General features: G+C 34.5%; 2 protein-coding genes across 2 annotated transcripts; one reads left to right on the plus strand and one right to left on the minus strand.

Moving 5' to 3' along the window:
* Window positions 1–32399: 32399 nt before the first annotated feature.
* LOC149562522 (uncharacterized) lies at window positions 32400–80500 on the plus strand. The gene is made up of 9 exons (XM_089826000.1): window positions 32400–33667; window positions 46664–46736; window positions 60260–60640; window positions 73406–73809; window positions 74037–74136; window positions 74384–74443; window positions 79188–79274; window positions 79488–79628; window positions 79921–80500. Exons 1-9 carry the CDS (start codon window positions 33537–33539, stop codon window positions 80242–80244), a joined length of 1701 nt encoding a protein of 566 aa, XP_089682126.1. The 5' UTR covers window positions 32400–33536; the 3' UTR covers window positions 80245–80500.
* LOC149562523 (uncharacterized) lies at window positions 35990–81493 on the minus strand. The gene is made up of 3 exons (XM_089826001.1): window positions 81287–81493; window positions 62142–62179; window positions 35990–36650 (listed from the first exon to the last, which is right to left on the minus strand). Exons 1-3 carry the CDS (start codon window positions 81423–81425, stop codon window positions 36204–36206), a joined length of 624 nt encoding a protein of 207 aa, XP_089682127.1. The 5' UTR covers window positions 81426–81493; the 3' UTR covers window positions 35990–36203.
* Between the last annotated feature and the right edge of the window lie 62686 nt (window positions 81494–144179).

Below are 144179 nucleotides of genomic sequence, written 5' to 3' on the forward strand. Positions count from 1 at the left end.
ACTAAAAGTTGAAGAATATTGCTTTCCAAGTTTGATAAAAATTTATTTTAAATACCTAATAAAATTAAAAGTTGTGGTATATGGTAAAAGTTTATTTTAAATATCTAATAAAATTATAAGCTATGGTATATGTTATAAGTGAGCTTTACAACATATTTAAAAAAAATAACATTAAAGGTATATGAAATGTAAAACTGGAAATAATACAATAAAAGAAACTTAATAAAATAAATAAAACTAAGGATCAATGAAATATCATAAAAGAAAAAATGCAAACCATAAATTATTGCTTAACAGAAATTGAAATAAAAATTGAAAAAATGTATGATTATACCTACTAATATTATTCAAATTATTATTCAAATACTATAATCTAATAAAAAGTAAATATTAATAATTTTTTGGTATAAGTTTAAAAAACTTGTGTAGACATGGAGAAGTTAAGTTAAAAGAGGAGATTGAATGAAATCTAATTGGTAGTGAAGCAAAGTCATCAAACATAATATTTTCATCATAACAACAAAAATCTCCATAAAAACTTAAAATCAATAGGATTTATGACAAACATAACAAAAGTAAAGGCTAAAGCTAAATGTTAGTTAGTGGTTATCCTAGGTTTATAAGCATAAAGGACAACAACGTCTTCCATTGTTTATTGAAAATAATACATAAAGGAATGTTTCAATATGGTAAACAAAAATGTGTACATCCAATAAAGACTATATTGACATGAATTGTCACAATATGTTAGGCATAGAATATAACTATGGTTATTGGAAATATCATGAGTTGTAAAATATACAAAACATGAGAATTAGTCATACATCATACTAGTGCATGTAACATGAATATGTTATATTAGAATTACTAGCAATTGAAACAAAATACTTAATTACTCACTTAGCTTAATTGCTCAGTATAATCATAATAATTAAATCCTTGCTCTATATTATGAACAAAATATCAGCAATGATCTTAGAAATTTCAGCAACAGACGTATGACATAGAAAGAATTGTTCATCCTAAGTATTTCAACAAGGGACATGTCATAGAAGAAAATGTTAATATGTAACAATCATATAGCAAGTGTTTTCAAGTAAAATGGATGCAGATACTACACATACTTGAAATCGAATATCCACCATCATCAACTAGCAACATAAAGAAAAAATTATATGCCCAATCATAGGATAACAATTTCAAAATAGACATTTTATAAGTGTCATTAACACTCAAATAAATCATAACACCGATGTGGTTAAAAAGTCATAGATTAAAAAATTGAAGTTGACTAAAACATCTAGTTTAAGAAGCTCACAAATAAAAACTATCAAGGATCCAACAATTACATATACCATAAAGTGAGCAACACTATGAACATTTAAACAAAAAATTGCAAAATCAATATTAATAGCAATATTAAAATAGGCCTTCTATAAAATATAGTTCAAGTTCATGTAGAAAACTCATGCTCATCAATCAAAGAATATTTTTTTATAAATTTGATTTATATCCATTGCTCCTACAATGCTAATTCTTAATGCACTACCAAACATATGGAGTGACATGCAGAAGAATTGTCAGGTATATATCATTTTTAGGTCACAAAAAAATCAAATGAGCTATCCAAAAGGAAACCATATTCACTTATAGTTGCATAGATTTTTAAGCTTTACAATAGAGAGGGTGATAAATTGTTCATTCCTTGTATTAATGAAGCTATCGGTTTCTTATCACTAAACATTTTACCAACCACTATCCCTAGCCACTGCATAATCTTGATTATAAAGTAATACATAGCTCGTTATCATTGAAACCCTAGGCAAAATTATAGGGCAACTATCCTTAGCAAGAATTTCTCAATTGAACCCCATACCTCATGAGTATAGGCTTTAAACACTAAATTTTAACTATCAAACATTCAATCAATGGATTGATTTTTTTATAGACAAACATACAAAGCTTTTTTTTCAGTGACACGTGAAAACTTTAGATTTTTATCAACAAGACTTACCTATATACCAAATTGAGTACAAAATGTGAGCAGTAGTAAATTGTGATGAGGAGGAGAATGGCCAATACTCAAACCAAGTACGCATAACATAAAACACAAAATAGTCCCATCCTTATTTCCCTTGTTTGGATATATGATTCTGTTTTCGTCATTATATTATAAATTTACAAATATATAGTTTTGTTTTGGGATAAGATTGTCTGTTGATATTTAATATCAACATTTCAGATGATACTCCACGATCCATTTTGCATTCTTACACTCTTAGTCTGATGATGGATGATGGAGTACAATCTAAAACCTTGATATTTAAAATTCACACACAATCTTATCCCAAAAGCAATATTACAAATTTTATGGATTGTCGGAGTCTCCTTTCATTGATTTACTAATACATAACTATTTTAAGAACACAAATGTAGAGTGGACTAGATGAATGATCAGTTTTCAAAATAATACATTAGATTTAGAAGCAGATAGGCATCCTAGTGAGGTGGTTTGCTTTATTTGATTGTTCTTCTAGATAATTATAATAGCCTCATGTGTTGAAATAGTCATTAGGATAATATAGTTTTATACCGATAAGAAACAACATAAAACACAAAATTAGATTGAAGAAGAAGCATGGCCTCCAAATCAAGTTGATTAGGAAGAATCATAGTTTTGAAGCAAGAGAAATAATTGGTGAAATGAAATCAATATGTACTAGATATGATCTTCAGTTTAATCTAGAGAGGTTCTTTGCTACAATCTAGAGATTTTATTTCTTAGCAATGGAGCAAGGTGAAATCCAATTATTTGATAAAAAAATTTGGCACCCAATATTTGAAATTTTTCATCACCTTTCTTTTTTGGGGTTCAGTGTTATGAGTGGATGTGTTTTGCAACATGTGCTGCATTGTTTTTTATACAAATTAAATTGTAGATTCTTGATTAGAGATAATGACTAAAACCCTGACTCTACTTTCTAGAAAAAATACTTCACTTTCAAGGCTAGGGTTGTCATCATGACAATAAGAATGGTTCATCCACAACATATGGGGGGTTTAAGGCCAATATGAGGAGAAACATGGAAGATGAAATTCTACTTATACTTTAAATTTCTCTAAGTTGTGTGTAGGAATCTCCTAAGACAAGGCCATCTATGAAGCATGTTGCAAAGTTGCTTGATAAACTTGGAGGGCCTACTTAAATATATCAATGTGTAATCTCCATTTGTTCAAGCTTTTTTACCATGACCAGAAAAGAAAGTTAGAAAGAAATCTTGCATTCAAAGACTACTGTAGGAATTTTTCATCTAATGAACAACTTCTCTGGTCACTTTGATATGGATCGGTATGAATTTAAGTAGTGACAAATTTCTAAGGGGACCAACCCAGAATCATGAAACTCATGTAAGCTCTCAACTTGAACATTCTGAGGTTTTTAGTTGTATGTAGTACATTGTGCCAATGCTAGCCTATTTAATAATATGTCCCTGGAGGATCTCTGGTCCAAGAAAAGAAAAACTAACTAGACCAACAACCAAAAAGAACTTTAATTTCCACAACCACATTCTCTTATCCATATATATCCATATTTTTCTTAATATAGAACTTATAAAGTAAGCTAATAAATTTGAGGAGAAAAACTACTCATTGCATACTAAAGCTACATCCCTTGTTTTAAACATAATTTAAATAAATAAAAAATTGTAAGTTGTCATTAGGCATAAGCCAAAGGAATAATTTCTTGGTTGAGCATTATTAATTATATCTAGGGCAAAACCAGAGTAGTCATGTCTTATTAACACTATTGTTTTTATGAATGGTATCAACAACTTAATCTAAATAGACATGTACATGAAAATATTCTAAGATACTGCAATTAATAAAGGGGAAAATTGTATGGCTTATTAAAAGAGTCTCTCATAGGAATATTAGAAACCAGTAATGAGAAACCCAAGAATTCAAGAATGAATTAGGGGAGATTTATATATGAAGACTCCTTGAAACCTATTACAGTCACCTTGCTTGAAGACTTCAACAATTGTCTACCCAAATATGATGGTGCTATAAAAATTAGTAAAGAAGGTGAATTTCATCAGTCTTGAGAACAAACAGTGTTCTACATCAAACCCTAATGCCAAATGCCACCAACGATCAAAGAATGAAAATGAAAGAAATCAACAATAGATCATGCAAACTATTTACAAGCAACAAAATAATAGAAAATGTTACAATACCTCTGAGCGGTCTCAAAAAAGACATTGGTGTATTCCTCTAACCCATATGTCCTACATATTTTGCATCGAATAAGTATTCATAGCTAGTATGGTCCTCCATTTTTGTAATCGTCATTGTGGTCAACTGTTTCTGGTAGAAAGAGACAACTATCACAACTGCATGAAGGAGGGGAGGCCCTAGCAACTAGGTGTTGCTTTCGATAATCCCCTAGCAACAAGTAACCCTGGACCTCATTGTATGGTAGAAGCTAGAAATAACCTTTATTTGAAGGGGTGCACCTTGATTCTCCCCTCTTCTCTCGCCTTGAATATTGTGAAAGCCTGAATATGTTCTACTAGTGGCAAATATTGATCATCTTCATGAGTGTTGGAAGATTAATGAATAGAAAATGACATGTGATGGGGATAGAGATTGGTTGTAGAATATAGGTTTAATAACGAGTTTGTTGGTGTTTGAAAACATTGTAGGTTTCCAATTACCCCGATGAGAACAAAACATATCTAGAGGCAGCTTGTTCCCATTTTTAACATGAAATTTCAGACACCAAGCCAACTATAAGGCTTGACCCTTCTTCAATTCAGGCTCTGCAAAACCTAGGCAGGTGGACCTCAGATTCGATTAATATGGTACCGGTGCAAAAAAACATAAATTTGAATCTATTATAGCAGATTTAACCCTTATTTCTCCTAATAACTCATGTCATGACACAAATCTACAATAGCTAAATGCAAATCTATGACATTCATAAGCTGAGTGAGGGCATTCTATTGTAGCTCTTCAACATGAAAGGGGAAAAGAGTTTGATTAATAATGTTGAATTCAACAAAACCCCTAATATGCAGTAGTAAGAACTAATGATCCTGTAGCTAATCAGTGCCTTATCTATTGGGCAAATCCATGGATCAATCACACACATGTGGATATCTAATACTTATTCATATATTCAAATATGCGATCTATCCATTCACCTTGTAAATAGACATACATGTTCAATCTAAATCTCATTCTTACATGATATCCCCCTCAATAAACTTGCAATCTTGCTGACTTCTCTAAATCATTTACATAACCCCTTAAGTTACAAGCAACAATGAAACAACATACAGCTTTAAGGGACTGCAACTATGACCTAGGCTCTTTGTTTAAAGACCATAAAACATTGAAAATTCACTAAGATAAGAGACTAGAATCATAATGAAACTAATGAAATTCTTGTTCATTTGTATTCATTTCCTTGAAACAATACAACCAAATGCATGAAATCAAAACATGAAAACACCTAACATATTAGAACTTGATGTAATATCCTTCCTACTACTGTCCATACAAGAGAAAATGCTAAAGAATGAAGGTGGAATCACAGATCTAGATCCAACAAAGTGGTCTCGCATAAAGATTGAAAATTCCAACCAACAATGGTCTAACAATGAAAAAATTGGAACCCTTACAATGAGAAAGAATGAGAAAGATATAGCCAGAAGTGAATTCTTGAATATGGTCTCAGAATGACATGTGTCCACTTGGAATTCCATCTTCTATTGTTGAAAACCTCTTTCGTCTTTCTACCATTTTGATCTAATTTTGTTTTCATCATTACATTGTAACAAACTTGTAAATATCTCTTCTCAATGATGAAAATCATTCTGCAACCAAAATATCTGAAAACCTTATGAAATGCTGGTGAAATCCCCATCTAACTAACTCAAAGGTGAGTAATGTTGATCCCAACTGCATTTTCATGGTTTTTTACCCATATTCAGGTCATTACCTTACCAGAAATCAAAACTGAACTTCGATACCTAAATTTTGTTGCAAGTTAGGAATCTGGGAGAAAAGTTGCTATAGCTTGAATAGACTACTTCCTGTGTGAAAACTAACCTCAGAATCGCAAAGTTTGTTCTATCTCAATTTTGGCGATATATAACATCGTATATTTAGCTTACCAAGAACTCCTTAAATCTCAATTTGAAAATCACCCCCCTAGTATAGCTCTATGACTACATATCTTTTAAATTTAAAATTTTCAAAAAATTTAAAATTATCTAAAGTCTAAACATTAGAAAAATAACTCTTTTGAATATAAAAACAATCTAAACATGCATCCATTTGAGAAGGAAATTTAAAAATAAAATTTTTATGACTTTGACAAAAAATTTCCTTCCCTTGAAACTCAGGGTCAAACCAGTTTGACCTCTGTGACACGTGGCACTATGTGATTGGTCAATTTAGGGTGCTATCACGTGATACTTTTTGAATGGCTGCATGATCTGCATCATTTGCCACATCACCATTTGAGCAAGCTCGATGACACGTGTCACACTCCCACTTGCCCACATTTTTAAACCTTCTTGCAACTTTTTTTTGTGGGATTGCACACACCGTTGGATCATGAAACATGTTACAATCCTATGCTACACCTCTGATCTTACTCTTGATCTCCATGTCACCATGCCTGGGACCCACTGCCACCTAGCACAATGCCACATACTCGCATTTGTTAAACCTCGATCACTTTGCTTTTGCAGGCATGCGCTCACCATCAGATCTTGACACGCGTCGACATCTTAGCCTCCATCACCACATCATTGCACACATACCTTGGTCGAAAATTAGTCTCCAATTGCCTCTAGCTATCATCCATCCGATGTGCAAGGGGCCCACTTTGTGGTTGACGGCTTCCAAAAGCCTCTTTTCTTGAGACAATAAACTTGTGGTGAGGATTTGTATTTAAACCATTGAAATCTCCTTTTCCCAACCAATGTGGGATATCTCTTTTGCTTATTCCTCACTTTTCTCTATCTGCAGGTTCTTCATGTGGGGTGCCATGTCTTCTTTGTTTCATGAGGCCCCTTTTTTAGGTGTGGCATTAGCTTCCCCTTGCAAGGAGCCTCTTCTTTGGTCATAACATAGGCTTATTCTTGATTGCCCAATTGCTCTAGCATTGAATGCATAGGTTCAAGTTCTTCTATCATTGCTAGCTTCCATTCTTGTTCGCGTATACTAAATTTGGCTATGTGGGTTTCTTTGTTTTTTGCATTTGATTTTCCATTTCAATTTGCATCTATGGAGTTGTTTTTAACTAGCGGCTAGCTTTGCCTGTCTTTGGTGTCTTCTTTCTTTGTTCTTGCAGCATCTACCTGCAAGTCTTCTTTTCTTGTGGACATATTCTTCTTCAAAGAATTGACTCTGCTTCTTACTACCCGCATGGACCCTTAGACTTTGGACCCTACGATTTCTCACTGGCAGTTTCTTATTTGGGCGTGAGCTTCCTTTTAGAAGGCATGGGCAGCTAGTTTTAGAGGCATGGGCTCTCCTTTATGCAAGGTGCTCTATCTTTTCATCGTGGGAGGCCTCTACTATGTGCCACGGCAAAAAAATTCTCTCCAAAGAAATGGAGCTTCTTTTGCCCTTTGTGTGAGCTTCCCCAGGCTGGTTGCGTGGAGTGTTTTTCTTTTCAATGTATTTGGCACAATCTGCCTACTATAAATTTGAATGGTGTCTCCTTTATATATAACGTGGGTTTATACTTTGATTTTCACTTTCATTTTAGTGGAGATTCCATGTGTGTGATGTGTTATGGCATAGGTGTGATCTCCCTTTTTAACCAAATCTACCACGAGTTCTTTTCTAACACTTGTTGTTTTGGTGTTTTATTGCCACAGGGTCTCTCTTACACATAGACACACTCTGTTGGTTGGGCTCTCTTTCTAATTGGCATGAGCGTCTTTTTGACAAGCTGACCCCTTTAATTTCCTCTAGTGTGAATCTATGGCATCTCCCTTCTTTGTTCTTGCAAGGTCTGCTCCATCGTTGGCATCTCCTTTTCAATGCCATGGATGCTCTTTATTTCAATATGACTTCCTCATTTCCTTTTTGTCGTGGCTTTGTCTCTTTTAATATATGTAGAGAATCCTCTTTTATTAGATAACAACACTCTTATGATCTCGAATCAACCCATCAATCTGGAGCAATTAGTCAGATCCCAAAGTGGGTCTGGCTTCTTTTCTTTTTTTTTTTCCATTTTTGGACAACCAAAACCTTAAATTGATCTGTTCAACCCATCATACTGACTAGAAACAAGATCAATCATCAAACCATCAATTAAAACTCACTTTATCACTTACCTGCAAACTGCCAATCTAATGCCAGAGGGTCCTTTGACTAGCCTTAAAAACTGACCAGAAAACTTGATCGAGCTTTGAAAACTGGCATATTGACTCTCTGTTTTGCGCTCTTGCACCTTGTCGAATCTTGTCTCATGACGAATCTGGGGTCAAAATATATTCACTGTCAAAGTTGACCTCTTAGAACTGCCTACAAGAAAACATGTCAGAAAACAATAAATTGGGTTCAGATTTGGCTTTGAAAATTGGGCAAACTGACACTTGAGGAAACAAAAACTGGGGCATTGGGTCACTGTCACGAGGAGAGTAAAAATATGCAATTTGGGCTCATGATGAATAATTGGGTGCAAATGGCGAGCGGTCATAGTGGGCTACTCAAAATTGCAGACTGGAAACCATGGCAGAAAAGCGATTTTTATAAATGGAATTGACCTGGAAAAGTGTGCAGACAGATTTGTCATAACTTGCAAATTGGCACACTTGAAATATTTTTGGAGGAAAACATAGTGGTAGAATCCATTTGATCTCACCTATCATACATTAGAAGTTATAATGTCACGAACAGGGGTTTCGACAAATCTACAAATGTTGACACCAGTAAAAAGATAGAAATTGTGTTTGGAATCACATTCAAAAACTGATCAAATGAATTCGTCATAAGCTGAAACTTGAAACATAACAAGTCTCTGACCTCTATAATGCAATGCAAAAGGAATTTCAACATTTGGGTCAACTGGGTCAAAATTACAACTCGTCAAACAGGGCTTCCCAGAATTGTGTGCAATGTGCATCAGCATGAAAACAGTAAACCACCAACTTTGAGGGATTCAAAACCTAGTGAGACGGATTTGAAATTACTCAAAATATGAAACATAGGCTCTCAAGACACTATATACTCCTAAAGTGGTAGGTCATGAAGCATTTCTAGGTGCAAGATATTTACTTGCAAACATAGCCTCTTCTCACTGTTTGACACTTAGGTGAAAATCTAGATTTGACACTAGCTCAAAACGAGACTTCATGAGATGATTTGAAATTTCAATTTATCATCATGGAACATGTAGACATACTGAATGGAAGGTGTTAGAAGCATTAAACACCTCCTGGGGCTCAAAGGTACAGCCGGGTATATATGCATTAAAGGGCTTATAGGGCTCAATTTCTTCAACAATGCTCAAAATTTGGGCTACAATTTTGAGCACCAACAGTGGCTCTGTCTGGTGATGCATGCCCTTTGTGGGCATGGCAAGGATTCAGATCTCTAGAAGAAGCAGACCACACACCTGACTTCAAAAACTTCCCTCGAACAGCTTTATTGAAAGTAGGAAAACAACTACAACTATTATGTACATGTGATGACCTTGGGCCACCAAACTTCAACAAAATTTTTTACCTCTATCATATACCTAATTTTCATTCACATTCTCCTAAGGCAAATTGAAACTCTCATTCTCCTTTGTCTCACCCAACATATCAACATTTGCAATTAGCTCATTAGGCAAAACAAAACTATCATCATCTTCATAGTGCGTATAAAAATCAGACATATTTTCCTCATCTTTCTCACTATGAAAAAATGATTCAGCGTAATCATAACAACTAACATCAAACTAAAACTGATCACCACTAATTGAATCATGGATTCCTTCAACCCAAAACACAAAAGCTTGGTATTCTACTTCATTCAACGAGTTACATGAATCAGATGGTACTCACCTTGTGCATCTGGATATGAAGAAAATGAAAAATCTAATTTCTCCTCATTTGCAATAATAGTACTCCATAAATCAGACTGAACATACACTGCATTTTCTTCATATTCCAACAAATGATTAGATACTAAATCATAAGAATCATCATGAAATTGCCTTCTAACAATATGTTGATCCATATCAAATTTTCCCTCAAATAACTCACTAGAATGAACTAATTCATTACTATTTCTTTCCTCACCACATGAGCTATCAACATGTATCTTAGCCTCATGAAAACAAGAAAATCATGAACCAACAACAGACCTTATCTCTACATCTTCATTCTCAACATAGAATTTGTCATGTGTATTGATGTGTGGATTACCATCACATACACCTCCCAAACTTGACAGAGCATGTTCTCAAACTACATCTTCTTCAACATCAAATTTAGGGGAAATGACTTCACCATATGGAAATGCAAAATGTGGCAAAGCATAAGCATCCTTAGATAGATTAGCATACCTTTCAAAATCATGAGCCAACAAATCGAAAATCTCATAAGCACTTAACAAGACTTCATCACTAATTTCTTCTCTTTGGTTGTGATTGTTATCCGGATGGCTTGGCACATTTACAACAATAGACTTATTAGTAATATATTCTAAAGAATCAAAATTTTGATCATTCCATACATCTTCTTCTTTAGACAATACCTCAACAACCAACATCGTAACACAATCACATTCATCACTAGAAGAAAGACTATTATTGCTATTATACTTTTCCTCTTCTTTATACTCATCATCATAAAAAGTTGAATCCATATTATGCATGTTATCATACTACTGATTACAGTCCTCTGATTCATAAAGCTAAGACTCTTCATATTCAACATTATTTTCAATGGATTCATTACATTTGTTAACATTAGAGTCAGTAGTCTTAAAAGGACTTTCAACCTCCATGATAAAATCTTGGATTCCACAAATCTTATCTAATCTTAACTTGGCTGACCAATCAACTGAATGTGGCATAAAAAATTCTAAGAGTACCACTAGCCATGAAGAATCCTCGGGTCTGAAAAACTCGTCAAGATTCATAACTACTGAATTAAACTTCATGTAAATTTGGAATCCACTAAGACCCTTGATATCACCAATTGTATTTCTTATCATTATGACAGTTTTATTATGGATCTTTCTTTTCAACCTAGTAATATTTGCACGTACACTTTCAAGAGTTAGTAAATCAATTTCTAATCTAGACTCAGAATCCATCTCTTGAAATTTTAAAACTCCTACCTTTGTTTTCTTAGTGCTGAAACACTAGATGGATGCAAGCATTTATACCATTCAACTTTCATGAATGACAAATACATGAAAACTGAAAATACCTTTATGTGTTGCTGTCTAAAACCTCTAATCTACTGATTGGCACAAGTGCAAATATGAAATCCTTCACACCATTGTAGATAGAATCCTTTGTAGAGATGCCACCTCCTTGCAAGAGGTTGTGATTTTACCTTATACACTTCAACTTTTTATAACAACAAATTGCACAACACTTCAAAACTTATCAAGAATTTAGACTTCCTTTTCAAGAGACTATCAAAAACTTAAGACCTGCCCATACAATTGAAAAGCCTTCAAATTAAGCAATGAAATCAACTAGAAACAAATTGGTACAGAGATTTGAGAGTTGCCACTCACAGTTTGTGAGAAATAAAACATAATTTATCGCTTGACAAATTTGAACCAGACCTTCAATGTAGGGGAAACTTATAAATCATTAACACCTTGAAAAGAAAATGCACTTCATAAATCAATTCTTGACTCTAAACTTTCTCAACAACACTTGCAAAAACTAAATTGATTGAAGATAAACCTATAACAGTCATAGAACACAATTTACATCCAATTTCACAATATACTATTGTCCATGAATAAAGCTTAATTGGTGGACACACAACTTCAGCAAGGATATGAAAAGAACACCATAATTCCTCATTGTTGTAGCAAATTCATAGGACTGAAATATTCACTTAACACTAGAGATCCTTATCCTTTTAACAAAATGTATTGCCATCTTATCTCAATAGCAGAGTCACCATTTTGTTGGTGTTTGAAAACATTGTAGGTTTCCAATTACCCCGATGAGAACAAAACATATATAGGGGCAGCTAACTCCCATTTTCAACATGCAATTTCAAACATCGGGCCAACTATAAGGCTTGACCCTTCTTCACTTTAGGCTCTACAAAACCTAGGTGGGTGGGCCTTATATTCAATTAATATAGTACCGGTGCAAAAAAACATATTCCTGAATCTATTATAGAAAATTTAACCCTTATTTCTCCTAATAACTCATGTAATGACACAAATCTACAGTAGCTAAATGCAAATCTATGACATTCATAAGCTGAGTGAGGGCATTCTATTATAGCTCTTCAACATGAAAGGGGAAAAGCGTTTGATTAATAATGTTGAATTCAACAAAACCCCTAATATGCAGTAGTAAGAACTAATGATCCTGTAGCTTATCAATGCCTTATCTATTGGACAAATCCATGAATCAATCACATACATATGGATATCTGATACTTATTCATATATTCAGATATACGATCTATCCATTCACCTTGTAAATAGACATCCACGTTCAATCTAAATCTCATTCTTACATGATATCCCCCTCAGTAAACTTGCAATCCTGTTGACTTCTCTGAAGCATTTACATAACCCCTTGAGTTACAAGCAACAATGAAACAACATACATCCTTAAGGGACTACAACTATGACCTAGGCTCTTTGTTCAAAGACCATAAAACATTGAAAATTCATTGAGACAGGAGACAAAATTTAGAATGAAACTAATGAAATTCTTGTTCATTTGTATTCATTTCCTTGAAACAATACAACCAAATGCATGAAATCAAAACATGAAAATACCTAACATATTTGAACTTGTTGTATTATCCTTCCTACTATTGTCCATACAAGAGAAAATGTTGAAGAATGAAGGTGGAATCAAAAATCTGGATCCAACAAAGTGGTCTCACAGAAAGATTGAAAATTCCAACCAACAATGGTCTCACAGTGAAAAAACTATAACCCTTAAGGAGAAAGAATGAGAAAGATATAGCCAGAAGTGAATTCCTAGATCTGATCTCAAAATGACATGTGTCCACTTGGAATTCCATCTTCTATTGTTGAAAACCTCTTTCATCTTTCTGGCATTTTGATCTGATTTTATTTTCATCATTACACTGTAACAAACTTGTAAATATCTCTTCTCAATGATGAAAATAATTCTGCAACCAAAATATATAAAAACCTTATGAAATGCTGGTGAAATCCCCATCTTATTGACTCAAAAGTGATCAAATTTGATCCCAACTGCATTTTCATGGTTTTTTACCCATATTCAGGTCATTACCTTACCAAAAACTAGAATGAAACTTTGATACCTAAATTCGGTTGCAAGTTAGGAATCTAGGAGAAAAGCTCCTATAGCTCAAACATATTGCTTCCTGTGTGAAAACTAACCTTAGAATCAGAAAGTTCGTGCTCTTCCAATTTCGATGATATATAACATCACATATTTAGCTTACCAAGAACTCCTTAAATCTCAATTTGAAAATCACCCCCCTAGTATAGCTTTGTGACTGCATATCTTTTAAATTTTAAATTTTCAAAAAATTTAAAATTATCTAAAGTTTGAACTTTAGAAAAAATAGCTCTTTTGAATTTAAAAACAATTTGAACATGCATCCATTTGAGAAGGAAACTAAAAAATAAATTTTTTATGACTTCAAAATTTTTCCTTCCCTTGAAACTTGGGGTCAAACCTAGTTTGACCTCTATGACATGTGGCACTACATGATTGGTGCTGCCATGTGGCACTTTTTGAATGGCTACATGATCTGCATCATCCGCCACATCACCATTTAAGCGGGCCCAATGACACGTGTTGAACTCTAGCTTGCCTGCATTTTTAACCTTCTTGCAACTTTGTTTTGCAAGATTGCACACACTGCTGGATCATGACACATGTCACGATCCTATGCTTCACCTCTGATCCTAGTCCTAATTTCCATGTCCCCATGCCTAGGACCCACTACCACGTGGCACGATCCCACATACCTGCATTCTTTAAACCTCGATCACTTTGCTTTTGCGGGCATGCACCCACCGTTGGATCTTGACACGTGTCAACATCTTAGCCTCCATCGCCACATCATCGCATGCATACCTTGGTCCAAAATTAGTCTCCAATTGCCTCCATCTGATGCACAAGGGGCCCACTTTTTGGTTGACATCTTCCAAAAGCCTCTTTTCTTGAGACAATAAACTTGTGGTGAGGATTTGTATTTAAACCATTGAAATCTCCTTCGCCTAGCCAATGTGGGATATCTCTTTTGCTTATTCCTCACTTTGTTCTATCTGCAAGTTCTTCACGTGGGGTGCCCTATCTTCTTTGTTTCATGAGGCCCCTTTTTTACATGCGGCATTAGCTTCTCTCTTGCTGAGAGCCTCTTCTTTGGTCATAACATGGGCTTATTCTTGATTGCCCAGTTGCTCTATCGTTGAATGCGTAGGTTCAGGTTCTTCTATCATTGTCAGCTCCTATTCTTCCTGGCGTATACTTCATTTGGCTACGTAGGTTTCTTTGTTTTTTGCATTTGATTTGCCATTTCTATTTGCATTTGTGGAGTTGTTTTTAATTGGTGGCTAGCTCTGCTTGTGTTTGGCGTCTTCTTTCTTTGTTCTTGTAGCATCTACCTGCAAGTCTCCTTTTCATGTGGATGTCTTCTTCTTCAAAGCATTGAATCTGATTCTTACTGCTTCCGTGGACCCTTAGACTTTGGACCTTGTGGCTTCTCACTAGCAGTTTCTTATTTGGGCATGAGCTTCCTTTTAGAAGGTGTGGGCAGCTAGTTTTAGAGGAGTGGGCTCTCCTTTATGCAGGGTGCGCTATCTTTTCATCATGTGAGGTCTCTCCTCTATGCCACGGCTATGGGTTTGCCTTCATAGCTAGCCAAATTCTCTCCAAAGAAATGGAGCTTCTTTTTCCCTTTGTGTGAGCTTGCCCAGGCTGGTTGCGTGGAGTGTTTTTCTTTTCAATGCATTTGGCATGATCTACCCACTACAAATTTGAATGGCACATCCTTTGTATATAACGTGGGTTTATGCTTTGATCTGCACTTTTATTTTAGTGGAGATTTCATGTGCGTGATCTACTATGACATAGGCATGATGTGTGCCTTGTTAACCAAATCTGCCACGGGTTCTTTTCTAACACCTATTGTTCTGGTCTTTTATTGCCACAGGGTGTCTCTTACACATAGACACACTTTGTTGGTCAGGTTCTCTTTCCAATTGGCATGAGCCTCTTTTTGACAAGCTGGCTCCTTTAGTTTCCTCTAGCATGAATCTATGGTGTCTCCCTTCTTTGTTCTTGCAAGGTCTACTCCATCGCTGGCATCTCCTTTTCAATGCCATGGATGCTCTTTGTTTCAATATGGCTTCCTCCTTTCCTTATGTGCTTGCCTTTTTTTCGTGGCTTTGTCTCTTTTAATATGTGTAGAGAATCCTCTTTCATTAGATAACAACAGTCTTATGATCTCGAATCAACCCATCAATCTGGAGCAATTAGTCAAACCCCAAAGTGGGTCTGGCTTTTTTTTTTTTCATTTTCGAACAATTGAAACCTCAAATTGATTTGTTCAAGTCATCATACTGACTAGAAACAAGTTTGATCATTGAACCATCAATTGAAACTCACTTTATCACTTATTTGCAAACTGCCAATTTAATGCCAAAGGGTCCTTTGACTAGCCTTAAAAATTAACCAGAACACCTAATCAGGCTTTGAAAATTGGCATATTGACTCTTTGTTCTGCATTCTTCCACCCTGTCAAATCTTGTCTCATGACGAAATCGAGGTCAAAAGATATTCGTTGTCAAATTTGACCTCTCAGAACTGCTTGCAAGAAAACATGTCAGAAAATAATAAATTGGGTTTAGATTTGGCTTTGAAAATTGGGCAAATTGACACTTGAGGAAATGAAAACTGAGGCATTAGTTCACTGTCATGAGGAGAGTAAAAATATGCAATTTGGGCTCATGATGAATAGCTGGGCACAAATGGCGAGCGGTCAAAGTGGGCTACTCAGAATTGCAGACTGGAAACCATGGCAGAAAAGTGATTTTTACAAATGGAATTGACCAAGAAAAGTGTGCAGACAGATTTGTCATAACTTGCAAATTGGTACACTCGAAGTATTTTTGGAGGACAACGCAGTGGTTCAATCCATTTGATCTCACCTATCATAAATTAGAAGTTATAATATCACGAATAGGAGTTTCGACAAATCTGCAAATGCTGACATTAATAAAAAGATAGAAATTGTGTCTGGAATCACGTTTGAAAACTGATCAAACAAATTCATCATAAGCTAAAACTTGAAAAATAACAAGTCTCTGACCTCTACAATGCAATGCAAAAGGAATTTCAACATTTGGGTCCACTAGGTCAAAATTACAACTTGTCAAACAGGGCTTCCCAAAATTGTGTGCAATGTGCATCAGCATGAAAACAGTAAACCACCAACTTTGAGGGATTTAAAACCTAGTCAAACAGATTTGAAATCTGAAACATAGGCTCTCAAGTATGGACACTAAATACTCCCAAAGTGGTAGGTCATGAAGCATTTCTGGGTGCAAAATATTTACTTGCAAACATAGCCTCCTGTCACTATTTGACACTTAGGTGAAAATGCAAATTTGACACTAGCTCAAAACGAGAATTCACGAGATGATTCGAAATGTCAATTTATCATCATGAAACATGTAGACATACTGAATGGAAGGTGTTAGAAGCATTAAACACCTCATGGGGCTTAGAGGTACAGTCAAGTATAGATGCATTAAAGGGCTTATAGGGCTCAATTTCTTCAATAATGCTCAAAATTCAAGCTACAATTTTGAGTGTCAACAGAGTTAACGAAGACCCCTCAATAATAGTTTCTTGCATGACAAGAACTAAAAATAAACAATGCTTACTATTAGTTTTAAAAAAAATTCCTAACATTTTCACTTTTATCGCTTTTGTAATTTTATCTAACATTTTTAATTTTCAACACTTTTGCCATTTCAATTTTGAATTAAGCAAAACTTATAGAGATTTTAGATTTTCAAAGTATTGATATATTTGATAAAACATAGATATTGGTATTATTCAAATAAAAATAATCTTTAGTATTAAAGAATTATATATAGGCAATTTATTATTAAAATAAATTAATATTTAGTATAGTTTTCTTCACAGTTTTTGTCTTTTTTATTTATTCTTTTATTCTAACAATAAAATCTTTATACTTACAAAGTGAATGTTATTTCTAAAATATGTTTCATTAATAATCATGAGACAACTTCTTTTTTTTCTCGTCATTATAAATTATATATTTCAAAAATTAATTTAGCTTAAATTATATATCTTTATATAATTTTTTAAAATTTAGTTCAATACAATAACAATAGTTATAGTTTAACAAATATTGAAAAATTAAATCTTAGATTATGTAAACTAATTTTTTTTAAAAAAAAATTACCATTAGAATATGTCTATGTATGATTTCATTTAGTTATGGATTAACAAGTATTTGAAAAAATAAATCTTAGATTATGTAAACTAAATTTTAAAAAAAAAGACCACTAGAATATGCATGTATATGATTTCATGTAGAAAAATTCTAGTTGGAATATTGCATGATTAGGAAACAGGATATTTGAATTCAAAATTTCAAAGGTAGGGTATCTTTTGAAGGAAACAATTATGTTGAAACTTGAAAGTCTTTTTTCTTTTAAAGCTATTGAAAATTAGCATTCATATTTCATAAAAATGTTGATTTATTAAGATTATAAGTAGTTTTGAATTGAGAATAGATTGTGTTGAATATACATTATTCTAAAGTTGTTGAGTTTATTAAAATATAGTAGTAGTTGCGAATTGGAATGAGCTTGCATTGAATATAAATTATTCCAAAGTTGTTGAATTTTAAAGTTGTTTAGCGTCTCTTATCTAAATATCTTACATGACATAATGATATTCACAAATTAAAAGTTCTCCTTGACACCTGGCATTCCATTTAGTGCAGAATTAAATGTACACCTTGACTAAACTTTTACCCCAATAGCCTCCACATTAAAGTCAAGAACTTTGGCGCTTGCGCCCCTTGTTTGTTTTTGAGTTTTTGTTTATGTTTTTATTCATGAGTCTCTTGTAGATACAAAGACTTGCATGGGCATCATATTTTATGAAACCCAAGTTTATTGCTTGAAAATAAGTTTAATTATGACATCTTTTCTCTTGAGTTGTTGCTTTATGATATAGAAATAAGGTGGTAGGATATGAAAACAAGGAGCAATAAGGTGTAAATAGGAGACCTAAGGGATTATTAGTGGAAAGATGAAGGTAGAAAAATTGTGTCAGAGTGGCGAGGTAGATGGGTAATGAAGGAAGGAAGTCATAATAATTTTGGAGTGACAACAAAGGGAGACATAAGAAGATATCATGAGATGTAAGGGGGTTTTGAGTGATAAGGCATTGGAGTTAAAAGGGTTGCTTGGAGTGATAAGGAGACCCAAGAAAAGAAGATGGAACGATAAGGTGATTGAAGGGATGTGGAGGGGATATAAGAGAGGCGAGATAAGGGGAGCTATTTGGAGAGATAAGGAGTTGTGGAGAGATAAGGAGAGCTTCTTGGATAGATAAGGCATAGCGTTGGAACAATAAGGGTGGAAGAGATGGAGTGATACGGTGGGGAGATAAAGAACACTTTTAGTGCAATAATGGTGGAGGGATAGGAGGAGCTACTTGGAGAAATAAGGAGAGAGATAAGGAAAATTGTTGGAGAGATAAGTAGTGGGCCTGGAGCAATAAGGTGGAGAGATAAAGAGCACTTTGAGAGAAATAATGGTGAAGGGATAGGAGGAGCTACTTGGAGAAATAAGGAGAGATGTAAGGAAAATTGTTGGAGACGTAAGTAATGAGCCTGCAGCGATAAGAAGTTGGAGAGATAAGAGATTGTGATAGAGTGGTAAGGTAGTTGATTGAAGAAGGAAGTGTGGTTTGAGAAATTTTAAGAGAGACAAGGAGGGAATATATAAGGAGATTGCAGGAGCCATAAGGCAGTTTGGTATGACAAGGCAATGGAGTGATAAGAGTTGTATGAAGTGATATGGAAACTTAAAAAAGGTGAAAGAGTGATAAGGTGCTTGGAGAGATAAGGAGTAATACAAAGTTCAACAAAAAGACAAAAAACTACTACAAGAGACACATCTTCAGGAGATGTTTGTAGTGTCTGCCCCTAGTTCACATTTCTGTTATCATTGTCAAATTCTTTTAGGCTAATTTTATGCTTTGATTAGTTTTAGAGATACTAGATTTGTAATATTATGATATTATTTTATGACTTTGATTACAAATGTATTAGTTATTATTGCTTAGTTGATTTCATTCATGTGTTGTTAATGATATTTTGATGATCCTAGTTAATAAATGTGGTTTCTTTCATAAAAATGTTAACATGATGTCTTTAATGATGATTATGTTGTATTGATAGAGATGCATTATTATATGTACGCATTTGATGTTAGACTTGTGATTTTTACGATACTTACCCATACTTGCATGTGTATGGTGTGAGTGTTTGTTTTGTCTTTCTGTCTGACGTGTTTGATGTGGTTAAGGGAGGGAGTCATAGTCACCTGCTAGTTGGGATCTACACGATGAACCACTCCCTACCATTGCCTGTTTAATTTAGATATATTATATATATGTACATGCTCGTCTTTTATGCAGGATGCAGGTAACGGGCATCGACTTCCCTGAATTGCCAGGATGAGCGTGCCCTATTACAAATACTCAATGGTGAGAATGGGAAGATAATGATTAGGTCCAATCCTAGCCATAACCTAAAATACGTGTCCTACAAGGAGGACTCGTAACAGACTATCTACCCTTTTTAAAACCCGTCAATATTTTGTGCATATGTTGTTTTATGAGTCTTTGATGAATTTCTATTAATTAAGTCTAATTAAAAGATTAAATTGATGATTTAATTTAATGGAAAATTATTATGACATTTTAATATTTAATTATATTTAATTAATTGAGAAATTAATTAAATAAAACGAACTGAATTTGAAGATAAAAGTTTTAGAATAAATTTAGAACGTGATAATATTTATTTAATTTAATAATAATATATTCAGAGTCCATTTTTTTAAATAAATGCTAAATATTATTGTCATTTAAGTTAATAAATATTTATCAGATTAAACGTTCAAAAATAAATTAAGAAGTGAAAAGATATTAATTTATGAAAAAGATCTAAGTTCGCATGATGCCTACATGAGACTATAATATAGGAAATTAATCAAGAGATAAAATATGTAATTTAATAAAGATACGTGAACTTGATTAAGATATTTTAATAAAGTGTGCATGAGATTAAAGTTATAAATTTATTAAAGTGAAGTCTAGTGGAAAGTTAAATAAAGTAATTTAATAATTCACTTAATGTGCATGAAAGAATTAATAAAATAAAATAATTGTAATTTTAGAAGTGGTGGTGACAGAAACCCTAAAAGGTAATTAGATTCTATATTAGAGGGTTTTTGGGTCATTATTGCACACACAGGTTTGAAGAGAAAATCAGAGGGTTTGGAAAAGAAGGGAAGTTTTTCGTAGCTTGAAGGATTTCGCTTACAGTAGAAATCTTTATCTAGCTAATAGAGTTTAGCATCAGATCCAGGTAGGATCTCGTGGTTTAATTGTATAGTAGTTTTTGCTCTTCAAGTTTCTGTCTACTCTATGTCTTTTGCATGTGTTATTTTTCTAGTATACAATATTGTTCTTGTTTGAGAAATATCTGTGCATGGCTTAGATGAATAGTTCGTTGAGTTTATTTTAGAGGATTGTATTTGAATAAGAAATTAGTTAAATACGAGAATCCATAGGACATTGAAATCAAGCTTGAGATTTAAAAGATAAACGTCATCTTTCAATAGATTTTAAGAACGAATATTCATTTGAGAAAAAGTTTGAAATAAAAAGAAAATTTTTAATTAGAAATTTGAATGGTGAAACTTAGTTTTCTTATAGATTAATAATGTAAAGATTATTAAATATATATTTTTAAATATATATATTAAAAATAATTTTATTGTGGAATTTGTTTGAGATAGATATCATAATTTTTAATAAATAAAAAAATTACCAAATTATAAACAATTTTTTTTCAAATTTAATAATAATAAAAAAAAAAATTTTAAATTAAAAAAAAAAAAAAAATTATATATATATATACATGTGCATGGGCTGGCGTGGGCGATTTAAATATTATAAAAAAAATTATTATATGGGGAGGGACGGGTTTTACCCACCCCCTACCCCCTTGTCCTCCGTTTACGGTGGTCAGCTGCTGTCGTAGTAGTGACTGCTGCTGCGGCAGCAGCCTACTACGGTAGAAGCTGCTGCAGGTATAAAAAGGGATGTGGCCAGTTTTAAAAGCCAGTGGGCTTAAAACGTTTTTAATATATATATATATTTTTAATTTTTATTATAATTTAGGTTTATTAAATTTTAATAGTATTAAACTTTTAAATTATTAAATGTAAATTACATAAAACTTTAATTATTAAATTTTAAAATTATATTATTATTAATTTTTATTAATAACTAAATTAGTTATTAAAGAATGAAATATGGTTTTAAAAGGTTATTAATTAACTTAATTAGATTTGATTTAATTAAGAATTATTAATATCGAGAGTTATTTAACGAATGTGTAAACTTATCTATTATTGTTAATGATCATGACTTGATTAAAATTAGTAAAGTGTTACTTTTATAACTTGAAAAAATAAATGGGCACACTCAGACTATTCTTTTAGGAAAATTGACTTTTATCATGAGCATAACTTTATATATTTGAGTCGAATAGTCGAATGGGTTATCGGTTGGGATAAACTAAGAATCTTATACACTTAAACATTTACTGAAATGCAAATTGAAAACGTTATTTTTGACTCTATTGTGTCTTTTCAAATCAAACCCAACTATGAACTGTATTGTTTGTTTGTAATATTTATGCTTTTGGATTTTGGAGTCGATTGGGTGTTGACCAGTCTAGGACGTACACCAGAGGTTTTAATGGAATTTTTTTTATACCATTTATGTGGCTGGATGTCATGATATGTCTTGTGATTCAAATTGAGATTATATTTATGAGTTTTACTTGTGGAGCATTTATGTGTACTTGGATGAGAGAACCATCTTATTGTCAGGTTGCCTGTTAAGGAACCGAATTTGATCTTTATGGGTGTTGTGGTATGGGACACAATTGTGTTTATATGTGCTTAGGAGAGGTTGTCTAGGTACGTGACTTGGGAGTGGCTTGCAATAGGGGTCCGGGACCCAAAGTGGTCAGTACCAGAGTAACCTAATGCAAGTTATGTAATAAGTGATAATCTAGTAATTAAAATTTATGGGGGGGGAAAACACACTAAAAAGATAAGTTAAAGATATTTGACCGACCCATGCCTTGAGTGCTTGTATAGACTAAGGATGGGAATGGGATGAGTGCCTCGTCTTCTTGAGAGGGCTTTCTGGTTTCCACATGTGTGAGGTTGAGGGTCCGGGGTTCAGAGTAACTAGTCTAGGGTAACTCAACGCTTGAGGGTCCACGGTCTATTAAGAGATCAATCCAGGGTAACTCAAGCAGCCATGTGATGACACTCCCTAGTATGCAGCCTGAGTCTCCTCTGTAGATTTTGTGTACCTCTGGTAGTGTACTTATTATTGGATGTGTTTCTTATGGTTATTTACTTTCATTGAGGATGATTGGTGATTCATGGATGATGTACTTTTGACATGTGGTTATTAACTTGAGGAGGATATCTTTCATTGACTTTATCTTATGATCTTGGTATTTGGTTTATACTTGGTTTGTGTATGATGTTGGTTATGTGGAGTTGGTATTGGATTGAGAGTTCTTACTTTTGGATTATTTTATCTTCTTGAGTAGCATGTGTTACCTTTGAGGTAGTTTTGGCTATAAGGGGTACCTTGCCTAGGAATTTTTTATGTTTGATTTGTCGTATGAGGATCGTTCATTATTTTCCTTGCACGGTGGGAGTGGAAGCTTGACTAGGTAACCATGCGATCGGGGGGTAGTGTCTTCTTACCATTTGGGTTTTCCCTCAGATTGCCAACTGTTGGATGTTCGTCGCAGAAGCTGTACCTTTATCATTCTTATTTCTTATCTCAGAGACTTTTTTTCAGATGATGTATATATGTTATCATGTATTCTGATGTATTGTACCTAATCACACATACCCTGCGACATGTGCAGTGGATGTTATTTGGTGGATGTACTATCATTGTATTAGATATACTTATGCTTTGCTTATGCGATTATGTATCTGGTATTTCTTTACGATCTTGAGACATTGTACTTGGAATTTAAACTAATTAATTTTAAATTATTAAATGTGACTCAACGTAAAGGAACCCTTGAGGAATTGAAACTGTATCTGTAATTGCAAATGTGTTTTTGATGTGTATGTTCATGTTGCTTCCGCATTAATGTTATTTTGATGTTGTTTAAACTTTTTTTAAAAAAATAGTTCAATAAACTTTGTAACATGTTAGGTTTATCTCTCTTGAGTTCCCGAGCGGGGTGTTACATCTGGTATCAGAGCCTAGGTTTCAACATTGGAAACTCTGGGCATTATGTGTGCCATCACTTGAGCAATTAGTAAACTTGCAACTTATTTAAATGACAAACTTATATTGACATCAAACTTGAAACCAAATTGTTGAACAACAAACTTTGAAATGATACAAATTCTGAACATGGAACTAGATAACTTATAAAACTTTTCGGATTATTGCTTTATGTCAATTAGTTATGACCCTATGGTTATGATGGATTCTTAGATGTCGTTGTTGTGTTTGGGTGTTGTAGGAGAGATGACTTCTGGTTCTAGATCCATTGCTAGGGGTCGTAGCTCAGGACGTGGTAGAAGTCGTGGGAGAGTTAGTCACCGTATTCCTTCCTTGGTCCATTCAAGAGACCCTATTCAGGAAGAGGCTAGAGAGAATGACAGTGTTAAGCATTATGCTAAGACAGAAGGACTGGCCACTAGAGACTTGGTCAAGGAGATCCTAACATGCCTACCCTTGCAGGATAGAGCTCATCATTCAGAGATGGAGATAGAGATAGGTCCATGAGTCCTAGAGGGAGGAACCTAGAGAGCATAAGGCGGTCTAGCCAGTCCATCCAGATGAAGGACCTATTATGGGTCAAGATCAAACCTTTTAATGGAGAAGGTACTGGATATGATGCTGAGAATTGGTTGATTGCACTAGATAGATGTTTTTCCATGCAAGACTTTGACTCCAACGTCAAAGCAAGATATGCCATCACCCACTTAGAGCTCTTCGCAACGAATTGGTGGAATATGGAGGAGAAGAAACTTGGGATAAATATGCAGACTGTCACATGGGAGTTGTTCCACAAACACTTCCGTGAGCGATTTCTATCAGAGTAGTGGCAACTTTAGAGGGCAGATGAGTTTCATGACTTGAGACAGGGTACCAAGACAGTGCTGGAGTATGAGCGTAAGTTCTTCGAGCTTATGTCTTATGCAGAAGTTAGTGATAGTTCACCATTGATGGTCCAACATTTTATTAGAGGACTTAATGCTAACAACATTGGGGGTGTTAAAGTTTTCCAACCTAAAACCCTTAAGGATGCTATACTGCGAGCTACTTTGGTTGAGATGAGTGTGACTTCGGGTCAAGGTGGCCTACCAGGTGTTCAGGCTAGAGGAGCACTTTATTCAGGAGCATTGAGGGATAACTAGTCTCAAGGAGTTGGAAGTTCTAGAAATTCTCCTAACTTCTCTAAGGGTAATCAGGAGAAGCCAGGAAGGAAGTTCTTCCATGGTAACAGTGGTGGTTCACAGTCAGGGAACTATCGCAACTGGAAGCGTAGTATGTGCAATAGGTTGGATCGAGTTCCTCAGGATTATAGTCAAGATGCTAGTGTTGGTAGTTTTGATCAGTCGTGTGCACTTGGAGCTCAAGGAGGCTTTAGTGGAGATTGCTACTTTTGTGGACAATATGGTCATAGAGCGACCAATTGCCCCAATCGTGGACCTTAGTTTTGAGTTTTCTGAGTTTGTTTCATGTCTCTTAGTAATGGGTTTCCAGGAGTAAGCCTAATTCTAGGGGGGGTGGATGTAGTGCATGCCCCTAGTTCGCATTTCTGTTATCATTGTCAAATTCTTTTAGGCTGATTTTATGCTTTGATTAGTTTTAGAGATACTAGATTTGTAATATTATGATATTATTTCATGACTTTGATTACAAATGTATAAGTTATTATTGCCTAGTTGATTTCATTCATGTGTTGTTAATGATATTTTGATGATCCTAGTTAATAAATGTGGTTTCTTTCATAAAAATGTTAACATGATGTCTTTAATGATGATTATGTCGTATTGATAGAGATGCATTAATATATATACGCATTTGATGTTAGACTTGTGATTTTTATGATACTTACCCCATACTTGCATGTGTATGGTGTGCGTGTTTGTTTTGTCTTTCTATCTGACGTGTTTGATGTGGTTAACGGAGGGAGTCGTAGTCACCTACTAGTCGGGATCTACATGATGAACCACTCCCTGCCATTGCTTGTTTAATTTAGATATATTATATATATGTACATGCTCGTCTTTTATGCAAGATGTAGGTATCGGGCATCAACTTCCCTGAATTGCCAGGATGAGCGTGCCCTATTACAAATACTCAAATGGTGAGAATGGGAAGATAATGATCAGGTCCAATCCTAGCCATAGCCTAAAATACTTGTCCTGCAAGGAGGACTCGTAACAAACTATCTACCCTTTAAAAAACCCGTCAATATTTTGTGCGTATGTTGTTTTATGAGTCTTTGATGAATTTCTATTAATTAAGTCTAATTAAAAGATTAAATTGATGATTTAATTTAATGAAAAATTATTATGACATTTTAATATTTAATTATATTTAATTAATTGAGAAATTAATTAAATAAAAAGAACTGAATTTGAAGATAAAAGTTTTAGAAAAATTTAGAACGTGATAATATTTATTTAATTTAATAATAATATATTTAGAGTCCATTTTTTTAAATAAATGCTAAATATTATTGTCATTTAAGTTAATAAATATTTATTAGATCAAATGTTCAAAAATAAATTAAGAAGTGAAAAGATATTAATTTATGAAAAAGATCTAAGTTCGCATGATGCCTACATGAGACTATAATATAGGAAATTAATCAAGAGATAAAATATGTGAATTTAATAAAGATATGTGAACTTGATTAAGATATTTTAATAAAGTGCGTATGAGATTAAAGTTATAAATTTATTAAAGTGAAGTCTAGTGGAAAGTTAAATAAAGTAATTTAATAATTCACTTAATGTGCATGAAAGAATCAATAAAATAAAATAATTGCAATTTTAGAAGTGGTGGTGATAGAAACCCTAAAAGGTAATTAGATTCTACATTAGAGGGTTTTCAGGTCATTATTGCACACACAGGTTTGAAGAGAAAATCAAAGGGTTTGGAAAAGAAGGAAAGTTTTTCGTAGCTTGAAGGATTTCGCTTGCAGTAGGAATCTTTATCTAGCTACTAGAGTTTAGCATCAGATCCAGGTAGGATCTTGTGGTTTAATTGTATAGTAGTTTTTGCTCTTCAAGTTTCTTTCTGCTTTGTGTCTTTTGCATGTGTTGTTTTTTTTGGTATGCAATATTGTTCTTGTTTGAGAAATATCTGTACATGGCTTAGATGAATACTTCGTTGAGTTTATTTTAGAGGATTGTATTTGAATAAGAAATTAGTTAAATATGAGAATCCATAGGACATTGAAATCAAGCTTGAGATTTAAAAGATAAACATCCTCTTTCAATAGATTTTAAGAACGAATATTTATTTGAGAAAAAGTTTGAAATAAAAAGAAAATTTTTAATTAGAAATTTGAATGGTCAAACTTAGTTTTCCTATAGATTAATAATGTAAATATTATTAAATATATATTTTTAAATATATATATTAAAAATAATTTTATTGTGGAATTTGTTTGAGATAGATATCATAATTTTTAATAAATAAAAAAATTACAAAATTATAAACAGTTTTTTTTTCAAATTTAATAAAAATAAAAAATAAAAATAAAAAATTTAAAAATATATATATACATGTGTGTGGGCGATTTAAATATTATAAAAAAAAATTATTATATGGGGAGGGGCGGGTTTTACCCACCCCCTACCCCCTTGTCCTCTGTTTACGGTGGTCGGCTGCTGTCGTAGGAGTGACCGCTGCAACAACAGCCGTACTATGTACTGCTGTTGCGGCAGCAGCCTACTACGGTAGAAGCTGCCGAAGGTATAAAAAGGGCTATGGCCAGTTTTAAAAGCCGACGAGCTTAAAATTTTTTTAATATATATTTTTTAAAATTTTTTATTTAAAATTGTATTTTTATTATAATTTAAGTTTATTAAATTTTAATAGTATTAAACTTTTAAATTATTAAATGTAAATTACATAAAACTTTAATTATTAAATTTTAAAATTATATTATTATTAATTTTTATTAATAACTAAATTAGTTATTAAAGAATGAAATATGGTTCAAAAAGATTATTAATTAACTTAATTAGATTAGATTTAATTAAGAATTATTAATATCGAGAGTTATTTAACGAATGTGTAAACTTACCTATTATTGTTAATGATCACGACTTGATTAAAATTAGTAAAGTGTTACTTTTATAACTTGAAGAAATAAATGGGCACACTCAGACTATTCTTTTAGGAAAATTGACTTTTATCATGAGCATAACTTTATATATTTGAGTCGAATAGTCGAATGGGTTATTAGGTGGGATAAACTGAGAATCTTATACACTTAAATGTTCACTGAAATGCAAATTGAAAATGTTATTTTCGACTCTATTGTGTCTTTTCAAATCAAACCCAACTATGAACTGTATTGCTTGTTTGTAATATTTATGCTTTTGGATTTTGGAGTCGATTGGGTGTTGACCAGTTTAGGACGTACACCAGAGGTTTTAATGGAATTTTTTTTATACCATTTATGTGGCTGGATGTCATGATATGTCTTGTGATTCAAATTGAGATTATATTTATGAGTTTTACTTGTGGAGCATTTATGTGTATTTGGATGAGAGAACCATCTTATTGTCAGGTTGCTTGTTAAGGAACCAAATTTGATCTTTATGGGTGTTGTGGTATGGGACAAAATTGTGTTTATATGTGCTTGGAAGAGGTTGTCTAGGTATGTGACTTGGGAGTGGCTTGCAATAGGGGTCCAAGACCCAAAGTGGTCAGTACCAGGGTAACCTAATGCAAGTTATGTAATAAGTGATAATCTAGTAATTAAAATTTATGGGGGCGGGGGGGGGGGGGACACACTAAAAAGATAAGTTAGAGATATTTGACCCACCCATGCCTTGAGTGCTTGTATAGACTAAGGATGGGAATGGGATGAGTGCCTCGTCTTCTTGAGAGGGCTTTTTGGTTTCCACATGTGTGATGTTGAGGGTCCGGGGTTTAGAGTAACCAGTCCAGAGTAACTCAACGCTTGAGGGCCCGGGGTCTATTAAGAGATCAGTCCAGGGTAACTCAAGCAGCCATGTGATGACACTCCCTAGTATGTAGCCTGAGTCTCCTCTGTAGATTTTGTGTACCTCTGGTGGTGAACTTATTATTGGATGTGTTTCTTATGGTTATTTACTTTCATTGAGGATGATTGGTGATTCATAGATGATGTACTTTTGGCATGTGGTTATTAACTTGAGGAGGATATCTTTCGTTGACTTTATCTTATGATCTTGGTATTTGGTTTATACTTGGTTTGTGTATGATGTTGGTTATGTGGAGTTGGTATTGGATTGAGAGTTCTTACTTTTGGATTATTTTATCTTCTTGAGTAGCATGTGTTACCTTTGAGGTAGTTTTGGCTATTAGGGGTACCTTGCCTAGGAATGTTTTATGTTTGATTTTCTGTATGAGGATCATTCATTATCTTCCCTGCACGGTGGGAGTGGAAGCCTGACTAGGTAACCACATGGTCGGGCGGTAGTGAATTCTTATCATTTGGGTTTTCCCTCAGATTGCCAGCTATTGGATGTTCGTTGCAGAAGATGTACCTTTATCATTCTTATTTCTTATCTCAGAGACTTCTTTTCAGATGATGTATATATGTTATCATGTATTCTGATGTATTGTACCTAATCACACATACCCTATGACATGTGCAATGGATGTTATTTGGTGGATGTACTATCATTGTATTAGATATACTTATGCTTTGCTTATGCGATCATGTATCTGGTATTTCTTTACGATCTTGAGACATTGTACTTGGAACTTAAACTAATTAATTTTAAATTATTAAATGTTACTCAATGTAAAGGAACCCTTGAGGAATTGAAACTGTATCTGTAATTGCAAATGTGTTTTTGATGTGTATGTTCATGTTGCTTTCGCATTAATGTTATCTTGATGTTGTTTAAACTTAAAAAAAAAAAAAATAGTTCAGTAAACTTTGTAACATGTTAGGTTTATCTCTCTTGGGTTCCCGAGTGGGGCGTTACAATGTTAATGCCTTACTCTGAGATATTGCCATGATAACGAGGATCTCCATTGCGACCTTGGAATAGTTAAATACTATACCTTCTATATATACATATATATACATATACACACACACATACATGTGTGTGTGAGTTTGCATATGTATACATTAAATAAATATGTGTGTATGTGTGCGCGCGCGCACACAAATTTTTTGGCCTCGACCTTTTATTGACCAACAAAAAAAATAGTAACTATTTTTAAATGCAAAATTGTCATAGTTAATGGTTTTGATTTATAATTTTTAGATACCACTAAATTACTTTTTGTTTTATGATTTTTCTATTTATTAGAGGCATGCAATAACAATTAGCATGATTCTTTTGTGGAACTCTTATACTAGTGAACTGTTTCTTTAGGGTGAGGTTTTTTTCCTCAAAATAATTTCTCCATGTATATTTAATGGGAAGATTGTGTATTTTATGAGCTTGTTAGTTTATTCTATTATTTCTCCATTATTTTTCTCAATATTATTTTATTATCTCCAACATATAAAAATAACATTAAATAACTATATTGCTAATATTTTTAGTGTTGGTTAATATTTCATAAATTCTAAATGCAATAATAACATGTAAGTGGTATATGCATTTTATATAGAAGCTTGTATCTTTTTTTCAATGCTTAATATAAATGAAAATTGAAAAGGGATGCTAAAGATATGAATTTTGTCAATTAGTGCAAAATTGAAATTTGGACATTTGTTACCTCTTGCATGGAAATGAAAACAAGTGCTCTCAATTTTCAACATCTAAGTTTAAATTTGTTTTGTTTAAATTGTAATGATAGTTTGATTTGTTTAATTTCAACTTTACCATAATTATTAGTTATATCAAATTTGTTGTGAAATATTTTAGATTATCTAATCTTTCAAAATTGATTTTTAAAAATTTCTTTTAATTTTTTTTAAAACAAATAAATCTATGATATTTTGTCAAAATTTAAATATCGAAAAAAATTCTCTATAAAAAATAGATTTATTATATAATTAGATTTTCTAATTTTTTGGATGAATACATAGACCATTTAAAGCTCATAAAACCAAAATGAATAGTGACATATCTAGTTTGATCATATTGAGCTTTCTCATTTTAATTTGTTTTTGATATAAAAGCAGCCAAAACAAAGGGGTTGGCCTTATATAACAGTGGTGAAACTACCAGCAAAAAATTAGTAGAAAACCAAACATACCCCTTAACGAATTACATAAAAGACATAAGAAAAATAAAGGTACTAGAGTTCATGTTCTTAAAACCAACAAAGTTTGACAGATTAACAAAAGGTATGTAGGTGGTCAATGCATCGTATCACCCACAACCCAAACCCAAGTTCCACAGAAAAACCAAAACCATCTAAACTAGATGGAAATAAACAACTGAAAGATAACCAAAAAACACTAGGCACTGGAAAGGCCACTAAGTGGCATCTTTCTTCTTGCTTTTCCTAACTAGCATAACCTTAGCCCAGTTCTCCGCAAGGAAATTGTAGAGCAGTTTCGAATCATCTTTACCAAGGCCTTCCTCCTCGCCAATGTCTATGCCGACATCAAATTAACATTTTACTGTTTTTAAGAATTAAATTAAAAAATATTTTTAAACTATATCTTAAATTAAAATTTATTTAAAAATTGTCATTTTGATGTCAGCATAGACATGGTCATTCCTCGTCGTCGTAAGCTAGCAGTTGAAGAGTGGTCGTTGCTGCATGGGTCACCTTCAGAGTGAATTTGGAGAATAGGGTGAACCCTTCCTCTAGCGCATGACACCAATCCTTTAGTTCCTAGAGGTCTTTAGGAGTAATAATCACCTCCTCTGCAGTACCTATCTTTAATTCTTTACTACAATTCACATGGGACTTCCTCTTATCCTGCACATCCATAATGTTAATGAGAGCCCTTAAGATTTTCAAACCATCAAGCTTTATAAGGGAATAAATAGTTTTAGGGGAGGCTTTGTCAGACTTAAGGTTTGTCTAGTTAGCGACAGATAACAGAGTGAAAGTGGCAAAAATATGAGTGAGGTCTTGGGAAGGGTCCTTGGTAGGGTTTTCTACCTCAAAATCCCAGGTGCCATCAACCATGTCATCCTACTTGTCCTCCTCTTTGTTATCAATATCCTCCTTCAACTTCTCCTTATCATCCCTCAAGGTCTTAACACTCTCCTTTGAATTAGTCTCTTCCTCCTCCTCCTGAGAGCGTTTGACCATTTGTTTAAATCTATCCTTGGTCTTAGCAAGTCTACCTAATCTTCTTCTATTCCCACAACACTCATCATTTGAGTCCCCAATCTCCACCTCCACCCTCTATTTAGTTTTAACTCTTTTATTGGCAACTGACTCCAAAACTAGGGTTTTGTTTTTCCTACTCTTAACCGAAGTTTGGCATGGTGAGGGTTGTGGAGTAGGGGCATAGCTACCACCCACAAACTCAAGACGAAGGGGGGCACCAGTGGGGAGGAAATTATCAATGGCTATGACTCTGGGAGGGCAAAGGGCCATGTGGAACTAAAACAAACGAAACATGAGCCCTTGTACAAAATGGTGAAATTAGCCCCTTTCTTTTTTTTCTCCTAGACATCCATAACCATCTCTTCTAGGGCATGCATTAGAAAAAAGGGAATGCAGAGTAACTCCCTATTACGAAAGTGATTAAGCAAAGGGAAATGGTAAAAATAATACACACCATATTTGCTTTCTAGGGTGAGATACTTCATTATGACTAGGCACATGTCATCCCAGGGCTCCGATAACTTGTCCCTCCGAAAACCATCATGATATGTCCAGGGCTTCGTCACCTCTGAAAAAACTAGACAGATTAGCTTCATCCGTCACCCTTCGCAATCTTTTGTTATTTCCTACTAGTTATGTCAAGGCCCGTCGCCATAGCTATGGTGTCCTCGTTCACCTGAAAGGTGATACCATTGATTGTGACCCTTCTACTCATTTCAATTTGTTTCTTGTTCATCTAAATGCACAACTTTTTTTCACACTCTAAATATTACCAAAACAATTTAAAAATATAAAATAGAGGAACTCTTTCTTTCCATATTTCTGTAAGTCTTCCACCTCCGTCTTTCACATCATAGCTAATAAAAGTCGGTTCCTAATCAAACAATCATAATCTTATTATATAGAACTTACCCATAAACAAGTAATCAACTAACCAACTACCTTTTTAACCACATTTATAAAATAGTAATTACAGCCCGACACATATTAAAAATAATATATGATGTTATACTGTGTACAGTTGGGGAGGTCACGGACCTCCTAATCAACCCCAAGCCTCCAGTTATAAAATCTCCGTACACTCACACGTGAGACTAGAAGCTAACTTTAGATAACTGATATGATTGCACACATTAGCGGGAATGAAGCGTAATGTTAGATGACTGTGACCTGCCGCTGCCAGGCTCCCCTAAAGCAAAGTAAAATGAGATGGTCCATTACACTCCTTTCAACATTCATCATTCACCTAACATGTGCAGCACCAACGTAACTATTTACAATCATGGTTGACTACATAGTCTGCCTAGGCTGCACCTTTTTCGTCCAAGGACAGAACATTCATAATCACGATTCACATCGACTGTATAGTGAGCATGTTGATGCCCATTCTACTGCAAGCTTTCATTTGTTTTAGTTGCTGAGCATTTTCACACAGCCAAACCATCTGCCCATAGACCAGAATCTAATGGCCATGTCTGCATCTTCCTCTTACTCTTCCTCGTTCTCTGCCAGAGAAGATGAACATGTTAAGTTTATGAATGGTTCAGACAAGTGTGGTGTTGGTACTTCTACTTCTGGGCATTACTCATATACAAGGTCAGCTCATTACCCTCTAAAAATCTTAAATTACATGATGGTGTACCAAGGTCTAGTCAAATAGTTTCCGTGCTTAATAAAGATGGTAACAATGCTCTGTATCCACCTCTAGGAAGTTGACTTGTTAACTTTTATGCGATGCATTTTGTTTGTCTTTTGTCTTGTGTTTTGCTGATCACAAAACATGAATGCTTCAGTAATTTATCAAGCAACCGTGCTTATGCACTGTAACCTTTAGAATAGTTTACAATAATCAATGGCCAAGACAGGTGACTGAATTTACTAATTTAGGCATCCATACCAAGATTATCAACGGCAGAAGCCACTCTCATATATGAGGTAAACTGAACCACCTATGAACAAGAGTAGAACCGGAGGACCTGGTTTACAAGTAGTCCCAGAGAGCTTACCATCATTAGCACAGGTTTGAGTCATGTTCTTACTCTGTGCTAGTGGCATCGCTTTTGGGTTACCCTCAATCCATTATAATAGACCTCCCCGGTGTTAGTGGCGGCACTTTCCGGATATCTAGACTCCTCGAAAAGCTCTCTCCATGTTAGCGGAAGCACTTCCCCTGTACCCATAATCTTAAAAAAGAAAAAAATTACGTTGTGGAAACTTATATTGAATGATATTGATGCTTTAGAGGCACACGGGAGTATACATTTTCATATGTATGCTGAATGGAATTCAAGGCGCAGTTTCAGAGCTATCCTAAATGGAATCTAAGGGGAAGTGATCTAGAAAGAGGTAAAGCATTGAATCATATCTGACGTACAGGTCAGTTGCTAAGAGAAGCAGTCGGTCAAATGCTAGATATTGTAATGCAAATTGGTTTTCGGACATTCTCTAGTAATTTCTATTCTCATTATCAATATATGTTATATGACTACAAGGTGTTTAGCATAGGTTGTGGTCATTTAATAAGTCAAAGATATATATATGAACAACGAAGGGCAACCGTCATTTACAAAATCAAACAAGCTTTTAGTAGAGTGACGGAAAAAAGGTTAGTGAGGACCTTTAGCAACCTTAAGAACGCTTTAGTTTTTTCTTTATTTGCAGGGTAAACAGAACGTCTAAAATTTATAAACTGTTCAATCTCCATTCTCTATAGAGAAGAAATCTAAAACCACTGGACAATGTTATTCAATTATAGCAATAATTTCATAAAAAATTCGCATGCTCGTGTAAAGCCTATACTAGGCAGAGGTCAGAGGTGGAGAAGGGACAATCAACGTTGCTTGAATAAACTGATGAATAATTCTATTGGTGATCTAATCAAGGTTTTTTTTCTTTATTCGCAGGGTAAACAGAACATCTAAAATTTACAAACTGTTCAATCTCCATTCTCTATAGAGAAGAAATCTAAAACCACGAGACAATGTCATTGCAAATATTCCATTATAGCAGTTATTTCATAAAAGATTTGCATGCTCGTGTAAAGGCTATACTAGGCGGAGGTCAGAGGTGGAGAAGCGACAATCAAGATTGCTTGAATAAACCGATGAATAATTTTATTGGTGATCTTGAATATTTTATCATTTTCTGGTAGAAATTGACCGAGGTATGCAAAAAATATCTACAGGGAAGAGATTGCCAACAGAAATTCTTGCAGACTCTGTATATGCTGAAGTCTCAAGATGCTATCATTTGCTGAAGTCTCAAGATGCTATCATTTTCTTCATCCACGTGGACATTAACATAGAAAAGTGGAAATATGACATTCTTGATTGTTTTTTGAAATCAATGCATAAAGTACTTGGAAGAGGTACTTAAACATGCTCTTTTTCTAATATCAAACTCAGTGTACAAAACTGACATCCACAGGACTCTGACTTCTGGGCTTTTTGACTATCATGTAATCTGACTTCTCTCTCCCCCTCCTATGGTTTATAGTTATACTAATAGTTCATGACCCTTAGAACAGAAATGAAAAAGTAATGGGGCAAAGAAAATAGACAACCTTCTGATGATTACAAGGCCTTAGTTGCTAAGATGAAAGATAGACAACTACAAATGGATGGAGGAGTTATATTTCTGATTGGGCATCTTCGCACATGTCCAAGCATCAACATGAGATATGTGCTAGGACTCTCCATATGTCATCATTATTGCCGAGGTACATGCATAGAGATAGAATCCTTTGACACTTGAGAATTTAACATGGTATCACTTTTGTAATACTGTATACCCCAACATGGTCGTACAGTCAGCTACATGATGCCTCCTAATTTAGATCATAGTTTGAGCCTTGCAAATTACTTTTGTTCTTAGACCATGAAATGAGTAAAGAGCCAATAATATTTTTCTTTCTATAGGTTAATAACTTAATTGCGTATTCTAATGGGGCTGATGCCCATATGAAGATAGCCTAAAAATATAGATGCGTAAAAGCCAAAAAGGCCTGATTGACTTTACTACATAAAACCTCTGATAAAAAAACCCAGACACATTGGGTGTGCATAAGGCCATAAGCTATAAACAAAAGAAAACACAGACATCACCACCTATTATTAGAGAGGAAGGGCCCAGATTAGCACTTCCATCCTCCTCCTGTATCTCTTAACCACAGGCTCCAAAAAATCCTGCCTAGTAGCTGTGATATCAGCACAATCAGAGAGGAGGGGGAATAAAATGGCTGTTGCCAGTGCACTGCGGCTTCACTCAAATTCTGTATCCGTTCCTCAAAATTTTCTGCAAGAAGATGAACATCTCGTGAAGGAGTGATTCTGTTTAAAATCCAATCCTGATCTGTAGGGTCGGCAACATGATGGCTTAATCTGTTGATAAAGTCTTCTGTGATTTGACGGTTTAGTGCTCTGGAAACTTGAGCTGCAAAATCCACCCCCTTCAAAAATTGCCTTCTTACAACTGAGCGTAACCAGGTTAGGGATCGAAAAAGTGTGTCTGAGACACTTGTCTTAAACAGTAACACCATAGGGTGAATGTGCCTTGCCATTACTATCCAATTCAAGCCACCCTGCAAACCAAAACAAAAGCAGAAAGAGTAGAAAAAATATAATGTAATTCCGAGCTTCAAAACCAATATAAAGATCTCTCCACAAACAACATAAAGTCCAGCATGCCAACATGAATGCTATATTTGATAGGAAATGATAGAGTTTGTGGCTTCCTTTTAATGATGTTTAGGTTTGAAACAATGTAACAGGGAGATGCATCTACTCCCTCTGAGATGCATCTCGGATATGGAGATGCATCTTGGACACTGTGCACATAGCCAGAGTCTTCAAAATTGGGTGGAGATTTCGTGTCAAAGTCTCCTAGCATCTCCAAGTCTCCTGCCTCGAAATTTGATGTCTACTGCGTGTTTGTGGAGAAAAAAGCATAGTAAAAACAAAATAGCTCATTTTTTACCATCATTTTAGGAGTTTAGCAGCCTGATGACTTTGTGTTTGGACTGAGAGTTTGTGTTTGGAGGCCATAACTGGACATTGGGGTGTTTTGGAGCTAGGCTTGAACTTTTTTCCATCACTCACATTTGGCTGTGATAAGTAATGACCATGTTTTTATTTGCTTTTCCCTTTTTTCCATTGTTTTTAGTTGGCTTTGCGGCTTGTTTTACAATTTTTGTTTTCATTTGCTTCCACAAAATGTGGAAAGCAATAAGCATTCGCACCTATGGGTGAATGAATCCACATTTTGCATACATGATTGTCGACAGACCTCCATCTGCAAAATGTGGAAGCATTCACAATAGTGTGAATGACAAATTTTAATTTAATAATTTTTAAAAAAAATGAGTGAACAATTCCAGAACATTGATTTATTTAACAATGAAATCAATATAAAATTTCAAATATATTATTTTAAAATTTAATTTTTTATAATTTTCATTTTGTTAATACTAACAGACCTGAACCAGTTAGTAGATTTGCTAATATTTTTTATTTTTTCATGTAGAATGTCAGGTGGGGGAAGACACCCATAGTGGAAGTATTGTGAGCATGTTCCTAGGACTAAAGGTATAGGCAAAACAACCACTATCAAATGTAAACATTGTCCAAAGGAATGACAATACTTACAAGAGAGTGAAGGCTCATATCCTTAGCATATCTAGTAAAGGAGTTGAGCCTTGTGAAAATGAGGCAATATATCTTCAGGCTGTGAGGGATCAAGAAACGGCTGGTGAGAAATTATATCATGATGTTAGCTCTCTCATGCTTCAATGGCTGGGAGAATTATTGTAACTCATTCTTAGATTAGAGAGACAATAGAGACAAATCCATAGTAGCACAACTTTTGCAGTTGCACGATAGAATGCATATTGGCAGCTCAAACCTTATTGAAAGACTTTTTGATATGCAAGGTCTTAGTTGATGCAGTAATTGTAAAATTCTTTTATGCAAATGGAATACCATCTGATGTTGCTTGTTCACCTTTCTTTGGAGAGATGGTCCATCCTATCAAAAATGGACCAGTAGGGTATAAGACACCCGGATCTAGAAAGCTCCACACTACTCTAATCAATAAAGAAAAACTTCCATTAGAACAACAAACGACAATATTGAAAAGAGTGTGGGCTACAATAGGTTGCATTATAGTAATGGATGGGTGGATAAATACTAGGAATCATCTCCTACTTGATGTTATGGTAACATGTAGCAAAAGGCCTTATTCCCTGAAGGCAAGAAACTGCAGAGAGCAAGAAAAGAATGCAGATTTTCTTCATAACCAATTATTTGTCAACATTGAGGAGGTGGGAGCATCACATGGAGTGCAAATTATTACTAACACTGCCCCTCTTTGTAAAGCAACATGTTTGATGGTGCAAAAAAGGTATAGGTATAATTTTTGGACACTATGTTGTGTGCATTTGCTAAATAATGTACTAAAAGATATTGACAAATTCCAGTGGATTTCAAATCTCAAAGATAAGATAAATTATTAATGTCCAACAAGAGACTGCCAAAGGTCTAAGGGATTGAAGGTTACAAGAATGAGACAATCAGCAACAGGAACACCCTACGGTGCCTAGGGAAAGAAAGAGCAACGAAGACACAAAAGAAAAAAAAGAGAGACAACTGCAGAGCAAGGACAACTAGCTAGGATCCCACGACCAATGAGAAGTACCCTAGAACAGAGGGGTAGTCACTGAGGCTAGAGGAGGTTTGAGTCTGCCCTTGGGAACCGCTAGGAGTGGAGGGTTGCCAACTTGCCGCCATGGTTCATGATCTTTGCGAGGTCTCAGAAATTTGGAATGAAAAGAAAAGGGCAGGTAATTTCAGATGTTCATTTGTTGCAATCACCATACATAACCAATTTATCAAAAATTTGCCAGAGTGGGACTTTTAAAACATTCTCATATACGGTTTGTATCTTATTTTATTCTTATTGACTGCCTTTGTCTACCGCCTTTGTGAAGACAAAGGAGGTTTGTGTTGTACTTTGGTTAGTGATACATGGTCTTGGAGACAATCTACATCATATACTACAACTGAGGTGAGAAGTTTACTTCTTGATGATCACTTTTGGGTGATGTTAGATTTGTTGTGGAGTTTATTAGGCCCATGCACGAGATGTTCAAATCTGTAGACTCAGATAAGGGATGTTTGAGGGAGATTTATGAGGAAATAAATTTTATATGTGAAAGAATCAAGAAAATAATAGATGCTAGAGACCCTTATTTATATCCTTTATTAGAAGAAAAACTAATGGAAGATGGAATAAATTTAACACACCCCTTCATTGTGTTGCATATACCTTAAATCCTAAATGACCTAATACAAAGAAGACCAATAAGAGGGCTCTATATGAGGATAGAGAAGCTATGAAGGGATTTTGGGCTGCAATAGAAAAGATTTATGGTTGAGGTGATGAGGCTTTGGTAATAAGGAGTCAATGGAATAAGTTTTTACGGGGGCAAGGTGATTTTACTTCAGTGGAAGCTTTATATGATACACACTCAAAGAAAGACCCTATAGAATGGTGGTGGAACCATGGAGGTGAAACTCCTAAGCTACAATCATTTGCAATAAGATTGCTCTCACAAGTAGCTAACTCTTTAGCTAGTGAGAGGGATTGGAGTACTTATGGTTTTATTCATTCATTAAAGAGGAATTGATTGGGGTCAAAGAAAGTAGATAACCTAGCGTACATTCATAACTCACGTCACCTTCTCCCTCATGTTGATCTTGGATACACAGAGGATCTGTCAACAAAATGAGACCTAATTGCACCTAATGAGATCTTGCAATCATGGTGGAAGAAGCGGTTGAACTAGATGATCTTAATGAATTATCCCTAGTTGTACTACCATTAGAAGAACATGGGTTGGAGAGTGATGATTATTTGGACATCATAGCTAAAGACCTTGAGACAAATGATCAAAACATTGTGGAGTAGATGATACTAGATACATTTTTGATATTTATTCAGAGTTCTAAGTTTTTTGATTGCACATCAGTGATTTAGCATCAAAATGTATATTTTTGAATTTCAAATTTCAATGTGCGATGATAATTTGATCATTATGCTATTTAGTATCATAGGAGATGATAGGAGATTTGTATCGGGTATGCACTATACCCATAGAAGCTGTACCACTCCACCCAAGGTGAGCTTGAGATACAGATTGGTTGTATTGGTAGTTCGGGTGGTTTAGCTGACATAGGATTTAGAGATGCTAACGCAAGTTTCGAGATCGATAGAGAGGCTATACAAACATTCAAGAACTTGGCAGCCAGACAACAGTAGATGACAGGTGTACTGCAACAACTTTTTGACAGTTTGCACCAGATAGTATTCCCTTGGGAATGGGGTAGGGAGAGGGCTCGAGATGTTTCTATTGGTTCTCATAGATATCGAGTCGAGGATAGAACTCGAGATGATGATAGATATAGATATGGAGACCGGGCTCAAGTTGAGGATCGAGGCAAGTTAGCTGACTGAGCTAACCAACATACTAGCACTCATGATAGGCCACAAAGGCCCACGTTTTTGAGAACCGAGGTAGATGGGGTCAATGTGGAGTCCGAGGGCACTCCTTTTCTTGAAGACACGGTGACACACTTTGAGGAGTGGGATGCTTTACCATAGATGACTAAAGAGCATTTGAACTTTGATAGGTTCTTGACTCAGAAATGGGAGCTTTCTAGGGTGAGATTGACACCTGAGAGACAAGGGCCTTGATAGACAGTTACAAGAAGTTACCAGTAAGATGACATTGGAGCACTTTGATGGTGACAAGAGAGTCACAACTCAACTCAAGCTTGGATCCATAAGCTCGATATTTATTTCGATTTGCGTCCTATGCTAGAGGTGGACATTATCAGATTTGGAGTGCTACATGTGGATAGGGCTGCCCATGATTGGTGGTACCATGGGTTAGTTCTATAGCTCCACCACCTTGGGAGACGAGGGGATGCCAAAACGAGGGGACAAGTTTTCAGGACAGTAGGACAGAGGGGCCTTAATTTGGGGACGATGGGGGGATGGTGGTGGGGGATGCAGGGAGGTTGTATATACTATACGAACATTGAATATAAGTAGTTGAATTAGCAAATAGTCAATGCTAGGACATCCCCCCATCCATGGTGGAGGTGGCAAAACTTGGTGGCGCCGTTGGGGACAGGGGAACAAAGTCCCCAAGTCCTTGGTGCGTCCTCGTCTTTGGGACGTGGGACAAAAATAGGGGGATGCATCCTCGTGTTAGTATGGAACTTAGTTCCTTTGTGGCATGATCAGATCATTTCCTATCATGAGTTTGTAGATCACCTGATCGAGAGATTTGATAGGAAGGATCCAAAGGTGTACTTCCCTGAATTGGCTCAGCTAAGGCAGTTTGGTGGATTAGAGAGTTACATCAGTGAGTTCCACAGACTTTCAGTTATGGTCTATGATGTCTCAGAACGCAAACGAGTGATGTTACTTATACAGGGATTGACTGAGATATTCCATGGTTCAGTGAAATCATTGGACCCATCTTTTTTACAGGTGGCGATGAGGAAAGCATGGACTTAGAGGCATCTTCTCAAGGCAAGGTTGCTTCGGAGCCTTTTGTTCCTCTGCCTATTGATGAGGAGTCCCTCCTAGTTGTTGAGGATAAGGGGAAGGCAGTGGGAAAGTCTGATGATACTTCTAGAGAGGATATGAGGACGAGACAACTCTGCCATTGGTGCAAGGGGCCTTTCTCTAAAGGTCATACTTGTGCTCCGAGGCCGAAGGGGGCAGCGAACTGAGGCATGTGGATCTACACTAATCAGAGTGAGGATGAGTCGGCACAATAGCATGAGGATGACGATTGGGATGATCATAGTGCCCATAAAGTTTATACTATTATGTGTATATAGTCTTATATTTGACTCACATGATTAGGATTTGCATCGGGTGCAGAGTTGGTATGTGCCTAAGTTGGATTGTCTGCAGGATGGTTGGGCAGGTACAGTGGAGGAGAGTGTGTTGCGATTTCCTATGGACTTGTCTTCTACTGATGTCTTGACTTGCACATCATCAACACAAGTTTTGGGTGTTATGTTGTAGGTCATGTTATTGGCTTTAATGATTGTTTTGGCATGTAGTTGGATAAGTGATGACGTATGCTTCTTATGGGATCCTGATGGAGGTTTCAGTGTCATGTTGGATTGCTTGAGGACAAGCAATCTCGGGGAGGGAGTACTGTAATGTCTCCATTTTTGGCGAGCTTCTGCGGATAATTGGGTCAGTTCATTATAGCGACTCTCGTGAGATGACAGGGTGATTAGGGGGTCTTAGTTGTAGACTTACTATTTTTAGTAAGTATATTTTTAGTAGTGTAGTGGGTGGCTCTAGCAGTTGGTCGTCGCCCACAGTGGATGTAGTTATTTATTACACAGGATCATACTTATTAATTAATTATTAAAGTCACATTATTATAATGATACTTTATTATAATAATGTTATTAAAAGAGTTGTGTTGGTTAAGTTTCTAGAGTTGAGTTCTTTTGAGAAACTTTTGCCAATAAGGGATTATAAATATGAGCTCATTTCATTGGAAAAAGCATCCAATTATTTGATTATCTATTTGCCTTTGTTGTATTCGTGACAATTCTGAGTTTGTGGTTTTGTACCCTTGCTGAAGTATAAGGGTTTGGTTTTCTTGCCTGCAGTCTGATTCTCCTCGAATTATCTGTGCAATTGCAGCTGTGGTATTGCAATTGTTAACTCCACTCCTTACTGTTTCCTACTGTGTATAAGAAGAGATCTGATGCTGAAGGTTTTTAACAGAGTTGAAAAGGAATTGATAGATGGTTGGATTCCTGGGTTCAGGATTGGGAAATCGATTTGAATTGCATTCCATTCATTTTGCAGCATTTTTGCATTGAATAAAATGTGCCTGGTATAAGATTCCTGTGATTAGCATTAAGAGAGATTGCTGGGTGCATTGAGGGCTGCCGTTAATTCTCTGGGCAGCAGCTGTTCGTTTACAGGGTCGTCTTCTACTGAGAAGAGAAAGGCTGCATTCGATGTCAGAGGCCTGGACTATCCTTCTAGAGGCTTGTGGGTGTGTCCATTAAGCCCAGTGTTTGGAATTCTTTAGCCTACGATTTGTTTTGAAGACCTGGGGCCTATCTCTTGTGGCCTGCGTATGATCTTAAGGGAGCTGTGATTGCAATGTTGGGAGGACTGTGCAACTTTGGTTAGCTGGCAAATACAATGAAGACCTGCGTTTCTAATACTGGTCTGATTTGGATGCATGAGAAAGCAGTGTTGACAATTGGAGGTGAAGAAAAATCCATGCACAGTTAGCCACCCAGCTGGAGTATTGATCCAATTCATATCAGGTTTCAAGTTGCTAACAAATTCTGTATAGAAATCTTTTGAATTATATGAATAAAGTTGCTATAGAATTTCATTTCAGTTCCGCCAGCTAGATATTTGTTCAAAGTCCATAATTGTCATAATGAGTTTGGTAAAAATAAAGGTTAATTTCTGAATTCAATAAATGGGAGCAGATTCGTTTTGAACACTATCTTTCCACTAAGCATCTTGCTATTAGTGGTCTAAAGATTCAATGAACAAACTCCAAGCATGAAACATAGTTGTTTATTCACCTGCATAACAATTGCATAGAGTTTGCTTAACAAATGTTTGACAAAATATCAAAACAGTTAAATAATTAATAAATTTAGTGTTGTCAAAGCAAGACCCAGTAAGGGTTATTACAGACCACAACAATTATCTTGGAATTGTCACAATAAACAACTATATAAATTGTGTCTCACAATGGGACATAAAAGCATAGCATGAGGATAATCATCACGTCACAAGATCAGCTCAGCTAATCACATAGGAGCAATAGTACACATACAAAACCTAAGCAAGGCATATTGAATCAGGTACACAACCAGCCAAAGCATCATGGTTCAGACAACCAGAAATAATGCATAAACAGTCTGCTGATGCAATGAAAAGTCAAATCACCGCAACGGTTAGACCACTCATGGGGATCATCACATAATAGACATGAGTATCAAAGTCACATCCATTAGAATGGCATGCAAAATGCAAATGGGAGAGGTGTTACAATCTCTTAGTTTGGATTGTGTGTTAAACTCATGATCTTTGAACACGATCTCCTTGATTTAGGCATCTTAGAGGCCTACATATATTTGTAGGCAACCCTTTGTATTGTATCTTTTCCTATTTTAAATATTGGAATAGTTGTTATTTGCACTTTGCATCATTTGTTTGTTTTATTTTATTTTTTGTAACTCAACCTCCTCTCGCTTAGACTTTGGCTCTTTATTTAATCTATCATTGAATCTTATTAGGAATTCACTATATCAACTTGAGGTTACATTACATTGGTTTATAAAGCTGTGTTTTCTTGTACAAGCTTCCCAATCCATCTATTAATTATGTATAGGAAATTAACTCCTAACAACTACTAATAATATGAAACATTATTAACATGATTATTTAAATGTTGTATAACTTATTTCCTAGATTATGAAGGAAAACTAAATCTCACATTCTCCCCTTACCACATCAATCAGAAGCAACTCCATCAAATCTCCTATCTAAGCTACACCAAACTGATCAGAACAGTGTATGTTGTGACTGTTGGACAAGTGACTTGCAAATCCCTATACCACATAAAAAAACAAATTCCAATCTCCATTCACAATGAGCAACTATCTTGTAGAAGGCCACTAGCCTTTGAGAGGGTCCAAATCCCTCTTCTAGTGCCAAAAGGGAACAAGTCTCTCTAGTATTGTACACGAACAAAACCAATAAATATGGATACACTAATCACACTTGTTTAGGTTATTTCATAATCTGCAAAACTTTTGAATGCATAATATTTTCCTTTAATGAGGTTCCCTTTATCCCTTAGGCATACACCTATCAATTGATTTTGGTCTTCATTCTATTCCTTGGACAGGTTTGTGGAATCATTTTAAAGGTGCACACTTCTTTACTAGATGCGTGCTTCTACACAAACCTTAGACTCAGATCATGGACTATTTAGACAAATCTTTCTTTGGACCTCAGAACTTTCAATTATAAACTCTTTGATGAGGCATGTCTTTGCCTGTAGTCATGCACTTGTAGAGCTGTTTTGAATCCTTTTTTTGAATTATTGTTCTTAGTGTAGTGCACCTTAAGATGCTAGACATGCATCTGTTAGTGCAAACATGTCTTTTGATTTTCAAATAAAAAGTCTTATTTTAGCTGTGCCCTTTATCCTTACACATGCACTGATCAATGGGTTTTACTCTTCTCTATCTTGTAGATACAATTTCATGTCTTGACTTTATATATAACCATTTAATGGTCTTTGAAATACCCTTTCAAATGTACACATCTTTAAATCAGAACTTTTCCTTCATCTAGACGCATCTTCATGCAGCTGTACCTAAACATGTTTGGGTTTTAATTTTAAATATGACTGCTATGCATTTCCATCAATGAAAACTACTAGCAGAAAAAAGCCTGAGCATCTCTCTGCTTGTTAAAGCTAATATAGAGGGCTGAGATCTGCGACAAGACTAAAAAGTGAGTAAACATTTCCTACATTTCCTTTGTAGAAGTCAAATCTGCAGAATTGACACAATTGAAAGGTGGGGCCTCCAAATTAAAGTCTTCATCTATATTTTGCCCTGTTCTACATGAACCTTGTCTGGGCTTCTTGATATGTTCCCCAGTTCTTGATTAGATTGCATCTCTCTATGATTTCTCCTCTAAAGAACTTCCACTAATTTGTTTTCGAACAACAGAACAAGGCAGAACTAACAAGACAATAATCTTGACACAGTGTTTTGAATTGACTGAAAAAATGAAGCTCTAACATGAAAACTTGAAACATTACAAAATTCCTATGAGTACAACACAAGTAAAAAGAAAAACAAGAAAAAGAATTAAGATGTTTATGTGCACTGAACTTATATCAGTTGTTTGAAAATATAGCCACCAAGTACTTGTCTACCATGTTTTTAAAAAATGGCATTGCCATCCCAGTTTCCATTTATTGCCTCCAGCTGATTATGGTTTGAAATTTAACTATTTTTTTAGTGCCGATTATTATCAAATATGTATAATTAATGCTCATTTTCATTGACATTTATTTCAATACTTCAAAATGTACGTCATTTCATTTTTAAGCATTTTACATTTTGGAATCATATGGCCAATATTTTCTTTTCCAAAATCTAATCAGTAAATATTTTATTGCCTACAATGTCTATCTCTCATTTTTAATCAAAAAATATGTGATGATACATGTCCTAATCTCCTGTCCTATTACTAGTTTTCCCTTCCTTTGTAATTATGTATCTAACGTATTTGATGTATGTGGGCATGCATTGTGAAAGGGATTTAGAGCTAGGCCTAAGTTTGAACCATAAGCACTTCTTCACTTGGGAGTTCACCTTTAGTGCAGTTATCAGGCACTATTCATGAAAATTAACTTGCTTTCATGTAGATGTAGTTTTCTAGTATGTTACATGTTGAACTGCACTCTGTAAAACAATTGACAGTTTCTTTGTTCTGCAGTTCTCTTGATAATTTAGCTGAGCCGAATGATTGGGAAATGTCACCGACAAAATATCTGGCGCGAAGCAAGGAGGTAGGATATAATCCATGAAATACATCAAATCAAAGAGATTTACTTTAGAAGTTGTCAAATGCAGTTCAAAACATGAGATAACTGTCTGTCTAATGAATTTCACCACTGATTGACTATGTTAACATCAGCGATTGGGTATAACCTACCATATTTAAGCAGATATCAGATGTTTCAGAATACAGAATATATATTAGAAACAATAATGACAATATAAAACAGATTATATTGACAACGTGGATTGGTTTTGGTTTTTATTTTTTCAATAGATAACGTAGATTTCAGCATATGTTAATAAGTCCTCAATCAAGAGCCCTAAAAGATATGTAATTTTTCAATTTTTCTGATCAGAGAAAACTGAAAATAAATGATGGGAACATTCAACAAACTAAATCCTACTACAATACAAATATGAAAAACAACATTATAAATTGATTTGGAAACCCTAGCAATCAGATATCATGTTACATCAAATCATTAAATAACTAAGTTACCGATTCGGATGCGGATTCCGAAGCGGATTCCGGAAGCGGATACGGGATGCGGGGATTTTTATTTTTTTTGGATGCGGATGCGGGAGGGAACGTGTATATATATATATATATATATATATATATATATATATATATATATATATATATATATATATATATATATATATATATATATATATATATATATATATATATGCAAAGAAATGCAAGAAATATCAAATATACTAATATATGTCTATATATATTAATATATAACAACTGAGATGAGTATTTAGTATTGAAGACCCAGTAAAGACATACAGTCTGCGTGAATACTTTTGGTCAAAGATTTTGATTAGCAGCAAATATTAAGAATCATACATCATAAACAAAGTTGTATCTACATACTGTTTAATAATCAAATATTCTAGGCACTAGCAATATCAAAGTTTGGCATTTAAAGAAAACATATATGTATATATATAACAAAGATAAGCAGCATGTAAATAACATGAATGCTGGAAAGATAAATAACATGAATGCTGGAAAGATAAATAACATGAATGAGTTTTACACTTTTCATGCAGCTGGGCCCGTGGATGCTCCTGGATGCTTCTGGAAGCTCTGTGGATGCTGGCCGGAAGCCACCCGTAGGCTCCCGGATGTGTCTGGAAGCTGGATACTGGCTTCCAAACGCATCCGGGAGCCTACAAGTGGCTTCCGGCCAGCATCCACAAGGCTTCCAGCCGCATCCCGCATCCGTCCGCATCCGATGCGGAAGCCTCTACATTTCCAGACGAATCGGTATCCTAGTTAAATAACAATAATAAAACACGACAATAATAATGAATGAAATATGATTATGAAACCCTAGAAATCTCAAATCAATTGATAATATCAGATATGTTTGTTAACAACATTTTATATGAATAATCGACATTTAGAACAATGACATAAAGGTCTAAAGGTTGCCAACCAGGCAATCCACGACAATGCAATTAATGAAAAATTAACGATTTATTGAATTCTTGACCCGAAGAATTGCTTCAATTGGCAAATAAAAGAAATGAAAGTTTAAGTCTAATAATATCAATTTTGTTTTCTTTGATACATATAGGAAATTTATTATATGTATTTATTCGAGCGCATATGTAAAAAAAGGTGTAAAAACTATAGTCATTTACTTCATTGTATTCTTTTCAGATGTTATATCCTTGTTTATTAAAACCTTTTGTCCCTTTCTAATAGATAAAGAATAATATGGAGTGGAGGTTTTGCTAACTGCCAAAAAATATTATGGTTCCATAAGTAACATTTTGTGTTGGTGGAACATAAAATGACTATATGGTCTTTCCCCCCCATTTCAAAATCCTTCAATTAGATTTATTCTAAAGCAAATTATAATAAGAAACTATAAAAGTTGTTGATTCAACCTCACAAGTCAAGAACCCTGTGCAAGAACACCACTTGTTACATAGAAAAATCAAGCAAGAATAATTTGCTCAACACAGCCTGAGAATTTTGTATTGATTGCACAAAAAGATATGTACAAATGACTGAATTAATCCCTATGAAAGGATGAATGCAACATAGGCTGAACCCTAAAGAAAGATTAGGTTAGCTAGTGCCAAGTGTTACAATCATAATCAGTGAGACCTCTTAAGCCATCATTGGCCTCCTCTTAAGATATCATTGGCCTAATTAAATAAAATAAAAAAAGCATCAAGTTTAGCTCAAGTCAATAAAATAATTATAGGGCCTGATTCATTAAATAATTAGATATTGCCCTAATCCATTAAATAACTAGATATTGCACTAATTCATTAAATAATTAGATATTGCCCTAATTATTGCCTCTGGTGTTAAGCGTTGCTTTCTCCTTCAGAGCCTAATTTCTCCCTTAATTCCTTCCTAAGAATTATAACAGTCAATAGGATGTCCTTCCTTTCGTTCTTATTTGCACTTTGATGAAAATGAAGATTCTTTTACTGAGTGGTTGAAAAGTCAGTCCTGTTATGATATTCCAAGGTTTCTTATTATTCCTTTTGATGTTCTTGTTCTTAGCCACTTGACTCTGAGAATATCTTCCAATCTTTGAGGATCAAGTCTTTCTGTACTTATTAGTATAATAAATATCTCCCGGTTGAATTTCTGATATGTCTTTTGATATCACTTATTTTGATGGATTTTTCTGAATTAAACAAGGTATTAAGTAGCTCAAATCTTGATCTTCCTCCCCAATCTGAAATTATTGTGCCAATCCAGATAATGTTTCCCGATGGTTTTCATTTCCAAGTGTTTTGTGGAGTTCACGAGAGGTAGGCTTGACTGTATACTGCTATATTGAAAGCCAAGTTCCTGATTGGCTTGCAGATGGGATATATACTATGCTGGTGCGATGAGTAAAATTTTGGAGCTGTACAAATAGATGTTATGAATGCTGACTGAATCTTTGATAAGGCTGTTTGAATTTTCTATTGACTTGGGAGATATCAGTTTCTTCTGCGAATAATATAATTGCTGAACGGATGCAATGGGTTCAATCCTATATTCCCCTTGTTAACGCAGAGTGGTTATTGACTGAGTTTTTTATTAGAGAGGTTGAGTTTTTTTGGACAGCTGACTAGAGTTCATCCCTGTCCCTGATTGGTCACTATATTTTGTCTTTTTCTCTTGGTTCCTGTTATGTCTCCAACTCTTTAATCCCTGCCTAGAAAAATAAGTCTGAATGTTTGATGCTGTCTTTGTCCTTTCCTGACTATATCAGTATTAAGTTCTCATTGGCTGCTTTTGGTTTTTGTTCCTTACATCCCAATCCTTGGCTGTGTCTCTCCCTTCATATATCTGTGTCTGGTGGGAGAAGTCACGACTCTCCCTTGTTTGTGACTCATAAGTTGCTGACTTGGCATTTTAGTGTGCTTGGTATTAATTGGAGTTTATATATGTTTTAGTATTTACATATATATTTTACAGATTGCATTTGTAATTTTTTTATATTATCTTATTTAGTAATATTTGATATATATGTTTTATGGTTTCCAATTCAATATGTTAATATTATGATATATTTTATTATATATAACATATCCCATGATAATATTTTTTAATATCGATCTTTATATAAATACATATGTATATAATATGATGAAATCCAATATTTATTTATATTTATATTTTTTTTATCAAGCTAGCTATATATAATTACATATATTAACTATATATATTTATATTACTAATTAATTTTATCTAATTTTTAATTATAATTGTGTAAATTTTATTATTGTTATTTAATTATATTTTATCATTCACTTATATATTTATATGATCTTATATTTTTTAATTTTATTATTATCAAACTTCATCCTGGGAAAGGGGGTCATCACATTACTCCAACAGAAACATCAGTAAATTTTGGCAAGGAACAGCAACAATAAATTAATATTTGATCAAATTAAAGATGTAGTTTTCCACAATCCATTAATCAGCCAACAGCTTCCATTTGGAGGTTTCTGTATAGCCCTTACAGTGAACTTGAATGGTGCCAAATATGTTGCCAAGTTACTCTATGGCTTCAAAAGAGAGGTTTAGTGCTGGGAACAACCACCAAACAATTAAAAAACTGTTGTTACATGAGTGTTGGAATCCGGCACCAAAAAAAGCACAATCGTATGGCTACATAGAGATGTACATTAGCAGACAGGAGATTGCATGATGGTATTTAGGACTCTGAATAGTGCAACAACCTACTATACTTTTTAGATTTTATTAATGCCATATGGATGCATATGCCATGCTGCCACACTTTCTAATCACCTGGATCCCAGAGTGGGCTAGGTGAGAGCATAAATGCATCAACCACTTTCTCTCTATGTTGTATGCAAGAAGATGAATGGTGGCAAGTTGCCCAAAATAGATAGGGGCTTGAGCAAACTTATCAACCCCTCTCCAGTGGACTATGTAAGTACAATGCAAGCCACTCACCAAAAGTGTCGATAAAGTCAATTTATTCAATGCCAAAATGGGCCCTAGCACAATGCTATAATAATTCGTGGTAAACTGACCAGCTCTACTATATAAAATGCATGCAAATGATAAACCTTTGGTGGTATTACCATTGTAGATTACAAAGTAGTTAGGAAATTCAGTACAACTTGACAAAGATAAGAAACTACTGAAATCAACTATAATAATAGGTACGATCATAAATAAGCACTGCTACAAGACAATGAACTAATTCATAATATCATATAGCAGGGAATACATGCTCACAATGGTAAAAGGGAGTCTACGATGCTGAACAAAATGTTGATGAGAACAACGTTGTCACAAAAAAAAGACTGATAAATTGCTGATAACACACAAGAAACACTGCCCACACAATTGTAGCTGCTACTTGCATGCACCAGCACAACCAAACTGAAATACTTTGGAAAACATTATTAATCCTGTGTAGAATTGGTGTAGATTATACTAATAAAACAGAACATATTGTAGTATGTCTGCAACAGAGTTAAATGTTGTTGGCACAACAAGAACAAATCACAAAAACATCCTTTTAGAATATGTTACAATCTTCCAAAAAAGGCCATAAATAACATTTAATAATAAAAACTCCTCAAATACATAAAATATTTCCATTTTACCATACTGAGAGAACTCAGTTTGCAGCATTGATGTGATCTTAGCTAGCAGCATTCTCGTCTTCAAAATTGTAATGTTCCATATTGGGACTTACTTGATTTGTCCAAAAATTCCCAATTAGGGTTTGGATTGCACTTGGGAATGACAACTTGTAATGCTCCTTACTACATGAGTATTGATTCCCAATGATTAATCATGCAGCTATGCATTTAAACTAGGTTACGAAACAACCATTGATTCATAATACATACTTCAGCTTACCACCTTGTTCATGTTATGCTCACATTAGAGCACGAGGAAAGCATTTTAAAAGTTGAAACAACATATTTTGTGATGTCAAAAACATGCCTTGGAAAGAAAGCTCCTTTTTTCTTTTCTGACGTGTCACAATGAAAGGGACATAGCCCCTTGTTTTGTCCCAAATTTTGCTGAAAGGTGATCGAAAAATTAATCAAGAAAAAGAAGTTGGGTTGTTAGGGTGGCTATTTCTCCCATCTTGTTAATGGGTCCTTGTAGTTAACTTGGTTTGCATAGCTAGTGTAAATAGTTGGGTTTTAACTTTTTTATAAGCGCTATTGGGCAAGGTGACATGTTTTGGTCCCATGTACAACCAATTTCCACAAGTGGTTTTACATGTCCACCGGGCTTTCCCAGGGGTTAACATTGTTAGTGTTTCAAGATTAATCGTAAATCAAAGAAAATTTTAACTAGTGATTTCTATGTCTTGTTAACCCTTGTTTTATTATAAGAAAGCATGTCAACACTTCCAGTGTTTTCCATTCAGGAACATTATGAATACCCTGCTTCATATGGAAGCCTTCTCTCTAAATCCCAAATGGTATCCTGAATTGGATGGAAGAGTGCCTCAATAAAAAGCATAGATTACTTTGTGATTTCGATGCAACTGAGAATTGTTTATCCACAATAGAACATCTAGGCTCTAAAAGCAAGCAACTGAACATCCTGCTTGTTGTGATTCCTTTGGTCAAACCAATACTATTGAGACATCTTGATAGAGAGGTAAGACTGTGCAATTATTCAGTGCATTGTTTATGTTATGAGAATAACCGAGCCACATGATCCATACAATAGGAAAGTGGTGGAAGAAGTATTCCAATTGATTGTCAAAAGTTTTCAAGGACTGAGTAGTATTTATAATCCATCCTTCAGAGTGTGTGTGACTATCCATAATCCATAATCTATAGGCTGACTAATATCCATAATCCATAGTAAGGTAATCCAAATTTTAGAATCAGTTGCAAGACTTAGAGCTTGTGTGATTATGACAGATCTTGGTTGTGATGACTTAATTCTTGATACATTTCATCAGTTTTTTATTGCCATTAAAGGGAACCACAAGTGTTTTTTTTATTCTTTCATGTCGTTCATTATGTCTTTGATAATTGGGGAGAGCGATAATGATTTCTTATCCACCATATTGGCTGATTTGAAACAAACAAATGCAACTTCTTTTGATGCTTGTAGTTTGGTTAACAATGTTATCAAACAATGTGAGCAAAAACTGAAACCATTCTTAACAAGGGACAAGATTGGGGGAGGAAGGAAAGAAGATTTTTTTCAGTCTATAGAGGGGTATGAAAAGAAAGACAAAACTCAGTCATATGGGTAGCATAGCAGGGACGAAGCTGATGGTATTCTTGGGAACCACAAGGCTAAAAAAGACACAACCATGGATCAGTGACTTGGAATTCAAAGAAGTCTCCATGCATTATGACATGATTTCCTTTGGCTGATAACTATAGGATGATGAAGCTTCTTTAGGATCAGCTATTTGTGTAGCAGAAACGAAGGGTAAACACGAGGATATTCACCCTTATAACAGTAATTCTTTGAACCAGCATAATGTTAATTAGATGAAGAACAGTAACTTACTTTTTGAGATGGATACTGATTGGATATTTGAGAATCCCTTATTTGACTTGGAGGATGGAACACCTCTTGAAATTGAACAAGAGTCCCAGATGGATATTGATTGCAGCCAAGAGGTAGCCTTCTTACATTTGACAGAGGGAAATAATCTTGATTATAGATCAGCCATGGATAGAGACTTGGTTAATAGTATGGCCAAGGAACAAACAAGGAGAAAGGACAGTGCAGAGGAGTGCCTATTGATTGGTTCTCCCCCTCGTACAGCTAGGACTCGAACACATTCATCCGGTGCCTATGGTTACTCTACAGTCATAGATGTTGAGCATGATGATAACACTTCGGTGGAGTCTACTCAGTGTGGAATGGTTGAGCTTGGTATGCTTGATGGTGTATATGTTTCACACAAGGATGTGCATTGTATGACCCCTAATGTAGAGAGACAATTTTGGAGCCCTAATGTTGATTCAAGATTCCTAGAGAAGCCGGCTAGTGCATCACATTACAACCACATTGTATGGGATGCATTTGGTTCTCCATCCAACCCACCTACGAAGGATATTCTTTTCCGATTGTTGCATAGATGTGGGATGGGTGGTCAATTTGTTACACTTCCCTTCTTGAAGGAGGAAGCCATGTCCAATTTGCTTCTTCAATACAGTTCTAGTTTCGGGATGCTTGTTAAAGGGGCAACATTATGGCAGATTGATCCAATAGATTATGCACATGGAGTGATCCAGGATCCTAGCATTAGCATGATTGGTGCATTGATGTTTTGGGGAATTGATGAGCATCTTCACAATTCTAGACATGTAATCTCTATCAAAGTAGTGCAGCAGCTTGGTGGAGCAACTTCCTTTAGATAGATATGGGATCCAAGCATTTTGGTTACATCATGCAAATACTATTTGCTTGAGGGCAAGAAATCTTTAGGATAGGAGGATTGTAATGTCTCCTTTTCTAGCCATTAACCTCTAATGCACCATTAACCTTTTCCATCACAGTCTCATGGGCTAACCAGGTCTTGCTAGGGGTTAGTGCGAGTTTCGACACAGGCATCTTCACCTTCAGGCATATCTAGGTCAAAAAGCAGGGGTTCTGGATACTTACTCTTTATAGTAAGACAACTTGGGTCCGTATTTCTAGGTTTGTACTATTGGACTTCAAGTGTCTTGCTGAGAGCTTTTTGACAAGCCATTATACATGATCTTTTGAGTTCGATAGGATATTTATTTTAATGTTCAAAGATAAAATTGTTTTCATAAAGTGACCTTAAAATTAAAAGGGGAATTATTAAGTCACTTTATCTTATAAAAGTTATATTATTCTCTTCAGTCAGAAAAAAACAATTGAAAGGGTAAAGAGAATTGAAAAATGAAGAGACAAACAAGGGAATTTGAAGAGTCATCCTGTTGTGCTTAAAAAGGGAGAGGGATCTCATGTTCAGCATTCTTGGATTTTGGAGTTTGTTTTCAGATTTCTCTTGAGAAAGAGAGCTTTGGCTTTCAGTTTCCAAAACTTGAGGACAAAAACCTTTAGGGTCTTCTTGTCGGATTGGATGCCAAATCAGTTCAGTGCTGGTGGTGAATTCACATCAACGTTCACACTAGAGTTATAGATTCTTTTCTGTGTTTCCAATCTGGCCATTATTGCTGTTTTTAAGATTGGATTTCTATGCATTTTATTGTATTATTAGTTGATAATGCAATAACCAATTATGAGGTATTTTATATGTGCAGCTTACTGGTTTTAAATTGCATTAATTATTCTCTGTATTCTGAAATTGTTTGGGAGGAAATTTGGGTAAAAATATCCAATAGGATAGAACATTCCAGCAGAGAACTTAGGGTTAAAGGTTACCTCATTGTTAACTTGAAATTCACCTTTTTAAAATCAGGACAGTCCTTGTGGGTGCGCCCGTTTAGTTTGCATTGAAAACAAACATAAAGATTACCCAGTAGGGCTAATTCCCAGGAATAAAATTCCTCTTCAGCAGTTAAAGAAATAGTCTCAGTAAATTTGATTTCTGTGTCTAATGCAATAGGGCTCTTGCATTATGATGGGGCAAATGTAGCCCTAGACTCTCCTACTTGAAGAATTGAAAATTTGAGCAATGAAGGGCCATAATTCAGGTTGGAGGTTTTTAATCTCCACCCAATTTGGAGCTGATGGGGCTATTACTTTTCTACTTGAAGAATTGAGCCTGGGAGTTTTAAAATTTGAGCAAGGAAGGGCCATAATTCAAGTTAGAGGTTTTTAATCTCCACCCAATTTGGAGCTCACGGGGCTATTACTTGTTCAAGGTTTCCTTCTGGGGGTCATGGGAAAGCCCTCGACAATGATTTACCCTCATTCCAAAATGTATTTTTTAGAACCCTTTGTTGTGCATGTTATGGTTCCTCAGAAAAGCAAAAAATACATCTTTATCGATTATTTTGCAAAAGTTCACACAAATTCTCATTTTTTCCCCCAGCCATCAATGATCCAACCATCGCTTTTTTTCTCTTGATGGCAAAGAATTTTTACTCACATAGACCAAAAAAAATGGCCACATTCTTCAATCTACCTTGCTCATTTTAAAAGCTTGTATTATTTCCTGGTTAGGAGAAAGTGAGAGAGTCTTACTAGATAAATAGGATACTTATTGTTTCTTCTCCCTCTTGCTTTTGCCAAAAAAATGAGGCCTCCCTCTCCATTTCCCACTCCATGGGTGTCGGCTGCCAAAAGTCCTGTGTCTTCCGCTTTGGCAGGTTTGAGAATTCCATTGAAGCTAACAGAAAATGGACCAATCGGGACAAAGTCCTCTACCAAGACCACCTTGTAAGAAGTTTCTTCTACCTCTTGCCTTATATCGGATTTGCAACTGCCTCCTACACAATGTTAGAGGACTCTCTCTTGTAGAGATATGATCTCTTTCCTTACAATCGCCATTAATGTTGTCCATTAAAACTTAAATGCATTAAATGCAACCAAAGCTTGATGAGCTAAACTCTAGCACGAAGGGGTTAACGGGACAAATAACACAAAAGTAAGAACAAAATAATACAAAGGAAAACAAACAAAAGCATGAAACAAAAAAAAGCATAGAAAGAAACAAGCCCTACTTAGATCCCACACTCGACTGCCACTTGGAATCTAGATGTCACTCGCTAAGTGTGCTCAAGATGATTGGAGGCTTGCACCAAACTTCTATTATATTGTATTATTACTATTCCACAAGAATTTTTCTCACCAAAATGGCATAGTATAACCCCATATCAAAATCATTGAAAGAGTACAAGACATGGTTCAATGCCTTGTGTATCTATTATGAAATTATAAAAGCTTGATATAATAAATGATAGCTTTGTCCCTCTAGAATGATACAAAGCATAAGTGTAATGTATCTGTTCCAATTCCCAAGGGAAGTTGCTTCTAGTACCCGTCAAGTAGTTGCTTGGTTCCTGTTAGGAAGTTGCTTGGTTCCCGTTTGAAAGAGTTGCCAACAACTTGGAGAATACAGAGGCTTGTTTAGTCTACGTCCAAGTTTGTGTATATGGTGTCTAGGATGGTTGTATGATATGGTTGTAAGGGTCGTACAAAGGTGTGGATTATTGCTAAGGAAGTGTACAACTTGGATGTTGTACAGAGACGGGGATGCCGTAAGATGGTAACAGAGATAGTTGTATAGAGGGGAATGGTGGTTTGGCCTGTATGGATGAGAGGTGGGTATTGTACCATGATGGAGGGTACGACGGAGTGTAGAATTAGAGGGAAGTGATGGCCTTTGAGGAAGGGGGGAAGGTGTAGGAATACGGTGGACAAGATGAGAGTGGATGTAGGGTGGAGGATGGCAAGATGACAAAATGGAGGATGGCAGGATGGTAGGATGACACGATGGTGTACGGATGGAAGGATGACAGGATGGCAAGACGGTAGGATGATAGGATGACAAGACGGTAGGATGGTAGGATGGCAATACAACATGACGATAGGATGGTAGGACAATAAGATGGTGTATGAATGACAAGAAGGGGTACGAATGGGAGGAAGGTGGTCATACGGCGTGAAGGAGGGTGGACGTATGGAATTGGACAAAAGTGTACCATCAGCAAAGATCTTAATCGTATAGTGGGATTGGTGGCGGAGTGTGTGATGTATTTTCGGCGATGCTAACCAATAGTGTATTGTAGATGATATACATAGAACGCAAACAATTTGTTAAATAAGAGAGACAGAGAGATACAAGGAGCAATCACAGGTATATACAATTATTGCTGAAGAGCAATTATATTCGTAAACAAAGATGATGCTTCAATTTGCTAGATCTAAGCAAAGTAATACATGGAATAGAATAGGCTGAGGGATGAATCCCACTGAAAGCATGAGAGCATAGTAGGGAAGATCTTGCACTTCCGAAATGGTGAGCTAAGCAGAACTCCAATAGGAATTCGGAATACAAACCAAAACAAATCCAAATTGCATACTAACAACTTCCAACATGTCGAACATAAATACCCCTTTGGAGAAAACTCCTGAGGGTTTACAAAAGAATGCTGACACAACAAACACCTAGGGATAATTAATAAAAGTTGGGCCCCTTTATTAAACAATTAAAGGTCCATCTATAATATAATTTAGATTTTGGGAGCATTAATTAATTATATATTTTATTAAAATTGGGACATCAAAACAATCTTTGCTAATAAGGAAGAGTTGCAACCAACTCTCATTTCTGCTCAATCCGTCACTTGTGCACTGCCTCAAATTGCCTTCAGAATGCTCTAGATGAAGGCTGTTGTAGATAACATCTCCATAGATTAGCAATAAAATTCCCTCAAGCTCACTTGAATCTTTCAACTTTATTTTCTTATCTTTAAGTCTAACGTTTGAATGTCTAGGAGCTAGTTCTTCTCTTCTTTTAAGTAGTTTTCACTATTTTCTTTGTGGCACCTGTCTTGTTTGTTCTACTAATTTCCACTATAATAATCCTTCAGACTTGTCCTTGACTGTCTAATTCATCCGAAATTTGGCATTTCCATCTAGAATTGGTCAATCTACTGGAGATAATATTTATATATTTTCTCTAGATCAAACAGATCACAGCAGTAAGAGATCTTCACTTGAATCAATCAACTGATTTGGTTCTTCCTTGGATGGGAATTCCCTTAGCTAATCTAAGACCATTTTGCTATGTCCTTATCTTCAAGCCTCATACTCATCAAGTAAATTTTCCAGAAAGTATTCATTATCAATACATGTCCAAACTTGGTTCCAAGTCTCTTAACCATTATCTCCTTGAAGCAAAGCACCTATTTTTGTGGTAAGTCTTGAGGTTGAACATGGACAATTCGGCATCCTTGTTCTTCACATCAATAGCATTAGCAGATGTATGGTCTTATCTAGATTGGAATATTGGCTTCTAGCTAGCGTTTCTTTCTAACAATGTTCACGTGCAACTGACATATACCTGCAATGTACTATCAAGATAATCTGATCGCTCAATTATTGCAGAATCTTGTAGGGATAAAAGCTGGATCCAAAGACTACTATAGTTGAACATATGGAATTGAATGAACCAATCATCCCACTCCATAATAGTCATCCTTGATCTGGAATCCAGACATGGTTTTCATCATCCAAGTCCGTAATTCTTAGCATGATAAAAATGTCAAATGACTCTTTTGAAATGTGTCAATACTTTTCAGTACTCCATCTGCAGGTAGTTTGGAAGAACCATACTCTTTTAAAACTTCTCTAAACCTGTAAGAACATTTGTCTGCACCAAAGAGTAAATGAAATAAGAAACCTTGTGGAGGCCGCTGGTGTCAATGAATCTTGTCAACCGAATGAATATAATTGTTGATCAAGTGAGCCTAGCCAATGTATTCCTTTCTATCATAAATAAGGTCAATTGTATAAAACATTCAATTTTGGTTTCTCTAATCGTTACTTTGTAGCCATAGGATGTTTTAAAATTTGTTACTGATTCTAATTTCTTTGTCATCCTCTGTATAGTCATTATTTATTATATATCAATTAAGAGAGAAGTGCGTTAGCATGTTTTTATTTTTTTAATTTTTTAATATTTTAATTTTTAAATTTTCTCCCAATATATTAGAGCGCTAGAGCAAAACAAGATCAATATCTGTATGATTTTTTTGTATATGACAAGAAAGCTTTTGCTTCACCATACATTTTGGTTCTTTGCATGTTAGATATGTTGTCCTTCCAATCGTTTTTTAAAGATAACTGTTTGTATAGTTAAAATATCTCCACTTGTACTTTTTTGACATGCCTGTGTTGGTTGTGTACAGATTTCTATAATTAGCTTTTGAGTCTTTTCTATCTTATCATGATACTGTAATGAGTGTTAGCTTTGTTGAAGAGCAGTGTTGAAGAAATGGTTTACTTGTTGAATTTTGATGTTTAGTTCATTAAAATCTGCAAAAGATTATGAAGTTTTCTCTTGCAAAAAATTGTGAATTTATCATGTGCCCGGTAAACAGTTTTGTGAGTTTAACATAGATATATGCCATTTTGCAGACAATGATTCTGATTGAGGAGACTTGCTTACTTGAAGACGAAGTTACAGATCTTGAGCAACGAATACTCACATTTTATCGAAGTTTTTTTAGTCAATACATAATGAAGTCTCCCTTTTCACAGACTTCAAAAATGACACCATCAACATTTACAGAAGATGAAAGCAAACGAAAATACAGCATATTTTCAAGGGTTATTTTTACACCAAGCAGTTCTCCTTCTTCACTGCATCGCCATGATGCTTTAACTACTACTTCGAATTTAGAGAAAGAAAAATCACTGCTTTCTTCGACTACTAGAGATGCTTCTCTGTCTAGTAAAACATCTAATGTAAATCATAAATCTCACAGTTTAGAGCATCAAAGTTCTTCTGGAGTAAAGGTATGCTAATTTCAACAAGCTGCTTGAATATTGTCGGTGATGTAAATTTCATTCTTTTGTATTTTCTGCTTTCCTTAGATGTTCTATTTGAGGAAGAACAAGAACAAGATGAGAGGTTGGAATTACATGGGGCACATTTTTCTATGGTAAACAGTATTAAGTCATGTCATCTTTAAAAGAATTGCTTTCATTTCTAATGAGAAAATTTTGAGTTTTGCCTTATGTTTTCTCAATAAATTAAAAAATATATTAATAATTACTGCATGATTTGAATGGTTGTGAAAAGCACTTGAAATTTTGTTCGAGTTATTTCATTCTTGTATCCTAGACATGGAACCCACACATTTGCTTATTTCAATTGTTGAATGTCGGACAAAATAATCTGTGCTTGTATTTGAACCCAGTATGAATGTATATCCTTGATGTATTAATACTGTCACTTAACGATTTAATATATCAATTTATGTTATTAATTTGCTATTGGATTTGCACTTTGTTGAATCCTACATAGCTCAAAGTCATATATACATTTCTATGGCATCAGTCTACAAATAAAGATGATGGTGACATCACTATAAGCTAGAGGGAACTTGAGTAGAGATAGTTATATGGGGATTGACCTATTGAATATTTTGTTAAAAAGTATCAAAGGTAGGCAGAATAGTTTCCTAATCTGGAAACGAGATAGTTTTGTCATTCTAATCTAGAACTGCCTGTTACAATATTGTGCAACTTGAACTAGTTGGAATATACTTTGACCACCTTATGGACCAAACCAATTGATAGTATAGGAAGCACATGCAGAATTCATCAACATTCATTGACATGTATCATATCTTCACTAGGTGACTTTCCTTAAAAGTAATTTTGGAAGGGTCAATGTCACCACAAAGCACAATCTATGGACCAAGTGTACACAAAGAGTAGTCTCTACTTCATTTCCTCTTGGACAGAGTATCTAATCTTCTGTCTTCAAAAAAGAATGCAATTTGGACATGCTTTTATTTGACAGTCAATGGCATGCTATTACAAAAAAGGAGGCTGATATAGGATGCTTTACCCTTCTTATCGAAGAAGCTTAGAACCAAGTTTTGTAAAAACCCAAAATTTGTGAATTGTAAAGAAAAGCACACAGAGGATACGTTTATAGGTATCATACTGCTTAGTTACAATGCCCAATTTTTATCAAAATATTAGCAAGCCTGTATTTATCTTATTTCATTCTTTCTAAGGGTAAAATGAAAGGAAACAAAAAAAAGTGAAAGAAAACCTTGGGGTGGATGGCCAAGGAATATATGCACGTGACAAAAATATTGAAAACATCAGGCTCATTTTGGCAAAAGCATTAGAATCAAATAATAGAGTGAATAGTGTCGATAAAAATGGTGCATATGGTAACGCTTATTATTATTTTTTAGTCTGTAAAATCAGGTAACCCCCTTATAAATTACAGTGCATAGGTAAACCATTTAATGTGATTGGTAGTGCTAGTGTGACATACCTGCTGACAGTACGTGGGCTGAGGGAAGACTGGACATTCTGCCTACCACAGGAAGCTCTCACCAATCAAGTCAGGCCCCCAGTCCATAATGGAACAATTTATTAATTGAATATACAATTGCAATTTTTTCCCTTGAACAATGTAATTTAATTCAGCACCTGAAAGATATTTTCTTATTCATAGATGGAATAAGAATGTATACCATTCTTCTGTTTAGCACTCTATCTAATGTAGTGTATGATGCATTTATGAAAATATAAAAAGGAAAATATTTGTACCACACAAGACAAAGTGGAGCAACAATTGGCTCTCTTAGTCAATAAAATGTTTCTTGTCATGCAAATGTCCTATCAAAATCTGGATCCTAAGGTAAGAGAGTATAAAGAGGTGAAACAATCGTACCGAAATCTTGTATAATTTTTCTTTAATAGCCAACATACTCTTAAGAAACTTCTAACAGCAGCCTTTGTTTACGTGGAATATAGGGTTTTTATCACATACACCTTGATGAGGCTCACTTCTATCACTTTTGGAGAAATATTCTTTACTCGAGTATGGCTATGTTCCTTAATGTACATAGTAAATGAAAATATAAATTACAGAATGTAGAACATCAAGTACAAAACATAGAATATCAAGTACGAATATAATTTCCAGAAAGATAGGGCATTTATTCCATTCAACTGATATGCTACATTATGAATCATAGATAGGCACCAATACATACAAAATGAGTGCTTATGTAGTAGTTCTCGGTTGGCTACAATTACCAACTGTCAGAAACTGTCAACTAACAAACTACTCAAACATAATTTTGTTTCCAAGCAATTGATTGAATTTTAACACATTTTCTACTCATGACCAACTGATATTTCTTTGATAATGTATTTCATATGTTTAACCAACTACATCAGTCCGTGCCTCTCCCCTTCCACCCCTCCCTTTCCACAAATAAAAAGTTGTCTTTTAGACAACAAGACAAAATTGGGGCTACCTACAAAAGAGTATAGATAAGGAGGGTGAGAAGATGTGCTTGAACAAATGATAGCATCAATGTGGAAGATGGTAGTGGCAAAGAGCTATTGGAAGAGGCATTGCATCTCCTTTGTGTAGATCTTCAAATCTTATTCGGCCACCAACTTGTCCCCTCAACCCTTTCACCATAAGGTGTGCCTTTGTCTACTCCAGTTCAGCTACCTTAGCATGATATTGTCATTCCATCTCTACCAATTGTCTACTTAGCTCAACCAATTGTGCATCATACAAAGATAATTACTTCTGTCGGACCTCTATAGTGACCTCCACTGCTATTTTCTGCTCACATTGGACAACAGGGAGCTATCTGTTCGGAAAGTTGCTCTTGAAAGTATCTCATATGACTTGTCAACTTTGCCTGGACACTTTTCGCATGCCTAAGTGCCTTGACCCTGGCTTGCTTTGCCTCCACCAAAGAGGTAGTCATGCTTAGGAGTCTACACAATAATCTCCTTGTAACAACCCTACATGTGGTAGAGCATAGTAATCACTTTGCCATGTTGTCCACCTATGGTAGGTTTGGATGGGGAGCACACTGCCAACATAGTTGGTGTCTCCATTCTCGACCATTCTTGAGATGTGAAACACTGAGAGAACTTTTCTTCACTCTCCCCACATAAATGCTAGGATCATCTTGGTCCATGTTGGCACAAGGGGGAACATGATGCACACCATGGGATGGGATAGCTCAACAATCTAATGGTGCAAATGCCAAATATATAGAGTACTTGAAAAATTAGTTATAGAATGATGTTTAAGGAATATTTATAAGAAGTGTAAAATTGACTTTTCTACATTATATAAAATTTACACTAATAAACATTAAAAACATGAAAATGATTGTGTTGAAAATTCAATTTTGAACATTAACAATAGTGGACAAAATTTGGAACTTTGGAACAAATTGCAAACCATGTATAAAAATTGCAAATGAAACTTTGGCATCCTAAGTAGAGTTTGATCTTTTAAACTAATAAACATAAGAAACATGGAAATGATTGCATAAACAATAATATGGTGGGTGGAGGTTTGGGGTCAAGGGGCAGTGCCCCTAGTAGGGGTTTTGATTATGGCTTTGATCATGAATATGCAGAGATTTGCATCAAGGGATATGTATTATGTAGATTTTTATTATAATAATTGGTGTATTATTTGCTTACACTTATAGTTTGATGGGGGTTTGGGAGCAACATGTAACATCCCGATTTCTCGAGTCTTAATTAACAACCAACATACTCAATGAAATACAATTATTACTTCAATTCAATAGGAAGACAATTATAAGTCATGTTCATGTGAATGAGATTTACTATTAAAATCAGTTAGACAAAATTTTCTAAACTAAGAACTTAAAATACCATTAATGAATTTACCATAGAAACTAAAATCCACATACCATGAAATTTGAATCAAGAAACATTGAAGGGTTGCTTCTACAATCACCCAGATTAGTCCACAATAACCTTTATAACAATATCATTTAGGGCCCGTTTGGTTGCTGGAATACAACTGGAATAGGAATAGGAAATTAGAATATGATTTGTATTCTTTGTTTGGTGCGTGGAATAGGAATAGGGAATAAGAATACGTATTCTCATTTTAGCCCCAAAATGAGCTTTTGTCCATTCCAAAAAATACTTGTAATTGGAATTGCTATACTTGCATTCATTTTCGCTTTCTCAAATTTGATTAAATTTTCAAATCTGCTTTGACCTGGGGTGAGCGCGGGAACTTTGTTTTCAATATTTTCAAATATTTCAGCGATTTTCCAATGGCGCCGATTGCATTTTCAGAAATATTTTCAAACGGCGCCGATTGCAAGTTAACCCTATTCCAATTTAAGCTTGCATAACCAAACAAGGGATAAACAAAATTGGATTGCATTTTTCCATTCCTATTCTTCATTTTCCATTCTCATTCAAATTTTCTATTCTAATTCTCAATTCCTACGCTTGCAACCAAACGGGCCCATAACGACTTCATCTAATACTACTAAATCAAAATCAAATGACGATTATCATTAAATACCACTATATAAAAATTAGGGCATCACATACCATGGTATTAATTAGGGCATTGATTACCATTGGATCATTTAGACTTTTGATACCATTGTATCACTTAGGACTTCCGATACCATTGATTCAATCTAGGGCTTCCGATATCACTGATTCAATTAGGGCTTTCGATACCACTGTATCATTTAGGGTTCCAGTTACCACTAAATTCAATTACGGCTTCAGATACCACTGTATCATTTAGGATTCCAGTTACCATTGAATCAATTAGGGCTTTAGATACCATTGTATCATTCCGTTCCTTCTAGTTTCTTAATTGTGGCAATAGCTCAAGATTAAAAAATATGCTCATATTCGATATTCATATAAAAGAAAAACAATCTATAAATCTATCTCTTGCATCTAGGTGTAAAATATCTGTAACGATGAAATAACCCAATTAATCTTACCTTCTCATATATAAAAGTGATAATACCTATTTTTGTTAAACAATTGAATGCATAGCTAATCTTTGTCTGACACACGTCCGACATCTTAGGAAGAGGTGAAACATTGTCAGGGGCTTAACCACCCAACCTCGGACCAATCTTATCCTCACACAATCTCTAACAAGAAAGGCCCTCTCTACCCGGAATAGACAATGGTCATCTTGCCATCCACTTGGCATCCTAATATTTAACACACCATACAACTTGGCAGTAGGAGATTACAACAACAGGATCAAGCATGAGCTATTAATAATTCATTATTCAAATCCGGTTTCTCGATTTTGGTTTGTAAGTTAAATCTACACATCTTCACCATTCTTTGGCCTCATTGCTGGGTGAATTCCTCGGTGTCAATATATTCTAATTTCATGCTTGGTAATATGTTAAAGCATTGCAATCATATGGATTCATTCCAATAATCATGATTATCTCAGTTTCGATGGGCTGTATAATTAGTGTGATCTCAGGATCATTTTATTAATTGAAAATCATATACACTTCAGATATCAGCAGATAGCATAAAGGATTATCTCTATTAATTCAGTCTTAACTGACCGAGGAGAACAAGTTGAATCAGATTGAGATAGAAGAGATCAAATAATGGATAGGAAAATACATGTGCATGGATATTGATTTATACTACTCCATTGAAATCTCTGTCCTCCAAATCCATAATTTAAGTATTCTCAAAGTAAATCGATTTAAATCAAGAACAAGATATGGGTCTGTATCTAGTACTGATAAAAGGATGGAAATTATGTATCTGACTACACCTTCTATACGGTTCTCAGTTCATAACATTCAACAAGTAATTGCAATGGTAAAGTTTCCTACATAGTACTGCTGACATACAAAATAAGAAAATATGAAGACCGACTGAATCCTGACAACAAGAAAACATGTGACGTAAATCCTGGCTTGGGTTCCTCTATTTGTTGGCCGGAATTCTTGACCTTTCTCTGTATATTGCTCTGCTCGGAACTCCTAATGTGATTGGTCTTAGAAGAAGATCGGAAATTGAATTGGTTTTTTTTTTGGAGTTGGGAAAAGGTTATATGCTGAAATGCTATTCTTTGGGCTCGATGCTAGGACATAGCAGATTGGAAAGAATAGAGAAGGAATGCAAAAAGAAAGAAGGTGTCTCCAAATCGAATCATGGAGTACTTTTAATGGTCAACCGTGACCTTTTGGCTACCATCGGTTTTCAAGAAACCCATTCGAATACTTCATAAATTTGAATTATAAAGAAAGAAAATAAAGAGGAAAAAAGAAAAAGGAGTTGAAGAGTTTTAAATTTTTATTTTATTATTATTATACACTCTTATATACGTTCACATGTATATATTGGTGAAATGACATCATTAGATTATTAAATTACAATTTATTGGTGTCACTTCATTTTTATATATATATGTGTTTGTATTTAAGGGTTTATAATAATGATAAGATAAAATTTAATAAACAATCTTTAAAGGTATGCATTATATTTTAATTTAAATTATTTTATGTTTTTATTATAGTGTTTCCTTAATAGCTCATGCGGGTCCCAACCCATTTGCTTAGTGATGGTGATGCGCCTGCCTAATTCTTTTTTGACAATGCTTCCACCCCTTCGACATGCTTCCTACAAGGAAATTCTCCATAGTTAAATTATATTATCATAATAAATAATGTAATTATAAATAATCACAACGGTTAACCATCTTCTTAATTCCATGATCAACTAACATGTTATCTTCACTTGAAATCATAATGACTAACTATCTTACCCTTTTGCCAGATTATAACAAATTAAATTGCCAATTGACTTCATGTGAACCTCAACGGCTATATTTCAAATTAGGTCAAAAATTGGGATGTAACACAACACCAAAACAATGTTGAAGGTAGAATCCCTCACAAGGGTCTAGGGGTGAGAGATATAAGAGATGGGTCTAGATCTTGGTGTAGAGAGAAAAGATTGAGATAGAGAGAGGTGGAGAGGGAGAATAGAGGAAAAGTGAAAGGGAGAGAGAGGTCTAGGGTTTACAGGAGATAAAGAGAATGAGATAGACAAAGTGAGAATGTTTATAGGAGCTTGTTTATTAATAAAATTTGGCAAATTCTGAAAATTTATAAAACTTCTAGAATCTAGAATCTGCATTATAACTACCAGAGATCTGAAACCACTCTTAAACATCCTACCAATAAATACATGTATAAGGGAAAAATACATCTTCAAATGTGACGTAAATGTTATATTTCATGTATATACTTTGATGAAGAGAATGAGACTAACTTGAAGACAAGGATGCTATTACTATAAAATTTTCCCCATTGATTTCTTAAGTACCAAGTTTTACTGGGGACTATGGGAGATTCCTAGGTGTCCTCGACACGACGAGATGATTCATACGAGTCTTTGAGATTTCCCCTCATTTTGGAGGTGTACCAGCCATAGATGCAATAATCACCAATTAATATGTGATTTTAAAACTTATTGTGATAAGTTTTACCTATTGAGTAAACACCTCATTTACTCATTGAACTTATTGTTGTAAGTTAAAAAAAGAAATGGTGATTTTTTGCAAACTAATTTGTTTATTTATCAGTCGCAACAGCATATTACGTTTTGATGTCAAAATAAAAGCTCATTTGCATTTTCTGAATTGAATTTTGTTGTCCAAGCCAAAAAAAACTTCCCTAGGTGTTGCAAGGATTTAGGTTGATTTGAGCAGATTTCCAATGGAGTTCAAATATGCCAATTTCAGGAGAAAAATGCTTGTAAAATGAAGAATCCAAAGGTCACACAAGAGGGAAAATGTGCTTGGCAGTGGGGGCACTGCCCCTTGAGCCCGGCCCCGAAATTGCTTCCTTTGAAAAATGGTTTGTTTTGATTAGCAAACTATAAACTCAAGTGCAATTGCTTGCTTTCAAAAATATTAAGATTTTGGAGAATACAGAAACCTTAACTTATTTGCTCTTTTCTAAGGATTTTGTCAAAATGAAAACCATGGGTAGATCTTCGAATGATGGTATGTCAAAACCCCTAGTGCAAGGACTTGGTGAGACCAGTAAAAGGCACACAACCATCGTCACGAAATCTGTAATGAATAATGCTCAGAAAACTATTGATCAATACTCCTTTGGATTGTTGAAAACTACCTTGAAAATCTAGGCTTTCATTCTTAAGTATGCCACTCAATGATTGGAATGAAACACTAATTAGTTGGTTCCATCTTATAATAAGGATAATAAGCTCAAGAGTGTAAAATGTCACCAAAAAATCGGCATCATACCTCATAATTCTTGGCAACTTGAAAAAGCATGTAACATGGTTTGGAAAATACATAAACCTTAGTCATTTCAAAGACAACACGATATTCTTTTCTGTTCTAAACGACTGATAAGTGTTTCGAAGTAGCTATGAGTAGATTTAGGAATGGCTTCTAGTGTAGGGTTTCCTTTTCATTAATGATTTTGTAAGCAGCTTCAATATTATTCGCAGTTTTGAAATTAAGAGTAGTCATTTTGAATGCAACCTATAACTCAATGAATTCCTCCTATTTGGAAAGGCACATGTTTGAACTTTGTTTTGATCATTTAAAGCTTCTTCGGCATTTAGGTAGTCTTTGTAATGCTCACACAAGATATGTACCATGCTAAACCTATCTACCAAATATAATAAGTAGCAAGCATTTCATAGGAATTTAAAAAAAAATAAAATCCAAAATTAACAGAAAGAAACTACTTTCCTTTTCACATGAACATGATAGCTGTCAAATTTGTTTAACTAACTGTAAGGAAAAGATTCTACAATATGTTCACTTAACTCCCATCACATGAAAATGAATTAGCTAGCAAATCAATTAGTGTTTAATCCGAAAGAAAGCACTTAATAACTGAATTAACTAACAGTGCATGAATCAAAGAACCTGAAAAGATGGAAGTATCTGTTCTTTTCCCTTTTTCTGCAATTGCTCCTGATTGTAATAAGATTTAACTACTAAATGATTTAGTATATATGTAAATATGCAGATCTTCCTTAATTTGTTAGCTGATGCTTGAGAAGGATTCAGACTATGAATTTGTTTTACTGAAGAAATCATTTGTACAGTCTTATAGAATATCTCTATTGGTTATTTGTATTCAGGTAAACACAATTCTTAGACTATTTCAGAGCTCTTTCTATTAACAGAAGAATCATAAGAATTGATCCAGAAGGTAAATTTACATGACATTTCTATTTAGTAAATGAAATCATTCTCTGATTTATATCCTTATCAAGATTCAAACAGCCCAGAAACATTATCAAAACAATATGCATGCTGTGAAGGTTATCAATGCCATATTGCATAAGAAGATCAGAGTGATGTGGATTCTTAATTGTATACCACAATAATGATAACAGCAATTAGGATTGCTGCTGAAGGCATTAATCTACTTCTTGGAGATGTAAACTCATGATTTCATAGTTTGCAAACTTGGACTCGGGAAGTACTCGGCAAGCCCAAGCCCAAAAATTTGAACTTGGCAAAATTGCAGCCAATACTCACAAAACTCGGCAACTTTGAATATATTTAAAAATAAAATCTCTTAAGGGAACATTTTCTTCTTGTTAAATTCAATTAGGAAATGTATTAAATTAAAAAATCTACATCTTGAAAGGAAAAATGCATGGTTTCATAGAAAAATCGACATATAAAAACACAATTTCAACTAATGATTTACCTGCATCAACATTTTACCCATTGTTTTTTGTGTTTATAAAATTGTGAGATTTAAACTTACGGAAATTTGCCCAGCAAAAAAATAGAGAGTACTTGGCAACTCGGAGGGTACTCGGCAACCCAGAGGGTACTCAGGGAGTTTGCAAACTATGATTATTCTAACATGCCGAGTATTTATTCAACCCAAGTGAACGATAATGATAATTAAATGCACTGAGAATATGTTCTTTCGCAATGAACAATATTGATAATTTGTATGCACAGAGAATATGTTCATTAGAACAATAATAATAATTGCATTCACAGAGAATGTTCATTTGATATGAATGATAAAGATAATTTGAATACACTGAGAATATGTTCAATCAACATGAACAATACAGATATTTCATCAATTTAAAGTAATGATAAGAATCTATGATGCAAGATGGACTTTCCTGATTCGCATGATGAAAATGAAGAACACTTGGTAATCTGAGATAATGCTCAATCTAATGAGCTGGATCTCTTCCATGATTTGAAACAATCATGATTCCAGGAGATTAAAAACGACTACCAGCAGCTTGATACTATAATCTCTAATGATTCGCCAAGAATTTCTTATTGGGTTGGTTTATCAATGCATGAATTTGATGACCTTCTAATAAAAGACGGCACATTGGTTATTGTCTGCAAAATGCAAGTAACAGCCAAGAAAATGAAGATCAAATCCAAGACATTACACTTCCCCACAGAGGAAGAGTTTCCGTCATGACAAGAAGAGTAACTCCTTGTCACTTGGATGGCAAAAAGGAGTTAACTTCGCCACCCTTGGAGGAATAATAAACTTGCTGCCATAATACTATAATATGATGATAAAAATTTCCCTCCAAATATCAACAAGGTAACCAAGTGTTATATATACAATTTTAACATGTGCATGCTCATGCCACTTAGTGCCAACCCATGAATTCAGACATCCAAACTCATCACAGAAACATACCTATAGCCAATTACTACTCCACGACTATATGTATGTACATACATATGTAAGCCTTATCATTTGTCTATATGCACACAATGCACACATTATATGTATGTATGACTATTCGCACATGCTTTTATACTTGTACATAATGTTGTTCCATTAAATTGATAGAGTGAGAACTCAAAGAACATTCTAATTAACAAGAATTATTTATTCTTTAATCAGGTCTAGGATAATGAGACAACCAAAACTACCATGACCAAAGGAAACTAAGACTAACAACCCTAACTCAGTGGCCTAATGACTAAGATACTTAGTTATGGGTTCTTGCTTGGATGGCAATTCTTACCTTCCACCATGCTTCTACACTCTCCCTCCCTTTGTGTAGGTGGTCTTCTCATGCATCCATTGATGTAAGAAGAAATTTGCCTTACATACATTTATTCATTAATAACATTTCAGCTATCATAACCATCTATATAATCATTAAGTTGTTAGGTTACAACATTAGACATCCATGAATATTAATTTCTACAAAAGCATTAATTAATTAATCCTTGTAATTAAACGAAATAACTTAATAATCGTAATAATTAAATAACTTCGTACTTCCTATGAAACAATTATTATGATTATTTGAAAAGTCTTCAAGGAAGGGATGTAACAAGATAGCTTGATGATCAAAACATTTTCCTATCATGAAGGCTACTAAGAGATATTTAAGATTTTAGTAACTTTCACGGGAACCCCCTACATTGCATGCCGCCAACATAACTTATGAGGGTTATACAATTTGGGTACTAGCTTGGTAGGATCAAAGTCTTGAGATCTAAGTGGAGATAAAGGTGCTAAGCTCTTCAAAATATAAGGGTAGAAAGTGTTTTCTGGATAATGATTGAAGTGGAAGGGTTTTCCCTTTGAGGGTAATGTATTTTGAGGGCCTTGCACATTGATGACATTGGTTGTAAATTGAGGGCCTAAGTGGGAGTATATGGTGTTGGAAACACTATTTCCAATAGCATCTCAATTCTTGCTCCTTTATTTGATCTTGCAACATTTGTTTGTTGATGTTAAAAGCATAGTAATGAACATCTTTCTTGGGAATTAACCAGAAAACCAAAAGATATATATATATTTCAATTAGTTGGGAACTAATTCAGCTAAAGCGAAAATCAGAATATTTTTCCAAAAAAATCAGAAAATAAATAAATAAATCTAGAAACCATAAAATCTATTGACCAAAAAACCCCAAAAATGATGATTTAAATGTGAGTTCTCAAGTGTGATTTATTTGCAATTTTCTTGGTCAAAGATTGTTTGACCAATCTTATTCATAAATTGCACTTTTTGATGAAAATTGACATTTGTGCTGTGTCACAATTTAACTTCCACATTCTATTGTAATAATGATTCAAAGGTCTTCTTAATATGATCTTCTAGCCTGAATTTTTAAGAAGCTTCTTTTAGAATTTTGCATGAGAGGACTATTGTTCTTACAAAAAGGGAATTTTCTATGTTACTAGGCCCTGTAGATGCCATATGTAGATGACTATTGTTTAAGTTGCTTGAGGCCCTTGAATTCTGAATGTTAGACAAATGGCTTATACTTCTTGGCCTCCTTGACCAGAAACAAGTACTCTATGAATGCCACATGTTCTTACGTTTTTATTTGTCATGAGTAATTTATGACTATTGTTAATTTATCTTGATATTAAGGATGGTGGATGGTCAGGGTCAAAGGTTGTGGCAGATTGGAAAAAAGAGGAGATTGAATTTCAAATATAAGGTTTCTTACATTTTATTAGTCTGCATTGACCTACATGCATACTGATTCACGTCATTGTTCTGCATTCTGATGGGACTATCTGTATCTTCTGTTATGCATTATTGTACCAACTCCAAGAGTACATACTATATAATGCTTTCTACATGTATTTAGCCTGCATTGAACTATATGAATGGCGATTTGTATCAATGTTCTGCATTATGATGGGACTTTTTATATCTTCTGTTATGCTTTATTGCACTAAGACTATGTTTTGGGCAGGAGGAAGGCAAAGGCTTATCACTTATTTATCAGAATAGCAGGGTGCCTCTTACATTGAAAGACTACTTTTACAAATCACCAAATCGGTTGTCAGAGGAACTAGTCCGATGCATGTCAGCCATTTATTGTAAGCTGTCTAATCCACCATTGAAACATTCTGGAGTAGTTGTCTCTCCACCATCATCTGCATCCTCTACCAGTATATGCTCCCCTCATGATGTGGTCAGTGATGGATGGAGTCCAAGATGGAAGATAGAGTCCTCTGATACTCTTCTCAAGGATCCTTACAAAGTAAAAGGTGATGTGGAGGATGCCGGCCCTTACACAACCATGGTGGAGATTCCATGGATATGTGTAGATAAAGATAGGCTATCATGTGCGACTATTATGCTTCGCAATTTCAGGTAGTTCTTGGAGTAAAAATTCTCTTTGTAACACAAAGTCCACCAATGATCTCATTGATTAAAAAATTCTTCAAATGTACAATCTAGCTTGAATTTTATCTAGGTGTGTCCGTGTGTGTCAGAAAATTTAAACAAATGGATAAGAGCAGATAAATTATATAATGTTACTACTCTACTCCAAATGCATAATAATCATTTTTCTTTTTTTGGTGGGTGAGGTGATTTAGATCAATGGTGGAGCATTTAGAAAAGGTGGATCCAACCTCTATGCAACAAAATGCAAGACTGGCCTTCTGGATTAATGTCTACAATGCTTTAATTATGCATGTAAGATTAGCCTTTGACCTTGAAACTATAAGTGTATTCATTTAGTTAACTCCATAGTTGACTGTAACCAGAAATTGCCCAAAGTAAAATTATTAGTTGCAAGCAAAGAAGCTTCTTTTATGACAAATTTTGATGTGACCTTATCGTCTTGCAAACACACAATTTTACCACGAAGGTAATAGCTTTCCGTTGTGCTGGTAAAAATAATATTGTAGACTGGACTAACTAATTTTTGTTGCTATTGCAGGCATATTTAGCTTATGGAATTCCAGACAACAACTTGCGTAGGATGTCTTTGTTTCAAAGGGTAAAATCAGTGGAACTCTTAGCTTATTCTAGACATGATCCCTACACATATGTTTCAAATAGTTATATTTATAATTGTGAAAACAACTTAACCAAACATGAGGTAGAATGAACTTCATACAGACAAATGGATTAGATGCTGAGATTATCATTACAAACTGAAAGGATGTTAGTATCAGTGGTAGTTTCATCAATAAATATTGTATCAGTAATTAGGATAGATATTCATTCCCAATTTATCAACACGAACCTTAAAATACAAGATTTGGGTTGTGACAGGATTGGATTTTTGCCCCTTAAGAACCATTTAAAGAATAAAGACAAAACTGAAAGTTCTGATGCATTCAGTACTGAACCTTGCCTAAAATCAAATTTGGGGGAAAGAATCGACACAGGATATTACCTTTGCGAAATTCAATGTGGGGGAGTAAGGTTTTGCCTCTTCATACTCACTATCATCAACTGAGAATTCCTAGCGAATCACTCAAATTATGCCTTCAAGATTCACTACCATAATTAGCTGATTATATTTTATCCCACTCTAGATGATCAATCAATGGCCTCAAGGGACATATTAATACAAGAAAATGAGCAATTGAACTAAACAAAATCCTACAAAGAAAGTTTTTTACCAAAAAAGAAAAAAGATGAAATGCTTTGGCTTCTTTACTGGGAGATTGAAGTACATTTGTCTTATATTGGGCTGTTCCACACCTTCTGAATCTGTTTGCATCTTGCTCGCTGCACGAGGAAAGTTTAGCAATTAACACATCCATAGAAGAAATGTGGGAGTTCATGAATGTGTACAATTCACCTCTGACTTCTTTACCTGTTTTATCCCCAATCATCCTATTACACTTTTGGGTTGCCCAACCCTCAATATTGACATAGGTGGGAAAATTCTGAGAACGCTTCACTAGTCGTACAATTTCTTATTAAGTTTTATTATTTCAACTCAGCTGAATAGGAACATTCTTTCATGATTCAATCACACCTCAATTGGAAGGCCTTTGGTCCCCACTAGATTATGGGAGGTAAAAATTTAGTTTTACTCGCTTCATCTTTGGAATACCACTTCGGCTTTTTAAATCCAGCTTACTGGACCTCTTATTGAACATTTTGTGCAGTCTGTTTATAGAAGGTAACCATTAACCATCTTCATATTCTAGCACATAAGGCTAAAATAGATGCAAGTTCTCACTACTTAAAACCAAATATATCTTCATTTTAGGAGTCAAGTCCAGTAAAATCTGAAATCATAAAGAATGAAATTTGATAAGAACTGAATCCATTATCAACACATCTATACAAGAAAGTGAACCTAACTGTTCAGCAATCCTCATCTGCAGACCTTTCCCATCAGACTGATGCTTGGAATACAATTTCACTCCTTAGTCACCTAATTGTTATTTAATAAAAATAAATCAGCCTGGAAGAATGAATCGTTGAGTAATTGTAAAGATACCAATCTAAATTCTAGACTAGGTCAATCTTAGGATTATGGAATTATATAGATACTAGTGGCATTTAGTTACAAGAATATCTAAAACAATAATGCCATCTTTACTTTAAAAATAAGCTCCTAAATGACGTTTAACAACAGATGTGTTGGAAATCTAATAGGGAAAGTCATATACTAAGGTGGGATGGGGGGTGAATCAGGATCTATAAAACTTCAACACCTCAAACATGAACTACATTTGATATCTCCATCATAAACCCTCATTAAACCTTAACCTTATATCAATGCAATCATGTTCTTCAACATAACATCAAATCTAATATCTAATTGCATGAATAAAACTCATAAACACATAACACACATGACACAAAGATTTGTAACAAAGAAACCCTGCAAGGTGAAGGTAAAACTTTGGTGGGGATGACACCCACAAAATCTTCACTACTGTAGCAATAAAGTTCATTTGTTAGGGCTACAAATTTGACCAATTATGATGATCTACCTTGTGAGGGGCCTATTCTGTTAAGAGCATACAAGACTATTGAGTCCTCCCTTGATTCAAGAATTTAAAGATCACAGCTAAGTGAGTACTCTGTTAGGAGATTTACAAAAGGTATGTTAGGACCACACTATTAAGAGATTTACACCCTAAAACATTTATTAAAATGTATCAGTACTTGATCCTTTAGTTTGCACTTGAATGCTGATAATATATCTTCTCTATCCAATTCAATGATCACCTTTCTGGTCTGATAACTGACTAACTCTGCAATTCATTGCTCAGTCGCCTCTGCCTTTAACATTCTGATTCACCTTAAAACTTTGCATCAAACTCCTCTTGATCACGCACTCTAATTAGATCTAAAAACCCTCCTTATGTAGTTTTTTGGTGAAGCTTCTAGATCATGATCAACGATCTAGATTCATCCCTTTTGCCGCTTGAACCTTCTAATTTTCTGATTGGCTAAACACATTACATAGGGATCAATGATTCGTAATTACAGGCGTGATTACCTCCTTAACCAACTCCTCTATCATAAAATCATCATTACAACTTGACAAAAACGGTTTACCTCAAAGTTTGTGCTATACCAAACAATTATGCAAAATTGTGTTACTCAGCTTCAATAGCTTCCTGATGCCCGACCATAACTATTCTTCCTTGCTGATCCTCGGCTCATCCTAAGCTCGGCATGAACTGAATTGCTTGGCATAGACTCTATTCTCTTTTGCCTGGCTCAGCTTCTATAATACTCAGCATATATTGTTCTGCTCGACAATGTTGGTGTGTACTCGGCTCTAATTATTACTCGGTTGTAATTGGATAAGTACACAACTCCATATATTTGCTTGGCCCATTATGATGGCTCGGTCGCAGTGATGACTGACCAACTTTGCCTAGAAAATGACTTAAGTGTTTGACACTAATAGACAACTTTGCCTTAGGGATCAACAAGATTTGTCTTTAAGCTATCTTTACTACAACTTCAGGCAGTTCTCTTTGGCAGCGACAAAACAAAAATCAATCATGTGGAATGTTGTGTGACAAGTGACACCCCCTTGGAATCCAACTTTGGAGCATTCTCATTTTGGAACACTTCTGCAATGGATAACTTGTCTGACAGATCACTCAACAAAGTCGTTATCTTGTGCAGCAATATGGTTATTTTGAATAGTATGGGAGCTAACTTGGGTAACAAATATGGCCTCTTGTGTAGCAAGTTTATTAGCTTGACCATCAAGGCTTTAACTTACATAACAAAGCATTAGCATGCACAATAAAGCCAACATCTTGTGTAGCAAAACAAATTATCATTAATGAATGTTTATCTTGTGCAATGACTCCAAATCATTTGAAAAACGCATAACTGTGCAAGAGTTCTTAAATATATCAATATCAAATAATTAATTCATTTCACCATTTTTGACTCGTAAAACAATCAATTCATCTACACTAATTATAATTTAAGACTGAAATCACCTAACAAATGTATTTATGGAAATGAGGGTTGTTTGGTTAGTTTACAGTTTCAAAAAGCTTGTTTTATGTACAACAGTTAACATTTCTAGGGCTCATCAAGATATGAAGTGGATTAGGAGGTACGTAGCCAAAAAACAAAATTCAAACGTAGATTTGTTTGTTGAACTACTGTATCGTACGAGTGCTAGATTTATGCCAATTTTTCATCAAGTTTGGGAAGTTTTCTATGATATTCCCTTAAGAGCTGCACGAAGAAGAAGAGTGACTTCAGAAACAAAGGCATCCAAAGACTGATGCTCAAGTCTGCTGCCTCTGGTATTTTTATACAAAGATTCAAGATTGTTAGCTAGGGATATTTACACCTAGGACAATATTCATGATTCATGGCGGTGTAGCATTCCTCTTGATCCTGTTGTTGAAGCAAATTACAAGCATAACAAAGCAAGGAAGCCCGGACACTGTCCCAAAATCAATCTGCAGTGTCTTTATTGATGGGAATAGCCTTTCTGTAATTATTGTTGAGACCTCTTGTTTCCGATTTTATCTATATCGGCCACTTGTCGATGGAGCTGGGGATAGAAGTGCTTGTCATAGATTACTTTATACTGTTGAGAGAGGTTTGTCACAATTATTAAAGAAAGCCTATGACTAAATTTTTGGCAAATGACCTATCATCTTTTTTCAAAGTCGATTCTATTCAAGTTTTTACTACCTTTGATATGGTTGTTATTGGCATTTACACATACAGGTCAAATAGTAACATGCCAAAAGTAGGCTGCAGATGTTTTCACACCTCATCTTTTTCTGCATATTCCAGCAGCTGCTTTGCTAGACAATGTCAAAACTTGTCCCTATTTGCAATCTTAAACATCATGGTCGTCTTACACACTTGGAAAACTGTGATTAATCACAAGCAATCACTAGTTACTCTTTTATCACACTATTTCCTGAGATTTTTTTGAGTTACTCAAAGAGTGTTGTGTGTTTAAAAGTCCTATCCAATTTTTATAATTATCATTTTTACAATATATAATATTTCCTTACATGTATGCACTATATTCGGCATGAAATAAGATAAAGACCATTAGTTTTAGTCTTTTTCCTGCTTTTACCAATCTTACTTCCTGAATTCCTGGGATCTTGCTAAATCTCTTGTGCTAAAATTTCATTTATAGGCAGCAACAAATTAATTCCATGTGAATGGAATGCTACCATGGTAAAAATTAACCAAATTAACTCCCAACTCATCATTAAATATCGTCAGAACTGAGCATTTTGATTATGTTTGGAAAATATGTGCAGGCTGCTTATAAAGTTGGGAGATATTCTGTCAGTGCAACTGCCATAGAGCAGTCCATCCTATGTCGCCAGACAGCACGTCCTGCACAAGTGACTTTCTTTTACCCTTATTGACTGCTGCTCAATTTGTTCTATGTGGTGTTTTTGAGTTCACTCAAGCAGCTCACATGTAATAGCACCAAGCTGTTCACTCAAGTAGTGCACATGCAATAGCACCATAGCACCAGACCCTAAGCTTATAGGTGTAACAAATCTAATTTTATATGGCTAATATTTATATTTCTGTGTTAAAAAAAATTGAAGTGGCTCCAAAGACTCCTTTCTGCGGGAACAAGGTTGAAAGCTGGAGAGGAACGCCGCACATTTGGACGAATATTTGGTCTTCATGCTCCTGAACCCCTTGTTTGGTTTGCCATTTGTAGTGGAGGATTCTCTGATCCTGCGGTATATATCCTTATTTCAAAAGCTACATGTGATCCTATTTTTATTGCGGTGTAGTCTGCTTTAGAGTACAAAGGATAAGTTTGAAATCTGGATAATTTTTTGAAGCTCATACCTTTTCTTCCATGAAACATTCTTCTCATACTTGTTCGCTCTGTTTTATTGAAAATAATATCTCTTTCTAAGAAATAATATAGTTGCTTTATCTCTATGTATGATTTAGAAAATATCACCAATTGATACAACAAATGTGCATAAAGTGCCTATTATTGCGACTAACAAAATTTCTATGCAGCTCCGTGTCTATACAGAAAAGAATGTCATCAATGAGCTTGAAATAGCCAAAAGGGAATTTCTGGGAGCAAGCATCGGTATCCAGAATAATAGGAAGGTCTCTGTACCAAAACTTATTGAATGCTATGCAAAAGAAGCAGGAATGGGTTCTGGAGGCATGCTTGATTGGTTATGTCAAAATGTGGATGATACACAACGGAAGGCTATTAAAGCATTGCTTGAAAAAAATCCTCAGAAGACAGCAGCCCACTGTATAGAATGGTTGCCATATAATTACAGTTTTAGATACATATTTGCTAAGGATCTAGTCATAAAGCCGGCATGATCCCCTTGTTTTTTCCGGTACTTTTAGCGTTTCAAATAGCTTGCAGGACTGCCCAAAATGTGGCTTATAATTAAAATGCTTTATAATTTATTTCAGTGTAACTAGTCCGTTGTTCTTTTCATCAATGTAAGGAAGCCAACATTCTTCTGGAAGGGGAAAACATTCCAATAAAGAATGAGTTCATCTTTCACAAAATTTTCAAATAAATGAAAGCACTTAGGTGTATAGGTTGGTCCTTATGTCTATTTAAATAAAACATGCTTCTCAGAGACATTGGCCTTAATTTAAGATGATCAAGACATTTCTTTATACGCAACTATTGATAGAAAACAATGGTATTTTGCACAGTAAATAGAGATACAAGAGAATCAGAAGATTCTGGAATGATCAACTCTCTGTAGTCAATAGAATTTTCAGATAAATACAGTGGGTGTAATTATTTGTGGATTGAGCTACAAACATTGGCGATGGCATCTAACAAAAATATTTTTCTTCTTCTATGCTTTACTTCATGGTGCTAGACAAGATTCAACTGAATATAAATTGGCACATGTAACATCTTCCTCAATTTGATGAACCATTAAGCTTTGCACGCCAATTACAGAAAAACAATAACAATAACAATAAATAAAAATTTCAATAAATTTTTTAAAGGTACTCAAATATAATTGTGTTTAGCTATTAAATTATAAAATCTTAAAATGAAATTTACATTTGGACAATTTCAACCAAAACTAATAAAAACTATTAAAAACAACGCTAACATGCACAAATCACAGGAAGATTGCTTAAGTCATTAGGTTTTTTTTTGGACAGCGAACATGATTATCAGAGATGAATGATGTATTTTTTTCCATTCTCACTTTTAAATAATATTATAGCAAATGTCACATTATTTCTCAACAATTTGCATCGATGAATGAGGAAACAGTTATTTTATACGCAAATCCAATAATGCGGTCCCTGTTCTAAAATGCAGTCTAAATTTCTTGGGAACTATGAAATTCAATGAATTTTGCACTGATTAAAGCTTCAACATTACCTTCAATGATACATGCCACATCTGCACTACATGATTGGGAAAATATGTTGCATCTGTAGAAATATGGGAAACCTGACATGCTAACTAATAAACCAGAGCAGGTTAAAACACGGAAGATTGTCATTCCGCATACAAACATGGCTGGAACACATATTTTACGAGAACCTTAAAAACTGTAATTTAATATAGAAATCGTAAATGCTGATTTTAAGCAGAACTTTGAAAAAGGAACTTTAATGTAGATATTATAAATGTTGATTTTAATGACTTTTTAATGGGTTGTCATGCCCAAAATTTCCAAGACAGAACACAATTATATTTAAAAAAATAAAATAAAAAATCATATTATTATCATTAAGATTATTATTAGGATTAATCTTTACTGACTTAAATCAATTCGATGTCTCTTGACTAGGCTTTTCAATTTACCAAAAATTACTCATGTCTAAGTTTTTTTTCTTTCCCTTTTTAACTACGCTACTCTTAGATAACCCTAATATTTTATTTAACACGGTACTTAATTTTCATTAAATGATATACATATTAAATCAATCTTCCGAGCATGTCCCAACTTAACATAATATTTATTATGATATTAATAATAATAATAATATTTTATGATCATCAATATTACTAATTAAAATTACCTATACCTACCATTCTTAATATACATCTTTTATTTAAACGTCTAACAATATGAATATTTATTGACATATTAAATTTACTATATTTACTAATAACGTATAATTAATTATTTGAAATTAATTCCTTCCGTACCTCACTAATTCTTAATTGCATGATCCCATAACATAAATGATTAGTTCAAAACTCGAATACGAATCAATGCCTTAACATAATTTGTTAACTTAAATGTGATTAAACTCTAGAATTCTAAGTCTTAAAAAATATTGTTCCTAACTACTCTTTCCAACCCAAACATAATTATTCTAACCAACCGGCAAAATTCCAGTGGTATGAAGTGTCATGCCCAGTTTACAGGGCAAAAATACAACTAATTTTTTATTTTTATTTTTTATTTTTTGTATTTAAATTGTTGATCATTATTCACCACTCAAATACTGAACTAAAATACTATTTACCAAACTTTTAATAATATTTAGAGATCATGCCATCATGATTTAATGAAAGGCACACATAATTGTATGCAAGCCCATGCGAGAAAATTTCAGTTCTATTATCCACTATAGCCATTATACTTAATTAAAATGTTTAGTTATATGCTTATTTAATAATTTGATAATCTTTCTGGGAGGGCTTCACCAAGCTACCAACCACTTTAATTATTACCATTATATATGTATACATACTTATCCTTAAATAAAATAATTGTTCAAATAACCCTTACAACCCTTGACCACTAGGAATTCTAACCATCTTATTAATAGGTTCGAGTAACCTAAGGGCCAAATTGATTATCCGTATGGATCTCCCTCCTAAATTTTGGTATGACTCAGCGCATTAATTCTAATACCCAATCTAGAGATAACCCTTAAAGAAGTATAACGAGAATTATGTCTTCTCATGCCTTAACTGACAAGGTAATGCTAGCACTGGCAAACTTAGGGTTACTTTCTTGAGAAGTCCCTATGTACTCTAGTAAGGATTGAGATCGCCACTTGTTGGCCACATCAGGTCTAAGTTAAACTGATACATAGGTTCCCCATTAAACATTACCTATAATTTATCGAGATCATTGATCGTAGCATGTGAGGTAAATTGATTGCAACATGTGTTTCATCACGAATATACATGTGTACGATAATTTTCAATATCTTTATATTTGAATGACTTTAACTAAAATTTTATTTAGTTTAAATATATAAAGAATAATATATTTCCATATATCACGTGTTACTATAGTTAACCATACTTACCATTAACCAAAACACAAGACCCAATCTACTATCTAGATCACTTGAATTACTAACAAATTAAAAAAATACTCTTTACTTATTTTATTTTTAAATTTTATTTCATTAATCATTAACAATCTTTTTATTTCCTTTAAAAAGAAAACACACTATCTACTTAATCATTATCAAACACTATCCCCTTAACCAACATAACTACTTTCTACCTCAATATGCAATACTCCCAAACTAATAATAATAATGACTAGCCTATGTGTGAGAACTAACTTATTACTAAATCTTATTTTATTATTATATTTTTTTTCACTCAACAATATTCCTACACTAAACTCCTATCCCTAGCGCTAATTTCTAACTCATAGCCTAACCATGCTTCCCATCACTTGGCTTACCTTTTTCCCAGGCGCCATGGAGAGTAGCATATCTCTACTTTTATGGCATGTGCAAAATTTACTTGGCCCATACTCCAAGCAGCCACTTGCCTTCCCAATGCGTGAGCTAGATTAAGAGGATGAGTGGGGAGATTTAAAAATATTTTAAGACAACCTTTTTACTCTCCCAAGGAATGGACGCCTACCCTAGGTAATTCTGACTTGAACAGACATATTCATACCCTTTTTGTACTTAATTCTTCCCCACTTTTCCCTCCAACACTTAGCTCTCTCTCTCCTTCCTAGGCATGAGTGTGGAAATTCAGATTTTTTTTTGTTTAGCTTAAATTGATTTGACAATTGCTAGCACCTAAGGGAAAATATAAGTCATGATCCCCAAGGTAGACAAGAGTACCTTTCCTCTTCCCCACACATAGCCGCCTAGTGGGGCCCTCTGCCACATTTTGTTTGTGCATGGAGACTTTATTGTGTTTGATCATGAAGCAGGGTCACCTAGGTATAGCAAGTTGATAAGTAAGTGTTAATATTTTATTAAACTTTTCTTGTTTTGGAGTGATAGTGACTTGAGTCATGTGACCTACATGAGCCCCTATTGCAATTAATAAGATCAAGTTTTTGTTATAATAAAACATGTCATTTAGGTAGTTGGGTCCTCTAATATTGATGCACTTGATTTTAGGGAATATTTTTTGATTATTTTAATCTCTGTATTAGGGGAAAGATTTTATTTACCTTTCCCATATATTTTCCAGAGAGGAAAATTGACATCTACAGCAAGCCTTTTCAAGTCTTGGTCAGAATGTTTATTTTTCTCACACCACTGTTTGTTGTGATACTTGAATTCTATTCATGAATTTGTAAATGAACACATTAGTTCGATAGAGTAGAAATTTCTCCTAACAACTAGTTGGGATTTGAAACCCGAATGACTAAATGATGATACCTATGCAAGGAACTATCAAATATGGTGATTTTCTTTCTACTTGTGGATGCACAGTTTAAGATTCTTTCAATACAACATATAAATCTTTATATGAAAATAACCATCTCTTCTCAATGTATCCTTTCTCATAATATTGATGAAATTTACATGTATCTACCAATCATTTACGAGTATTCCAAGGAGAAACAATAACATGCATATTTTTCTTTCATAATACATCAAATTTGACATGAAAGTTTTCATTACTAAAAAGCAGATGTATACCACCTATCAACCCTTCCTTTCACAATTCCTAATGGTAACAATAATACCAATATATTCTACAATTCATACCATTGCTTTCATAACACATTAAAAAAAAATTTAAATGATTATTCCTCTACGAGTAACATATATGTTGAACTTCTCCAATTCTTCCCTCTACATATTCACATGGTAACAGTGATACAATTTCTTTACATCACATTGAAAACTTGAACATCTTGAAACATGAACATTGAGCACATTGAGAAATCTTGAACATTGAACATTCTTTACACTGTTGGGATCTTCTCCTCTTGACAAGGGAGAAACCTAATACTTTGTGGCATGTATCTTCACAAGACCTGCACATAACACACACAAATAGGAACCATGGAGGCTCACCTCCCAACCTAGGCCTCAAGGAGACCACCCACCGAGCAAGGGAAACAAGGACCAAACAGGTTACACACATACATCACAAAATTTTGCACGAATACACAACACCAAACACAATCAACACCCTTCCATAGCTGGCACAATGATTCACCATTGGAATCATAAAACGTTGGGTGAAGGTGGGCTCTTCAAGGAGGAGAAATTCTAACAACGTAAATATCATATTGCCAATGCATTTTGCCTCTCAAGGCCACCACAACATAAACAACATATTGCCACTGCATTGCCTCTCAAGGCCTTCAAAACAACCATCTTCTCCTCATCCACCAAACCTCCTTATACCTCCCAACAACAAGATTCATGGCCATGATGGAGCCCATGCTCCATGATAATAACAAACCTCATCATGAGGTAAAAGCAAAAAGATTTCTTTCTCACCTGCAATGTCAAGCCCAACTTGTGCCCTTCACCCAAGGCTTCTCTACCCTCCCAAGGGTGAGTGAAGCCTTCACACCCATAATCACAATCAACACTCACATTCAACTAGAAACAACAACAAAACAAATGAAGAACAACAAAACAAAACCAAGAAAGGATCTCCAAAAGCACAAAACACATTCTCTTCTTCCCAACACAATGACAAGCTCATAACACAAGATTAACAATGCAATGCATACTCCATTGATAACTTTTCACACTTGCATATTTTCTTATCCATACTAAAGAAAAGGAATAAAAGAACATGTTTGAGCCACCAACCTTGGTCCAAGCTAGGGTAAGGATAGTTGTAGTAGAGCTCCCTTGATTTCCCTCCAAAACTTAGTTGTCTCTAAAATTAGAGAGTGGGTGAACACCCCACTAGTTTGGCCAAAACCCTCTAATAAAGCCTTCCCACTAACTTATTTTAGCAAAAACACTATACCACTACTTCTTACAAACTTGTCTCCTCTAACTTTTCTATTTTTGACTTAGTGGGAACATGGAAGGAAACACATGTGACAAGTCCATTTTCGAAATGGTGGAAGAATGCATGGGTAAAGGGGCCCCCTAGGTTGTCTAGGCACTCACATGATCAAAATTAGGTCCCTAACTTGATATACTATCACGGGGTTAGCTTATTTCAACATAAAAGGCACTTTGGGACCACCTAATGACCCGTTGAAGCCCTAGGCAAATCCAAATTCGAATTTCCTATGATCATGACCCATCCTAACACTCTCTCCCAAATGGGTGTACTTAAGCATTAATTTGAAAAGAAGGGAGAGGACCAAGATTGAGTAACCTTGAGGTCAACACTATAGGTGACATGTCATCAACACATAGACTATACAAGTGTCAAGTGACACACATAAAAATACATTACATTTTCCTTGCCATGCCCTTATTGCACTCAGGTTATGATTAAACATATTCACAAGCAAGAAAGCAACCATACAATTACGAAGAAAATTACTTTCACAATGAGGCTTTTGAACCTTCCAAAGGTTCGCCTTGGTTAACTGTGTTCACAGGCTTTGGAACTTGTTTCCCCCAAGAATTTCCATGGTTCCACTTCCTCCACAATAAACTCAAGCATCAGTAGTCCAAGGAGTCATATAACATGTATAACGTATATGCATATAGTGAAAACCATAATTCAAGTAAATTTTCCTGTTTATTCCCATTTAAATCATCCAAGATGTTAGAATAACAAATCTGCATAACATAAGCCGTCAAATTAATATCTATCTACATATCACATTAAATCATCATGATCAAATTAACATTTATCTTCATATTACATTAAGTCATAATTAACAAATTATTATTTATCTGCATTTAAATCATAAATCAACATGTAAAAATATTACATCCTACAATATCCATTCCTATCATAGTAGTTAAATTCATTAGTCATCAATATGATTTATCAACAAATGGAGCCTGATATAAAAGTGTGTCAAGTGCTATTATGGAATCAAATTGGGGCCTTGCACCACATTTTATCCTCTTAGATCAATTATCCCTCACAAAATTACTTAAAATATTCAATCATCATAGAGAGGTAAGCATAATAGAGTTAGGAGTATAACTCATAGAAACACTCAACTAGCTAGGATGTAACATAATGATGTCAACATATGTTCAAATTCCATCATCAAGTGAAAGAACTACATCCTATGTTTCCAATATACTTTGAATAATAAACATTAGCATTTTATTACCATCCAATATTCTTATCTTGCAAACACTTCTTCGTCTAATGAAATTTCCATATGCAATTTGTAGTGATTCTATTTTTTTTTGCCCAAGTAACCATATGCATATTCATACAAGTAAACACTATCTAGGAAAATTTTAGCATTTGGTTACCATCTTTATATTATTAATTCATAGCTTCCATAATGGTACAAATCAACACCTTTCTAAGGAAACTCCCTCATGAACTCATATGTATCCAGAAATAACTGTAGAGTACCTAAAATATAATTTAAATAATGGCATCTCATCATCATAGTATGGGTTCAATTTCCATTTCCCAAAACATTTATTCGGAGATAAATCAACTAGGATAACTGTTCATAAGACACACACACATAAACCTAAGTGGAGAATATAGTTTCAAAATATGTTTGATCATTACATACACGTAAAATTGGGTCCTTAGTACATTTTATAATTATAAACACTACTGAAATAAGACATATTCCTTCTAAGTTTTAAATATCCAAATCTCGAATATCTACAAAGCAAGTAGCCTTACCATTTCTTCAAAATTTAAATTTTCTAATTGAAATGATTTAGAACATGAAATGGAAATCATTAATCTCATAAATTAGGTCCTAATGTGTGGGCCATTGAAATGCATATATTAGCATGATAAACCTTATAGTCTCAAAAGTGTACCATAATGTTGAACTAGAAGTATCACAATACAAATGTATCATCTATGCCATGACAGTCTGGGGTGAGGCCTCACATGAAGTCATCCTATACTAGTTGTTTGAATCAATTTGTTATAACGGATGTTCTAAGGTCAACATAAATAGGATGTACCAAATTTTCATGCGGCTATCCAATATCGATCTTTACACATTTAACAAGATGAATCCTGAGACATAAAATGTTAAGATCTTAGCGACATACCTTATTTATATATTAATAAAGTTTTCACACTAGATTATTTATAAGGAAATAACTAACATAGGTTCCTAATCTACTTCCTAACCTCTACTAACCCATACATTATTATCTCACCTTTCCCCCTAAACATAAATTTATTTATTTAAGATTGGTACTTAATTAACCCATGTCCTAACACCACCCCCTATACCTCTAATTCTATCCTCTACATATGAAATAAACCAAACAATTTCTAAAAAAATAAACTTATCTTAAAGCTCTAAGAACTATCCCTTCCAACACTACTAGTATTTACTACCTAATCATCAACTAGCACTTTAACTGAATTGCTAACATATGACTCATAATATTATATTAATTCTAATACTCGCACATTCTTTTCAACATACTTAATTAACCTTGACTATTGATTTTGAGCCCATTAATATAATATTAACACTATTTTATATCCTAACATCTACCCTTGATCCTAATCCACACATGCCCTACCCCTTCCTTACTACTATTTTCAAAGCCTCCTTCTAAAAAAAATAAAATCGCATGCTTAAACATGGGGTCTCTTTTTAAAAAAAATTCTCATGCATAAACATGAGGTCACATGTCCCCCCCCCCCCCAACCCTATCCAAAGATGTTTAATTAAATTACATCTCTGCACTTTTCAGAAAAAGGGAATGTGGTAGCAAGTCTTATCAATATAAAACTTCCCTTGGAACCCGCACCCATACTTACTCTTTCCCTTCTCCCAAGTGCATGGGTTCATTATTCTAGGTGAGTGGAGGTTGGAAGAAAGTCTTTTTTAGAACTTTGCATTATTTCCAACACTCCTAGTTGGCCCTCCCTCAAGTGGGCACCTAAACACATAACAGGGCCCCCTTTACTTAGCCCAAGGTAGATATGAATGGGGACTGGGGTCTGACATCATGTCACATATGCTCCCATGCCAAAAATTCTTCATGCCTGCATCCAAGTCTATAAGGACAAGGCAACCACTTGGATGAGGCAAATACATTTAAAAAAAAATATTTGATTGGACTTATTATTTGGTAGAATCATTAGTAGTTGCTTTCCTATGTTTGTTTGTTTTTGTTTTTGGTTTTGAACATAGACTAATTATGTTATATGCATATTGTTTTATTTATTATTATTATGTTTGTACATGGTCTTATCATGATGTAAGAACATCAGACTCAAGACTGACACCATATTAATGGGGTGGTGATTTTAAAACTATTTATTTCTATCTTCTAAATTTGCAAGATATTATTATCTTATTCAGGCCTAATATTTTATTGTTTTATATTAACAAAAGACATTATTTGATTTGCTCATACATTTTCCAGAACACAATTTTGCACCTACAAGCCTCACTTGAAGTTTTTGTGCTAGTGCTTCCTTTCTCTTCTAATTCACCAAGTATATATATTGGCTTGAGATGATGAATTCTTTTTTTATGCTATCTATTTCATTTCTAATCTCATAAGTCTTAATGGTGTGTCTTGTTAGTTGTTATGAGTTTAACATCTCATTACATAGATTGTTTGGTTTCAGGGCCCATACTATCTAATCTTATCAATTGTATTACAAAATATTGCTTATTAGAAGACAATAATTTCAAATGCATGGAACGTTGACATCTAACACAGTTTATTATCGATACCTATTAAATCAAATTTATTGAATGCACATTCTACACCTATATATGATTTAAGACTGATCATATAATGCATCTAGTTATTCTTTGAGAATGGAGAATAATAGGATAACAAGATGCTAGTTCTATTTACATCTTACTAATGTCTACTATGATAAAAAAATCCATTTTCCCGATACATTCATATTCATGATAATGGATTTTCAACAACAATACAATGAAATTCTATCTTCTATTTCACCTTTAACATGCAACAAGCTTATCACAATTGAATATAAGATGCCAGACTCTTCTTGTCAACATTACATAGAGTAAATATCTCTATTTAAAGTGATACACAATCCTTCTAGTGACAAATGAATATGAGCTATATCAACACTCTTACAATCACAAATGAATACACATAACAAGATGGAGTTTGTTGCTCCATTATCAAACCAACTACAACAATATTTCCTCCTCTTATGCAATGAAATCTTCATGAGTTCCAAGTATCCAAGTGCATCAAAACCCTGTAAAGATCAAAATTATAGAACCATGGAGGCTCACCTCAAGGAGGCTACCCCCGCACTAGGGGAAAACAAGGCTCAACCGAGATACATTCAAACAAAACCACATTAACAAGAACCAACATGAATACCATAGTTTAGAAACACATTTACAATCCCCAACCAAGGCTTGCACAATGATTCACAAATGGAATCATAAACATTGGGTGAAGGTGGGCTCCTCAAGGAGCAGATTGCCATATCCTTGTGAAACAACAAATCTTGCAATTACAATATTCCAATAAGTCTTCCAAGAAACATGTTACAACAAGGCTATCAATAATCACATGCCTCAACAAGGCCATCACACTTACTTCTCTTCACATATCCTCACTTATACCTCCCATAGAACAGTAGAAAGGCATATGGCTTCAATTGAGCCCATACTCCATGAAAACTATCCCCTCTCCAAGAGGAGGATTTCTCAACTTCAATGTTGAGCCCAACTAACCCCTTCACCCCAAGGCTTCTCTTCCCTCCCAAGGGCGAGTGAAGCCTTCACACTCAACACAAAATTCAATCCACCACATTATCCCAAAGAAAAAAAAATCAAAAGAAAGTAAATCCAGCGTGCTCATTTACATACACAAGCAACTACAATCATACACCATATGCAAGACACATAAGTCCTATAAGAACACTCTTACAAATTTCCATCTTCAACTTTCATGAGATGAGAGAATCCATGGCATGAATCACTAGCCTCCTTTCAAGCTAATGGCTATGAAGTGGTGATGAAGAGCTTCCCTCCCTTGGTTTCCATGTTTTCTTTCCAAAACCCTATCTATCTCTACAATTAGAGAGTGGGTGAACAACCCCTATGTTTGGCACAAGCTCCCTAAAAGACCTCCACTTCCATCTTCACCTACCCCTCTTACACCCTTGTACCTTTCTACCAATAGGAACTTACTCAAGTGGAGGAATGTGGGCAGAAGTCATGTGACACTCTGATTTTCGAATTGGCTTGAAAATGACTAGTTTAGGGGGTCTCCTAAGTCCCCTAGGCCAACTTATGGTTATATTTAGACCCCCAACCTATACTACTACCATGTGGGTGACTGATTTTCACCAAAATAACACTTAGGGACCACTTTTAGGCTCTCTAAAGATCCCATCAAATTAATTTGAATTCCATCATGAAGGTGATTCATCCTAACACTCTCCAAGGTGGGTTAAAAAAAATTTCAAAATGGGATTAAGTTTAGGTTAAGTGACTTCATGCCCAAAAATCCTATATGACATGTCATTTACACGTAGATAACACAAGTGTCAAATGACACACACACACACACATTAAATACTTTACACATCATGATGACATGTTGGTACTTAATCATGATCTTTAAACTTATAACACCCATGCACAATCACATTACAAAATAAACACAATACAATGAGGTTTTGAATCTTCCAAAGATTCACCTTGGCTTTACCATGTTCACATAGGTTTGAACCTTGTTTCCTCGAATAATCTCCATGGTTCAACTTTCCTGCACGCTCAACTTAATGTTAGTAGCCCAATGAAATAATATAGAAGTACATGTATATAATTGTAGAATAATCCAATATCACTTAATTGCATTAACATATTGAGTTGACTTCCATCTAATTGTTTCCATAAAATATTCAAAACATTGAAATATCAAGATATGTATAACATTAATCTTTCTAATCATAACAAAATTACTGTTCTAAATACCATCACGATCCTTGTCTATCATAACAATGAAACACTAAAGTCATGTCTATTAAATCATTAAAACATGTAAAATGGATCCTAGTATATATGTCATAAGTGAAAATCACTATTGTGTAGACTTGTTACTAGTATCCTTTCAAATCAACTGACCAAGGTAATATTTCTAACAATGTCCTTTTTATCTCGTTACGAGGTGTGTGCACCCCTAGGGTTAATTTCTCATGCCATTGAATGTGTTCCAATTTATGTCATCATATTTTAAAACCAATCTACTAGTGCAACCATTATGTTTGTTATCATTGATCTATACTCATTGTTATTTCTTATGAGGGTGAATGTTAATTCATCTCCCCTAATTATTTAATAAATCATACCTTGAATCTCGTGACTAGGTTCTCAACTTGAACATGTTGAGTTTCATTTTCATGTGGTCCTATCTTATCGACCTAATGTTATTGGATAAGGTATCAACCTTACAATAATCAAAATCTACATCAGTCTCTAATAGGATCTCATAAATAATTGTTAATAACAAAAATGTCGATCATGACCTAATTAATTCCTAATCATATTCATTCCTTACAGTTTATAATAGGGTACGAGTGTGGGCCTTACATCCTCCCCCCTAGCTATCGACTTCCTCTTGGAAGTGTCTGTAATCAGGGACACAACTTCCATATATAGGGCTTACCTTGATCCGACATAATTGTCCCACTTAGGCCTTGCCTTAAGATCAACTCACATTCCTAATAGTTTTACATATAATCAAAATTTACATCAATCTTTAATAGGATCTCATATATCATTGTTAATAACAAAGATGTCGATCATGACCTAATTAATTCCTAATCATATTCATTCCTTACGGTTTATAATAGGGTACAATTTTGGGCCTTACATGGGTATTTAAGATAAATCAAAGTTTATACCAATTGTTAAGGGAAACAATCTTGTATTGAAGGTATTTTAATAGTTGTGATAAGAGTTGATTTAGTGTTTAGGCTTGTTAATTTAATATTCAATTTTTATTTACAATTATATACAATATTTATGAGTTAAAGTTGTTATAGTGATGAAGACTATTCATATTAAAATAGAATTTATAGAAAGCAATTAATCATGTGATATCATCAACTAAAGTTATAGATCTATCTTTTGTAGATTCAGTTGTCTTATCTTTATGTGGCCTTGCCAAGAGCTTTTATTTAATAACAAGTTTATAAAGGTATGTTTTCATTATTATGTTTATTTGGTGGAAGACATGTTGGTTAAGAGATTTGTTTGTTGTAATTTGATTGAAAAAGATCATTGTATGAAAGATATTGTTGCTACAGAATGTGTTCAATCATTATTTTGTCATTGATGTCAAACCTGCTATTTGTTGGAATGGCAATTGCTTATAAGATCCAAGCACTATCACTTAGTTGATTGATGAAGAATCAATAAGATTTAACAAAAGCACCTAAGGGAAAGGTTGAGTTATGGTTTTGTAATGAAGTGCAAAGATTAGTTAAGACAATGATAAAGTGATATATTGACAATATACTTGAAGATGAAGAGGTTGGCTACACTTAGAAACTATAGAAGAAGAAGTTGTAATATGACTGTCTGCAAAGCTTGATTAAATTCATCAGAGGGAGCTAAGCAAGCTAGTTCAAGCCGAGAAAATTTTCAATAGGAGCCGAGTGAAGATCAAGTGCTGAGTGAAGATCAAGTGCTGAGTAAAGATCAAGTGCTGAGTTATGTTCATGTGCCGAGTATCAGAAAGTCAATAAGTGCCAAGTTGCTGCATTATTTGAAAAGTCGAAGATTTGCCAAATTTGAGCCGACATGGTTGTTATCTAGAATTTTGTGAACCAGATAGAAGATAAGAATGATGAGCTAGTGGCACAAAACTCTATGTAAAACATTTTTGGCCGAATACAACTGGATTCTAGATGAAGTTTCTAGATAAAAATGAGATGTGGGATAGATACATTGTATCCTACCTAATCTATTGAAACCCTAAAGTTGGAGAGGGAGAATCGAGTGGGAAAATTATTCCAAATTTTTATTTAAGGAGTCATGATATCACGAAGCAAAAAGGTTGGTCAAGTATGAAAGCATGAAGTGCTGAAGAAGGTGCTAAGGAGGAAGAGAGCACAGCAACTTTGTTTCGATAGGTGACCACAGAGATGATTGCATTGGTATGATGAGCAATAAGACTCAAGGAGACAAAGCTTGAGAGGAAGACAAGCTGTCAGAGCCACAATGATTAAAGCCAAGCAAAAGATTGAACTGAAGTATGATATGAAATCTGCAAGATATGTTGTGAGTTGTATCAGATCAAAAGCCCTTATTGTTACTCGCTAGCAATTGTAATAGTTACTATAAATCCTATGGACTTAGGTTGGTTTAATAGCCATGTTGTAAATCCTTTAACAGGGTGGCATTCCAAGTGAATGTTCCAAAGTCCTTTGACCAAGCCCATTCCTAACAGTGTGGTGAAATCCTCTAACAAGGTCACATTTAACAGTGTGTTGTAAGCCTTTAACAGGGCATCACTTCAGAAGAGTGAAAATTGAGTAGCATGTTACTGGTGGTTTTTCCCAAATTGGGTTTCCACGTAAATCACTGTGTCATGTGTTGATCTTGCATGTTTTATTCCTACATGTTGATTTGCTGTAACTTGCTAAGATGGTTGTTTTAAGCTTGGATGCATGAATAGTTTAATGGGCTCACTATAATTAGTGAAAAAGTATTATTAGGGCATTTAGACCTTGGATAACTGATTAGTATTATTAGTATTATTAGGGCATTTAGACAATTGCACAAATAGTTTGATAGTTGTAATCTGATCAATATCAAATTACAATCTTTCTGTGTTTGAGAGGGGCAACTCCCTTGTATGATGTGGGTATTTAGGATTTTTGTGCACTTTTAACTAGAAAGTACATAAAAGAGAAAACATAAAAATAAAGAAATAGTAATAGAAGAAACCCCAATGGTATACCTAGAAATGCCAAATAGGATTTCACTGTGGATAACTGATTACAAGAGGTTCTGAGCACACAAATTTAATAATGATGAAATCCATATAACAAATTCCAACATACTAGCACATCCAAATCAAAATACCATGAGATGAATGTGCTTCTTTTCAACAATTACATGATCCACATTAATGCATAAAGGAATTATTAATTTAACACAGGATGAGTTAGTGACCATAGCTCAAAAGAACATTTTGGACATGAACAAATGCATTCTATTATATTTTTGAGAATATACAAACTCAAAATTCTATACATAATATGAAACTAAAATTCATTAGAAGTTTCTCTAAAAATTTCTCTATAGTTTCCGCTTTACAAATGCCCCCCCCCAAACTCCCAAATTTACAATGGGAAGCATTGTCTTTATAGGCTTCACTAAAATAGATACCTAAATTCCTAGGTTAATAAAAAACTCAGTTTTGTGTGGTTTGGAAAGGTTGATTAACTTAATAATTTTATGCAAAAATGATCAACTTCTTAACCTTTACCAAAAGTGAGAAAAGTCACTTGAAAATCTCACATTTGGGGAAGTTGAATAACTGATCTTAATGAAACACTTGCTGACTCTTTTCTTGATCCCAAAATCATTCATCCAACAACATCTTATCTTTAAGAAAGCCATTCTTTAACTATATTGAAGTCAACTTGACATCCTTCATTGGCATCTTCCACAACCTTTTCATAAAATTTTCTATACGGTGCTTATGCTTCCTTGAAATATTGTTAGCACAAATGAAATTGGAAAAGTCAAACACTTTCATTGTATATTTGTCCCATATCAATCAATATCCCCATTGTATTTTGGCATACATATCATGACATTATGTAACAATCAGTCAACCTATTATTATTTGCATTCAACCTCTTCTTGTTACAATATCACAACTTGACTGTATTGGGATTTGTGAACCCTCCTCTGATAAAGATTACAAGGCTATCAATGAAACAAACACAATGAACTTTGCCACCCCTTTTCAACTAAAATTTCAACCACTCTCCTCAAAGAGTTCAAGATTTTCTATTGATGAAATGATACAAGGCATGATGTAAGACAATTCACATAGGGCCCATTTGGTTGTTGGAATAGGAATTGACAAATGGGATTGGAAATTGGAATAGGAATTGGGAATCAGGATAGGAATTAGGACTTGCAATTCCATACTCATTTGGTTCACAAGGAATCTGATTGGGCATATTTTTATTTTATGTTTGGTTGTACAAAACTAGAATTGGAAATTGGTTAATTTTTCTCTTTAATAATTTTTTTATCTTAAAGAAGTTGATTTATTTTCCTTTTCATTTTATTGAGTGAAGTTAATTTATGAGGAGCTTGATTTTTTAAACATTTTTAATAAAATGGACATAATCATGAACAAGTTATAAATAGTAAAATACTCATGATACTAGTAGAATTTGTTCATCATTAATATACAAAATAATAAAAAAACTAGTCTTCATGATCACAAACAAGTTTTAAACAACAAAATAGTCATGTCATTACTAAAATTTGTCCACCATCTATATACAAAATCATTAAAAAAAGTAAAAATCTACAAGAGTTTCCTTGTCTTTAAACTACATTTACACACGATCCCAAAAAACTAGTATGATTATAACAATTACAAAACAAAGAATGCATCGTAGAAACATGATTTCGGCTTCGCCGAGAAAGCAATCTCAACGATAGTAGTAGTTTCTCAAGCTTTGCACATCTTGCACTCAGTATTTTTATCTCCTATAGATTTTGATGCGGTAGATGAAGGTGGGGCATCATCAACCCACTAAAAGAATCCACAACCATTGTACCCCTACATACGAAATCTACATTAGTGCTTACCACAATAATTAGTTCTTACAAAAAATGTAAACATAAAAAAAAAATAGTAACAAGCTTTCATCTATTTGGAAAACACAAAAATTTACACCCAAGATTACTCGTTGTATGTGAAGTCTTCATTGATACAGGGCTAGCACCACAGTCACACATTGGCAAAGTAGCCAAAGCCATCAACCCTATATAATCAAAACAAATTTCAAAAAATGAAAATAAATTTTATGTTAGCAATATGATATAATTTTACATACATTCATTACACAAGAATCCACATTCATTATCTTTTATGCATTTTGCTTTTTAAAGTTTAATGAATGATATGCAATGATTAAATTATATGCATCCTAATGACTACCTATGAATTTAACCACATATGACTAGCTAAAAGGCATTGATTTTGTTCATGCAAAGAATCAAAATACTATATTGTTTGAAATGTCCCTTTTTCTGATTTGATATGGTATTTCACACCTCTAATCAGATTTTCAAAATCAAACAACTGATATCACAAAGATCCACCAATTTCTCAATGAAAACCCAAATCGGGTATGCTGAAAATAATGCTAAAAGCTTCACAACTTCACAAATTATTAATAAATCTTAAAATGGAAATTTTTACAGAACTTTCAGCAGCAGAACAGCCTACAAATTGACATTTCCAGATCCGTATAGCCTTTACACAACAGCTCAAAAATGTAGGACAAAAACTATGCTCATCGGGCTCCCGAAATTAACACAAAAATGCTCGAAAACACCACAAAAACACTAATAAACTATCTCAGAAGTTTAATCACGTCCCAATACATATATTCAGCTCTATTTTAACAGCTTAAAGTCTGAAATACAACAGCAACCAAAACTAATATGAAATGCTCAACTGAAAACACCAAACTCATGCAAAAAACACACCCAAAAACCCACAAATCTACACTGTTCAGCACAAAGGCAAATTCTGTATGAGCATGCACATGGAATGGCTTCAAAATCCCATCCTTAGCCTTCCTGGAAACCTGCAAACTCCCGTTCTTGGGTCTCCCTGGAAACCTGCAAACTCCTGTTCTTGGGTCTCCTTCTCCACAGGTTTGGCAGCCTCTGAAGAATAACAAAGAATGAGTGAAAATCAAGTTCTGGCCTCTAACAATGAGTAACTTTCTCCTTTTAAAATAGAACCCCGACTCTTCAACTCCTCTCTGGTTACGTCTTATTCCCTAGTGGCTCTTCAACTTCTGCAAAGCATTTCGTCTTGTTCCTCCTTATCTCTTTATCCTCAATATAACATTAAATCGACCTTTTTAATATTTTGAGCCCAAGTCTCAAAGTCAATTTAATATTGCATGAAATAAGACTTCAATATTTTCTAATGTTCCAAAGGGAACATTACAAATCTCCCCTCCTTAAAATTGCTTGTCCTCAAGCAATTCGTACCAGGATCCCATACGAGTCTGTAGGCAGACCTGAAATCCAAACTGAAAATAATGTTGGCCAAATGGCGTAGCCAGATGTCCCCCTACAATCTATCAATCAACCGAATCCTTGGATCCCATATAACTCTCTCAAAAAACTCAGTACCTACACCTGTAAACTGCTCAACATTGATCAATACCAGGACCACAATAAAATCCTCATCCAACCAAAGATACAACCAACCAACACCTGAATCCTCGATCAACCCATACATCGTGTCAAACCTGTCGCCACCTGGATCCCAAAACAATCGAACCCCACATCCATTTTCTATATAGGGGTAAAAATACCTGGTAGCGTCTATAACACAACATCTCTCTACAACTTCCAGTAAACTCCCATGGATGTGATAACCAACCAAACCATCATGCCAACTGATACCATAGTCGTCCTGTAACCATGTATCCATAAGAAAACCTTGTGATAGAGAAGTAGCAAACCATGATGGATACATATCAACATGATGTACAACTACCAACTTTCCCTCCGAAGATATCGCCAAGGGAGTAGTATCACTAGCAGGAATCATGCCAATTACCGGCTCACCAACATCACACATGATCTCTGACACAACATCCCTAGTCTCTGCGCCATCAGTAGTAGAGACCACTACCATGTCAGGCATACCACAACAAACTGCTGCAGCACCCAACTTAATTGAACCTGATCCCAGTGGAAAAGAACCGGATATGCCAATGCTAGTGTCAAGGATGGATGCATCCCCATCTCCATTGTCTCTGACAATCTCTACCATGGACATCCTCGGATCACCAGACACCACACCCTGTGACTGTATAGAATCTGGTAAAGACTGCAGTCGTTCCAATTCCATGGTCACTTTAGCCAGATGCAATTGTGACTCCTCGAAAGCCAACTGTGTACTATCAAGAATCTTAGAAGTCACCCCGAGCTGCTGAGTAACCTTACTCACCTCATCTTCCTTGACCAACAATGCGTCATATGCTGCACTACCCCACTCCATAAGATGATCTCTGTCAGCTACCAACTGCATATAATTCTGTCTCAGAACCCGGATAGCCTCCCATAAAGAGTGGATCTCTGTCAAGGAAAAATAACTACCTCCCTGCTCAACACTAGTAGGAGAGCCCCATCCATAAGCTGCTAACAACTGACGAGCAGCATCGAAATGCTGACAATCGATGGCAATGTCACGCTTACTCACCCTCAGCTGACTAGACATATGATGGCGCTGGCTAGCTTGTCTCCTACAATCCTCTTCTGCCACACTATCCAAAAGAGTAGACTCAACATTACTGATTTTCAAAGTACTACCATCCCCACTCTGTGAATCAACTCCAAAGCTCATGTCAACATACAGAGCATCAAAAACTGTAGCATCGCTGTCCAACTCCTCTGTACCGAAAGAAACTGTCGGGGAGACTAAGTCCTCATAACTGTCCACTGCATCCGCTTGGATGTCATCAATGCCAATACAATCCTGGGACTCATCTGTAATCACTGACAACTCAGATGTGCCTAAATCATCATAAGCCCACTGCATCCTGAGTGGTCGACTAGAAATGCACACAACTCCCAACACCGGTGTATAGAAACTAATACCAACAACAAATAAGTTGCGGACACATGAAAGGACAACACCGTACAATCTGCTAATCAAATCTATGATAGCACCCAAACAATCACTGCTACCAAAGAGTGATAACAATCTCCAGTCATCTGAATCCCAAACATCAATATAACAATCCCGAGGCCATATCCGTAAACTAGGATCAGCTGGTAACTCAAGCAAACTGTTTACCTGAGTAATATGACTAATACCAACTAATTCCACTTCACGCTCATCCTCATGTGACAAAACATCCAAATGTGCCTGGTGCTCCCTCTCGAAAAAATCATGAATATTCAATGCCTGTTCATCTCTACTAGTTATCTCACCATTGTGCACAACAAAATCCTCATAATCATCATCTGAACTCGCTATGTTGTAGTCACTACTTGTTGTAACCAAACCATCCTGAGTACCTGTGACCTCAACCTCTGGCAACCTGTATACAACTGTCTCAACTTGAGTATCAAGTTGGCAGTTACTATCAATCTGCGTAATATCCTTCACCACTTCCTCCTGCGGCTGAGTAGGAACTGAATCTTCTACTTGGCTACTGATCTGTTTCCCAAACTCCTCATGCGAGTTCCTAGTAACTGAATTAGCCGATCTCTTGTTCTCTGTCCTGCGAGACGATCTGCATATAAATCTAGTCAACTTATCCATGGTAGCTGAATCAGCCAACTTGTCACTCAATTCACGATTTATTTTGACCATATCATCAACTATTTTCTTGATTTCAACCCAAATGTTTGGATGATTACTCTTTTTGCTGCTCTGTGGTTCCTCTTTCAAGAAGGTAGGTCGTGTAGGATGGTTAACCGACCATGAAGTGTACCTCTTCCTATCCATTCTACAATCAATATTGAGCAAATTCCTTCAGCAGTCTAATGATCACTGTATTACTCTGTTCTCAGAATAATTACTTCAAACAGTTGTCATGAAACTCAGTTTGCAAAGACCTGTTACTATTATTTTACTGCAAGGTACTAATGTAATAATATGAGGCAGAACATTCACTGCTTGTACTAATAACCGGGTTATATTTTCAGACATCAGGGGTGAGATTATATAGAAACTGCAACCAAGTTGTCTATCATTAAACTGAATCAAATCCGAATGCAAAGGTGGAGCAATTGTTTAGTAACTCATACCTGTACCATTCATTCTAATTTTTGGTTTGAAAAAAATTCATATTCAATGGTACTCCTAATAGGAATTATTGCAGAGCAAGGTTACGTACCAATATTGTCTCCATAATACCATAAGCCCACAATTGCTGTAGTCTGATAAGGAACAGATCTTGCATGCTGGCACAACTCAGGAAACCCGTGTATTCTGGCTAAGGACTGATGCTAGGTTCACACAGAGTGTTAGACTGCCTCCGTATGCTGTGATTCCCAATGTCTGTGATAAACGTTATTCAAGCCAACAGCTGCAATGACTCTGTTAAAACATCCTTCGAAATCCTTTGGAAAACTTGTCTGCCTGTGCCATGGTTACACAACCTTGCCGTGAGTTTCCAATCTGTAAGCTCCGCTGTGATAACATTCTGCTCAGAATTTGTCAGCAATATTTGAAGAAGAATCGCAGGGTAGAAGAAGTATTCCCGCAACCTAACATGCACCCTTGACTATTCCATGTTGAATATTTAATAGTAGTTGTCTAATTGTCGTCACTGCCAAGTGGAAACTGCTTCCGTTGATATTATTAGGAATGAGCTGGAAGCCCGTTAAGAATCTTATCCTGACGTTACTCTGCTCCTGCCAATACTCAGACGATGGTTACAACTATCAAGGAATTCTTTTTTCTTGCAATAGTTGTTGGTAAGTGCCACTCTAGTAAAGAACAGTTTGGCGGTCGATACCTTTAAGCACTACCTTGTTTATCGAGGATTTTTGGTGCGACGTTATTTCATTTGTCATGGCAACCAAAACATCACCTCTAAGCATATTGGCATTACCCAATAAAAGAAGGTTCCTCAAAAGGAAAAGACCAGCTCCAATCACTCATAACCTGATGGCTCCATCATATCGTTTGTTCTCCTTACGTGCTGGGTATACCTGTGCGCCTGTATGACTTTTGTAATTGAAGAAGCGTTACAAATTTCAGCACCGTCTCTGACACATTTCTCTCTCGAATTTTGGAAAGTAACGCTTCAAATCTCTCCTTTTACGGATGGCAGATAATCAAGCTTATCCGTAATGACAAGCGGGTTCAGGCAAAAATCGGTTTACCACTTCTCCCCAGCCGCGTGCAATTGCTTGACACCCACGTTTCAACTTTACTGGCGATTCTACCACCGTCAGTTACCTTCGCGTGATGGCTACCTTGCTCGATGTGGTCACTTCTTTCACTTCCAAAACTTCTAACTATAACACCAAAATGTTGAAAGAGCTATCGCATAAGCCGATAATACTATTGGGACCCTTGTTGTGTGTCGTCCTTGGTAAATGCATTCTGTGACTGCAAAAAACTTGTTGGAGATTTCCTGTGATGATTTCGGTATATACTGCAGGTGTTTGGATAAACTCCACAGGCTGGCAAGAAAAATAGCTCTGATACCACTGAAATGTCCCTTTTTATGATTTGATATGGTATTTCACACCTCTAATCAGATTTTCAAAATCAAACAACTGATATCACAAAGATCCACCAATTTCTCAATGAAACCCCAAATCGGGTATGCTGAAAATAGTGCTAAAAGCTTCACAACTTCAAAAATTATTAATAAATCTTAAAATGGAAAATTTTACAGAACTTTCAGCAGCATAAAAGCCTACAAATTGACATTTCCAGATCCGTATAGCCTTTACACAACAGCTCAAAAATGTAGGACAAAAACTATGCTCATCGGGCTCCCGAAATTAACACAAAAATGCTCGAAAACACCACAAAAACACTAATAAACTATCTCAGAAGTTTAATCACGTACCAATACATATATTCAGCTCTATTTTAATAGCTTAAAGTCTGAAATACAATAGAAACCAAAACTGATATGAAATGCTCAACTGAAAACACCAAACTCATGCAAAAAACACACCCAAAAACCCACAAATCTACACTGTTCAGCACAAAGGAAAACTCTGTATGAGCATGCACATGGAATGGCTTCAAACTCCCATCCTTAGCCTTCCTAGAAACCTGCAAACTCCCGTTCTTGGGTCTCCCTGGAAACCTGCAAACTCCCGTTCTTGGGTCTCCTTCTCCACAGGTTTGGCAGCCTCTGAAGAATAACAAAGAATGAGCGAAAATCAAGTTCTGGCCTCTAACAATGAGTAACTTTCTCCTTTTAAAATAGATTCCTGACTCTTCAACTCCTCTCTGGTTACGTCTTATTCCCTATTGGCTCTTCAACTTCTGCAAAGCATTTCGTCTTGTTCCTCCTTATCTCTTTATCCTCAATATAACATTAAATCGACCTTTTTAATATTTTGAGCCCAAGTCTCAAAGTCAATTTAATATTGCATGAAATAAGACTTCAATATTTTCTAATGTTCCAAAGGGAACATTACATTGTTAGCCCCTAAATAAGATATTATTGTGGTAAACTTTGGTCATTATGCATATGAATGTTACAAAAAGAAAAATAATTAGTCCAAAAACAATAAATATGAGGGTAATTTTGTGAATAGTGATGATACAATAAGTGATAACCTTCACAATTATAATTATTGGTTTATAGGTTAATGGGCATCAATCCACATGTCATGTCATAGAAATTGGTTTAAAAAGCTTCAAGAGAAAGATGATGGTAAAAATATCTATTTAGGAGATAATAGATCACATGATGTAAAATGATGTGGTGATATAAGTGTACACCTATTGAATGGTCATGTAAATAAACTTTCTAATGTTATGCATGTCCTTGGAATTAAGAAGAATTTGATTTCAATTTCAGCAATTGCAGATCAAGGTCTAAAAGTTGAATTCTTGAAGACAAGTTGTCAAGTTAAAGATATGAATAATCATGATAATTTGATTGATGAAGGAATCAGGATGAGAGTTTTGTAGAAGCTTGATGTCAAAATGGAAAGTCATCATGCAATGGGTGCTACATGTGTATATATTGAAGAGCTATAACATAAGAGGTATGGTCATAACACTAAGTGGAGAAGGTAGTTATATTGAATCCTAGAAGGAGTAATCAAAGGTAGACCAAATGGATAAGCTTGACCCAACAAAAGAGCAGAAGATTAAGGAACTAGAAGTATATGTTGAGTGATGCTAGTGTTGACCAAGTTACAGTATAAGCCAAGTAGAATAAAGTGTTGTCTGAGCATTAGTATCAACCGAATATAAAAAAGTGTGCCAAACAAGATAGTTAGTATCAACTAAGTAATTCAGTGGCTACCAAGTGGTAAAAGACAATATTGACTAGGTGTCATCATTTGATAGTTTGAGGAAATCTTGATTTCCAACCAATAATTGAATTCTTGCAATGTGTAAAATGTGTTAAAGATAAGGATAGATGACATGGAGCATTTAATGCATGATAAATCATGTTTGTGCACTCCTAGGCATGGAGTCAAAGAAAAGTTTTGAGAAGTATCTAGACGGGGAGAAGAAGAACAAAATTCTAGAAGGATTCAATGAATCTGACCAAACACTAAGATCTATGATGATGTTTAAGCGACAAAAGATCAAAGATACCTATTTAAGGAGGCATAAGAGTAACCTAAAAGATGAGAGGTGGTAGATGTTTGTTTGATGCTATTGATTGGTGAACTTAAGTAGGAGGTTGAGAAGAGTTGTGAAGAGGTGAAGTGTGACCACTTGAAGGATTACCAAACAGATTAGAGATAGAGATGATAATAAAGGTCAGTCAGTGGATCAACATATGAGCTACATTGTGGTCTGTATTTGCAAAGTGAGTTGTATTTATTCGTAGCAACCTTCTGTTACTTTCTAACCATTATATCAATTTTAAATCCTTTAATCAAGGTTGACCTAACAGTCAGTTTAGAATCCTTTAATCAAGGTGAGGTTCTAATGGAATATTCCTAAGTCCTCTAATAAGGCCACTCCTAATAGGGTGATTAAATCAGTTAATAGGGTCACAACAAACAATGTGTATTGTAATCTTTAATAGGGTTGGCTCCTCACAGAGCTCACATTAGAAGAGTGAAAATTTGGTAGCATGTTGCTGGTGGTTTTCCCAAATTGGATTTCCATGTTAAATCATAGTGTCATACTTGTGTGGATATTATTTGAGATGTTTTACTATTAATGTTTTATATTCTACAAGTTTGTTACTATTTAGACAACAGACTGCAAGTTTTATGTTGCTAATATATTTCTATATAGACTAAGCTACTTATTGATTAGATCTAAGTTGGTTGAAGTGTCTAAATGTGGAATTGGTACATCTGGATCTGAGGATAATTGATTCACCCCCCTCTCAATTATTCTAAAATATTCTAACAATTGGTATCAAAGCATTGGTGCTTGTAAAATATAAAGTTTGAAGGGACTTAAATTTAAAGATCAAGATGTACATGAAGGAGATACCCAAGGTGAACAAGGAGAACTTCCCTGCATGAAAAAGTCTGATGAAGTTGCACATTGTTTTAAGAGATTCACTAGTATTCTACTTAAAGAATGAGTATGTGACCATAACTAAACCCTTGACAACTTATCTGATAAAAGGACAAACACGAACACAATCATGCAATGTTGGAGATTGCATCTATCTTAAGCTACACAAAGTTTGATGATATTAAGGATTATTATATTGCAAAGAAGATGTGGGAGAAGTTGTAAAATATCCATGGAGCAGGGACGAGTGTACTTAAAGCCAAATCAAAAGGCTTGAGAAGAAAGTTTGATGACATGGAAATGATAGAATGTGGGAACATTGCTCAATATGTCAGAAGAATCAAAGAAGCTCTGAATGCTATCAGAGGAGCTGATGAAAAGATTATTGACGAGACTATGATCAACAAGATATTGAGAACCTTACTTCCTATTTATGCTATTAGAGTTTCTACAATACAAGAACTAGGATGTACTCCTAGTAATGACCTAACCTTGGATAGTCTAGTTGGTAGACTCACTGCTTTTGAATTGTCAAATTTTGATAATTTCAATGCTTGTGCTATTGAATTTTCTTTCAAGTCATAATTAGTTTTTCTTAAGTCTAAGAAAAAGAAAGGAAAGTATGAAGCTAGTGAGAGTGAATCTTTTGATGATGATCTTGAAGGTCTTGAAGCATTAATGGCTAGAAGACTTCTAAGAGGTAGAGGAAAGTACAAAGGTAAGCTTCCTATAATCTATTTTTCATGCAATAAAGTTGGTCATATTGCTACAAGATGTCCTGATAGGGATGCCAAGGATGAAAGGAAAGATAACAAGATCAAAGGTAGAAGATATGGATACAAGGATACAAGGATTACAAAGGTAAAAGTAAGAAGTTTTGTTACATTGTTGAAGAAGATACTAATGATGAATTTGATAGTAATGATGAAGAAGTTGTTTATGTTTCTATGAAAGATGATTTTGAAGAAGACGAGGAAACTGCACTTATTTTATATGTGAGTAAAGGTGATAGATGGATAATTGATAGTGGTTGTTCACATCACATGACTGGTGATAAAAGTAAGTTTGAAAACCTTGAGCATTATAAACAAGGTAGTGTTAAGTTTGGTAATGATGCACCATATTTTCTAAAAGGTAAAGGATCAATCAAATTAATTGGTAAGATCATATGTGAAAATATTTATTGGGTTGAAGGATTTAACTACAATTTGTAGAGTGTGGCATAGTTGAATAGTTTAGGCTACATAGTTGAAGTTGAGAATAAGAAGGACCAAGATATATAATGGTTTAGGAGAATTGATTAGAAGTGCAGATTGAATCAAAGGTAATTTTTTCTATCTAGACATAATAGATGACACTTGTTTGTTTGCACAAGGTGAAGACATATGCTTATGGCATAAGAGGCTATTTCATGTGAACTTTGAAAATTTGGTAAGCATTAGTAAGATGAAGAAAGTAAGAGGGTTACCAAAGCTGAAGAAGCCTAATAATGTAATGTGTAAACAATGTTAATTGGGAAAAATGACAAAGTTTAGTTTCAAGAGAAAAACTTATACTTTTGATAATATCTTGGAATTGGTTCATACTAACGTTTATAGACCTACTGGGGGACAAAGATACCATGGTGAAAAATAATTTATTCTATTTTTCAATGACTACTCTAGAATGATCTATGTGATGTTTCTTAAAGAAAAATCTGATACTTTTTAAATGTTTAAGTGGTATTAGGCTAGAGTTGAGAATGAAACAAGTAAAATCTTGAAGTGTATGAGATCTGATAGAGGAGGAGAATTCATATCTAGGGAATTCAACACATTTGACAATGGTAAAGGAATTAAAAGATAGATGTTTGCACCCAAGACCCCTCCACATAGTGGTATAGCTGAAAGAAGGAACATATCAATCATGGATTATTGTGCTAGAACACTGATGATGGAGAAGAATGTATTACATAAATACATGAGAGAAACTATAAGTAAATGAAATTTTACTTTAAACCAAGTACAAGCCAAGAAAGGTACAAATGTTACACTCTTTGAGTTGTGGTATGGGTATGCACCTAATGTGAAATACTTTAAAGTTTTTAGAAGTAAATGTTATATACTAAAGGAAAATAGAAATGTAAAATGATGCTAAAAGTGATGAAGGAATATTCCTAGGATATTCCACTAAGATAAAATTTTATAAGTATTTAAGTTCTAACACTAACAAGGTTGTGGAAAGTGCAAATATGAGAGTTGATGAATATGCAGAAAAGAAAAAAGTTGAATGCAAAAAGGAACTTGAAGATTACAACACATTTGTATATGTCAATAAAGGTGTGCCCTGTACCTTACCCAAGCCAAAGAATAAAGCTACCAAGTAGTAGACTATAGGAGCCGAGCGTCAACAAAATGGCATTGAGATACAAGAAGAGGTTGTCAAGTGCTAGGAAGCTAGTGACAATCAAGCACTAGACCAAGCAAAAATTCATGAAGTACTACTTGAAGTAAATCTACAAGATGAACTTGAAGAAGAAGAAAAAAGAAAAGAGGCTACATTAGAAAAATATCTGAGAAAGCATCATGCCCTTTATCAAATCATTGGAAACAAAGAATCTAAAGTTATGAAAAGAAAAAGACTAAGAAGTGACACATGTTTACTTTGTGTGTTTGAGCCTAAATTGGTCAAGGATGCTCTTGATAATGAAGATTGGATTCAAGAAATGAATGAAGAAATTGAACAAATAGAGAAAAATAAAACTTGGTTAGTAGTACCTAGACTAGAGGACAAGAATGTTATTGGAACAAAGTGGGTATTCAAAAACAAGCTAAATGATAAAGGAGAAGTCACAAGGAATAAAGCTAGTGTGGTATGCAAAGGATATACACAAGAAGAAGGTATTGACTATGGATAAATATTTACCTTAGTTGCAAGATTGGAAGGAGTTAGAACTCTACTTGCATATTCTTCTTACAAAGGATTTAAAGTTTATCAAATGGATGTCAAATCTACATTTCTGAATGGAATATTGGAAGAAAAGGCTTACATTGAACAACCAGAAGGATTTGTTGATCTAAGAAACAATAACATGGTATGTAAACTACACAAAGAGCTATATGGACTAAAACAAGTCCCTAGAGCATGGTATAAAAGGTTGCACAATTATTTGGTAAAGATTGGTTTTGAAAGAACTAATGAAAAAAATAATCTGCACTTGAAGATTGAAGGTGGTAAAGGGATATTTTTGGCTGAAATATTTGTCGATGATATCATATTTGGAGGACAAGATGCATTATGTAAATCATTTGCTAATGAGATGCAAAATAAATATGAAATGTCTATGTTTGGGGAATCAAATTCTTTGTTGGTTTGCAAGTATATCGGATGAAGAAAGGTATCTACATTACTTAATCAAAATATATCAAGAAGATATTGAAAACTTTTGGTATGTAAGAATCAAGACTAGTTGGAACACCCATGGCTACTGGACATAAACTTTAATAGAATGACGATTCTACTGATGTGAACCAAATCTTGTATAGATCAATGATTGGGAATCTACAATATGTTGTTCACAATAGACCAAATATTGCATTATCAATTGAGATTGTTGCAAATTTTTTTGCAAATTGTAAGGAGAATCACATGATGACAATAAAAAGACTACTGAGATATTTAAAAGGAACAGAGGATTATGGAATATATTACAAAAAGAATGGCAAGTTTGAATTGAAAGTGTATATAGGTGCCGATTGGGTAGGAAATGTTGATGACATAAAGAGTACAAGTAGTGGAGCTTTATTACTAGGAAAGTGATTGGTTTCATGGACAAACAAGAAGTAGAACTATATTTCACAATACACAACAAAAGCTGAATATGTAGTAGTAGCAGTTAATTGTTCTAACATTATGTGGATTAAGTAATTGTTGAAAGGGATGAATGAATAGATCATTGATCCATTTTTTATCTAATGTGATAACACAAGTGCTATAAATATATAAAATAACTCTGTGATGCATACAAAATATACTGCTATCAAGTATCATTACTTGAGGAAGCTAGTTTAAGACAAAGAAGTGAAATTGGAGTATGTGAACGCTAAGGAGAAGATAATTGATATTTTCACTAAGTCTTTACCTAAGGATGCACATGAGTATCTAAGAGATAAATTAGGGGTGATTCCCCTAGATGAGGATACTTAAGCTAAGATAAAGATATGCATCAAATGTGTTGATTAGAATATCTTACGAGTTGATGTAGAAAGTTATACTTTAGGAGTTGTTTAAAGTAGTGAAGAGAGAAGCACAAGATGTTGTATTAGTCATAAGGAAAGATTACTGATGGAGAATCAAATTTAGAACATTGGCACGAAGATATCTACATGGTGAAGATGTATGAGAAAGATGAAATGTCTTTGGCATTATTATTAAAAAAAGAGATATTATGTATGTAGTTACCACATGACGAATCAAACAAAAAGAAGTTGTGAAGAGTGAGATCAAGCAATAGTTGTCTAGATAAATATGAGTAAAGAGGGAGAGTGCATAAAGAGATAAATCAGTGAGAGGTGTTTCCAAGAATCACAGAAACTCAAAAGTTCAAGAGGGTTATATCAAGAGAGAGTTGATTGATTTCATGTTTTGATATGTTAGAGGGAGTCTATGAGTTGTTATACCTAGAGGTGTTGCATATTAGAACTGTGTAGATAAGAATTATAGTGAAACTAAAAAGGAAGATTGGTGGATACTGAGATGAGAATCCAAATAAAACTAAAAATATGAATGAAGATCTGATACTGAACATAGAGGGAGCTGCTCAAAGCAATTACATATTTTGGATTGCATGGTAACTAGAGGTGTTTCCATCAATGCTAAAGAGGGAGATTGGTGGAATTACAATTGGAGCAATTGTTATGTTTTCGTTAATATCAAATCTTATTGGTGAGACAATTTCTATCTGAGTAAAGTAGCATATTAAGATGATTGATGGAGAGGATTTGAGAAGAAGAGATAACAAAAACATCTAGAGAAAAGGTTGAGTTATGTGATACTACAATGGGTATTTGATCAGTTAGACCTTGACAAGATAATGTGACTGTTCAATCATAACACTAAGTAGAGAAGATAGTTTTATTGAAGCCTAGAAGGAATAATCAAAGGTAGAATAAATGCATAGGGTTGGCCATGAAACAAAGTAGCAGATTAAGGAACTAGAACTATATGTTGAGTGATGCTAGTGTTGACCGAGTGATAGTATAAGCTGAGAAGAATATAGTGTCTACTGAGCATTAATATAAACCAAATATTAGAAAGTGTGCCAAATAGAAAAATTAGTATCAATCAAGTAATTCAATGATGACCAAGTGTTAGAAGATAGTATTGATTGAGTGTCAACATTTGACAGTTTGTGAGCAAATCGTGATTTCCAGCTGACACAATTGAATTCTTAGAATATGTAAAATATGTTGAAGATAAGGATGGATGGCCTAGATCATTTAATACATGATAAATCATGTTTGTGTGCTCCTAGACATGGACTTGAAGAGAAGTTTTGAGAAGTATCTAGAAGGGGAGAAGAAGAAGAAAATGATGGAAGGATTTGATGAATTTGAACAAAACCTAAAATTTACGGTGATTTTTAATAAGTAAAAGATCAAAGCTACCTATTTAAGGAGGCATAAGAGAAATATAAAATATGAGAGGTGGTAGATGTTTGTTTGATGCTATTCACTGGCAAACTTAAGGAGGCTAAGTAGAGTTGTGAAGAGGTGAAGTGTGATCGCTTGAAGGATTGCTAAGCATATTAGAGATAGAGATGATAATGGAGATCAGTCAGTGGATCAACATATGAGCTACATTATGGTCTATATTTGGAAAGTGAGTTGTATTTATTTAGATCAACCCATTGTTAGTTTCTAACTGTTGTCTTAGTTTAAAATCTTTTACTCAAGGTTGATTTAACAATAATTTGTAAATTCTTTAATCAAGGTGGCATTCTAATGAAATATTCTTAAGTCCTCTAACAAAGCCACTCCTCTTAGGGTGATTAAATCATTTAATATGGTCACACCTAATAGTGTGTATCATAACCTTTAATAGGGTTGGCTCCTCACAAAGCTCACTTTAGAAGAGTAAAAATTTGGTAGCATGTTACTGGTGGTTTTTTCCAAATTGGATTTCAACATTAAATCCTAGTGTCATACTTATTTTGATGTTATTTGAGATGTTTTACTGTTAATGTTTAATATTCTACAAATTTGTTACTATTTGGACAGTGGACTGCAAATTTTATATTGCTAATTTATTGCTATAGAGACCAAGCTACTTATTGATTAGATCCAACTTGGTTGAAGTGTTTAAAAGTGGAAATATTACATCTGGACCCGAGGGTAATTGATTTACCCCCTCTCCCCCTCTTAGTTATTCTAAAATATTCTAACAGAAATTAGTTGTGATGGATGTCCATTAGGTAAACAACATAGAAATGAATTTCCAATAAGAACCAATTTGAAGGAAATAACTATTCTTGAATTAGTGCATTCAGATGTGTGTAGTCCTATGTAAACTCAATCACTTGGGGGAGCATCTTACTTTCTTATTTTTGTTGATGATTGCACTAGATATACTTCGGTATATTTCTTAAGAAATAAGAGTGAATTTTTTGAATGTTTCAAAGAATTCAAAATAATGGTAGGAAAAAAAATAACCCACACTGTTAAGAATCTTATATTAGATCAAGGTGGGGGGTGGGGGGGACATAGTTCTATTTTTTTTTAATGTGAAATATTGAAAAACTAATGACATTCTTAAGCAATATGAAGTTTCCCATACTCTCGAACAAAATGGTGTAGCTAATAGAAACAATAGAACAATTGTTGAATGTGCTAGGAGTATGCTGAAAGAAAATAATCTCCCTAATAATGTGTGGGATGAAGCAATTAATACAATTGTATTTTTGTTAAATAGAATACCTACCAAGTATCTTGCAAATAAAACTCCTTATGAAGCTCTTCTTGGAATTAAGTTAGTTGTTACTCATTTGAGAATTTTTCGGAAGTAATATTGTCATATTCCAAAAGAGAATAGAAGAAGACTTGATGCAAAGTCATTCAAATTTATATTTATTGGTTATTGTATTGATCACAAGGCCTACAAGATGTATAATCCTACTACTCATAAGATATTTTCTAGTAGAGATGTTATATTTCATGAATTTGCAGATGATGCACAAGAATAAGAAAATGTGGAGAAAACCATTTCATTGAAACTACTTGAAGAAGATAATGGAAGTTAAGATATTGTAGATCAACAAGCTCATGATCAAAGTGGACATGAGACAAGTCAAGATGAGGCCACTCCACCCAATAATGAACTAGTAAGAAGATCTATAAGGAAAATCAAGGCACTAATCAGGTATAATGATTATGGTCTAATGAGTCAAGTAATGAGTGTAGATGAACCTCAAAATTTTGAAGAAGCTAAGAATCATAAAGAATTGATGAATGTAATTCATGAAGAACATGTTTTAATTATGAATAATGACACTTGGGAAATAAATAAACTACCAGCAAGTAAAACTCCTATTGGTTGTAAATGGTTGTTCAAAACAAAGTTTAATGCTAATGGCACTATTGATACATTTAAATCTAGATTAGTTACAAAAGGGTACTCACAAAAGGAAGAAATTGATTATGAAGATAATTTTGCACCACTAGCTAAAATGAATAACATTAGACTAATGATTGCAATTTCTACTAAATTTGATTGGGTTCTTTATCATCTGGATGTTAAATTAACATTTTTAAATGGTGATTTAAGATAAAACATTTATCTTGTTCAACCTAAAGGTTTTGTAAAATAGGGAAAATAACATTTGGTATGCAAGTTCAAAAAGGCATTGTTTGGTCTCAAACAAGCACTGAGATCATGGTATTAGAAAATTGTTAAATTCTTCTTTCAACAAGGATATATCAAGAGTAAAAATGATCCAAATTTTTACATAAAGAATGATGAACACGAGAATCTTGTTTTGATTTCTATGTATATGGATGACTTAATCATAACATGAAGTTCTATAGAGTTGATTGATTCAATCAAGGAGGCTCTGCCATAGACATTTGAAATGAAGAATGTTGGAAAAATGCATTATTGCTTAGGAATTGAAGTGTGAAATAAAAATTATAGGACTGTGATTATTCAAAGTAAGTTTGCAAAGAAGTTAATAAAAAAATTTAATATGCAATATTGTAAAGCTATTGGATATAATTTTTCAATTGTGTGTTGTCTTTGATGTTACACAAATGTCATATCAGTTATCAGACATAGTCTACTGAGCTCAGTTGGTCAACAAAGAAAATTCTAGAGTCTGTCGAGTGATTCCAAAATCTACCGACTGTTCCTAAATATTACTCTGTAGAAACAATTTCTATTGAGCTTACTCAAGCGTTGAAGGATTTTGTGGCAAAAGCCAGTGTTAACCGAGCTCACAAGGTTAATGAAGGAAAGTCAGTGTTTACTGAGTTCACTCGGTCTCCAAAGGATTTTGCAGAGTTTGTAGTGTTAACCGAGCTTCAGTTGGTTAACATTGGAAATCATTTCTAGAGCAGTTTTTACCGACTAGGGTCAACCAACGAAGGATTTCACTATTTTGGGAAATAAAGCTTAATTGTTACATGTAATGATAGTAGCCGAATGATGTAATGATTATTGATAATTGTAACTTGTAAATGAGTCAACTTGACAATTTGTAAGGTATAAATAAAAGGTCAAGTTGTGAATTCTAAAATGTGATGAGCGAGCATGCAAGTGTATTGATTGTGTGAAGAAGGAAGTGTGAGCAAATTTTGAAGGATGGTTAGATATCCTTGAGGAGCAACAAAGTTATATTCAATCAAAGAGGATCTAGTGAAGTAGAATAGAGATCTGTATCAATAATTTAGTTGCATCTCATTCAGGTCAATTCATTGTTACTTTCTCACCATTGTAGCAGTGATTTCTAAATCTCTTAATAGAGTTAGTTTAATAGCCACTTGTAAATCCTCTAACAAGGTGATAGTTCTATTGAATTATTCTAAAGTCCTCTATCAAGGCCACTCCTAATAGGGTGATTAAATCCTCTAACAAGATCACACCTAACAATGTGTTTTGTAACCTTTAATAGGGTTGGCTCCTAACAGGGCTCACTTCAAAAGAGTGAAAACCAGTAGCTAGTTACTTGGTGGTTCTTCCCATATTAGGTTTCCATGTTAAATTTGGTGTCTCATGTGTTCATGTTATTTCTTTTATGCATGCATGTTAATCACTGTGAATGTTTAAGATCTGTTAAAATTAACATACACTGCATTTATCGAGTTACAATATTTTTCTGTATGGTTACTGAGTAATAGTACTAACTAGTTTTACATGACATCTAAGGGATCTATGGACTTGTTTTTGTGGTAATTGATTCACCCCCCCTCTCAATTACTCCATCTATATTTTCAAAAATTGGTATTAGAGCTTGTGGTGCTTGCAGGAAAGATTTTAAGGATCTAAGCTAAAGGTTAGGATGTCTTACAAGAGGGAAATTCCAAGGCTTAACAAAAATAACTTTTTAGCATGGCAAGGACTGGTGAGACTCCATTTGGCTTCCATTGGAGATACAAGATTGAAATATCTTGATGAAGAATATGTAACCCCTTTTGGTACATTATTTGTTAATGACATTGCTGAGAAGAAGATCATAACACCATGATGATAGACATTACATCTGCTCTAAGCTATGAAGAATTTGATGATATCAAGGACTGCAAAACTACTGTTGAAATGTGGAACAAGCTAAAAGATATCTAAGGAGGTAATGACAATGTGAGGAGAGCCAAAGTAGAAAGTCTAAAAGGACAATTTGATCAGATGAGGATGAGAGAGGATGAAAACATTATTAAATATGTTGAAAGAGTCAAAGCAAGTGTAAGTGCAATTAAAGCTTCTGGAGGAGATATCAAAGAGGAAATAGTTGTAAGTAAAGTTCTTAGAACATTACTTCCCATTTATGCAATTAGAGTTTCTACAATTCAGGAAAGAAGATGTGATGCAAATCATAAGATAAATTTAGAGGCCATAGTAGGGAGATTGACTACATTTGAGCTAGATAATTATGACAACTATGTTCCAGCTTCCAAGAACATTGAGTCAACATTTGAAGCCAAGCTTTCACTCAAAGAAAAGGGAAAAAAGATAAAGGATTCTCAGTCAGAAAGTGAAGAAGAATCAGAAGAAAGTTCTGATAGTGATCTTGAGGTGGTTGAAGCTCTGCTTGCAAGGAAATATTCTAGAGGCAAAGGAAAATACAAAGGTAAAGTTCCTCTAATCTATTTTTCATGTGAGAAAATTGGTCATATTGTTGCTAGGTGCCCAAAAAAGAAAAACAAAGATGAGAAGAAAAGTCATAAGTGCAATGGCAAGATAGATTCCAAATCATTCAAGGACAAAGGTATGACAACATGTTTCATGGCTCAAAATTTTGAAAACTTTGATAATAGTGAAGATGAAATTGTTTACATTGTTGTGAAAGATGAATCTAATAATGATGAGGAAGATAAAATGGAACTTATCTCTCATGTGAGTAAACATGATACATAGATCATAGACAGTGGTTGTTTTCATCATATGACTGGTGAAAAAACAAAGTTTAAACATTTTGAAGACTATGATGGTGGTAGTGTGAGGTTTGGTAATAATTAACCTTATTACATAAAAGGAAGAGGAAGAATCTCACTAACCAAAGAGCTTGTATGTGATAATGCCTATTGGGTTGAAGGACTAAAACACAATCTGTTGAGTGTGGTACAATTAATCAATATTGGATTCAAGGTGGAATTCATGCATGGAAAAGCAAGACTACTGGAATACAAAGGAAAGCTGATTGGATCAAGCATACAAACAAAAGGTAACTTGTTTTATCTTGAACTTGGTGAATGCTCATGTTTTATTGCTCAAATTAAAGAAATTTGGTTATGGTATAGAAGGCTATGTCATATAAATTTTGATAATAGGGTGAAAATAAGAAAATTCAGAAAAGTAAGAGTCATTCCTACTATAAAGAAACCTGATGTTGGTTTATGCAAGAATTGTTAGATTGGTAAGATGGGAAAGACTAGCTTTAAAAGTAAAAACTATCAATCTGAAGATATTTTAGAAATTATGCATACTGATTTGTGTGGACCTATTTGAATTGAGAGCTATACTAGAGAAAAGTTCTTCATTCTTTTTGTTGATGACTACTCTAGAATGATGACTGTTATGTATCTAAGAGAGAAGTCAAAAGAATTTGAGAAGTGCAAATGGTATTTGGCTAGAGTAGAAAATGAAACAGGGAACAGACTAAAATGTTTGATATCAGATAGAGGTGGTGAATTCATCTCCCATGAATTCAATAACTTTTGCATTGAAAGAGGAATCAAATGATAGGTATTAGCTCCTGGAACTCCTAAGCAGAATGGAATAGCTAAAAGGAGGAATAGATCTATCATGGATTGTGCAAGGACTCTAATGATTGAAAAGAACATTGCTATCAAATACTAGAAGGAAGCTATCAACACTATTGTTCATACCCTGAACTGAGTACAGTTGAAGAAGGACTCATTCAAAACCCCCTATGAGTTATGGTATGGCTATAAACTCAATGTAAATTATCTAAAAGTATTTGGAAGTAAATGTTATATCTTGAAAGAATTTAGAAAAGTAAAATTTGATGTGAAGGTGATGACGGTATATTTTTGGGATATTCTTGCAAGAGTAAGGCACATAGATGTTTGAATTTGTCTACTCACAAAATCATAGAAAGTGCACATGTGAAAGTTGATGACTTTGCAGAAAGGACTGAAGTAGAAAGAAAAAAGGAACCAAAAGATTATAGGAGATTTGTTTTCATTGAACCTGATACAATGCTAGATACACCTATCAATTAGGAAACTTCTACTCCCGAGTCTTCAGTCACTGAGTTGCAAGAAGTTTAAACCAAGTTGCAGGAACCTGAGTCACATTCAAATCCTATCGAGCCAATGCCTACTGAGTGTGAAGGACCTGAGCAGTAGTTAGATCAACCAAAGCCAAAAATTGAAAATGAAGATAATGGAACTCAGTCAAAAGGCAAGGAACTTGTATTGGCCAAGTATGTCAGGAGACATCATGCACCAGATCAAATTATTGGAGACAAATCTAGAGGTACTATGACAAGATTCAAGCTAAAAGGTACTTGTTTACTTGCTGATTTTGAACCTAGAAATGTCAAAGATGCATTAGAAAATGAAATTTGGATTGAGGCTATGAATGAAGAGATATAACAAATAGAGAAGAACAAAACATGGACTCTTGTACCTAGTCTTAAAGAAAAAAATATGATTAGAACAAAGTGGGTATTCAAAAATAAGTTGAATGAGGATGGTAAGGTATCAAAAAAAAAGTTAGACTGGTGTGTAAAGGATATTCTCAAGAAGAAGGGATTTATTATGGAAAGACTTTTGCTCCTGTTGCAAGATTGGAAGGTGTCAGAACCTTACTTGCATATGTTGCACATAAAAGATATAAGGTATATTAAATGGATGTCAAATATGCATTTCTCAATGGTATTCTGGGTGAAGAAGTCTACATTGAGCAACCTGAAGGTTTTGTTGATCCAAACAAAAAGGACATGGTTTGCAAATTACATAAAGTATTGTATGGTCTAAAACAAGCCCCTAGAGCATGGTATGCAAGATTGCATAACTATCTTATTCAGATTGGTTTTCAAAGAACTAATGATAATAGTAGCTTTTATATCAAGTAAGGACCGGATAACAAGATTGTTTTGGTAGAAATATTTGTGGATGATACTTTGTTTACAGGGAATGATGATCTATGCAAAGAGTTTTTAGAGAAAATGAACAAGAAATTTGAGATGTCTATGTTTGGAGAGATCAAATTCTTTGTTGGTCTTTAGATTCAACAAAGTAAGAATGGTATATACATCACTCAGTCTAAATACATCAAGGAGATAATCAAGAAGTTTGGTATGGAAGATTGTAAATCAGTTGGGACTCCCATGTGTATTGGACTAAAGCTTACCAAGGATGATGAACCAAAAGAGGTAGATCAAACCTTATATAGATCAATGATTGAAAAATTGTAGTATGTAGTTCATACAAGGCCCAATATTGCTCTTGCAGTTGGTATAGTAGCAAGATTTTAAGAAAAACCTAGAGAAAATCACATGATGGCAATCAAAAGGATTTTGAGATACTGTGGTACAAACTTGGAGGAAATCTGGACCTAACAATGTTTATTGATATTGATTGGGCAAGAAACATTGATGATAGAAAGAGTACAAGTGGTGGAGCATTCTTTCTTGGAAAGAGGTTGGTTTCTTGGACAAGTAAAAAGAAAAATTGTACATTTCAATCTACAACAGAAGTAGAGTATGTTGCAAAAATAGTAAACTATTCTAACATTGTTTGGTTTAAGCAGTTATTGGAAGGCATGAAGGTTGAGATCAAAGAACTAGTTGTTATGTTTTGTGATAATACAAGTGCAATCAACATATCAAAGAATCCAGTAATGCATTCCAAAACTAAGCACATTGCAATAAAGTATCACTTTGTCAGAGAATTGGTACAGGATAAGGAGATTATATTGGAATATGTTCATACAAAGGAATAGATTGCTGAGATATTCACCAAGCCATTACCTAAGGATGCATTCTTGTATCTAAGAGATAAACTAGGGGTCATTCCCCTATCTGCAGCTCACTAAAATGAAGTTTTAGTGATGCATCAATAGAAACCAAGTTGAAGATCTATCAGTTGATGCAACATAGTCATCATGAATTAGTACTCAAGGTACATTGTTACTCATTTGGTATGTGTTGTCTTTGTCATGTGTTGTCAAAGAGGGACAATGTAATGTCATATCTTTCTAAAATTTGAATTTGTTTGTGGAGAGTTTTCTATTTAGAAAAGAAGCTATGTAATTCCTTCACAAAGGGAGATTACTACATTAGAGAAGTTTGTGGCATAAAATCTAAAAGGGAGAAATGTTCTATCCAAAAAAGACTTGCTTTCAAATTTCATTGTGCTATGGCATGTTGTGTTGACATCAATGCCAAAGAGGGAGATTGTTGGATACAATTGTTCAATTGTGTGTTGTCTTTAATGTTACACAAATGTCATATCAGTTATCAAACAGAGTCTACCAAGCTCAGTTGGTTAGCAAAGAAAATTCCATAGTCTATCGAGCGATTCCAGAATCTACCGAGCATTCCTAAATATTACTTTGTGGAAACAGTTTCTACTGAGCTCACTCGGGCATTGAAGGATTTTGTGGTAAAAGTTAGTGTTAACTAAGATCACAAGGTTAATGAAGAAAAATCAGTGTTTACTGAGTTCACTTGGTCTCTAAAGGATTTTGTAGAGTTTGTAGTGTTAACAAGCTTCAGTTGGTTAACACTAGAAATCATTTCTGGAGCAGTGTTTACCGAGCAGGGTTGGCTAATGAAGGATTTCACTATTTTGGGAGATAAAGCTTAATTGGTTCATGTAATAATTGTAGCCAACTAATGTAATGATTATTGATAATTGTAACTTGTAAATGAGCCGACTTGACAATTTGTAAGGTATAAATAAAAGGTCAACTTGTGAATTCTAAAATGTGATGAGTGAACATGCAAGCATATTGATTGTGTGAAGAAGGAAGTGTGATAAAATTTTGAAGGATGGTCAGATATCCTTGAGGAGCAGCAAAGTTATATTCGATCAAAGAGGATCTTATGAAGTAGAACAAAGATCTATATCAACAATTTAGTTGCATCTCATTCAGGTCAATTCATTGTTACTTTCTCACCATTGTAGCAATGATTCCTAAATATCTCAATAGAGTTGGTTTAACAGCCATTTTTTAATCCTCTATCAAGGTGATAGTTCTAAATATTGAATTGTTCTAAAGTCCTCTAGCAAGGCCACTCCTAACACGGTGATTAAATCCTCTAACAAGGTCACACCTAACAGTGTGTTTTGTAACCTTTAATAGGGTTGGCTCCTAACAGGGCTCACTTCAGAAGAGTGAAAATTAGTGGCTAGTTACTTGGTGGTTTTTCCCATACTGGGTTTCCATGTTAAATCTGGTGTCTCATGTGTTCATGTTATTTCTTTTATACATGCATGTTAATCACTGTGAATGTTTAAGATCTGTTAAAATTAACATACACTACATTTACTAAGTTACAACATTTTATTGTATGGTTACTGAGAAACAACAATAACTAGTTTTACAAGACATATAAGGGATCTATGGACTTGTTTTTGTGGTAACTGATTCACCCCCCCTCTCAGTAACTCCATCCATATTTCCAAAAAAACCAACATGTACTCCATTGGAACAAAACTTCAAGTTCTCTTGTGATAGTAACACTTCAAATGTAATAGGGACATTGTACAGGTAAATGGTGGAAATTTTTAACTACTTGACCACTACAAGACCTGGTATTTCATATTATGTTAGTATACTTAGCCAATTCATGGCCAATACTCTTAAGCTCCATTGGAGTGCAATAAAAAGAGTTCTTCAATACATACAAGGAACCATATATTTTGACATCGAATATAGTAACCATTTGAATATTGAGTTGATAGGTTATTATGATTTTGATTGTGCATGTGATCCAAATGATCATAAATCCACAACTGATTACACATTCAACATAGGATCAAATGTTTTCTTTTGAAGAAACAAGAAGCAAGCAACTATTTCTCTTTCATCTACTGAAGTTGAGTACAAAGCATTATGCAGTGCTACCTGTGAAGTAATTTGGCTAAGGATATTTTTTGATGATATGTGACAAAGGCAAGAAGGGCCTACTTCAATTAAGTGTGACAATCAAAGTATAATCAAATTTGTAAGCAATCCTATTTATCATGCAAGATCAAAGTTCGAAACACACCATCATTTTTTAAGATAGAAAATTTAGTCTCATGAGATAAAGATGAACTATTATAATACCAATGACAATGTAGCTAATATATTTACTAAGTCCTTGGGAAAAATAAAGTCTATAACATTTATAAAGATTTTAGGCATAAAAAAAATTTGGTTCTTCATTAAGGGGGAGTGTTAGAGTATGAATAACAATGTTGCACATGTGGCAACTCAAGTTTGAGTTGTTGGTAGCAAGAGTCCAGTTTAATTGTAGTTGTTTCATAGAGTTCCAGTTAGAACAAATGACCAATTATGGATCTTTCTCTTAGATCAAGCTAGCTGTCTAGAGTAGTCCACTTGTTTAAGACTATTGTTTTGGTGTCAAATCCTCTTATTACATATTGTCAAACTCTTAATAGTTTGTTGTCAATATTATTTCCAATATTTTAGGAATGTAGGTTGTTCACTTAGTTGTATAAATAGGCTTCCATTATTCCATAAATCAAGTTGTTAGTTTCTCCTCTCTTATCTAATTTCTTCTTGTGTATTGCATCTCTATTTTTCAATACATGGAACAACACAAGCAACTATGTAATAAGAAAAAAATACTGGGAGGAGGTGGCTTCAATTTTTGAGTTTAACACATACACTTCAAGGTCACATGTGTGCATGAGAAGTTCTCCATAATCATTATCCTTGTTATTATCACCATTCTTTTTAACTTCAACACCTTGAACAAGAAAATTAATAAGAGCTAGCTAAGGGAAATTGCCAGAGTTAGGCCAGTCATTGGTCCCATGACCAAGAGCTCAATTTGAAAAAAGCTTGCAATTTCTTTTGTATTTGCACACATTGGAAGGTTAAATCAACTCTCTACACAAATCATGCTTGAATATGAATACATTAGGATTATTGGTAAATGGTTAGATAAATCATAAAGACCTTCTTAGAAACAAATATAAATTTGGTCAAATTTCCTATTTGAGCGGATTAGTCCAGCATTACATGAGGTAGGATATGCCCATCAAATTTTTAGCATTCAAGGTATTATATAGTTTTCATATTTTATCATGTAAGTGATTTAGAGTTAATATTAGATTTTTATTTGCTAGACATGTCATTCAACCATGTATAAAGATCAAATCTTGGCAACAATGTGTTGGAACAATAGAGGAGTAAAATGAAATTTGAATAAAACACTTGCCTTATAAAAGATTTTGCCAAAGTTTACAAGAGGAATTAAATAAGAGAAAATGATACCTTGATACACCACTCTTGATGTACAAGTTGAGTTGTTATACTAATTCTAGTATGTGGCACTAAAATATGAGCTATGTGGAGATGCCATTGACTACATAGGTCACATGCATTTTCTTTGTTGGTCTTTGATGTTAATATGGATAGAGCTCTATATATCAATGGTTTTGATTATTTGCAAGCTTAACTATTGCTGATTTATTTTGTGCTAAGAAGTTGACATCATGCAAATACCTATACATAATATATGTATAGGGGATATAAAATGATTAAAAATATAATATGTTTTTCCAAAGAAGGAAACATTACATTAGGAATTGTTGTACTGATATTAGTAATATGTGAAAGTTGATTAGAAATAATAGATATCTACAAATCACTCAATCAAAACAAAAAAAATTCTTGTTAAAAATACAGAGAGAAAAAGAAAAAATTTAAATTATAAATTATTCATAGAGGAAGCATAGTATACCAAATTTTTACTTCTTCTAACACCTACTTTTTAATCCCCTAATTTAAATTGGTTTGCATACATATGATTACTTCATAAAAGCATGCAAAATAAATAATCACCAACACCTTGGTATACTAAAGTTTCTCTGAAATCATTAAGTTGGAAATATCAATGAAATTTATAATAATTATTAGAATTGACGATCAAAAATCAAGTTGTGATTGTCACATATTGAGCATACTCTAGCAGTGTTCAAAGTTAACAATCATGCTTCAAACTTATATCTAACATAATCTTCCCTCTCCTCTATACTAGTCTCTAAGAGTCACATAGCTCTTGAAGGTTCAACAATAAAAGAGTCATAGTCCACAATCAAAGTATCCCAACTAAGTTTCGAGGATGAATTTGAGGGTAGCATAGGGGTATGTGTAGGGTCATGGTATACCAAACTATGACCTTAGTGGTAGTGAAAAAATTGTAAATCAGGTTATGTCAACTTGACATGAAATTTTGAACTAGTTTTCAACTCTGTATCAAAAAATTGTAAGAATAGAATTTGTAGAAAACATTGAATTTAGTTTTAAACTACTAGGCCTTATTTAAAAAACAATCAATTTAATTGTTAAAAAATTTAGATTTTAATATAGTAGTACAAAACATTTAGGACAAGAATAAAATGTAGGTGTATATTTGACAACCTGAATCACAATCAAATGATAACAATTTTTTTATAAGATTCTATATATAAGAAGTAGACTCATACCTAGATGTGACACATATTTTTGGGTATTTTTATTTGAAAATAATAATTAATTATTAAATTTTTACTACAAAATTCTCAAAATAAAAAAATGCTCATATTTGATCACCTTAATCAATTTCAAACATTACCAAATTTAATTTTTCTTTCTTTTTCATTGTAGTAGGCGAAACATAGAATGGGACACATCTTTTGGATTTCAAAAATATTTTATGGTTAGAAAGTTTTATATATATATATATATATATTTGAATAAATATGTCAATCAACACTTTATAGATAAATCCATTAGAAAATAAGTAATAATTACTTAGAAAACTCATAATTTGACAAACATTATATGGATGGAAGGATGAGATCATTCTTCTTAGACCTTTTTCATTTCATCAAATTTGGGTGAAAAGAAGTCATCAACTACATGCTCAAAGTAAAAACTCACAAAAATATGGCGTAAACATGTTTTTGGGACATTTTTGGTGTTGATTATGTAGGATTGGTATCCAAAACATTGCTAAGTGTAAATTGGGTATCCGATATATTAGATACCCAATTTGCCATTAAATATTTTTAAAAATTTAATCTTTAAATTTTAGTTTCTTTTTTATAACATTCTTTATGAACTCTTTTAATGACCCTTAATATGTACTTCTTATAGGGTCTCAAGACCCTTAGCCACACACATAATGGTTCAAAATGATCAAAGAGTATCATAGGGTACTTTATAACCCCTTGTGACCCATTCAAATGCATTATCTCTGTTGTTAGTATCCTAAATCAAATGGGTTATAAGGGGTCAAAAAGTATCCTATGACCCATTTTGATCCATCCAAACACATTATCTATGTCCTTAGGGGTCTTAGGTACCTTAAGTATACATAATGTGATCAAGTAGATCAAAAAGTATCCTTTGACCTCTTATGACCCATTCAAACACATTATCTATATATCTAGGGGTCTTGAAGTCCAAAACACACATAATGTGATTGAATGGGTCAAAAGGGGTCATATGATACCCTATAACCCCCTTTTAACTAAATTACCTATGCTTAGGGGTCCTAGGAGCCCTAAACACATAGATACTTTAATCAATGGATCAAAAGGAGCCATAGGACACTCTATGGCTTATTTTGACCCATTATGACTCATTCAAACAATTGAAATATGTCCCTAGGGGTCCTAGGATCCCTACAGACACATGTTGTCATGGAATGGGTCAAAAGGGGCCATATGATATCCTATGGAATTTCTAGAACCATTCAATGAAAAAATATGTTCCTAGGGGTTTCAGGACACTTAAGGGCATATGTTGCCATGGAATGGTTCGAAAGGTGTCGAAAAGGGTCATAGGATACACTATGACCACTTTCCACCCATTAAAACAAATGAGATATGTATCAAGCAGCCTTAGGACCCTTAGGGATATATATAATTATTGAATGTGTTGAAAGGGGTAATAGGATATCCTATGACCCCTTTCAACCTATTTGATGAGAACATATGTTCCTAGGGGTCCTAGGACCCTTAAGAACATATATTGTCATGGAATGGGTTGAAAGGGCCCTTTTTCAATGTTCTTGGATGCTTTGAGATTGAATGTAAGATTGAAAGTTGCCTTAATAGGTTTAGGGTTAATATTGTCAACAGCTCACCATGCACAACCTCTCAGTTTTTGTTCACATATTTGGATTTGTCCTTATTAGAGCTTGAACCTTGTTTAGTGTCCTTTTGAAGGGTTAAATCACCCTTTTTGACCATGAATTCCTCTATGTGGATAGCTTGTGTGACCATGTCTTCAAAGGTGTGTGGACCTTGAAGTTGAATTCTATATCCAAAATCAGGTAGAAGATTATTTGTAAAGATAAGAACTTTTTTTGTTTCAAGAATCTTCTATGAATATTTGGTGTAAAGTTGTCTCCATCTCTAAAGGAATGTGAAGAAAGGTTCCCCAACTTTCTATTTAAGGTTACACACATCTTGTATGTTAATTGGGTGTTGTATGTTGTGGGAGCACTTTTGGAGAAACAAGTTAGCAATCTCATCGAACATTTTGATACCAATAGGCAAGCATGAAAACCATTCCATAGCCTGACCACCTAAACTTCTTGGGAATAGACACATGAGATATGTTTGATTATGTATAAATTCCATAGACAAGGCATCAAATTCCCATAAATGATCTTGGGGATCAGAAATTCCAAAGTATTTATCATACTTAAGTAACTCAACTCCTCTTGGAAATGGAGGCATGTCTATACTCTTGTCAAAAGGAAATGGACAAAGAGCATCTAAGGTGTATGTTTTTGTAGGTTTGTCTTTATCATGCATCATTTGGGCTAATTGTTCTTGCATGATCTTCATTTTTTTTTGCAATTTATGCATTTTAGTTTCCTCTTTAGCTATAATGATTGTTTTAATGTTAAAGTGATGAGGTAGTTTGTCTCCCTCTTGAGAAAGTTTGAGAAAGTATTTCTCTTTCTCTTTGTTAAGCAAGATTTCCATGAATTTCTGGAATATTTTGTCCTTACAACATTTTTCAATATGTTTAGGAAGTATTTATACCTCTTCCTCATTCTCATCAGTAAAAGGTTCCTTATGTATTTCATTCCTATGTTGATCTTGGTCTCTACTATGTTCTTCGTGTTCTAGTTCTTGATCAACCATTTTAGGAATATGATAAGTTTTAGTGTATGTTGGTTTAAAAGGTTGTCTAAATAATAATTCAGTTGTGTTGTATGGAGATGTATGACCTTTTCTAGTTTTAGGATCCTCTTGATACAAGTTGTTCCTAGTTTGTTGTAAGTTTATGGAAAACATTCTTTGAACACGAGGTGCTCTAATAGGTGAAGAAGATCATGAAGAGTCCTCAGTAGACGTACTAGACATAGATCATGTGTAAGCCAAAAAGTGACCTCTACCATTATTACAACCCCTAGCTCTACCTTGTCTAAGTCTAAGGGGATAAAAAACATTTCCTCTTCTTGTTGCCACAGTCATGGACAATGAAAAAAAGAAAAAGCCTAGACAAGGACTACACTGGAACATAGTCTCAAAAAAGAAAGAAAAGGGTGTTGTATACCTAGGTACAAGTCATCTAAGTAATGGCTAGAATAGCCAAGGTTTATGACTATCGTGACACCAAGTATGACGAACATAGAAGGACAAAACAAAATAATTGAATGAGGAGACTAGTTTGTGCATAAGTTGCGAGTTTTTAACTAAGCAAGAAGTCACTGTTTGACACTATTTGTAGATAGAGAAGTAGTAAAATATTGTAGATACAGACCAGACTTAGAGCATAGATAACTCTGATAGAATAGTTCAACAGTTTTTAGGACAAGATCCCACACAAGGATTCTTAGGGAACCACATGAGAAAACATAAAGAACCAAGCAAATATTCAAAACAACAATTTTTGGATAGTTTTTTCATGCGAGGACTTGCATAGAGCCATGCAAGGAGTTGATAGATCAACAAAAAGACAAAATTTTGGCATAAAAGACATTATTTGGAAAAATCTCACATGAAGATTTGCATAGAGTTGTGTGAGGACTTGCATAGAGCCACATGAGGAAGTGCTAAGAGAAAGTATTCTTGCATGAAAATTTGTGAAATTGGGGGCGAGAAAAGGGACAAGACTAACAATTTTGACTAGATTTTGAAGAGATTTGCAATATTTTTGACTGTTTTGAATAGATGGTTGGTTGTGTTTATAGATTTTAGATAGATAGAAAGATGGTTTTCAAGTTTTTGACAACATGTTGGTTTAAAAAAAGATAGTTTTTTCAGATAGACGTGGGAAGCAAGCAGTAGTCGCAAACAATCCAATTGAGGACAAAGCAACTCAGAGGGATGAGGGAGTCTTGACCTTCAGTTTATTTGATAGATTTGGACAAGTTTAAAGACTTAAGAATAAACACGCTTAATCCCTATAACCAAAAATGATAAAGGAAGCAAAACCTTTGTCTCACAACTTATGTGCATGCGTTCACCTCACACACCCGTGTCACCCCACTAGCGGGTGCCCATGTTTTTGGTGTATTCTAAGGACTCAATAATATATATGCTAAATGAGAACCATTGTGGTAGGGATCAAGCACGTATACCACCTTCTAGTGTCTAGGTACATGTCTATGGTGAGAATCTATAGGAGAAATTCTTCCCCCTCCTTGCACAAAGATTATGCCCCCTTTCGGAGGTGAGCCAAGTAGCAACTAACTAAGAGGTTTTTACTTGGCTTCCATTCATATTAACCCCCGATGGATTCACAAGAGAAGTTAAGGCTAGTAGCTGACACCAACATCTAAAAGTACACACACTTGACTAGCAAGATTGATGCTGACACTAGCCAGTGTAACAAATTTGAACTAGTGGTTCAGATCTAAGGATCCAAGTTTTTGATTTCCCTCAAGGGAAAAGAACATGCTCCTCTACCTCATCACCTTGCCCAAACATGTAAGACATAGTCATCACCGAGTTAGCTTAATTGATTGAGACTTGTCTTTTCTCAAGATTTTAATTTCCTAAAAGAGAATCATCATCCCTTCATAGAAAAGACTCATATAGGAGAACCATTAACTTGCTTGCATCCCTCGAATGCCATCGTACAAAGGTGTCTAGGTTTTTGATTTACTCTTGGGCATTACTTCCAAGTAGTAAAGAGCATACTCCCTTATTTCTCTTTCTTGCACACTATGAAGTTCACAAGCACTATTTATACTATGTGTAAGAAAGTAGGAAAAGAAAACATGACATTAAAGTGGGTTTGAAATAATTTCTTTGACATGCATATCTTTAACAAACGTCCTGCAATCAAATAATTAGTACATGTTTCAAGTGTTTCTGATAAGGTATCTTTGACGAGCATCTTGCAAGTCACTGTTAAGCTTTAGAAAATTAGAAATTAGAAACAAAAGTGCCTTAGAAACAACTTGTTAGTCAAAACATGATGATAAAACTAAATTCTGAAAACTGCATTTGCATTTGCTGATGCAAAATTTCACATGAAATCTTGCACAGGCCCACATGAGAAAATGGTGTGTACCACATGAGAAACCATGCAATTATACACTTTTTTGTGCAAGAAAGTACAATCAAAGAGGCAAAATCTTAGTTTCTTCATGTGAAAATGAGATTTCTCATGCAAGAATTTGGAAAACTGTATGGACAATAGTGACAATAATTAAAAATGTAGAAAAATAGAATAAATGAGACCAAAAACTTGATTTTCCTACCCTGTGGTGGGTGCCAGAATTGTATGCATTAATTATGGCCTATTAATCAACCATAATTCAATACGATCCTTACATGCAAAGCCATCCCATAATGAACATTGAATTGTTCATCCGAAATAATTTGGCAAATCAATTTGTTGACACTTAACTAGATGGATTATGCTATTTCTCTCAGAATAAGAAACTACCAACTAGACCTCTAGTATGAAGGATTTTGTAAAGCTATATGAAAATACAATATTAATCTATATGAGATGTAATTAATTTAAGAATGAAAGAAAGCAAATTATAGTATATGTATGCATATTAAGCTAAGATGATATCAATATGCTAGGAAATTGTAAATGCTATGGATGTATGGGAAAGTGATTATTTCAGTATAAATTTGATACCAAATCAATTCAGCCTCTGTAATGAGGAATTGAAGGCTCCTTAAATAGAATTCTAGGATTGATCGACTGTCAAGATCAATTGGAATGAATGATCAAGATTGGAGATGGACTCAGTCAGAATGGAAAATTTCTTATACAGGTGATGTTAACTGATTTAGATTTGAGTATGATGGAATTAATTGAGTTTCACTTGAGTGTGAGAACTACTTAACTAAGTTAATTCCAATTCAAGTTCTAGTTCACTCAGAATTCCCATTTCTGAACTGAAGAGAAGATATTTAATTTAATAAAATAGGATATGACCTCATAAATGGATAATTCCAATTAATTGAATAATTAAACTCAATAATTAAAATAGGGGCATTATCTTGTTAAATTGAATATGTTTAATTCCTTTGCACATTAGCTAAAGAGGTAAGATTAATTTAATCAAAGTATGAAGAATTATAATTAAATTAATCTTAATTAATAGGTTTAATGTAGCTAATTTTAGTCAATACTTAGGAATTAAATAAAGAGTATGATTAATTTTGATTAGGGTTTTTTGCATCTGACACTTAATTAGGTCAAGTGCAAGTATCAAAATTAGAGTTGCCTAGTAAAATAGTTATTAGGATTGATCAAATAGACTAGAATTGGTTAACATAGCAATGTGCCAATTTTGGGATATTACATTTGCCCCTATTTTAATGAATGTGTGAGCAACATGTTTGATTCAAAGAAATCAAAAGTATAAAGCATAAATTGATAAATGAGTTTGGTTCTAAACTTGATGATATGAAAACCAATTGACAAGCTTTTTAAGGTTATCTCTAGAACGAAGCTTAACCTTAGGGGATCCAGATAAAACACCTAGATACCGAGATTGAAAAGATTTTTAAGGTTATCTCGATAATGAAGCTTAACTTTAGGTAATCTAGATAGAACACCTAGATACCAAGATTAATAGCACAAAGATTGTCAAATTTCATAGAATTGTTCCCAAAATGAGACTCAATTCTGAGGAGTTGAGGTTTAGACTGTCTCGATACCTGTCCATTAAAAGATGACAAGATTAATCATGATTCATAGAATTATCTCCAGAATGAAGCTTAATCTTTAGGAGTCAAGGTTTAGACTGTCCTAATACCTGTCCATTGAATATTGATTGAAAGCAAGCACTTAGAATTATCCCTAGAACAAGAATTAACCTTTAACGAGAGTTTGGAATTATCTATAGAATGAAGCTTAACTTCCTAGAGTCTAGATAGAACATCTGAATACTAGTCCATGAAAGAGATAAAGAGACCTATCATGAGTTGTAGAATCATCCCTGAAACGAGGCTTGATCCTTAGGAGTTGGGGTTTCGACTGTCTTGATATCTATCTATTGAACTCTGACAAGGACTATTATAAGATTGATTAGCTGATCAGAAGATAAGATATATGACATATGATACTAGATAGAGGGGAACAAGATGCATTGAGTGATGTGATACCCTTAGTGATGAGGACATAAGATTCAAACTGAATTCTAGCCAATTTTGAAAGATCCAATGATGTAATCATCTCGCCCCCTTGGAAGCGAAATTGAAAGATGACACACCAAACTAGTGATGTAGAACAACATATGGAGAGATAGTGAAGAAATCAGCGATTCAAAGGAATGCAGAACAAATCAAAAGAATTTGAAGAGTATTTGGAGTCAATTCAGAGTGATTTTGAGGTCTAAAAAACCAAGTTTGACTAGAATTGACTAGAGTTGACTTTTTCTAGAAATTTTGAAAATTTTGAAGAAATTGTGATTTGAAAAGAGTCTAAAATTCACAAAGTATGAGAAAATTGGATTGCACAAGCATTCGGTCGTGTCGGTCCCAAAATTTTTAAATGCAATTGTGAGTTGCTTAAGTGTGTTAGATTTCAAATTCAATCCCAAAAATGAGTTTAGAGCAGCCAAATTAGCTAGGGGGTGATTTTCATGCCAATTGGAGCACTTTGAAAAATTAGGTCAACACCTATATAAGGGTCCAAAGTGTCATTTTCAATTCATTTGTGCTTTTGTCTTTTGTGAAGAAGAAAGCTCTAAGGAGAAAGATGGTGGTCCTCGAGCATTCATATTGATTCAAGCAATCTAGATGCAGCAACCGGTCAACAGAGTATGGACATCTGGTGAGTAATCGATAATATTGCATCACATTTCAATTTTCATGCATTTCAAGGTATTTTTGGCTCATTTTAGGATGTTTTTAAATTTTATATGTCGGCTTTCAGGATGTATGAATGTGGTGTAGATGAGATGAATGGTGACATTATGTATGAAATGCAAAATGTGAATGAACTAACATCTCGTGTAGTGTTCCATTTTGTTGATAGTGATAGGTATCCCATGAGGATCGAGAGGACAAACCAAAAAACTGAATGCTTGTGCATCCATTAAGAAGCTAACAATCCCTTATTACAAAGGAGCCAAGTAAGTCAGTGATCGTACCATGTGCTTATGCAATGCAACCTTATGCTAGATGTAACCCTAGGTCTGGTTACCAAGCTTTGACAATTATCATCATTGAGCATTTAGCTAAATCCCACATGTCATACAATTCCCACTAACATTACAATAATAGAAATATGAATATGACATATGTTCTAGTTTTCTTAGGATTAAATGTAAGCATTCGAGGCACAAGAAGCTAGAATGATCAGAACATTTGTCCCTTTTGATATGGCAAGAACATAAGCATCAGAGTATAAATGCTAGGATGATCAGAATGTTTCTTGCATGTAGACACACCAAACAAACAAGAGATCCTTCTTATGCTAAGTGATCAATAAGTATTCTATCTGCAACGATCCTTGCATTCGTAGCTTGAGACATAAATGTGCTAAGTATACTTGCAGTGACCCATACAGTCACTTAGCAGGACAAGTATTAGTATTTACTATAGCATAGAGATTTCACTACAACAAGCAAAGAAAAGAACCAACCTCGATGAAGAGTCCATATAAAAGGAGTCAAGGTATTCATGGCCATCCAATACGAGATGGTGGCTCTTATAGTGGACACCCTTTTTATAAGGATGCTTTAGATCATTGGAACTAAACCACAAATAGAAAACAAAGAAAAGATTATGCCCCCAGTCCTCACTTCTCTAATTGAAAGTGACATCATCAAGTTGCTCAATGAGACATGATAAAGTAAAAGCAAAACAAACAAAGAAAAACTCAACATATCCCAAACAAGTATGAATGCCATCACTTTGAGTTCATTGTTGTGTTAGAGGATTGATGTCATTGTCAATGTTCAAAACATATATGAAAGAAATCTCTTCAGTAGGGTGACAATAGTAGACATACATAGTTAGAACAACTAGTGGCTGAAGTCAAAGAGGAATCTTTAGTAAGAAGAACCTTAGTAGGAACTAAGTGACAGTAGGCAGACACAATTAGGACAATTGGTGACTGATGTGAGGGATATCCTTTAGGAGGAATCTCAAAAGTGACACTAGCGATAGTAGGTAGACAAAATTAGGACAAATAGTGACTGATGCAAGAGATATCTTTCAAGAGAAATCTCAAAAGTGACACGAGTGATAGTAGGAAGATGTAGTTTGAACAACTGTTGACTATCGTGAAAGAGATCTTCCATGAGAGGAATCTTAAAAGTGACACTAGCGATAGTAGGCATACACAGTTAGGACAAGTGGTGACTATCATGAGAGATTTTCCATGAGAGGAATCTCTAAAGTGACACTAGCAACAGTAGGCAGACATAGTTAGAACAACTATTAACTATCACAAAAGAGACTCCTTTGACACTGTAGGTTGTTTCCCCCAAGTCATGACAAGATTCAATCCATGAATACATGAGTGAAAGCAACAAACTAAAGTAGGAGAGCAACTGTACAGGAGCCGAAAGGTGCACTACAAGATATAACATTTGAAACAAGAGGTGCCTGTTTACTAGGTTTTCACCTTCTTGATAGAGATTCTTTTTTTTGCTACCATGATGCTTGTTTGCCAAGTTTTCACCAATGACACTTCTTTTGTTTTTCAAATTTTTTATATTTTTGAATTTTTCCATTTTTTTTGTATTTTTCTCTTCTTTTTGATTCTTTACTATTTTTTTGGATTTTTCAAATTTTTTTGGTATTATCAAGGCACCTATTGCTAGGTTTTCACCAAGGTAATGATTTTTTAAGGACTTTTAAGTATATACAGAGAGCTTTTGAAATTAGATCAGCTATAAAACTGCTTTAGATGGAGAGTGTTGATGGGCTCCTTGAGCACCTCTCTCTCGGCTGTAGAAAGTTGGTAAACACCAAATCCAAGCACTGTAGTAACTATGTATTGACCAAGCTAGTTGGGTTTGAATTTCCCTTTTTATACCTATTGTTGCTAATTCTTAGGGTTTTTTCTCAGAACAAGATCACCTAGTTGGAAGTTGCGTGACTTAACTTTCTTATTGTACCTTCTAGACATATGTTGCTGATAAGATTGAAGATGATCACACACCACTTGCTGACATTCATCTAACAATTCTAGCTCTTGAAACTGAGATATTCTATAGACATCATCAAACCCTTCATGAAGATTCTTAGAGTAGGAATCTAAACCTTAATGGGAAGCACAACATCCCTTCCATATACCAAAGAAAAGGGTATTGTATCCATTGGAGATCTAATATTTATTCTGTAAGCCCATAAACATGGATTAATCTGAAGGTGCTAGTCCCTTCCAGATTTGTTAACTATGCAATGCAAGATCTTAAGGATCGCCTTGTTGGATGCTTCCACTTGACCACTACGTTGGGGGTAATTTTTGGTCTTAGATTGGTTTTGACAATTGAGTGTCAACACACTTAAGAAATTTTCTTAGTTAATGCCAAGTATAATATAGATGCCAAGTTATAGCATGTGCTAAGCCAAAAATTCAATAGGTGCCAAGTAATTCAAATGCCAAATAGATAGACAGTGCCGAGCAAGTTTCAACTATAGATTGACTAATAGATTTTGAGCTAGTATACATGCTAAGTGAACTATATGTGCTGTGCAAGACAAAATTTCTATATGTTCTTAGGAAGAAAAAATTCCTATATGTCCTGAGCATCAATAATCAGTAAGTGTCAAGTAACACAGAATCACCATAAGAGTTTGTACCCTCACAAACTAAGATGTAAACCATTTTTGAGCTGACATATGAATAATCTCAAAGGATTTAAAGATAAAATTGAAACTTTTTAATTCCCTATGAAATCAACATGCAACCAATCAAAAAAATGGAAAGATTTGAGCGGGAAAGATGGATGAATCTCAATCGTAGATTCGTACCTAACCCTAAGTCATGAAACCTTTTTAAGGAGGTCAAAACCCCATAATTCATGAAGGTATGGAAGTGTAATGCAGTGTACAAGAATGAATGATAGAGTATGTAAAAAGAGAATGCATGCAAGGAGAGAATACTAGCGAAGTTTGAAGGAAGTGAAAGGGGTGTAAAGACTTAAAAGAAGGACAATATTGCAATATTAGTTATTAGAATAGAGTATCAACACTTTGAAAAGAATCAGATAAGGTCAAGAAGGATTAGATTAGTATGGGTTGAGAATTGATCTAAAATCAACAATTAAGGATTGTAAGTTATCAGGTCAACACATTCTACTTTCTAGCCATTGTATTAGGAAAATGAAAACCCTGTGAAGATAGGTTGGTTTAACAACCATTTTGTAAATCCTTTAATAGGGTGACATTCCAAGTGAATGTAAATCCTTTAGACATGTCACTTTTAATAGGGTATTGGAGCCTTTAACAGGGCAAGCCTTTCATAGGGCAGACCATTGATGATGGTCAAACTTTGTAACCTTAACAAGTTACATATTGCTACAATGATAAGTTGTGGGTGTCATCCCCACCCCAGTTTTACCTTCTCATTTTGGAGGGTTTTTGTGTGATGAAGTATTGTGTTGTCTATTTTCATGCATGCCTTTACTTTCATGTTAATTATAAATGTTTCATGGATGTATTGATTTCAATTAAAATTTTTATAGCTTAAAGATTGGTACTTCTAATTCACCCCCCTCTCAAAAGTATTCTTCCCACTTGTAAATTCCAACAATTGGTATTAGAGCCAAGTTCTTACAAGGAGAAGACTTATAAATTGAAGAAAAGATCTAAAAATGGAGGTCTACAAGCTTGGGAAGATTATAGAGAATCAAGAGATCGAGATACATCTCATTCTACATTCTCTAGATGAAGCTAGGGAAGAATTGAGGAAATCCCTAAAGAGAAGAAGAGAAATTACCATAGCTGAAAATGATACATAGTACAAGGAGACTGACACCTCAAAAGTGTTTGCCAATGGAGATTCTAAGGAGTTTGATGCAGCAATTTCAGACCTAATGGAAGAGAATATAACTCAAGCAGAAGAGATTAGAACTCTCAAGATTGAACAAGAATCGCAAGACATGATGCTTTGTGAAGTGACTAAAAAAAAGAAGAGAGCTATTGAAGATAAAGCTATGATGGAAGATGAAAAGAGAAACCTTGCCAACAAACTAGAGGAAGAGTGAATTGAGCTTGCAAGAATTTCCAACATGTAGCTAGACACCCTAAGCCAAATGATGAATGCCCATCATGAATTGAATGTCAAGGATATTGAAATTTCCACACTAAAGATGCAGAATGAACAACTACAAAATGACTTGAGAAGAGAAAAAGAGATTGCAAAAAGCTTCAACAAATGTAATGAAACCATCAAGTACTTTAAATAGCTACTAAAATCACCAAGATCCAACAATGACACTTCAGGACTAGGACACACTAGCATTGAAAAAGGAGAGTCATCAAAGATTGCAAAAGAAAGAAGTAACAAAGGTAAGAACACAAAACCTAGTTGTCATTTTTGTGGTAAAAAGGGACATACCTCTAATGTGTTCAGGATCAAGAATGCCAATCAACATGACAAACCTAAAAACATGGATCACTATCACAAGTGAAACAAGTAAGGACATTAGGCACACGACTATAGGACTAGAATCATATGAACACCAATATTTGAACCTCACTACTACAATTGAAAATAGTATGGATATAGAGCCTTTGAGTGCAAATCTAAGCCTATGTGGACACCAAATCAACCAGCAAAGACAAATAGTCATGGACACCACTACAATTGGGACTACAACACTAGTCAAAGCTGTCATTATTGTCAAGAATATGGACACATTCCAGAGAAATGCATAAGAACACACTTTAGAGGCAATTACAATAGGTGGTTGAGTCAAACCACTTGTTTCAACTACTTAAAGATTGGACACATCAGCAAGTATTCCCCAACTAGGTCAAATGAACCTAACTCTGAGTTCAACAAAGAAAAAGGAAAAGTTGATGTTGAACACATCAGAGGAGAAATGAATAGAACATGTAAAAGAAAAGATGGAAGCAACATATCCAATGGAGGGATCATTTCACCCAGAAGGTCAAGTGGTCACACTTCATCTAACTAAGCAAAAGAAGGTATGTGGAACTGATATTTTAATGTTTTATCATACATCAATTTCAAGAATAAATTAGTACTAAAAAGGATAGATCAGCATGAATAAAGATGCAAAGTTAAAATTTTCACACTGTTGTCGAATAAGGAAAGTTTTCTTTAGAAGCCAAGTAAAATCCTAGTATATGTCGAATTGACTCCAAAGTCAGTAGAAGCCAAGTTAGTAGTGGACACTGAGTGAAGGGAAATTCCTATTGATGTTGAGTGAAGGAAAACCCCAGTGTATGCCGAATGTTGGAAAAATCAATGGAAGCTAAGTGAAACAGAATTACATAAGAAGCCAAGTGGATAGTTGTATATGCACTAAACATTAAATGCTATGAAATGAAGGGTATAAGATCAAGTTTTCAATCATTTTTCATCATTGTGAACATAGAGCAAGAGCAAGAAGAGTGCAGGAAAAGTTTCCAAGAAGATATTGAAGCTTTTGCGAAGATTCCAACCAGGATTCAACATCATTTCATCAATTCAAGGTATCTACACTAGTATCAAGCTACGCAGTTAAGAATTTTTTTACATCTTGAAACCCTAGTTTGACGAAATGGCATCTAGCTCTAGAAAACCCCAATATAAGGAGCCATTTGAAGTTCAATTGGCCAGTAATGAAGTAAAACAACTCGACTTTAGACCAATTCCCATAGTTTCTTATAAGAACAACCTTGTCGAAGCTTTATCTGTGATCCCATCTAAAGTTGTGATGGTGCAAGATGTTAGGAGATGTTATAACTACAAAATTGGAGCTATTGGTGATATGGAAATTAGGGAAGCATACAATAAACTGTGTGAGAATAGGGTATTGAAAGAAGAGTTTCAAATTATTGAAAGGAAGGGCTTAACCTATGCCCTAGATTTGCCTACTGTATTCAAGACTGAATGGATTAGAATTGTGCTAAGTAGAATCCATGATGGACGTCTATGGTTAGAAGATGGACCAATCAAATTGTCAAAAATAATTATACATAGAGTAATCAAGTATCCAACCCTAGAACAACCAAAACCCTAATTTGTGATTCTAAAGAAGCCATAGAGAAGAACACTAAGGAAAAGTGGAACAAGAGAGGGATGAATATTGACACAATTAAAGACCCTCTTGTAGAATTTGCTGTTAGAGTCATATCTCATAAATTCTACTAGTCAAGTCAACTCAATAGTGTACCTTGTATTGTAGTAGATGTGGGATACAAAATTGTTAAGAAGGATCATACTTATGATCTAGCTAAACTGTAATTACAATAGATTATGGAAAATTTGGGAGCCATAAGAAGGTCCAAGAGAGCTCAATGCAAATTTTGAAAAATTCTGATATACATATTCTTCTATGTACAAAATGAATTTTTTTCTTTCGGAAAGGCAAGATGGAAAACAAATAGGTCAATAATAGTAGAGGTGAATGAATACATAGAACAGATGGGAGAAAATTTTGAAACCATAATGACCAGCTACTTTGAAGACTTTAAGAAGTCAATGAAGCAGAGACTAAGGATACCTGTCTCTCTTGTTGAACATCATATTAATGACATTTTCTTCTTATTTGACATTGATTTCACATACATCCAAGTAGAAATATCAAGGGTGAGCTGGCTAAGGCCACTTGGATATAAAATCAATATTGATGAGGCATCAACAACAATCACAACATTGCTAGCAAAAGATATTGATAAAAGTGCTCAACCAAGGATGAAGGTGCTAAGGATGAAGAGGAAACCAAGGAAGCACATATCAAGCTAGAGGAAAAGAAAAGAAAAGCCACCACCAAACCAAGTACCAAGCCCAAGAAAGTTGCTAAGCCAAGCCCATCAAAGCCTACCACAAGGGCTAGTACAATAGCCACAACAATGCAGGCTAAGGAGCAAGAAAAGAAGAAGGCCACTGACTAGGAAGGTCCATCCTAGAAGAAGTAGAGAAGAAAATATCTTGCACCTCCTCAATCAGATGAAGAGAGAATAGAATTAGAGGAGACCAACCAATTTAGAGTGGTAAGTTACACTACTAAGTCTGATTTGGAAAACATATGTGATAACATTAGGGATAATGCAGACTTGATAGGATTAAAAGGTATTGATTTTAATAAGTTGAATAGAGAAGAATAGAACATGGTTGAAGATTTAGTCTATACCATGATGGCAAAGTTCAAGAACAGTCCACTTGAACTTGACAATTCAATGCCCAAGGAGTTATATTCAGTTATAGAAAATAAATGGCATTATTGCTTCATTATGGAAAAGAAATAAGAGAGTCAACATTGGCTCGAGTCATGCCTAAACTTAATAAAGGACATATTAGTAAGGAAAATAAGAAGCATGGGAGCAAATTTGCACCCAAATATAGAGCTTTTAGTATTCTATAGAATAAAATTGAAGATGTTGTCAAAAAGTCCACACAAATGTGGAATTTAATTTTTGGCTTGACAACTGTGAAAGAAGGAGAAGCAAATCCCTTTGAGGGAAGAAACAATGAAAAAGAAGAAGACAATGATAAGGAGGAAGAAGGTGAAAAAGAAAAGGAAGATGGCAAAGTAGAGAAGGAGATACAAAAAGATGATATGGCAACTACTGAGGAGCAGCAACAAGAACAGATTGTGCAAGACACACAATTGCCACCACCAAGTCCTCGACATGTAACTCCCACACCCATAGATATAGTAACTATACAAGATGTTCCTAAAAGCTTTGGTCAGAACACCAATCCATTGATTGTAGAGGATCTCAAAAAGATTCTTCACCAGACTACATTACAAGCTCAATTATGTACAAATCTAGTCTTGGTGAGTGTGGAAGAACTTCAAAAAGCTGCAGCTAATTTCACAAGGGATAAGGTGAATCCACAAGAACCACCTTCTCATATCCCAATAGCTACAAGTGGACAACGTCAAGAGCACTACACAAGACACATCTGCAAAGGTTGATTCCATAGTACCATTCACTACAACTGTCGAGGAGCCAGTAAAGGATAAAAAAGGATAGATGGATACCTCTGTCTCTAAAATACAAGAACAAGGTGCACCCCCAAAGATCACTATGATTGACAAGGAAATTCCTAAGAAGAAGGAGAAAGAGGCAATAAAAACATTGATAAACTTTTTTACAACGTGGACACCAACTACAATATCTCAAAAGTTGAGCACTGAGGCAATACCACTTCAAATTTCAACACCAGGCTCAAGCTCTATAAAGGTTGCAAGGGTACTTCACTATGGAGAGCCTATACTAGATGAGGACATAGTCATTCCAAAGTATGACTATGCAAATATGAACATTGATAAGATAAATGAAGTGTAAGAGGCACTGGAAAAGAAAAAGAAATAGGAGATACTCATAAATGAGTATAAACAGTGGAAAGCTTTGATTGAGATAAAGGACATATTTTTAGATGCATTTAGCTTGTAGGTACCTGATGAAACCAAACCTATTATGGAACAACTATCTAGTGTAGTGGACCAGGTACAGAATGAAGACCTTGATGCAAATGCAAAACTATTAAAATGGTCTAAGAAGAGGTTTCAAACAAAGGTGAATGAAAGAATATCAAATGAAATAGCACTTTCACAAGTTGAGCTGGCAAAGAAGATTGTAAAGGTAAAAGCAGTACTTGATAAATATTCTCATTGCACTCAAAATTGTGTGACCCATCCATTTTCACACAAGAAACTAGCCAATGGCTAATGAACTTGGAGAGGAACCTAAAGATATCTGCTATGCAACTACCCAAGGATCCAGCTTAGAGTGAGAAGCATTTTCAAACTATGCTTCACACTCGGAAGGAACTATCTATGCTCACAGTAGATGACAAAAATGTAAAGGCCAAGTTAATATAGATTCAATCTGCCATCACCCCACACATGGAAATTTTGTACAAAGAACTAGCCTATGCTGAAAATGTGTTAAAGAAAGATCCGAATCTTTCTACACTGGAAGGCCTAGTTCACCTTGCAATAGAGACAACCATCTAGCTTAAATCACCAGAAATTGCACTAGACAACTGGGATGCTACTCTAAGGATAGTTATGGGGGTAAATAAATCCTTTTTAGCGAAGTATTCAGTTATTGTATAGAACCCTTTGACATAAATATCAAAAAAGGGGGAGATAAAACTAAGGGAGGGATAAGAAGATAAATTTTGAGGAAGAGAAATAGATAAGCCAAAAGGAAATTATAACTGCAAGGCAAGATGTGTGAAAGGGGGATAAAACCAGAGTAGGGTAGATAAGAATAGAGCAAATAGAGAAAGAATGACAAGGCAAGGTAGAGATAAAGAATATCAAAATCAGCATGAGACAAATCCAAGAATCAGCATGAGACAAATCAAGCATGAGAAATTGTGGATACAACAAAGGCACATCAACTTAGGGGGAGTTACAAATTTTGAGGTATCTTCACAAAATTTTGAACAATTTTTGAAGTTTTGTATATATGCTGAACATAATGTATATTATACTTGAAGAGATTAGATTCATCATGTATACTTAAGTGTTTTTAACACTTATGTCAAAGGAGAAGATTGTTGGTCTCAGATTGGTTTTGACAATTGAGTGTCAACACACTTAAGAAATTTTCTTAGTTAATGCCAAGTATAATATAGATACTGAGTTATAGCAGGTGCCGAGCTAGAAATTCAACAAGTGTCAAGTAATTCAGATGCTGAGCAGATCGATAGTGCCAAGCAAGTTTCAACTACTGAGTGACTAATATATGCCAAGCCAATATATGTGCCAAGTGAACTATATGTGGTGAGCAAGATAGAATTTCTATATGTGCCAAGCAAGATAGAATTCCTATATGTATTGAGCATTAGTAATTAGTAAATGTTAATTAATAGAAAATCAACATAAGAGTTTGTGCCCTCATAAACTAAGATGTAAACCATTTTTGAGTTGACATATGGAGAATCTCAAAGGATTTAAAGATAAGATCAAATCTTTTTGATTCCCTATGAAATCAACATGCAACCAATCAGAAAAATGGAAAGATTTGAGCAGAAAAGATGGATGAATATCAATTGTAGATTCATACCTAACCCTAAGTCATGAAACCTTTTTAAGGAGGTCGAAACCCCATAATTCATGAAGGTATGGAAGTGTAATGCAGTGCACAAGAATGCATGCCATAGTATGTGAAAAGACAATGCATGCAAGGAGAGAATACTAGCAAAGTTTGAAGGAAGTGAAAGGGGTGTAAAGAATTAAAAGAAGGACAACATTGTAGTATCAGTTATTAGAATAGAGTATCAACACTTTGAAAAAAATCATATCAGATCAAGAAGGATCAAATCAGCATGGAGTGAACATTGATCTGAAATCAGCAATTGAGGATTGTAAGTTATCAGGTCAACACATTCTACTTTCTAGCCATTGTATTAGGAGAATGAAAATCCTATGAAGATAGGTTGGTTTAATAGCCATTTTGTAAATCCTTCAATAGGGTGACATTCTGAGTGAATATTTGTAAATCCTTTAGATAGGTCACTTTTACCAGGGTGTTGGAGCCTTTAACAGGGTAGACCATTGATGATGGTCAAACTTTGTAACCTTAACAAGTTACATATTGTTGTAGTGATAAGTTGTGGGTGTCATCCCCACCCCAATTTTACCTTCTCATTTTGGAGGGTTTCTGGGTGATCAAATATTGTGTTGTCTATTTTCATGCATGCCTTTACTTTCATGTTAATTAGAAATGTTTCATGCATATATTGATTTTAGTTAAATTTTTATAGCTTAAAGATTAGTACTTTTGATTCACCCCCCCTGCTCTTAGAAGTATTCCTCCCACTTGTAAATTCCAATAGTAATAAATAGAAGACCAATGTTGCATGATTTTGAATTTTTTGCACAACTCCTTAAGGTCCTTGTTTTTAAACTATCCTCCATTGTCAGTAATAATGGAGGAAGGTACACCATACCTACATATGATGTAATTCATAATGAATAGAGCTACACTTTTTCCATTTTCTATAGTGAGAGGGATTGCCTCTACCCACTTAGTGAAGTAGTCTATAGTTGTAATGATGAACTTGTTTCCATTTGAAGAGGATAGGTGAATCTGACCCATGAGATCGAAGGCCCATTATTGGAATGGCCACAAAATGATTGAATAAATAGATCCTTCACTGGAGTGTGAATTAAATTTTTGTGGAGCTGGCATTGTTTGTAGGACTTGGTGTACTTGATTGCCTCTTGTTCCATATTTGGCCAATAGTAACTAGCTCTAATAAGTCTACGAGCTAGTGTCAAGCCATTAGAGTGAGATATGCAAATGCCTTCATATACATCAATTAATGTACATTTGGACTCATTGGGTTCTAGACACCTAAGGAGTGTATCATCAAGACCTCTCCTAAATAAGTTGTGAGCAATAATAACATATTGTGAAACATTGAGGCTAAAGTGACATTTTCATTTTGAGTTAGATTGTCTAGGATGATTTGGTCATGAAGGTAAGAGTATATATGGTGGTAGTGGGATGATTTTTGTCCTACAATATAATAGATCATCCGAGATTCAAGTGAATTATAGGCATGGTAGAGTAACATTTCCACCAATAACTCATGTCAAAGATCATTTTGTGGCATTTGTAACAAGGAACAAAGAATAGCCATGGCATTAGCCACTTTGTTGTCTTCCTAAGGAATTTGTTGAAAAGTGATATGAGAAAAGTATTTCTTCAAGCTATCGACCATGCATTTATAAGGGATCAATTTATCATTCTTTTTTTGATATGCATCATTGACCTGGTTGATTATGAGCTATGAATCACCAAATATGTTTAACTCATCCACTCTCCATTCAAATATGATCTTCATATAATTAATTAGGGCTTCATATTCTACAATTTTTTTTGTACAAGGAAACACAATCTTGTACACCTTAGGCAGTAAATACCTTTGTGGTGTTATGAATAAGAGCCCAACTCTCGAGCCTTGTTGTATGAAGGAACCATCAAAGAACATCACCAAAGTTTGGTGTGTGAGCATTAGAATCGATTCATTAGGGAAGTCAACATTTAGCAAGAGAAGACTCTACATTAGTGCTT

The sequence above is a fragment of the Cupressus sempervirens genome, chromosome 4 (genome assembly GCF_028749045.1).
Source record: "Cupressus sempervirens isolate cs-2001-9-10 chromosome 4, ASM2874904v1, whole genome shotgun sequence".
Taxonomy (NCBI): Eukaryota; Viridiplantae; Streptophyta; class Pinopsida; order Cupressales; family Cupressaceae; genus Cupressus; species Cupressus sempervirens.

What these genes read in the sequence shown, in the direction of transcription:
- LOC149562522 (XM_089826000.1), top strand. Translation starts at nt 33,537, where the DNA reads ATGGCCATGTCTGCATCTTCCTCTTACTCTTCCTCGTTCTCTGCCAGA. An exon ending in GGATGTCTTTGTTTCAAAGG is followed by an intron (nt 74,444 to 79,187) that starts GTAAAATCAGTG and finishes AAATATGTGCAG; the next exon opens with GCTGCTTATAAAGTTGGGAG. An exon ending in AGACAGCACGTCCTGCACAA is followed by an intron (nt 79,275 to 79,487) that starts GTGACTTTCTTT and finishes AAAAAATTGAAG; the next exon opens with TGGCTCCAAAGACTCCTTTC.
- LOC149562523 (XM_089826001.1), bottom strand. Translation starts at nt 81,425, where the DNA reads ATGTTTGTATGCGGAATGACAATCTTCCGTGTTTTAACCTGCTCTGGT. An exon ending in TGTGGCATGTATCATTGAAG is followed by an intron (nt 62,180 to 81,286) that starts GTAATGTTGAAG and finishes TGTGGTAGGCAG; the next exon opens with AATGTCCAGTCTTCCCTCAG. An exon ending in AGCCCACGTACTGTCAGCAG is followed by an intron (nt 36,651 to 62,141) that starts GTATGTCACACT and finishes TTTGGTTTGCAG; the next exon opens with GGTGGCTTGAATTGGATAGT.